The 114238-nt window shown below is 28.3% G+C and overlaps 34 protein-coding genes across 34 annotated transcripts; 17 read left to right on the forward strand and 17 right to left on the reverse strand.

The window, feature by feature from the left end:
- Positions 1 to 9618: 9618 nt before the first annotated feature.
- Positions 9619 to 10110, forward strand: GO595_001368 (Clan SB, family S8, subtilisin-like serine peptidase; the record flags this gene model as incomplete). Its single annotated transcript, XM_067914159.1, has 1 exon — positions 9619 to 10110. The coding sequence occupies one exon, from the start codon at positions 9619 to 9621 to the stop codon at positions 10108 to 10110; it is 492 nt and encodes a 163-aa protein (XP_067778360.1).
- Positions 10111 to 10571: 461 nt separating this feature from the next.
- Positions 10572 to 11498, forward strand: GO595_001369 (succinate--CoA ligase subunit alpha; the record flags this gene model as incomplete). Its single annotated transcript, XM_067914160.1, has 1 exon — positions 10572 to 11498. One exon carries the CDS (start codon positions 10572 to 10574, stop codon positions 11496 to 11498), a length of 927 nt encoding a protein of 308 aa, XP_067778361.1.
- Positions 11499 to 15039: 3541 nt separating this feature from the next.
- GO595_001370 (uncharacterized protein) lies at positions 15040 to 16782 on the reverse strand (the record flags this gene model as incomplete). Its single annotated transcript, XM_067914161.1, has 1 exon — positions 15040 to 16782. The coding sequence occupies one exon, from the start codon at positions 16780 to 16782 to the stop codon at positions 15040 to 15042; it is 1743 nt and encodes a 580-aa protein (XP_067778362.1).
- A 6794-nt stretch (positions 16783 to 23576) lies between these two features.
- On the forward strand, positions 23577 to 24368 carry GO595_001371 (uncharacterized protein; the record flags this gene model as incomplete). Its single annotated transcript, XM_067914162.1, has 1 exon — positions 23577 to 24368. One exon carries the CDS (start codon positions 23577 to 23579, stop codon positions 24366 to 24368), a length of 792 nt encoding a protein of 263 aa, XP_067778363.1.
- Positions 24369 to 24545: 177 nt separating this feature from the next.
- Positions 24546 to 25796, reverse strand: GO595_001372 (autotransporter outer membrane beta-barrel domain-containing protein; the record flags this gene model as incomplete). The annotated part of the gene is made up of 1 exon (XM_067914163.1): positions 24546 to 25796. One exon carries the CDS (start codon positions 25794 to 25796, stop codon positions 24546 to 24548), a length of 1251 nt encoding a protein of 416 aa, XP_067778364.1.
- Positions 25797 to 26142: 346 nt separating this feature from the next.
- GO595_001373 (uncharacterized protein) lies at positions 26143 to 29376 on the reverse strand (the record flags this gene model as incomplete). Its single annotated transcript, XM_067914164.1, has 1 exon — positions 26143 to 29376. One exon carries the CDS (start codon positions 29374 to 29376, stop codon positions 26143 to 26145), a length of 3234 nt encoding a protein of 1077 aa, XP_067778365.1.
- A 343-nt stretch (positions 29377 to 29719) lies between these two features.
- Positions 29720 to 31126, forward strand: GO595_001374 (Calreticulin family protein; the record flags this gene model as incomplete). Its single annotated transcript, XM_067914165.1, has 1 exon — positions 29720 to 31126. The coding sequence occupies one exon, from the start codon at positions 29720 to 29722 to the stop codon at positions 31124 to 31126; it is 1407 nt and encodes a 468-aa protein (XP_067778366.1).
- A 2151-nt stretch (positions 31127 to 33277) lies between these two features.
- Positions 33278 to 34651, reverse strand: GO595_001375 (uncharacterized protein; the record flags this gene model as incomplete). Its single annotated transcript, XM_067914166.1, has 1 exon — positions 33278 to 34651. One exon carries the CDS (start codon positions 34649 to 34651, stop codon positions 33278 to 33280), a length of 1374 nt encoding a protein of 457 aa, XP_067778367.1.
- A 233-nt stretch (positions 34652 to 34884) lies between these two features.
- Positions 34885 to 35904, reverse strand: GO595_001376 (CAMK family protein kinase; the record flags this gene model as incomplete). Its single annotated transcript, XM_067914167.1, has 1 exon — positions 34885 to 35904. One exon carries the CDS (start codon positions 35902 to 35904, stop codon positions 34885 to 34887), a length of 1020 nt encoding a protein of 339 aa, XP_067778368.1.
- Positions 35905 to 37103: 1199 nt separating this feature from the next.
- GO595_001377 (40S ribosomal protein SA) lies at positions 37104 to 37865 on the forward strand (the record flags this gene model as incomplete). Its single annotated transcript, XM_067914168.1, has 1 exon — positions 37104 to 37865. The coding sequence occupies one exon, from the start codon at positions 37104 to 37106 to the stop codon at positions 37863 to 37865; it is 762 nt and encodes a 253-aa protein (XP_067778369.1).
- Positions 37866 to 42871: 5006 nt separating this feature from the next.
- GO595_001378 (uncharacterized protein) lies at positions 42872 to 43501 on the forward strand (the record flags this gene model as incomplete). The annotated part of the gene is made up of 1 exon (XM_067914170.1): positions 42872 to 43501. The coding sequence occupies one exon, from the start codon at positions 42872 to 42874 to the stop codon at positions 43499 to 43501; it is 630 nt and encodes a 209-aa protein (XP_067778370.1).
- Positions 43502 to 50471: 6970 nt separating this feature from the next.
- On the reverse strand, positions 50472 to 51074 carry GO595_001379 (small GTP-binding protein; the record flags this gene model as incomplete). Its single annotated transcript, XM_067914171.1, has 1 exon — positions 50472 to 51074. The coding sequence occupies one exon, from the start codon at positions 51072 to 51074 to the stop codon at positions 50472 to 50474; it is 603 nt and encodes a 200-aa protein (XP_067778371.1).
- A 255-nt stretch (positions 51075 to 51329) lies between these two features.
- Positions 51330 to 52034, reverse strand: GO595_001380 (Myb-like DNA-binding domain containing protein; the record flags this gene model as incomplete). Its single annotated transcript, XM_067914172.1, has 1 exon — positions 51330 to 52034. One exon carries the CDS (start codon positions 52032 to 52034, stop codon positions 51330 to 51332), a length of 705 nt encoding a protein of 234 aa, XP_067778372.1.
- Positions 52035 to 55077: 3043 nt separating this feature from the next.
- On the reverse strand, positions 55078 to 55704 carry GO595_001381 (Ras family protein; the record flags this gene model as incomplete). Its single annotated transcript, XM_067914173.1, has 1 exon — positions 55078 to 55704. The coding sequence occupies one exon, from the start codon at positions 55702 to 55704 to the stop codon at positions 55078 to 55080; it is 627 nt and encodes a 208-aa protein (XP_067778373.1).
- A 3124-nt stretch (positions 55705 to 58828) lies between these two features.
- GO595_001382 (uncharacterized protein) lies at positions 58829 to 59908 on the reverse strand (the record flags this gene model as incomplete). The annotated part of the gene is made up of 1 exon (XM_067914174.1): positions 58829 to 59908. One exon carries the CDS (start codon positions 59906 to 59908, stop codon positions 58829 to 58831), a length of 1080 nt encoding a protein of 359 aa, XP_067778374.1.
- Positions 59909 to 60277: 369 nt separating this feature from the next.
- Positions 60278 to 61498, forward strand: GO595_001383 (AGC family protein kinase; the record flags this gene model as incomplete). Its single annotated transcript, XM_067914175.1, has 1 exon — positions 60278 to 61498. The coding sequence occupies one exon, from the start codon at positions 60278 to 60280 to the stop codon at positions 61496 to 61498; it is 1221 nt and encodes a 406-aa protein (XP_067778375.1).
- Positions 61499 to 61613: 115 nt separating this feature from the next.
- GO595_001384 (AGC family protein kinase) lies at positions 61614 to 62498 on the forward strand (the record flags this gene model as incomplete). Its single annotated transcript, XM_067914176.1, has 1 exon — positions 61614 to 62498. The coding sequence occupies one exon, from the start codon at positions 61614 to 61616 to the stop codon at positions 62496 to 62498; it is 885 nt and encodes a 294-aa protein (XP_067778376.1).
- A 789-nt stretch (positions 62499 to 63287) lies between these two features.
- On the forward strand, positions 63288 to 63815 carry GO595_001385 (ribosomal protein L18ae; the record flags this gene model as incomplete). The annotated part of the gene is made up of 1 exon (XM_067914177.1): positions 63288 to 63815. One exon carries the CDS (start codon positions 63288 to 63290, stop codon positions 63813 to 63815), a length of 528 nt encoding a protein of 175 aa, XP_067778377.1.
- Positions 63816 to 65538: 1723 nt separating this feature from the next.
- Positions 65539 to 68250, forward strand: GO595_001386 (uncharacterized protein; the record flags this gene model as incomplete). The annotated part of the gene is made up of 1 exon (XM_067914178.1): positions 65539 to 68250. The coding sequence occupies one exon, from the start codon at positions 65539 to 65541 to the stop codon at positions 68248 to 68250; it is 2712 nt and encodes a 903-aa protein (XP_067778378.1).
- A 1705-nt stretch (positions 68251 to 69955) lies between these two features.
- Positions 69956 to 70537, forward strand: GO595_001387 (uncharacterized protein; the record flags this gene model as incomplete). The annotated part of the gene is made up of 1 exon (XM_067914179.1): positions 69956 to 70537. One exon carries the CDS (start codon positions 69956 to 69958, stop codon positions 70535 to 70537), a length of 582 nt encoding a protein of 193 aa, XP_067778379.1.
- A 6225-nt stretch (positions 70538 to 76762) lies between these two features.
- On the forward strand, positions 76763 to 78019 carry GO595_001388 (leucine-rich repeat domain-containing protein; the record flags this gene model as incomplete). The annotated part of the gene is made up of 1 exon (XM_067914181.1): positions 76763 to 78019. The coding sequence occupies one exon, from the start codon at positions 76763 to 76765 to the stop codon at positions 78017 to 78019; it is 1257 nt and encodes a 418-aa protein (XP_067778380.1).
- Positions 78020 to 79101: 1082 nt separating this feature from the next.
- On the forward strand, positions 79102 to 79755 carry GO595_001389 (uncharacterized protein; the record flags this gene model as incomplete). The annotated part of the gene is made up of 1 exon (XM_067914182.1): positions 79102 to 79755. One exon carries the CDS (start codon positions 79102 to 79104, stop codon positions 79753 to 79755), a length of 654 nt encoding a protein of 217 aa, XP_067778381.1.
- A 1817-nt stretch (positions 79756 to 81572) lies between these two features.
- On the forward strand, positions 81573 to 82451 carry GO595_001390 (uncharacterized protein; the record flags this gene model as incomplete). The annotated part of the gene is made up of 1 exon (XM_067914183.1): positions 81573 to 82451. One exon carries the CDS (start codon positions 81573 to 81575, stop codon positions 82449 to 82451), a length of 879 nt encoding a protein of 292 aa, XP_067778382.1.
- Positions 82452 to 82606: 155 nt separating this feature from the next.
- Positions 82607 to 83188, reverse strand: GO595_001391 (uncharacterized protein; the record flags this gene model as incomplete). The annotated part of the gene is made up of 1 exon (XM_067914184.1): positions 82607 to 83188. The coding sequence occupies one exon, from the start codon at positions 83186 to 83188 to the stop codon at positions 82607 to 82609; it is 582 nt and encodes a 193-aa protein (XP_067778383.1).
- Positions 83189 to 86329: 3141 nt separating this feature from the next.
- GO595_001392 (Phosphoethanolamine N-methyltransferase-related protein) lies at positions 86330 to 87043 on the reverse strand (the record flags this gene model as incomplete). The annotated part of the gene is made up of 1 exon (XM_067914185.1): positions 86330 to 87043. The coding sequence occupies one exon, from the start codon at positions 87041 to 87043 to the stop codon at positions 86330 to 86332; it is 714 nt and encodes a 237-aa protein (XP_067778384.1).
- Positions 87044 to 87284: 241 nt separating this feature from the next.
- Positions 87285 to 87941, reverse strand: GO595_001393 (sperm-associated antigen 16 protein-like; the record flags this gene model as incomplete). Its single annotated transcript, XM_067914186.1, has 1 exon — positions 87285 to 87941. One exon carries the CDS (start codon positions 87939 to 87941, stop codon positions 87285 to 87287), a length of 657 nt encoding a protein of 218 aa, XP_067778385.1.
- A 70-nt stretch (positions 87942 to 88011) lies between these two features.
- Positions 88012 to 88748, forward strand: GO595_001394 (E3 ubiquitin-protein ligase RBBP6-like; the record flags this gene model as incomplete). Its single annotated transcript, XM_067914187.1, has 2 exons — positions 88012 to 88628; positions 88721 to 88748. The coding sequence occupies 2 exons, from the start codon at positions 88012 to 88014 to the stop codon at positions 88746 to 88748; spliced, it is 645 nt and encodes a 214-aa protein (XP_067778386.1).
- Positions 88749 to 88901: 153 nt separating this feature from the next.
- Positions 88902 to 89561, reverse strand: GO595_001395 (uncharacterized protein; the record flags this gene model as incomplete). Its single annotated transcript, XM_067914188.1, has 1 exon — positions 88902 to 89561. One exon carries the CDS (start codon positions 89559 to 89561, stop codon positions 88902 to 88904), a length of 660 nt encoding a protein of 219 aa, XP_067778387.1.
- Positions 89562 to 89827: 266 nt separating this feature from the next.
- Positions 89828 to 90598, forward strand: GO595_001396 (DnaJ domain containing protein; the record flags this gene model as incomplete). The annotated part of the gene is made up of 1 exon (XM_067914189.1): positions 89828 to 90598. One exon carries the CDS (start codon positions 89828 to 89830, stop codon positions 90596 to 90598), a length of 771 nt encoding a protein of 256 aa, XP_067778388.1.
- Positions 90599 to 90945: 347 nt separating this feature from the next.
- Positions 90946 to 91335, reverse strand: GO595_001397 (uncharacterized protein; the record flags this gene model as incomplete). Its single annotated transcript, XM_067914190.1, has 1 exon — positions 90946 to 91335. One exon carries the CDS (start codon positions 91333 to 91335, stop codon positions 90946 to 90948), a length of 390 nt encoding a protein of 129 aa, XP_067778389.1.
- An 8765-nt stretch (positions 91336 to 100100) lies between these two features.
- On the reverse strand, positions 100101 to 102188 carry GO595_001398 (nuclear pore complex protein Nup93-like; the record flags this gene model as incomplete). Its single annotated transcript, XM_067914193.1, has 1 exon — positions 100101 to 102188. The coding sequence occupies one exon, from the start codon at positions 102186 to 102188 to the stop codon at positions 100101 to 100103; it is 2088 nt and encodes a 695-aa protein (XP_067778390.1).
- Positions 102189 to 103703: 1515 nt separating this feature from the next.
- Positions 103704 to 104180, forward strand: GO595_001399 (putative rRNA-processing protein EBP2-like; the record flags this gene model as incomplete). The annotated part of the gene is made up of 1 exon (XM_067914194.1): positions 103704 to 104180. One exon carries the CDS (start codon positions 103704 to 103706, stop codon positions 104178 to 104180), a length of 477 nt encoding a protein of 158 aa, XP_067778391.1.
- Positions 104181 to 106372: 2192 nt separating this feature from the next.
- On the reverse strand, positions 106373 to 107698 carry GO595_001400 (Lecithin:cholesterol acyltransferase family protein; the record flags this gene model as incomplete). Its single annotated transcript, XM_067914195.1, has 1 exon — positions 106373 to 107698. The coding sequence occupies one exon, from the start codon at positions 107696 to 107698 to the stop codon at positions 106373 to 106375; it is 1326 nt and encodes a 441-aa protein (XP_067778392.1).
- A 1098-nt stretch (positions 107699 to 108796) lies between these two features.
- On the reverse strand, positions 108797 to 109570 carry GO595_001401 (uncharacterized protein; the record flags this gene model as incomplete). Its single annotated transcript, XM_067914196.1, has 1 exon — positions 108797 to 109570. One exon carries the CDS (start codon positions 109568 to 109570, stop codon positions 108797 to 108799), a length of 774 nt encoding a protein of 257 aa, XP_067778393.1.
- Between the last annotated feature and the right edge of the window lie 4668 nt (positions 109571 to 114238).

Below are 114238 nucleotides of genomic sequence, written 5' to 3' on the forward strand. Positions count from 1 at the left end.
TCCCGAAATTAATGTTGATCATGAAGGTGCGCCAAGAAAGAGAAAAAAGTATAGATGCGGAATATGTGGTCAAGAAATAAACAATATTGTTTTGTTATTTTAACAGTTCTTAACGAAATGAACAATTACTTTTTATTCTGGAATTTTTATTAACAAATTGCCTTATTACAGCAAATGCTAAATCAATGACAGAGGTGTTTAATATTACAAATGAAAATGTTCGCATAATTATATGCAAAGCCAACAAAAACAAAAAAGAAATTGGACAACCGTTAAGTTTACTTGAAGTAGACGAGTAAATTGTTAATCAAGAAATTGTATCAGAAAGAAATTCATATGAATACATGACCTTTTCTGAGGTACTTCGATTTGTATAAGGAAAATTTGGTATTAGTTTAACGAGGGGCTGGTTATATAGTTTTTTTTATAGACGTTCTGATGAAATTATCAAAACCATTATTCGTCCACATGAAGACACAAGATTAAAAGTTCCGAAGTACTCGAGAGAGTACTTTGTTCTTATCGAAAAAGTTATAGAAATTACACCTGCAGAATTAATCTATAATATCGATGAGGTGGGTTCATCAGATTGGGAAGATCGAAAACCAAAAATAGTTGCAATACCAAAGGAACTTGAAAATAGAAGTCTTCATCATCCAATAAATAGGGGAATAAGACATTCAAACCTTGTTGTCACAATAAATGGAGGTGGTGATGCTTATTTCCCTTCAATAATTACAACTGATCCAAATTCAGAAGAAATATTTAATACACCAATAAGAAAGGATGTTGATCTCAGCATGAGTATTGAGGCATCACCTTATGTCACAAAAAAGATATTCACTAAATTTATTCTACAAAAATTTGTTCCACAGATTGAATCTGATCGAAATGGACCAGATTGTTTCGAAAAACCGGCGATTCTCTTTTTCGATAATTGTTCTTGTCATCTTGATGGAAATAAATTGAAAAAATTAGCATGATTTTAGTTATTCCAAGTATTAGATCGATTGCTTTTTAGTATTTTGAAAAACCACAGAAAATATATCCCAAATAATGATGACATTCATTCAAATTTCAACATTTATAGGGGGTGGAAAAAGTGCGTTCGTCAGTTTTTTTTTTAATAAATAAAAAAGTAAATGAAATTTTGTTCATTTATTATGATATGTATTCACCTTGAGTTTCAATTGTAATTAAAAGTCTGTTCATCCATTCATTATATACGGCTCTGAAAATGTCTTTAGGAATATTATACAGTAATGTTTCAACCTTTTGAAAAAGTTGATCTTCATTTTCAAACTCCTCACCTTCGAGCATTTTTTTTAGATATCCGAACAGAAAAAAGTCAGAAGGTGCGAGGTCTGGCGAAAACGGGGGTTGCGGAAGTCTTTTAATCCCCAATTAATTCAATTTTTCATGAACCAAATGAGGCCGGGCGTTATCCATATGCAAAAAATATCCCTTCGTTGAAATTCTTTTCGCCAAATCTCCAAGTACAACTTCAGAAAAAAAAAATTCGATTAAATTTTTGGCCTATCGGGAGCATTGTTATTGATTTGATACCAGTTATATACCATATAACAGATATCATTACTTTTTTGGAGGCAATAGTTTGTTTGGGTTTGTATGGTTTTTGCACTCCAGATTCAATCCACATCGAGTTTCTCCCGTTAACAAAATAAATCCAGGTTTCACCTTGCGTCAATATGTGTCTTAGTCTGTAGTCATTTGAACTAGAAAGGAAGTCAAATAATTCAGAAGCAATGGCAGCTCTTTTGGCTTTAATTTCTGGAGTCAACTTATGTGGGATCCATTTGAAGTTAACTTTTTTCATATACATTTATTGAATCGGATTCACTAACTGCATCATTTGCTCATTCATCTGATTTAACTTTATCTTTAACACATTCGTTCACTTTAACACACTCATTATCTATTACACTTTCGATTACGTTATATAGTAAATACATAAATACAATTTCATTGTTAACATTTGAATCCACTTATAGTTAGATATCGACAAATGTCATTTATTACGATTACACTGTTATATATTATTCGTCTTATTATAGTTATTATTCTGACTTTTATACATTAGTTGTCACTGATGTTACACCAAAAGATAATTCAATTCCAAATGAATTGTTAATTGGTATTATATGCGGCGCTATTGTGATAGTTTTTATAATTGTCGGAATCGTAATATTTATGTTGAAGAGAAATAAGAAACAAACAACGAAAACAAAATCGTTGTCAAATGTAAATAATAATACGTCATCGAATACGGGAGGAAATTATGAAGAAGTGGACAATGAATTTAATAGTTTGATAAAGGAAGATGAGGACCAATGGATTTAATACTGTAATAAATAATCGATATGTAATAAAATTTTTTTATTTTTTTTGTTAATCATTACTTATTGTGAAAAGAAATTTGTTTTACATAAAAAGATGGGGAAGTAGGGCATCAAACAACAATAACATTCAGTTTTATAATAACAAAATCTTATCGCATGCATAATTTATTCAATAAATTTAATATTAAATCAGTTTTAAAATTTATAAACATTATTTTTATATGCAAAATATTTTTCTGAGAACAACTATGGTGATATACATTATATAACTATTTCATATTAACTTTACAATTTTAACATGGAATTAAAATACATATTTTCAATGCAGAATGAGTTATTGTGCTACATTATAATTTATTAAATTTATTAAATTTATTGATAAATTTAACATATTTCAATATATTTTAAATGGTAAAAGATATGCATATACTTTACTTCAAACAATCATACATATAAAAATTCGAAACTTATGAAAACTTTATTTATTATATGTTAATAATATCAAAATAATACTAACATTCAGGAAATATATTTATGTCAAAAAAGCCAACTATTTCCATATATTAGGCCACAAAATTTAGTAAGTTGGAGAAAAGATATTTTTAATTATACCCTCAAAAAGGTGGACCTCTTCCCAAATTAATTCAAGAAATGAATATAATTTTTTTTTCTCAAAGAAAATGAATCATTTTATTCTTTGTTAATTTTACTTGTAAGTGAATATGAACACATAAATTCATAATAAATTCGAAATCAAGCTTTCAACTTGTTATTCTCAGAATGAATTTTTGTAAATTATTTTTGAGTTATCAAAATATATTACTATCTACTAATAGGTGAGTTTAAATTTTTTTGTGAATTTAACATTTTTTCTGAAATAAAAAGGAAAAATACATTTTTACAAAACGACCGTTTATTACCAGATGAACAACAATAAAATGCAGAATCTCCAATTGTTATTACATTTTCTCCAATGACAGCTGCTTATAAATGGATCTAAATTTTGTTATTTTTCTTATATTATATTTGTTTTCATATCTTTATGCAATTAATTTTTTTTTAACATACTTTAATTCTACCTAAGTCATCGTATATCGCACCCCCGATGAATTTACCCTCCTGATTAAAGTTTATGACCCCTTGTGTCAAATTACTTTCAACTTTATGAAATTCTAAGATATTAAATTTATTCCAATGCTATTTTGTACCAAAATAATTTTTCTATTCAACTATTTGAAGACAGGCATTCAAATACAACTTCTACAAAATGATATTAAAATTTTAAAGTATTTTTTTTTTTAAAGTAAATTAATTGTTGTTGCCTTGTTTCTGTGGATAATGTAAAGGCATGAAACACTAATAAAACTTGGATTAACCTTATTAAAAACTTGGAATAGCTTAAGAATACCAAGGATGATAAGCGTTTGTTAAAATATTCAAATAGCTTCTAAATCTAAATGAAAAAATCATTTTTTTTGTTGTTCATTTATCGAGAAAATATATTTGTTTTTTCTTTTTGAATAAATCGATTTTTTTGGACGTATAATTCGCTTCTAAGATACTGCTGGATACAAGAAAGGAGCTGTCATCAAAAAACAATAAGTAATTTTTTTTTAAAAATGCTCATTGTTTATGAAGATAATTTCTGTGAAAATATTTTTGAATGAATTAGATTTTAATTTGACTGTAAAAGGCAGCTAGATTTTAAAATAATTGAAATGACTATATAGAAAAGTTGAAAATTTTATTTGAAAGCTCAGAATTGAATTATTGTTGTATTGATCGTTTTGCGTGTAAAATTGATATGATTACAATGATGTTTTGTATCAAGTTAAAAGAGAAAATGAGAAGAGAACATTATCATCTCACTTATCATTGTTTATGACTCGTATCGATTAAGTTTTTGATGACAATTTCAATTTCAGATGGAAAACAATAGGTTTCATACATTTTTGATGAAAATTTGAAGGTTTTTTGTTTGAGTTAAAATCAAGAATATATCTTCCAATTCCAATCATCAAATTGATGAAAAAAATATGAAATATATCTATTAATGACTTTTAGCATTCGTTTTATTGACTTTATTTCCAACATATTTCATGATGAATATATTTTTTATAAAAATATAAAATATATAAATTTCAAAAACAAAAATGAAACAGCAAATCAACATATCCATAACGAATATCCTCATTATCTGTTCAATAATAACAAAAATCATTCAAATAACAAAATTTTATTTTTCTCATATGAAAATATTCATAAAATAAGTTATAAATATTATCATTTATTAAGTCACTTATTTACGAATTTATTTTCTATCTTTCAAAAATGTTTCGAATTAAACTTCTTCTTCTAAATTTAAAAATCAATTTATTTATTCTTTGAAGAAAATTCTATTTTATTTTGATATTTATATAATCAATAAAGTCAAAATATTTTATATTTTATTTAGGAATTTCTTTTGTTTCATATTTAAATCAACAATTAACAATTTATATATTAATTCATTTTTAATTATATTTAATATTCTTTTTCAATTTATTAAATGTTTTGATAAAAGTTATTTAATTTATGATAAAAATAAACAAAATTTGAAAATATTTTTGATTTTAATGATTATATTTTTTGTTAATACAAAGCAATCATATGACGAAGAGACAAAAACACTCACAATATCTGATTCCATTGATTTTTCAAAAGATTATATGAATGATACAGAACATGTTATAATTATTGATGTTGGCGAGATTGAAAGTGATGCATTCAGAGAATGGCCTTTATTAACAACAGTAATAATTGGAGAAACAGTTGGAAATATCGGTAGTAGAATTATGAAAATGATGGGGTTTTATATAATAAAGAAATTACATATATTATTAGTTATCCGAATATGAAAAGTAAAACATTTACAATTCCTAAATCAGTCATTTCTATTATGAATTATGCTTTTGCAAGTTGTAATAATTTAGAAAGAATTTTTATTGATGAAAATGTTCAATATATTAATTCATGTGCATTTTTTAATTGTACATCACTTCAATGTATTCATTTTAAAGGAGAAATTTCACCAGAAATACAAAATGCATTTGTTAATATCAATGCGACATTAGTTATGACAATAGAAATATATCAAAATAAAACATTTGGAAATATGAATATTACTAAGGGAACAACACTTGACGCATGTCTCCCGCCAACACGCACATTCACATTGACACAAAGTGATACATTCACTAATTCATATACATTTACGAAAAGTGATACATTAATCAAATCGAATACATTTACGAAATCAAAAAGTAATTTTGATTCAAATACTTATGTTAATACATTTTCGATGAATTTTACTTTCGTTAACACTTATACTTTAACTTATTCTTTATCGTTTATAAAAACTTTATCGATTTATTATTATACTTTCTTAAAATCTTATTCAGTTACTTTCATTGAATCTGAAACTAAATATATTTATGTTGATTTCATATATTATAATTATACAATTATATATTATCCAGAATATTTTACGTATTATTCAAATTTCTTTTATATTTCTTATATTGAAGATGTAATAATAAACACTAATGATAATAACATTAATTATCATTATAATTGTTATTGTAATTGTAATAATTATTGTATTTATAATGATAATCATAATATTTATGATTAAATATCAAAATAAGAAGCGGAAACAAAATGAAGAAGAAATGAATATTTCAGATGAAAATAATAATAAAATTAATGAAATCGATAATACATTTTCATTTGGGATTAATAATTCAAATATTGAAGAAGATCCATTTGCAGACGATTTCAAAGAAGAAAAATTTATCAGTCAGATATAAGTAAACATATTTTAAGAACAAAATATTATAATTTGTTTATTAATTTAATAAATACGAACATTTTTGTTATTTGGCAAATTTTATGTTTCTTCTATTATATGATTATTATCGTAAATCCAATTTATCCAAATCATAACCACTAAAAGTAAATGATAAATTATATTAAAGAAAAAAATTGGAAATTTAGAGACATTATGATAAAAATGCATTATTTTTTCAAAAATCAAAAGAAAGATATTTCAATTTCAAATAAGTGTTCGTCTTGAGTAGTTCTGCTTTTATCTGTGATAACTTAAGTTTGAACAAAAAGTAAATTATTATGAAAATTCATTGTATATAATTAACGCATTTTTTTTAACATATTTATGAAGTTCAAAATCATTATGTAAAAGTTTATTATAATTTTCTTGAGCGTTCATCAATCAAACAAAGTATAATTTTTGATATAGACCATGGTCAGCTAGATATATGAAAGCTTACAATAATGATGCTAGTTTTTCCCAATTTTACAGGGATAATGAAAACCCAACCCAATGGGTAAAGCCGAATTCAATATTTTATATCAAAAATGAAGTCATCTCATTTCACTTTTGCTCACCAAAATTTTACTGTTTGAATAAATTCACTCTAAATTTTAATTTTTGTATGAACCGCAATAACTAATGTTTTTCGCAACAATAACTTAAAAGCGGTTTTACCCATATTGTATATGATTTTCTGAATATAACCGTTTTGGGCAACAATATGGGCTAATTACGTGATTTTTGATCGTATTATCATTCAAATTTGAATACAGCCGCTTGGGTAACGATATGGGCAACCATACGGGCTAAATGAATGATATTAAAATTTACCATCGTACCACCAAACAAATTATTTATAACACTCAACTTATTATACTAATTAATTCCATCAAAACGAATGACATATGACAGTCATACCAAAATTAGTATGTTTAATTCGATAATGGCACTAAAAAATTTGCAAATTTCATCATTATATTATTATAAATTTTGGATTTGGCAACTCAAAAATTTAAAGGTCAACCCATAATTTCAAAATTACATCATTACTCGGATTCATAATAATCATAATTGAAAAAATTAAAACATATTTCCCTATAGATATTAACAGATGTATTTGAAAGAAGTCGATCATTTTACACTCAAAAATTACATAAACTATTGAATAAAAAATCAAATAAATTCATAATATATTAATATATAATATATTTAAACATAATAAAACAATGTTTCTAAATATTACATATCTAGTGTTATATACTCATATAATATTTAAATTTTTAATTGAGGAAATATCCGTCAAATACCATTAACGTTTTTTGACACACCACATTTATTGTCTACAGAAATCTCAAATGATTTTGGGATATTTTTTTCGTTCTGGGCAAAAAAAATATCCCGAATTAGCAACATTACTTACAATTTTACTTGAAAAATGAAAAAAGTTGTATGCATCCACCGCTATATCATTAAACTTTTTGAATCCATATTTCTTCATTGATAAAAAATTAATTATTTCATTTGCTATTAATATTCATTCATGGCTTTAATTATTTTCGATTTTCTCGATAGTTAACAGAAGTTTGTCAAGAGGAAAATTAACGATCAAAAAAATATATATAAAAATGTATTCACTAAAACATGATGTTTATTTTGCATAACATTAAAAAATATTATAATGTTACTATACAGTTATGTATAAAAAATGGTAACGGTATAAGATATGGTAACGACGGTTCTTTAATCAAATGATGATATCATAAGAAAAAAAAAATTTTTCACGAGATATATTAAATATTTTCATGATTAATGAATTTAAAAATATTATATTATATATTATTTTAGAATTTAGACTGTTATTTTTTATCACATCATTTGTTTAATCAAAAATAAATAAAATTAATTAATTGATGATTTGTTATTCACCATCAATTGTATTCCGAAATTTTTCAGAAAGAAAGCGATAATTTATCCATCCCCATTTTTGTGCTTCTTCTTTATAAGACATGGATTCTTATAAATAGTTATAATCCCAGATTTCTTTGAATTCATCAAAATTTTCAACTTTTCGACAATCTAATTTTAAGTAATCAACACCATTTTTTTATGATATTCAAATCCAGTATGTTTAAATGAGGCATGGATATTTATTGAACATGTGCTTAATTCATAGACTCGAAATATCTTATATAAATGTTGAAATTTGAATGAATGTCATCATTATTTGGGATATATTTTCTGTGGTTTTTCAAAATACTAAAAAGCAATCGATCTAATACTTGGAATAACTAAAATCATGCTAATTTTTTCAATTTATTTCCATCAAGATGACAAGAACAATTATCGAAAAAGAGAATCGCCGGTTTTTCGAAACAATCTGGTCCATTTCGATCAGATTCAATCTGTGGAACAAATTTTTGTAGAATAAATTTAGTGAATATCTTTTTTGTGACATAAGGTGATGCCTCAATACTCATGCTGAGATCAACATCCTTTCTTATTGGTGTATTAAATATTTCTTCTGAATTTGGATCAGTTGTAATTATTGAAGGGAAATAAGCATCACCACCTCCATTTATTGTGACAACAAGGTTTGAATGTCTTATTCCCCTATTTATTGGATGATGAAGACTTCTATTTTCAAGTTCCTTTGGTATTGCAACTATTTTTGGTTTTCGATCTTCCCAATCTGATGAACCCACCTCATCGATATTATAGATTAATTCTGCAGGTGTAATTTCTATAACTTTTTTTAATTTTAAAATTTTCTCAAATTGTATACTGCCGTAGCCCGACTCCGCGGAGCACTTTTTCTATATAAGAGCGTCGACAGATGATCAGTATAAAGTGTACTAGGGATGGGGGTTTATGTAAACTTTTTTTTAAATGGAGTTATCTAAGTACGTTTAAATATATGAATTTTTTCAGGCACCATCTTGCGGATAACGTTAGTAGTACCTCCAGCCAAGATTATATTACCTAGCTAAAATATGATTTCGTCCCATTAACGGTCTCCCGATAGTCGGAATTGAATACTTTACAATATTAATTATATTCATTTTGATAGGTAAAAGACGATACAAGAACGATAGCTTTTGGCGTCAAATAATAAGCATTCTTGCCAAAACCACCCAAAACTTTCCGACAAAAAAGCAATTCAACTTTTTGATACGAAAATAAAATTACAAACCGAAATACTGGTTCAATTTTGACTATTGAACGATTGATGCTATAAAAAAGTTTCAGTATTTTTTAGCGATTACCCATTTCGAATCGAATTTGACATTTTGGGCTTAAGGCCGAATCGACCGTTAAAAATGTCACTTTTTTAACTTTTTTTTATGTGTGTAATAGAAACCGAAATTTTTCGATCGGTAAAATTTGCGAATGGGATACAGCTCTTCAACACTTTCCACACGAAATGGTGTTCGAATAAATGCAATGTCTACTCCTCAAAATTCGATGAAAATGGTTTTTCCATTAGGATGGTATTACTTACGCTTATTAGTAGCTTTATCTTCAACCCAAATCAGAACACTTAAAACAGAATACAATATTGAGCTTTCGCCAAAAGACATGATACAAAGAGGGTGGTATAAAAAATTCTTTACACAAAAACAAATTGATTATCTTGTCTCAAATCCTAACATCTTCCAAATTTTTTCATTAAAAGAATACTACAAGCCAGACTTATCACAGCTCAATGGTAAAAAGCTGCTTGTTCATGCAGCATGTGAGCCATCGGCAATAGCTAAAAAAAAGAATTTCTTATCAAATGAATATTACATTGTAGAAGGTGGAAATGCAGAAAAGCTATTCCAGGATCCATGTGTAGCGGATGTAGAAATGTTTCATGAGGCTAAACCACTTTTAGTTTAGGTATCATTAAAGTAAAACACAAAATTGTCAATATCCTTTCACATGTATTTAATCTGTTCTGTTATGTTCACGATATCTTTCATTCTTTGTGTAGAGCTATTATTATCAATTAATTTTAGATTTTATATCTTCTTGTGAAAAATATTTTTGTTCTCTCTTATTTTTAATTTAAGTTTTTTACAATAAAAGAAAAATTTTCCCTTTGTATGACTTACTAACAAATAAGAATCAAAGATTGACTTTAAAAATTAGAAAATTATTAGCTTTAACATAGCATTTGTTATATAATATGATGATGATTTTGGAAAAAATATCACAATAATACTTCTATGAAAAAATTAAACAAGAAAACATTTTTGCAGACATGTGACGTGGTAAGCGGTTATATGATTTAATTTTTTGATAACTGGAACCAAACAATTCAGTTAAAATTGAGAGACAGGGACCACTTCACATTTAAGATGCTTGCATCTCCTGTTCGTAATCTCCACAAACCACTTCTTTTTGTTGACGAGAACACACGTGTTGTTGTTCAGGGTATTGGTAATCAAGGTCAATTCCATTCCCGCTTAATGCGTGAATATGGTACAAAAGTTGTTGCTGGTGTTCACCCAAAGAAAGCTGGCCAAATTGTTGCTGGCATGCCAGTTTTTGCCTCAGTTAAGGACGCTGTTGCTAAAACAGATGCTAATGCATCTCTTATTTTTGTTCCAGCATCAGGTGCTGCAGCAGCCATGATCGAAGCTGCTAATGCAGGCGTTGGCCTTGTTGTTTGCATCACAGAACACATCCCACAACATGATATGATCAAAGTTAAGAAGGTTCTCAAAGAAAAGGGAGTTGAACTCATTGGTCCAAACTGCCCAGGTATCATTCAACCACGTACACACTGCAAGATGGGTATTATTCCAACCAATATTCATACACCAGGAAAAATTGGTATTGTTTCTCGTTCTGGTACACTCACATACGAAGCCTCATATGCAACAACATTAGCTGGACTTGGTCAATCCACAGTTGTTGGTATTGGTGGAGATCCATTTGCAGGACAACTTCACGTTGACGTTGTCAAGAGATTTGCAGAGGATCCACACACCGAAGGTATCATCCTCATTGGTGAAATTGGTGGCCAATCCGAAGAAGATGCTGCTGAATGGATTGCTAAGAATCATTTGACCAAAGAAAAACCAGTTGTCACCTTCATCGCTGGCGCCACAGCTCCTCCAGGAAAGCGTATGGGTCATGCAGGAGCTATCATTTCTGGTGGAAAGGGTACTGCAGAAGGTAAATATGCTGCTCTCCAAGCCGCTGGCGTTCGCATTTCTCGTCATCCAGGAAACCTCGGCAAGTTCATCTTTGAAGAAATGAAGAAGATGGGCCGCATCTGAATAAACAAATGGTGATACAAAACGATTTTCTATTTTATTTAAAAATTTGTCAAAAAATGTAATTTATTATCAATCTGTTGATCTGCAGAGTTTTGGCGATGTTGATCCTTTGGGAAAATAAAAATGGACAAAGTCATCTTTTATACAGAATATCTTTTTACATATCTCAATAACATCACTAATTCCTTTACCGTGTTGATGCAAAAAGACAATTTGATTTACAGGTGAATGGAATTCTTTGCATTTTGTTTTTTTATTTTTTACTTTAGGCTTTGGGCATTTAGGTAAATCATCAAATGATTCATTCATTAGACGCTTTATATCATCATCTAAAAAGTTATGGCCCAAGAAATTTGGTGATGATGCTTCTTCCATAGTAATGTTTAAGTAACCAATAAATTCATTATGACAAACATCTTCATGTTCTGTACATGATCGAATAATTTTTTCATATATGGGAAGTATTAATTCAGCTGCTTTTCTAGAATAAAGATAACCAGATCCTCCTTGAAGAAATGATGTAGCAGAATTTGGAATGCATCCACCTAATACAACAGGTTGTATAAGTGGATCATATTTTGTTTCTAATGATTCATAAAAATCATCAAGGATGTTTACATTTATGATGTTGTCAACTGTACCTCTATGAAACCATCTATAATTTGTTTCATAATAAAAATAAGAAAGCGCAAAATATGTCTTTCGAAATATATCAATGTCTTTTATTGTATAACGTGTGTTTGTTTGAATTGTAGATACAATATCAGAATAATGTTGTGGAGAATGAAGATTTAAAATATGTTTATTATTAGTGATATTGAAATTCTTCCAATCAATATATGAAGCTTTATATCCAGCTTTTTGGTTTAAAGAAAAAGAGAAAAATTTATGCATATACATCGGAGTTATGTCTTTAGGCATACTAATCATTATAAAAAACATTTTGTTTATATTTATGTTTGTTTTTGAGTTTTGGATATTTTTAATATATATAACATTATTTAAACATGATTCCTTCGATAAAAAAATTAACTGAATAAGAAAAAATATTAAAAAGAAATGATAATATAAATGTCTTAACAATAAAATACCATTACAAAAATCTTCCATAGAAGAAGCTGGAATTAAGTTATTTCAATAAATTCTACATAGTTTTTTTAGATGAAATTTTTTTTTTGAAAACACAATGTCTCTATCTTACCCAAAAAACTAATGCTCACAGTTGATTGTCACTTTTGCTTTTTGGTTTTCTTCCATTCGTTTGTTCATTAGTGAATACGCATTAATATATGACAGCATCAAATGTACTTCATCTTTTAGATTTTTTTTTAAGTTTGAAAATATGTTTCAATTAAATTTAATGTTAAAAATGCATTTTCAATACAAACCCCATTTTTATAAGAAGATAATAATATTTTAATGAAGCCCATATTCTATGAATTTTCAGAAGATGTCTTAGGACTTCATGTTGACATTTGATTAATTGTATTTCATGATAAATTAACGATCATCGCGAAATAAATTTACATCACATGTCTTATAAATGAACCTCAATAAAAATACGTTTATTTTTTTCTGGGCGTTTTCTATCGTTCAATTCACTCTGTCAAGTACAATATGGAAGAAGAAAACGAAAACTCAATTGATTCTCTTGAACAAAATTTTTTTGCAGTGATAGATGAATTTCCATCAGTTTCGTCGATAGATCCATCAACATTTACACATTCATCAGCAGAAAAATGGATGGATGATTCAGTTAGCAACAACTGTATGCTATGTGGAGCTGAGTTCACACATTTCAATAGGCGTCATCATTGTCGTCATTGTGGTCTTCTTATGTGCGGCAAATGTACATCAAATCGTACATTAATTGGAAATTCAATAGATAGAATTTGTGATGCCTGTGCCTCTATTCTTGTACCTCCTTCTCCAGATACTCAGTATACGTCACTTGATGAGTGGCAAAGCAAAAATGAACAAATTGAAATCCAAAAACTCAAACCATCCTCAAAAAATGTCGGATTTGCATTTTTATATTCCATGCTTGATTCTGATTGTCATCCAGCTCATTTTAACACAGTTCGTACTCTTTATCGCCTTTTCCCTATGTATTCACCAGTCATGGTACAATCAGCTTTACCCAAAGTTCTTCATCATGCACTTCACTGTGATTGTTCTGTCCAATACTTGTCACTTGATCTTTTTGTATCTTTATTTAATCTTAGTTCCAATACATTTGATATCCCAAATGATCTTATTACACAAGAAACTCTTTCTTCTTTAATACATTCTGACTCCATCATATCACAACGCACCACCTCACGTCTCCTATATTCTTTGCAAACAAAATCAACACTTCCTCCATTTTACAACTTTTTGAATACAGACGATAAGTGGGTCACCTCATTTTTACTTGCAGCCATTTCCACTCAAGTTCATATTAATGATATTAATACTCTTTTAGATGAAGGCATTTCTAAACACTCATTTTACTCAAATGCGAAAGAATTAATTCCACTACTACTTAATAACTTAAATCCTAAGACAAAAAGTTCAACACTTTCAGCTCGTTATTATTCTTCTGCTATTTTAGAGAAGTTATCACATTATGTTGATGATGCCATGTTAATTATGCAATCGGATTTAAATAATTTGGTGAAATTAATATGTACATGTTGTCCAACTGATGAAAATGATGAAAGAAATGAAATTGATATTTCGATATATTTAATTTCATGTTTATTAAATATCTGGAGGAATTTCAATGAAGCGCAAAGCGGAGATAAGTCGTGTTTCTTGTCACAAGTTTTCATGACTATATTCGAAGTGTTAAATATAAAAAACATAAAATTTAATAATAAGAAATTACAAATATTACAATTAATTTGTTTGGAAATGATCGAAATTATTATTTCGTTTAGCGACTTAAAGCCAATGCTATGTGGACAGCAAACACTTTGTTTATTGGAGGATTTGACGAAAGGAAATTCGCCATTTAATAAAAAGGCGTTGAAATTGTTCGAAAGTTTGAAGAATTGCTTCGACTCATTAAGTTCAAATTAATATATAACTTATATTATTGGTGTAATAAATTATTAATTTTGTCGGATTTTTTGAAATAAAAAAATAAATTTGAAATAAAATATTTTATTGATTATGTGGCAACAAATAGTAATTTAAATTACTTTTGAAACAAAAAGGAATTGATGTTAATCTTGAATTCAAAAAGAATAGATGTATATAATGGGCATGAACCCTTTTTGACCAAGTTTCGATGGAGTGAATGCAAAACGATTAAGTACAATTTAGTAAACGGGCATTATATCGAACATTTGTAAATATCAGAAATAAATATTTCAAATTGTATTTAAATAGTTTATTTCGACATTGAACCCAAAAAATTGAATCTGATAATAATAACTAACTAAAAACGTTTTTCATTTCGAATTCAATCTTTCAAACAGAATTTTTTTCTCAGAAGCGAGTAAAAAGATGGTCCCCTCTGTGAAGCTTCACAACAAAAATCAGATTTTTACATAATTTAATTAGAAGTGCTTGATTTAGCAGCTGCTATTGTATCAATTGTAAAAGCATTTTTTATAGCACCTGAAGCCATTCTGTCCAAAACTTTCCATTTTTTATGGAATGTTTCCTGTTTATTTTCAGGAATTCCTGAAACTTCAATTCTTTGTTTCAACAATTGCAAATCGTCACTTAATTTTTGGTCACCAAATGTACCGATTGTTTTTGCTTGTATTGCTTTTTCAAGCATATTAAATTTTTCCTTAAATTGTTTATATTTTGTAATCATTCCAATTGCATTTAATGTATCCAAATCTTCTTGCATCAAAGCAAATATTTTTAATTTTACATTTGGCTCTTTAATTAAATATGTTTCATTTGGACAACCTCTACTGTACGCAGCTCCAACTGATAAATTAACATTATTTCCATCGTTACCATTAATTAAATAAGTTGTAACATGTTTAAATTTAATCTTTTTCTTTTCCATTTTTTTATCTCCTTTTTGTACTGTTTCCATTGGAACTTCACCGTCAGTAACAATGATTAAATGGTCACGATATTCAACACCTGCTTTAACTGCAATATCTACAATAAGATTCGAATATGTTCCATTTTTACCTTCTTTTTGATCCATAAAATTATTCATTTGATCGCGTGTTTTTTCCCATATTTTATCTGACCATAGAAATATTTTATCTCCTATTTCATATTCAAGTTCTAAAATTTTCCGAAGTTCGGAATGATAAAACTCATTATCTTTAACAGATCCAGAACAATCAATAGCAAACAAACGATGTTTTGCAATTTTAGTAAATCCATACCATATCTCATTTTCTTGTATTATATAATTTATTGCTTTAGGACGCCAATCTTTAGGTTTAATATTTCTATCTGTTAATTGATGTATTTCAGGTCTTGCAGTCCATCCTGCGATATTTTGTATGTATTTAAATGTTCCATCTTTATTAATTTCGGTAAAACATTTAGTAAATCCACAATCAATAATTATATCACCATATCCAAATGTTACATTACTTGGATAAAATAATGAACTTATTCCTCCAGATGAATCTCTAGTAAATGGTATAAATGGTTTTAGATTATTTTCATTTTGTACATATGAAATTGTAATTCCTTCGAATATTTTACCAAGATTATGAGCTAATGGAAATCTTTGATAGTCTTTAAATACTTTTGGATTTCGATTAAATGATTGTGGCTTTGATAACTCACCTGTTTTATCTCCAAATAATATTTTTCCTCCTTTATGTTCACCGCCAATTCTTAATTCGGAACATTTGTTTCCTAATTCTTTAAAGCGTGCTGTCTGAAGGAATAAATTCACTTGATAATAAAGTGGATCACCATCAGCCCAAAAAACTATTGAACCGCCATTTTCCCAAAATAAAATCAAAACTTCAATAAATTGTCCAACTAAATTTGGATCTGTGTGTGGATTTTTTTGTATTGGTAATATTGGATATGGTGGTCCACATATTACCCATACAGCATAATAATCACATAAACCTGGTGTAGTTTGTTTTGTTAATTCTTTAATTGCATCATAATAATTTAATACAACTTTAATCTCAATGCCAAAATGTTCTACTGCTGTTTTAATGCATTCTGTACGACCTGGTTCACTTGACTGATCTATAAAGCAAGGATCTATAAATGATGATTCTAATTTACTTAATTCACTTGACCATAACATTACTATTAATATCTTTTGACCTTTTAAGAAATCTTTTACAAACATTTCCGTGTTTTCTCCAGTTGGATTTATAAATCCTTTTTCTGCATTTCCGACATCTTTTTCTTCATTATAAAAATCAGAAAATGCATCAAGTGTTGGTTTAATATCATGAAGTTCTTTTTTAAGTTCAGAAAATGGCGATAAATTATTTTGATTTTTAATTAAATCCTTAATTATATTATGAATTTTATCTGAATTAGGTTTGGAACTTTCTATAAGAAGTATTTCATCAAGTTTATCTAATGGATCATCACCAAAAAGTGATGCAATTGCTCTTTATAAAGATGATGGATTTGGTGAATAAACAACTTGAGAAAATAAGTTTTCAATTCCTTTTGGATATATTCCAACTCCTATACCAATTGTATTAATTCCATATTGAACACATAAATTAACTTCTTCGATAATTAATTTTCGTTCATTTAGTTGATATAATCCATCAGTAATCACAAATAATAAACTTGAATGATCTGAGGATCGAATTCTTCTTAAATCAAATGCTGCATGAATAGCTGATGCTAAATCGATATTATTTTTAGGATTTTGTAAAATTGCAAATAAAGATTCCCAAAGTGGTGATTTTATATTTAATGCTTCCAATGTATTAACACCAGAACATAATATATTCGGTGTTGGTGAACCTGCAATAATTAAATCGAAACTTGGTAAATCAATATTTGTTAATATTGATAAAAGATTTCGAATTGTTTGTAACGTATGTGCACTCGAAAGTTCATTAAAACATGAAATAGATGAATCAATGATAATAGTTACGTCATAATTACGTTTTAATCCTCCTTTTTCTACTTAGTATATTAAAGGATCTGGAACAGGATTTAATATGTTCAATATTAATGCAGTAATATCAAAATCAGTTCCATTCGAAGATAATATTGTTTGTGATGCTTTATTTGGCTTAAATATTGCATCTAATGAAGAACTATGAATTTTTTTGTTTTCAATAAATTCATGAAGAAATGTTTCAAATTCTTTTTTATCTTTCATATTTGAAACTGTATTAATTTTATTCGTTTTATTTCGATAATGTGACATTTCTAATTTGTTAAAATGATTATTAACAGTGTTTAAAACATTTGTTCTTCCTGAATAAACACCTTCTAATTTAGTATAATCTATTTCCAAAAGTTCTTTGAAATTATTTAGATTATTTAATTCAGGAATATCTTCTGGGAATTCAGCAAATGTAATTTCGGTATATTTCAAAGGTAATTTTTGATTTTCTTCACGTGTCATAACATTAGCAAAAATTTTTATTAATGAATTATTTATTTCTTCATTAAGTTCTGCATTAATTGGAGCTATTTTTATGGATTTTATTTCATTTTCAAGATTATGCCAAATTTCTTCAATAAACTTTAAGTTATCACCTATAATTTGTTCAGATTTAATGAAAATAAATCCAAATGAATAATTAGGATTTGATGATAATTTTGCCCATACTTTTGTTCGAACAAGATTTTCATCTATACCATCAGTAAATGTGAAAAATGCTACATTTGGTCTTGTTTTAAGTATTGATTCAGGTATAGAATCAATAGCAAATTGTATTGAGTTAATTAAATTAGTTTTATATCTTTTAATTAATATACAATCTAAAATTCTTTGTAAAACAATATATGAATGACTTTCATCAAATGATTTAATTACACATTTAAACTTTTCATCTGCAATTAAAGATACTGAATATGTAATTTCTAATGAAGAAAGTGCACAAGTTAAAGCACAAATGATTAACATATTAAATATTTTATTTTCATCTGAAATGAATGAACTACAATCAACTAAAATACTTACACAAATGTTAGAATATGGAATTGATGAATCTGATGCAACTTTAACAAATGAAGAACTTAAATAATAACTTTGTTGAATAAGATCTTTTATAGTATAATTATTTGATTTAGGAATTAATAATTCATTTCTTATATTATATCCATAAGATTTCGTAATTACATTATCTTCTTCATTTTTAATGTTTTTCATACGATTAATAACTCGTACAATTGCATCAATTTCAGTAAATTGTGAAGCAATTCCATCAAATTTTTCTACTTCTACTTCACCTTTAATAGGATCATCATTATTAAAGGAATAAAATACTTTTGGTTGATTTTCTGTATCATCATTTTCATTATTATCTTTTTCTTTATTTATTATATTTTGCATATCAGAAATAATTTTTTGATATTTAATATTATCGAATTTTTGAATATTTTGTTGTTCATATACAATCGAACTATCATTTTCTTTTTTATTTTCTTGGAATTCGGGTAATTTATTATCATTTTGTATTTTCATATCAGTCATATGTAACTCATTTGATTGATTAATTATATTTATTCTTTGATTGCATTCTTTAATATTTTCGTTTTTCCAATTTCCTTGAGCAATGAAAATCGAATTCTTATGTGGCAAATAAATAAATTCTTTTGATATTTTATCAGAAGTACCAATAGTATTTTCAGGTAAATTAATTTTAGTAAAATCAACACCTGCTTTACTTAATTTAGTTGCCATTAACTTAAAGGATTCATTAAATTGATTTATATATGGTGATATAAATGAATAATCATATAGTGGAAGATGTCGATATATTTGTGTTAATTTTGAAAAATATTCTTCAGCAGGTTTAAGTTGGAGTGAAGACATCTTTAAACTTCTAATATAAAATGGAAGAACTTTTGCGCCTTGAGTACATGATTGATAAAATTGAATTAATGAGGAAATTGTTTCATTTTCTATTTGTTGTGGTATTATAATTGTCGGCAATTCAAATCGAAGATCATTAGAATCATCAATTGATGTATCTTGACTTATTATCATTGGCTTTACGATATCTCTTTCTTCGAAATTATCTTTTTTCTCAGGTTGTTTAAATTCACTAAGAAGATAACATTTTGATCCTTCAGAAGGAATTTTTGTTAATGATTTTATAATTTGATTATAATTTCGTATTTTTATTATAGATATATTATGTTGCTTAGTGTTTTTAGCTTTTATAACATTTTCTTCAACGTGAAAATATTTTTCTTGAAGTAATTTCATTTTTTCTTTAATTTGTTCATTTGATGGAGCTTTATATAACATGAAATCTCTTTTTGATAATATTTCATATCTTTCTTTAAAAATTTTATAAAATTTATATATATAATTACATGCATATACTTTTAAGATTAAATCTTTTTTCTGAATTCCTTCTGGAATTGGAAACATATTTTGATTTTGTAGCATTTCTTGAAGTTCATTTGGTAATATTTTGATTAACTTATCTATACTAAACATTTTATTTCTAGTTTTCAAAATTAACATAAAGATGAAATTTAAAAAATCTCTTTTTCTTATTTGAACATTCTTCAAATCAGTGTATTTTTTAACAGCAAATTGTCTTTTTAACATTGTTAATATTTCAATTGCTTTTTCAATGCTTTCATTCTTTGGTTCTAATTCAACTAAATCAATTTCAGGATAAGTTGTAAAAGCAGGGAACCATTGACCTTTCTCATCATAACCAATTATTGGGAAATAATCATTTAACAATTCATTATATAATGGATTACTGTTTATTTTATATGATCCTTTTATACATCCATGAACATAAATAATTTCTCCATTTGAAATGGTAATATTATTTTCATCATAAGAAATCATTGGATTAGTGTAAGGTAAATAATCAAAAGGAGTAATTATATCTGTTAATATCATTTTTGTTGAATTTTGTTGATATAATAATTCAATATTTTCCCATTTTTCTTTAATATAATCATATGCTAACATTGGGAATTTTTGAATTATTTCATTATTTAATATTTGATTTATAGGTCTCATTCCTTTTTTATTAGAGGATGTCCTCGTGTTGTATATATTTTTTGGTGCTTCAAGGAAATTAATTTTTATTTCTTTTATTATATTATTAGATTCAATTCTAAAATTGTATTTCATCTTGGAATTTTTTAACTCTTTAGAACATACATCAATTATAATCTCAAAATCATATTTTCCTTTTATTTTTATTTTGGGAATATTATGTAATATAGTTCCATCAGGTAAAAATGAATCAAATGTGACTATTTGTTCTTTGATATGTGGATCACATGAAATGCTAAAGTACAATGTGAATCTTTTGACTTTCTCCGAATAATATAATGTAACCTCTTTCTCCGAAAAACTTTTCTTTGAAAAATCATAAATTTCAAATTTGAAATCAAATGGAATTAATATTAAATCCATATGAATAGAGATTTCTAAATTTGATGAAAACTTTAAATAAAAATTACAATGGAATCGAGATAATTCAGATGCTGAAGGAAGTTTAATCGTTACTTGATCTTTATTTGGTTCTATTTGTGGTTTATCTGATGTATTACCATCAAGACTTTCGATACTTGTTTCATAATTCATTTTTTCTTCGAGATAATAATTTTTGATTTTAAATGTAATTGTTGAACAAGTAAAAGCTTTTTGGCAACATAAATGATATTTTCCATCTTGATAAGATAAATCATATTCTTCACACTTAATAAGTAATGCTAATGGAACAAGATTAAAATTAAATTTACATGGAAGTATTAATTCATTATAAGTATGTGATGTAAAATGAATATTTGTTTGAATTTCAATTTCTGTTTTATCATTGTTTATAAGTGAAGGAAATGATACTGGAAGTTGTACAACTTCTCCTTGTTTAATATCATGACGAGGAAAGAAAATATTTGAATATTCATTTTGATTAGTTTCAACATATATAGAAAATGGTTTATCAATAAATGAAATAAAATTAATAAAAATTTTTCCATCATATAATGATGGTATTATTGGACCAATTGAACAATTAAGTGACTTAAAACAACATATAATTTTCTTCGAAGAAACACTTAAAATAGGAATAGAAAAGAAATTAGAATCAACAATATTTCTAAATGATGGAATACTTTGTTCTGATTTTAATGAAGGAAATGGAATTTTATAAGGAATAGAAAACATATTTGGTAATTTATTTTGATAAACATCATTCCAATATTTTTCAATATTATTGATAATATTTTTATTAAAATCATTAACATATAAAATTAATTGATTTAAAATTTGATGAAGAATGGAAACTTTATTTTGAGTTTCAGTATTACAAATAGAAGAATCTGAAAATTTTACATTTAGATCATTTTTAAAAATATTTGTTGCACATTTAGATAATACTTTGGTATATCAAAAATGTGTATTTCCAATTTTTCTACATTTTCAAACGCGTCAAATAATTCTTCCATTAATATCATTTTTTGATTTAATTCGTTAAGAAGTTTTATAAATTCATTGTGTGTACATGAACCAAAAAAAAGTTGTGGAACACTTTTATAAACAAATTCAAGTGGAAAGAATTCCTCAAAATTAATATTTTCAGCTATTGGATAATAGCACTGAAGTGAAACAGGAATAAGATCAAATGAGCCATAAAAATTTGGTTTAGCTTTAGAAGGATTTTTATCGAATAATTTATCACTTTGTTGACAACAATTTTTTATTTTGATCTTGGCTTTTTTAATATCTTCTAGATTAAAATCATCTAATCTTTCAAATATTTCCTGATATCTTGATAATTTTTTCTTTAATTCTTCAATTTTTTTGTTCCTTTCATTTTGAAAATATTCTTTTTTTTCATCCATAACTTTATTTATAATTTCTTCCAATTCATTAATAAATTTAGGAAAAGCATTTTTCTGTTTTTCAAGGATATCTTTTAATTTAATTGTCTCTTCTTTATTTTTTGTTTCATTAAATTTATTTTTTGTGTTTAAGTTTATAATTTCTTGTTTAAAAGTATTTGGATCATTTATAAATTTCAAACTATCGTTTTGGGAATTTAATGCAGAATTGATAATATTTTCATGAAATCATCATTAAAAGTTATATTTACAATTTTATCAACAAACATTTGAATTCCATCAATTTTTTGCTGAGTTAAAACTTCATTTAATTTCATATTATCGTTAGATAATGAACGCCAAAACTCATGTAATAATCCTATATCTTGATCAATAAATTCAGGAGGTACTGTTGATAATAAAAGATTTATCCATTTAGTTCCAATTTTCTTTCTACATCTCAATCTATCATTTATTTCTAAATATATAGACTTACATAATTTTTCATAAATTATTTCATTTGTTTTTGTTGATCTATTGAAATCTAAAGTAATTATATTAATTGGTGAAATAAGTCTTAAAATAAAAATCCAAAGTGAGATTTTTTCTTTATAAAAAATAATTTGTTGAATTTGAGTTGAATAAAGTGTTTGAAGTTGTTGTGTACATTTTTGGTTTTTCTTATTCTTTTGCAAAATAAAGAAAATTGTTTTGCAATGATTTTAGATATATCATCTTCAGAAGGATTAAAAACAATATGATAAATTGACGAAAATATAAGTGATGAAGGTAATCGATAACGATTTGAAAAACCATTTTGTGAATCAAAGATAGCTATAATATTCATTTTTCCTTTATCGATCGTAGTACCATTTGGCAATAATACATTTTTTTGATTTGTATCAATATATTATTGTCAAACAAGAAAAAATACACTTTTTTGTAAAACAGGCCGTTTATTATTGTTTGGAAATGAGAGGAAATGCAATAACTCCAGTTTCCTCTTTTTATATGAAAAAACAACAACGCAGAGATAAAATCAATAAACTACACATTGAAATATCAGAACTACGAAATGAATTTTCTCAACTTTTAGATGTTGGAAAATTAATTCTTGATTACAACCAGACTACACTTAAAATGCAAAGATTAGAAGATCAAATTCTTTTCCTAAGTGATGCCGTTTCTTCATTAGAGAAACCTGGTTCATCTTTTCTTGATGCTTCAAATGATTCATTGTATTATTTTCTCCAATCACAGATCTCCATTGCAAATGATCAAAACACAAAACTTGAAAAGCAAATTCATGACACAGATATGCAAAACTTTTTAGATAATGTTCAGATTTCTTTTGATAATATATCATCAAATAGCGAGCTTAATTCTGAACAAGCAACTTCAATTTTAGACTCATATTTCGAAAAACTTAAAACTTTAAATCTTTCATATGAAGATCGATATTTATCATCGACAGAAGAAAAAGTGCTTCATGAGCGTGAAGAGCACGAGCACGCCCAATATGCCGAATTTGCGCAAGCTATAGATGACGCCAATAATGACATGAAGCAAATGTTCGAAGATATTAAATCGAATACCAAAAAAATAATTTTTGAAAAACAAGCATTGTTGGAGAGCGAGCGCATGTCCTCAGGTTCATTTCTTAGCAAGATGGATCTACTCAAAAAAGCTTCCGATTTCCTTTCTGAGTCGAGTTCAAAATCGAGATTTAACGAAGCTGTTTTAAACTTCTTTAAGCTTCTTCAAAACCCATTTGCTACAGAAGAAGAAATCAAAGTAACATTAGAATCTGTTGTTACTATTGCGAGACTTGAAGCAAGTACAGAAGTTGATGTACCTGAATACAGGTCTATACAAAAGACACTCCAACAACTGAAAGAAAAGCTCGAAGCCAATAAGCCGAATGTTAAATAAACTGTACCATTCACAAAAGTAAAGTACACAAATTTCACTTTTCTCATAAAACCGCTGTTAGAAATTTGCGATACATTCAATTATCAGCCGATAAGTTTTGAAAAATCAAATCAAAATTGTGAATTTCACCAGTGAATCCAAAGCATTTCTTCTTCTGCGCTGGATCCGAAGTTTAATCTACTTTCTTTGATTGAGAACGTTCATAAACTTAGCAACGTTGTCCATATTGAGCTGTACGAGCATTTCAGTATCGCCATCACCAGATGCGTGAACATTTGGATCATAACCGGGGCGAACTGATTGGTATGCATCAGCTGAGTTAGCCTTTGGCTGCTGGCGCTGAGCTTGTGCTCTCTGTTGTTCTGCTCTCCTTTGCTCTTCAGCTTTACGCCTTTGCTCTTCTGCTTTTCTTTGTTCCTCAGCTTTGCGTCTCTGCTCTTCTGCCTTACGTTGTTCTTCTGCTTTACGACGCTGCTCCTCAGCTTTTCTTTGCTCCTCGGCCTTGCGCCTTTGCTCTTCGGCCTTTCTTTGTTCTTCTGCTTTACGTCTTTGCTCTTCTGCCTTACGTTGTTCTTCTGCTTTACGGCGCTGCTCCTCAGCTTTTCTTTGTTCCTCGGCCTTGCGCCTTTGCTCTTCAGCTTTACGTTGTGCTTCTAATCTTTGCTGTTCTGCTTTGCGTTGCTCTTCTGCCTTACGCCTTTGCTCTTCTGCCTTACGTTGTTCTTCTGCTTTACGGCGCTGTTCCTCAGCTTTTCTTTGCTCCTCGGCTTTACGTTGTGCTTCTAATCTTTGCTGTTCTGCTTTGCGTTGCTCTTCTGCCTTACGTCTTTGCTCTTCTGCCTTACGCCTTTGCTCTTCTGCCTTATGTTGTTCTTCTGCTTTACGCCTTTGCTCTTCTGCTTGTTTTTGAGCGTTTGTTGGTTCGACTTTTCTAAGCGCAGGATGACTTGGCGCTTGTGGCTGTGGTTTTGGAGGTGGTGCTGCTGGTGACTGTGGAACTTTACGGAGTTGTGGGAACGCTGGTCCTGAAGGCGCAGGTTGCTTTGGCGGTTCTCGAGTTTCTTGCTTGGGTCCTCCAGTCTTTCTTAATTGTACCATCTGACGTGGCTCTTCTTGTTTTTTCTCGTATTTTCGCTCGAGGTTGAGTGTTGGACCTCCTTTTTCTGCGTTTGCTCTTCTTTTTTCTAATCTTGCGGCAAGTGCTGCTTGGAACGGGTCTAATGCTTTAGGCTCAGGCGCACCGACGGGTTTTTCTGCTGGTGCGTCGACATGTTTAAGTTTCACTCCTCCGCTTGCGATATCTGATAATGACAAACCGCCTGAGGCAATTGTGGGAAGTTTGACTGGTTTAGATTTTGATGGTGGTGGAGGGGGAGGTGGTGGTGGAGGGGGAGGTGGAGGCGGTGGTGGAGGTGGTTCTTCGGACATTTTCTATATGAAATCATTTCAATGGCATCTTTTGAATTTACAGAAGGCGGCTTTTACAGTCGTAAATTCATTCAAATTGATCTATCGTTTTTTCAAGAAATTCTGGTTATAAAAAATTACTGTCCTTTAGATTTTGTCCTTGTTGAGCAATTACATTATGTTTTTCATCAATTCTAAAGTTTTATTTTCTTGACAACTTTTTATTATTTTATTTATTTTTCGAACAATTATTCATATTTCTAATTACAAAAAATTATTTCTTATTACTGAACAATTTAACCATTTACACATTCATACAAAGTTGATTTAATATAATTTATTCATGATAAAAACAAAAATAAATATGTCAATGTCTGGATGATGGCCGCGAGTTCTTCGCTCTTTCCAACATGTGCTTCATCTTCGATGCCTGTTCTTGCAGCGACGTAAGCTGCGATTCCTTTCTCTGCAACAACTGGTTTAGTCTTTCTATTGTTGCATTTGCTTTTCCGAGTCTGAGTTGCATTTCTTCGTTTTGAGTTTTCAATGTTTCGATTTTCACTTGAGCCGATTTTAACTTTGCGGAGTTTTGATCTATTTCAGGAGTCGAAAGTGAATCAACAGATTTCTCGACAGTCAAAAGCGAAGTTTGTTTTGTATCGATTTTCTCTGCGTTTAATTTTTTGATGTTTTCATATTCTGTTTGTAATTTTTTATATTTCTTTTGTAACGCGACAAATTTTTCTTTTATTGTTGATGAATATTGTTGTAATGATTGATGTCTCAAGTTATTCATTTCTTTTTCTTTCATTTGATTGTTTTCATCTTCGAGAATAAGAATTTGTTGTCGAAGTCTTTCGTTTTGTGATTGAAAGAATTTTATTGTTTCTTGAGATTCTTGTAAATCATTTGTCAATTGGTTTTTAATTTCATTTAATCTTCTTAAACGTGATGAAACTTCTGATAATTGATTATCAGAATTATTATTATTATTATTATTATTGTTTATGTTTATGTTATTGTTATTTATTTTGTTGAGTTCAAGTTCTTCTTTAAGTCGAGCTTGAAATACTTTTTCGTTTTGTTTGTTCATTTTCTTTATTTTGTTTTGGAATGAAATTCGTTGTTCTTTTAATTGGGTTTCTAAGTTATCAATTGTACTTTGTAATTCTTTTAACATTTGTTCTTTTTGAGATATTTTACGTTTTTGTTCTTCAATTTCTATTTCTGATTCGGAAGCTTTTTTTTGTAAATTTTCAAGTTCTGTTTTAATATTATTTTTTTCTGTTTCAATTTTTTCGATTTCTTCTTTTGTTGGAAGTAATATTTCATCGTTCGAATTATGAAAGAAATTAAAATTCGAAATTTTAAATTGTTCGAAATTGTTTATTATATCGGATAATTTTAATGAAACATTTGGTTGATAAACTTGAATTTGTTTATTATTTAATTCTTGTTTAATAGGTTCATCAAGTGTTTGATTAATTGTTGTTGTTTTATTTCTTGGTGTTCTCGCACTACTTGAAGAAGAGAAATGTTCTTCATCAGATATTACTTTGTTTATATTTATTGATGGTATATTCGGTTTAACAATTTGTTTTTTTATTGTTTTCATTTTATCAATTTCATTTAAAAGTTCTTCTGTTTTAGCTTTAGATGTTTTAACTTCGTTATTCTTTTCTTCTAATTCTTTTTGCATATTTTCTATTTGTGTTATAAGAGAATTTTTCTCTTTTCTTAAGTTTTGATATTTATATCTTAATTCACGAATCCATTGATCTTCTCCGAACTTATTTTCCGTTTCTGATTCGGATTCTTGAAGTTTTACAGTTTCATTATTTCCTTCTGTTTGACATTCGACATTAACAAATGAATGATCAACATGCGGAATATCAATTAATGAAATTTGTTCTATTTTTTGTTGTTGATGTTTTTGTTGTTTTTTCCGTTCTTTTTTGATTTTCTTCTTTTGTAATATTTCTGATTCATGTTCGAATGAAAATTCTTCAGAATCAGAAAATGATTCATCGTTATCAGTCGAACTATAATCCGAATAAGAATTTAAAGATATATATGAAATATTTGGTTGTGTTGGGTCATTAATTATAGTACTTTGTGAATTATTATCTAATACTTTTTCTTTTTGTGGAAGTACTTGTGTTTCACCATTAATATCATTTACAACTACAAGTGTCTTCTTATGGCCTCTATTTGATCCTAATATTATTTTGACTTCTCCAATTGGCGCATTTTGTTGTTGTGCAATACATTTATGAAGTAATTCTAATGCTTGTTTTTCGATGTTTTTTTGTTGCTCTTCAATTCCTTCTTTTTCTATTTTATCAAAAAACTTTTTAAAGTCAAATGTAGGTGGTAAAATCGATTCAAGTCCATTAATAACTTTCTCATACCAATTATGTTCTAATATCATATCAGCGATTTGCGCATCACGTACTGATATCATTGTCTTTAATTGCCGCATTTCATTAACTGCTTGTTCTAATCCATAATTCCCTGAAAGATATTGATCTAATTGATCTTTTAAGGTTTGCATTTCTTTGTTTGATTCGAAAATTTTTTCTTCAAGTTTCGTGTTTTCTTTAAATGTTTTCTCCGTTCGTTTTCGATAATATTCAACTTCGATTTTCATTGCATTAGTTTTCTCTTCAAAGTCGTCCATCATTTTCTGTATTTTGTCACGATATTCATCGATTTGTAATCGGAACTCTTCAGCAGAACTTCGATATGATTCTAATTCCATTTCGGATTGATCATATCTTTCTTGTAACGTTTGGATTATTAATTTCTTTTTATCAAGTTCGATCTGTAATTGCGCTGCACGTTTTTCTTCTTTTTCAAGATTACTTATTCTTAGCTTAAGTTCATTTATCGTGTTACTCGCTAAAATTAACTTTTGTTTTGCATCTGCATAATTACTTTCAATTGTGTCAAGCCGTGAAATAGAAAACGCATTCGTGTTCCTCCTTTCACTATATTTAAGTTTGGAGATCTCTCGTTCAAGTTGGTGAGTGTTTTTATATTGAGCTTTAAGTTCGTTTTCAAGAATTAAATTTCGATTTTCCGATTCTTGAAGTGATTTTGCAAGCTCTTTGTTACGTTCCATCATTTGAACAAGTGCACTATCGACATCGCTAATATGGGATTCAAGTCGCCTGTTCATGTCTGTAAGTTTCTTCTTTTCGGAGATGAAATCAAGAACATCTTGCCGATGTTTGACATTTAATGATTCAAGTCTTTCAATTTCTTGAGTCTGTTGTTTGATTATGTTGTTTTTGTCTTCATCAATGGAATTATCTTTTGATGAGGTGCGTTTTAATGACTTGATGTCTTGCTTATATTGTTCAATTTTTTTGTTGGCATCTTGAAGTCGAGATTCAATATCACGATAAGCATGAACAACTAGAATATGATCATCTTGTTCAGCTTTTAATCGTTGCTCAAGTGCTTCATAATCAGAACGACTAACTTGAGTTCCATCATTTTGCGTTGCAAGTTTTTCCTCCAAACCTCTGATCTTCTTTTTTAATGATTCAATTTCATTAGATGCTGCTTTATTAAGTTCATCGCTCTTTTGATCCATAAATTCCTAAACGTTCATTTTAATACGTTAATTTTCATAGAGCATTTCTCCTTTTGAAACAATGAATAACAACTAGTTTCTTTTAAAATACTAACATAAAACACATGCAACAGTTATGTCTAATTCATGAGTTTTAATGAAAATTCATGAAATAGGTATTTCAAATTAATTTTCATTATTCTTATTTTTGAATTTTCTTATGACTAAGTAATTACATAATAGTACAACAAATAAGTTATCAAGTAAAATCAAAAATGATTTCAAATATTGTTGTGAACAAATGTCTTTGAAGATTCGATCTGGTGCAAGAACGGTTATTTAAACGTTTTTTCTGGCTAAACAAATGTTTTTCCTCTTTTTACTGCAAGTGATTGAATCAAATATATATTTCGAGGAAAATTTTGATGACGATGATTGGGAACAACGATGGGTGCAAAGTAAAGCACATTCAACTCGCGGCGAAATTGGAACTTTCAGGTTAACCTCAGGTTCTTATTATGGAAACCAATCCGCTCAAAAGGGAATTCAAACAATAGATTCTTCTGCAAGTTATCAAATTTCATCAAAATTTAAAGAATCTTTTAACACCTCAGGAAAAGATTTTATTCTACAATTTACAATCAAATTTGAAAATGGCTACGAATGTTCAGGCGGATATGTTAAACTTCTTAGTTCGTCACTTCAACCATTTCGTTTCGGTTCAAAATCACAATATTCCGTTATGTTTGGACCAGATTTATGCAAACCAAACAAAGACAAATTAACGTTTATTATTAATAGAAATGGTACTTATTACGATAACCATAAAATTCTTGAACCATATAATGATGAACTTACACACTCATATACGCTTATTATATTTGCAAATCAAAGCTATGAAATTCGTCTCGATGGTAAAAAATCTCTTTTTGGTAATTTAACTACAGATTTTGAATTAGGTGGTCCAGAATATATTCCTGATCTTGAAGAATCAATTCCAGAAAATTGGGATAACAGAGAATTTATACCTGATCCAAATGATTGGGATGATCAAGAGATCCCAAATCCAAAAATTTTGGAAATTCCTAATTTTGATGAAAATATTAACGGTCAACGGGGTACTCCGAAGACCGTTAACCCTGATTACAAAGGCAAATGGTCTCCAAAGTTAATTAAAAACCCAAATTATATGGGCGAGTGGACGCCAAGAATGATTAAAAATCCTAGTCACATTGAAGATAAAGGCTTTGGTGTTTTTGATGATCTTTCATATTTTGGGATTGAAGTTTATCAAAAAACGCCAGGGTCAATATTCGACAACCTATTGGTAACAGACGATCTTAAATATGCGGAAGAAAAACTCACTGAAAACTTTTTAAGATACAAAGATTTAGAATCCTCAATGTATAAACGAGTACTACAAGATCGAGCTGCTGAAAAGGAACTAAAGAAACTCAGAGAACGAGAACGCCAAATGCTTACAGAGGATGAATTTTATACACAAAATAGTCAAGAATCAGAAACGACATCTTCAATCGATTACAGCGAATCAGAGACCGATGAAAACTTCGACTTCCCATCCAGTGAAATCACAGACCCACCGAAGGCGTCAGACTTTAAGTTTCCATATGATGTTGATTACAATCCATACTTCATAGCAAAGAAGAAGAACCAAATTAGAAAATCATCTTTCTCTGAAAGAGAAAAATGGCGAGCACACAGAGAGATGAAAAGAAAGGAATCAGAAGTTCCTGAAGAAATACCACTTTAATAAATTGTATATTGTTAGAATACGTTTAAATTTAATTTTTGGCAAAAAAAATGGAAATTGTTATGTATTAAATGCATATAAGCAAAGATACAAACAGCATTATGTTTTATGTTTTTAAAAAAAAATTATTTTAATTATATATTTATTTTTACCAACTCCTAAAGTTGATTGATGATGAATTTTTCTTATTTAAAATCATCTGCAAATGGATCCTCTTCAATATTATTCGTTGTTGTTGCATTTTGATGTGTTTTGAATTTCATTGTTATTTTGTTCGACGTTTTCTGTCTCTTGTTCTTCATTGAAATGTTTCTTGTGTTTGATTTTATTTAATATAATAATAAGTAATGTTATAATAATAATTGAAACATCTGCAGAACAAATTGAAATGATAATTACATTTTGATTTTTATTTGTTTGAAATTCATTTGAATATAAAATTGTGAAGAAATAAGGTTAAAAACTATAATATGTCGAATAATAAATGATTGTGTAATTGTAATATATGAATTCTGTTTCAATATATCTATGTGATGAATTAATATATGAAAATGTGATTGAATTTATTTGTGTGTTATATAACATAATGATATTGTTTGTGTGTTAGAATATAAATATGCTAAAGTGCTCATAAATGTGAATGAAGAATTTATCAAATATGATTTCGGAAATGTATTTGAATTAGAAAGTGTATTCAAATGAGAAAATGTATTCGAAATGAAAAAATGTATTTGATTTAGAATATGTGTTCCATTGTGTTTATGTAAATGTAATTAACTTTTGACATTCATTACTTAATCCTTTAACAATATTTAATGTGCAAAATGTTTCGTTTAAATATGTTAATGAAACAATAACATCTTTCGTTAATACATTAACAAATGATTTACTTTCAATCGTTGGTGATATTTCTCCTAAATAATATATACATTTTAATCGTGGACAATTAATAAATGAATATTACGAAATATTCGTAATATTTTCATTTATTATAATATTTTCTAAATAAAAAATACTTGAAAATGATTATTCAGAAATATTTATGATCGATCTCGGAAATAAAAATGTGTCATTTTCTTTACCTGGTGCATAAATAATAATAATCGATATGTTTTTATCATAAACAATACAATCTTCTTGATAATTAGAATATTGTGAATTATTTTCTTTGATTCGAATATTTTGAAGTTTCAACTAAATTTGGAATTGTAATATTATTTAATGATGAACGATAAAAAAATGCACTACTTTTAATTGTTTCAACTGAATTATTGAGATTGATTGTTGTTATTTTTTTTCCATCCATAAAATGCAATTTGTAGTATAGAAATTATTCCGTCTTCAATAATAATATGTTTTGTAATATTTCAATATGTTTGATTAACAAATTCACCTTAATATGTTATTGTAAGTGTATTAGTGAAATTATCAAATGTTTGATACATATTTATGAAAAACATAACAAATAATAAGAAACGACAATTTTTCTTGTTATTTTTTTATCTCATTTATTGAAATATTTCCAACAAATCCATTCAATCTATTTTTTGAAGAAAATACATTCAAAAAATTAATGTCACTTGGGATATCAAATTTTGTTTTTTTTTTTTGAGGAATTTGTGGAAGGAATCAAATAATGATCATGATAATCAAATTTTGTATCATGCATTATGTGATGAATATGATTAGAAGTAATGATAATCTCTAATTGACAATTATCATAGATCATATTTCTAAACATTATTTGTATTCTTATGTTATGATGCGTAATTTTTGTTGTGCATTTCATGTACTTATAAATTAAATAAGTTAAACATGATAAGTTTTGCTTTTTTAAAAAAATCAACATATAATCTTTCAATTCTTCTGATAATATCATTAATTTTTTTCATAAATAATATTTCCCAATCGAATTTTATCATATTAAATATCCAATAAAGTGCTCATGCTTATCATAATTTAATTGAAACAAATGATCTCTGCATATATATATTATAAGCAATGAAATAATATAATACTTAAAATAATATAACCAAATGCAATAAAATCTATTTGATATTCGATACAACAAAAAATGTTCACGTTTTAAAGAAAATCATAAACGAAATATTTGAACATAACCAAAAATTTATTTATTTATTTATTTTTCTTTTATTTAGTAAGTGAAAATATTCTGTCCATACAAATTGGTGGCTCTGTCAAATCTGCGGCTCCGAGTAAGAAGTTTTTCTTCTTCATCACGAACCAAAAGAATAGCATCATTCCTGCGTACATCGAATCCCTTCCAGGAAACGTGAAAAACTTTTCAGGCTCTATTCCATCGTATCTTGTATAGACGTAGAAATTCGCGAAGTCGTCTGTGCACAGAGCGATGTCGTCGTCGTTTTCCAACATCGGCTCTCTACGAATGAACAAACACTTCTGGTAAAACAGCATCTGAACTCGCTCAGTGTTTTTCCCGCTCATGAAGTACGAAATCCAGACGGCGATGATGTGCATTATGATTTGGTTATCAGACGGCAAGTCTGACGTCCAATCGCGGCCTTCATATCGATCGCCGCCATCGCCGAAATGCCCGCTCAAGTATTGCGATGATGCTAAAGCTTTAATTCGATGAATGATATACCCCCGACAATGTTCAAAACCAGGAACTGATAACATCGAAACGTATATCGATTCGTCGGAATGCACCTTCTGGACAAGCTTTGTTAACGCAGTTTGCGATATGAAATATTTGAAGTTGGACAAATATTTGTTGTACGCAACTGTGGTGATGCCAAGTTTCTTAAGTGTTTCATTGGCTTTCGTATCGGAATTAATAGCAGATGAAAGGGACTTACGAAGGGATGACGTGGCGCGATCAGAAAGTTGATACGGATGATCATGTACAATGGTTTCAATGTGGAAATCGGTGACAAGATCTTTCGGAGGTTCACGAGCAAACCATGATGAGGGGCTCTCGGTTTGGAGCTTGGGCTTGGTGGACTCGGTGCTTTCAAATGAAAAGGTATCTTCCATATGTTTGGCGTCTTTGTTGAGATAATGGGTAATGAGAGCAAGCGTATAAGAGACTAATGATACTGTAAGTGAAAACTTGTAGGTGATACGACAGAGAAAAGCAATGAGAAATGAGGCAGAAATGACAAGTAAAACATATACTCTGTAATTATAAGATTGCTGTGGTGGAGTTTGATAATTCTGTTTACGATATGGAATAAACTTGGGACCTGTGTTTGTTTCTGTTTTTTTAGTGTTTCGAAATATTGGTTCATCATGAAGAAAATCAAGTTTTGGCTTTTCTGGTGTTTTTGGAGCTTGTTTAACCATCTCATCAAACGTTTGGATTTCATCAATTCGATATTTAGGTGTGGTTGGAACATATTGTTTTTGTGAAAATGGCGGGTTATTTCTGATTTGTACTTCAATGTTTTCTTGTTCTTTTTTACGGATGATAAGATAGTATATACCGGATATTAGTAGCCAGAGGACTAGGAAAAATATGGAATATACAGCAAATTCTTCCATCCTCAGCGAATGTGTATGAACAAGACCTTAAAAATATTATGAACGTTACAAAAAGTGTAATGTTATACATTTTGTAATTAATAATATGGATCTATAAATTAATAGTTACATCATGTTTAACTTGTTGGCTTTGGTTAGCAAATAACAAAAAATCATTTTGAAACAATTTTACTAAACACTTTTTGTATACTATAGTATAAAATTAAAAAATCCGCAAAATATTTATTCAATCACTACAACGCAAAGGTCTTTTGTAACACAGCTCCTTGTTTCATTTCTGGTTTCTTCAAAAAATCAGACTTATTATTAATTCTTTGCCTAACAATTTTCGTTTTTGATTTGGTCGGCGTTAAAAACACTCTACGTAAAACATTTTCTGTGCTTGCTTTGCGTAATGGACATACTGAACTGTAATTATATTTCTGGATATTTTCAAATATTGGGGAACGTATGAGTTTGGAGAGTGATTCCCTTTTTGATGGATTTATTGAAGTCATAGATCGAATTAATTGACAAAATTCTTTGTCTGCATATGATGGAAATGATATAATACCAGTTTTGATTGACATTTCCAATTCTTCATTGTTGCGATATATCCATGGAAGCCTCCCAAATGCCATAGTGTAGAATGTAATTCCAAGTGACCATATATCTGCTAAAAATGGATCTGAATTTTGACAATTAAGAATCTCCGGAGCCATATATGGTCGTGAACCAGCACAGTCTTTTGTTGTCTTACCTTTTTCTACCTTTTTGCTTAAGCCAAAATCTGCTAGTTTTGGTCTGCCATAATTGTCTAAAAGAATGTTTCCTGGCTTTATATCCCGATGGGCAACGCTTTGGTCGTGGCAATACAAAAGAGCTTTCATTATTTGATAACAATATGAATATAATTTTGGCGGTCTTATTGGTCCTTCTTTTTCAATCAATTCTCTTAATGAACCACCACCACAGTATTCTAGTACTATGTATAAGTTAGTGCGGGCGTTATTGAAGAAAAATTCATACATTGAAATAATGTTTGGATGACATAATCGACGTAATGTTGCTGCTTCATTCTTTGTTTCACCAGACATAGACTCTGCAAGCTTAATTCTCTTTATGCAAAAGCATTGACTATATTTATCTGAATGTACAAGAAATACAGAACCGAAGCCGCCAGAGCCAATTGTCCTTACAAAATGATAATGATGCTCAGGCAAAACTTCTTGAATCTCTGTGAGTGATATTTGAGGCTGAGAACTGATCAACATCAGGCGTTCAGGATTATTATCGCAATTGAGAAGATACGTTCCAGATTCTGGAAAATACACAAAAATTTCAATTGTCACTATTGAAATATTGAAGCGAAAACATTCCTTTTTGAATACCATTCAAATTAAAAAATAAATGATTTTAATTTTATTTTAATATTATTTATCATAAAGGAGAAAGAAAATAAAACGAAATAAATGATAATTTTATTATTTCGTAAGTAAAGTTTGGTTTCTTCGTGTTATGAGAAAAATATGTTTTTCTACGGATAATTTTTCAATATCGATTTAATTTTGATTTGTCATTCAATCTTAACCGTCCACTTTTTTGTCTCTCATTGAAATGATAACTTTTTCAAAATGCTGACCAAGATTATTCAACGACTTAGCAATACAAATTCTTCTCGAAGAAAATCCTCGAAAAAATGAGAATCCCCATAAAGAAAATAATTTTTTCGTAGTTTAATTATGACAATTATTGTTGAATTTATATTTTGATGTTCACATTCTAGTATCATAATTTTTTATCGTAGTAATATTTCGATTTTTTTATAATGTCAGATTCTTCTCAATTCCGTCACTTTTACAGATATGCCACCAGATTAAAATCTATTTGATTCTTAAATGACTAATACTACTTCATATATTCTTATAATAGATATAACTGTAATCTCAAGTACCAGACCACATGATGCGGTGCAATTATTCTGTATAAAAACATGAATAATATGGTAAAGAATTCGTTCTTCGATGATTTCCAGAAACTAACCGTAATATTATCGTGAAATCCTCTCAATTCCACCATATTCGCTATCAAAAAGTTTTTTGCAAAATTTTGGCAAAAACGACTGTCAAATATGAAAAAATTTAAATTTTGATGTAATAGATATATTATAATAAAATTACCAAAAATTAATCTTAGGAATATTTCATCAAATGCATTCTTGTTGTCATAATATCATAATATCATAATATATGCTCCAATGAAATTAATTCATTAAATGTGATTACATGAATAAAACCGAGAGCACATTACTAAATTTCCATTGTGGTGATTATTTTTTGATATTGTGAACAGATATATAGCTACATTTAGATTGTTTAATTTTATTTCGAATTGGAGTGCCCTGAATATTGCCAGAAACCGTTTTAGGTATGAAAAAGTGGTTTTTTACGGTTTTGGTCGACCTTTGATCTCCATGCAAGCTGATAGAGAAGCCTCCATCAAGAAAATGCTCGCTGCCAAGGTTCACATTGGCTCATCCAATCTCTCCTTTGGAATGCAACCATATGTTTTCACACGTACAAAGACAGGAACACACATCATCAATCTCGGAATGACATACGAAAAAATCAAGCTCGCCGCACGTATGATCTATGCCGTCGAAGAACCACGTGATGTTCTTGCCATTTCTGCTAAGCCATTCGGCCAACGTGCAGTTCACAAATTCTCACAATTCCTTGGCTGCCTCTGCATCAACCAGCGCTTCACACCAGGTTTCTTCACTAACCACTCAATCAAGGGCAAGTTCATGGAACCACGTCTTATCATTGTTTGTGATCCAAACACTGATACACAAGCTATCACTGAAGCCGCATATGCTAACATCCCATGCATTGCTCTCTGCGATACTGATGCTAGCCTTCGCTTCGTTGACTGTGTTATCCCATGCAACACCAAGAATAAGACATCAATCGGTCTCGTCATGTGGTTACTTACACGCGAAGTTCTCCGCCTCCGTGGTGAACTCCTCCGCACACAAGAATGGAAGGTTCTTCCAGATCTTTACTTCTACCGTGATACACGCGATGAACAAAACATCCAAGAACAAATCGATCACGAAGGTGAAGAAACAGTTGCAACCGATGTTACAACTGTTGATGCTGCACCCGCTGCTGATGGCACTGCTCCTTCAACTGAACAAGAATGGAACAATGCTGGCGAAGGCGCTGGTTGGTAATTAAATAAACCAAAATTTTTCAACCGTTTATGTAAATCAGTCAAAATTCGAATCAAGCAAACTTAGTCAAATTAGAGAAACATTTTTCATATATAAATGTTTAAAATATGATTATTCTATTGTAACAAATTAAAAAGTTTTATTGTCGAAAACAAAAATAACAAAAAATAACGGATTTCAGTAAATAAACTAAGAATCTAATTCTTCTCCATTAATGTTTATTTTTAATTCTTAGGTATTACAAAGAAAAAGTGTTAAGAATATACTATTGGGAACTAAGCCTATCAAAAATTACTTAATAATACTATATTAATAATTTATTAATTAATAATTAATAAATTAATAAATAATAAATTTATAGATGTATGCGTTGGATTAGAAATCTTTAATATTGAATATTAAAGTTTGTATGACTTTTCTTTGAGAGTTACAATTTCAAATTCAGTGAAAAATTGTTATAAACTTCAAAATTTCCGAATCAAAGAAAATAATTCACAATATTCTAATTATCAAGAAGATTGTATTGTTTATGATAAAAACATATCGATTATTATTATTTATGCACCAGGTAAAGAAAATGACACATTTTTATTTCCGAGATCGATCATAAATATTTCTGAATAATCATTTTCAAGTATTTTTTATTTAGAAAATATTATAATAAATGAAAATATTACGAATATTTCGTAATATTCATTTATTAATTGTCCACGATTAAAATGTATATATTATTTAGGAGAAATATCACCAACGATTGAAAGTAAATCATTTGTTAATGTATTAACGAAAGATGTTATTGTTTCATTAACATATTTAAACGAAACATTTTGCACATTAAATATTGTTAAAGGATTAAGTAATGAATGTCAAAAGTTAATTACATTTACATAAACACAATGGAACACATATTCTAAATCAAATACATTTTTCATTTCGAATACATTTTCTCATTTGAATACACTTTCTAATTCAAATACATTTCCGAAATCATATTTGATAAATTCTTCATTCACATTTATGAGCACTTTAGCATATTTATATTCTAACACACAAACAATATCATTATGTTATATAACACACAAATAAATTCAATCACATTTTCATATATTAATTCATCACATAGATATATTGAAACAGAATTCATATATTACAATTACACAATCATTTATTATTCGACATATTATAGTTTTTAACCTTATTTCTTCACAATTTTATATTCAAATGAATTTCAAACAAATAAAAAATCAAAATGTAATTATCATTTCAATTTGTTCTGCAGATGTTTCAATTATTATTATAACATTACTTATTATTATATTAAATAAAATCAAACACAAGAAACATTTCAATGAAGAACAAGAGACAGAAAACGTCGAACAAAATAACAATGAAATTCAAAACACATCAAAATGCAACAACAACGAATAATATTGAAGAGGATCCATTTGCAGATGATTTTAAATAAGAAAAATTCATCATCAATCAACTTTAGGAGTTGGTAAAAATACATATATAATTAAAATATATATATATATATATATATATTTAAAACACAAAACATAATGCTGTTTAAATTTTACAAATATGTTTTTAAATAAAACTATAGCATAATTATTCCTATTCACCAATTTAGAACTTTACATATCAAAAAAGAAACGACGGGATAGATCGAACTTTAAATCGAAAAGCGCTTTTATTTTTAGATAACAAGAATATATTGTTTCTACTCATGAGGGTTCCAAATAAAACATACATCACTCAGCCACTAATTTGTACTTTGATATTTATAATATTTTAATTTTTGTTATATTTCATGTATATCAATTATAATTTAATCCAATGAATGATGTTGATCTCAAAAAATGTCTTGGGTACTTTTTAAGTTACATTTCTATGATTTAATTTATTTTACAAATATATAAAAAAGACCAATGAGCAGTAAGTTAAAAAAATGACATTAAAACAATAAAATTTTTTTAATCAATGTCGATGTTTTCTTATATAAAATTTTTTAGAAAAACTCTTACAGTAATGAGTGTATCTCCCTTAATTTATTTTTGTCCAAATAATTTAACTATTTCTGTGCGACCATTTTGCGATGCCAACATAAGTGCTGTATTAAATATTTTTAATCATTTCCAAATATTATTTTATAATATTAAATTATTAAAACAAATATTAAATAAAACAAATAAATATCTTTAGCATTAATATCAATTCCTTCTTGTTCAAGAAGTATTTTAACTATTTCTAAATGATTTTTGTCGCATGCAATCATAAGTGCTGTATTAAATATTTTCAATAATTTCCAAATATTATTTTATAATATTAAATTATTAAAACAAATATTAAATAAAACAAATAAATATCTTTAGCATTAATATCAATTCGTTTTTGATCGACAAGGAGTTGAACTAGTCGAATCGAACCTATATTTGATGCATACATCAATAATGTTTGAAATATTTTATATAATTTCCAAATTTATCGAAGTAACTTTAAAAAAAGTGTTTATATAGTAAACACATTATTAATATCAGTTCCTTCATATTCCAGAAGTATTTTGGTTGTTTCATTATTGAAATTATTAAGTGAAAAAGTAAGTGCTGTTTGAAATAATATTAATAATTTCCAAACATAATTTTAAAACATAAAATTCCTGAAATAAACCCATAATATATTCAATAAATAGCTTCAGCATTAACATTAATTCCTTTTTGTTGTAGAAGCAATTTAACTATTTCAGCATGACCGTTTTCAGCTGCATACATAAGTGCTGTTCGAAATAATTACAATAATTTTGAATAATTTTATGTGAATTCGAAATTATAAAAAGAAACATTAAATATAACAAATAATTTTCAACTTCATTAATATCAATTCCTTTTTGTTGTAAAAGTAATTCAACTATTTTAGTATGACCAAATTCACAAGCATACATAAGTGCTGTATGAAATATTTATAACAATTCATACATTAAATTTAGAAACACGAATTTGTTGAAATAATCCGATAATATAACAAACAAACATCATGTAGATTAACATTTATTGTTCTGTATTCAAGAAGTATTTTAACTATTTCCGTATAACCTTCTTCAGATGCTATTATAAATGAAGTTTTATGCATTATGAATAATCTCTAAATATTACATTTAAAACATCAAAACATATATAAAAATAGGAAATATATTAAATAAATACCTCGAGCATTGATATCAAGATAATCATATTTAACAAGTAATTGAACTATTTCTATATTATTACACTTTGTTGCATATACAATTGCTGGTGTTATAAATAAAACAAATAATATCCAAATATTATATTAAAATAAAAAATAATTAGATTAAATATTTGCATTAATATTTATCTTTTTGTTTTCAAAAAGGTATTTAATAACATCAAATTGTTTATTGTCATTAGCATGCAAAAAAACATTCTTAAACTACAAGAAAAAACCACAAATTATTTTATGAAATATCAAATTATCAAAACAAACATATAATAAAACAAAATAACTGGATCAAAATCATAATCAATTCCTTTATAATTGATAATATAATTTATAAGTTCATTATTTTTCGATTTCAAAAAATCAGAAGTAAAAGTTTTAGGGAAATGATTATTATCATAAAAATATTTAACAAGGAAAAAGTTTCCATATTTAATAGCAACACGAATAACACTTTCATGTACATTAGAATATTCATTTTGTAAGAATGAAAGAATTTCATAATTATTATATCTTATACAAGCCACTTCTAAAAATATATGTATAATATCATCACGAACTAAAATTTTAAGCTTATTTTGATATTTCAAAATTAATTGATCGCTAAATTTTTCTAATTTGTTATCATAAAGATAATGAAATAGATCATTTTGATGGAATTTAATTGCTGTTTGAGATGCACCATTGAAAGATGAATGATTTTGTTCACATAAATGAACTATCTCTCTATTTCCACCTGCAATAGCATATTTACCTGCGTTATTTACATTTGCTTTATTTATGAGTAAATATTTAAAACATTTTATTGATCCAAAAAATGCTGCATAATCAATTAATGTAACATTTTCCTTATTTATAAATGAGCATCTTTCATAAAGTGATGGCTCAATGATTTGATTAAAATTAAAATCATTTTGTGATGATATTTCTTGAAGTTTTTCGATTTCATCATTTCGAATTATTTTTGATATTTCATTAGGATTAATCCCTTGTTTAATTAACTGCTTATGAAGTTTCCAATTGCCCTTCTTAAGATCCTTTAAATTGGCTTTAAACTTGTCTGAAAATGGACAAGGATTATATTCATTTCTTTTCCTTCTGGTTGTTCTATAATGTTCAAAATAACTTGATTTCACATTTTGAGTAACACTTGAATCAATTAATTTTTCCTCAATCATCTTTTCTAATAAGTAAAATGATTCTTGTTTATATTTATTTGTTAAATATTGAGTGAAAATATCAATGATTTTAGATTTTATTTCTGTTTCCTTCGTTTGTAGTGCTTTCAAGTAACTTAAAAATTTATCAAATTCATTATTTTGTGAAAAAAATGTTGAAAAAATCATCGAACAAATTATATATTGAAATGAATATGGATAATTTGCATCATATAAATTCATAGTATTTACAACTGATAATTCAATATTTTCTTTATTGAGATTTCGTATTAGATTTTCTAATGTACGGAGTAAATCCATAGTATTGTTCGTTAATGGAGAATCTTTTTTTCTGAGTGACGATAGGATGTCAAGTTCAAAACTCAAAAGCGATCACTTATGTTGCTGATTCAGTAGAATTATAAAGAAATGTTATATACAATATCATCATGACACTCTTAGAAAAGATGATTTTTGATTGCTATTTGATTATATAATCAAAAATACACGTAATAATCAATTATGAAAACCATTTCCTTGAACCAGATAACAAAACAGGAAACCGTTTCCAAACAACTTTTTGTGAAGTTTATTAAAACCACTTTTGTCAAATCCATGCAGAACTCCCAAAAAATAAATCAGGAAGTCATTGACTTTGATGATGAACCTAACCCACTCCAAGAGTTTCTCTTTACAGAAGATCTTGTAGGATTGACACAACCCACTAAAAAACATACAAATCAGATTATCACAATCAAAATCAAGTGTGTTTACCCTGATCCTCAAAACCCAGGTGAAATGTTACAAAGGATAGGTACAAAGACATGTAGTGCATCGGATAAAGTTGAAAAAGTTGCAAAAGATTTTCTTGATACTTATCCTGATATTCCACAAGACAAAGAATACTATCTTGGGTATAACCAACTTCTATTTCGATCGGGTACTCTTCAAGAATGTGGAATAACCCAAGGAAAATCGGTTGATCTTTTTGCGCCAGGGAAAAATGCAGCTGCCTATCACAATGAAGGTCTTAAGTTTATTACATGGGCTATAATTCCGTTAGTTATTGGGTTATCTGCTTTATTCTATACATTTTCTGCTGATGTTTCTAATGAGTATCAAGCTTTAGCATTATTTGTTGGTCTTATCTTCACTATTCCGTCATTCATATGCATTATTATTGGATCTACATTGATCCCTGGTTGTCACATGCCATGCTATTTCACTGGAACTGAATGGTGTTAAATAATGTTAAAACCTTTTTAATACTTAGTAAATGAAAGGCTAAAATTTTAATAAAAACGAGAAAATTAAAAATTTTGTAAATTTATATTTATATGAATTCATAAAATTTACTTTAAGAATTACAAAACTTAAAGCAACGCCAAAGAACGTATAGATAAAATCTATTATTTATTTTTAATTATTTTTATGCTATGAAGGAATTTGTTTGATTTGATTTTTTTTATCCTTTTTATCGTCAGAAAATTGAATCGTTTACAAATTAAATGGAGAGAAATAAGCAAATCTATTTTACAAATGATTTGCCAAATGAAGCAGATAAAAATACACTCTCCACATATATTGATAGCATTATTAATGCATATTACGATAAAAAAAATGATTTATTTCAGATTGCTGTAAATAATTTTCAAAATTATATTGCTTCAATATATGCAACAGAAATCAAGTCTAATGAAGACAAGAAAGTACTGAACACTGTTTTTAAAACAGCTTCAATGTTAAGTCAAAAAGAAGAATTTATTGTTTTAAATGCTTTAATTGATGTTGATTTTGGAAATTCGATTGTACTTCAACAAAGGATTTTAACACGTGTAGGTTTATTTGAACCAGAACCAGATATCGATTTATTTCAATTATTAGGTTCTTTATTAAGTTATCTTTATCGTACATTTAGTTCCTCTATACACATAATTCTTCAACCTATCAGAGATAAAATATGGCAATTAAGTTCACATTCAAATATTTATTCCATTAAAACAGCTTTTTACTTATTGAATTTACTTCTTAAGAAATTTCCTTTTTGTTTTGAAGCTATTATGCCCAAAGTTCAACAAATCATTAGTTTTTATCTTCATTCTAGTAATTCAGAGATACGACAATTAGCTTTATTATCACTTGTAGATTTACTTGACACCAAAATCGACACCATATTATTTTCACCCAACACATTAATTAAACGATTCATGTTACAATTTTCAAATCAAACCACTGAAACATTTGAAGGAGTTGTTATGGGCTGTGAGATCATTCTTAACAAATATCCCGAACTTATAGATCGCTTTTGTTTTAGTAGTGTTGATTTAAATGTTTTAGATTCAAGTGACAATCAAAAACGAATTTCTGCTCTATCGTTAATTCCATTTCAATTGAAAACCACTCCGTCACTTTTTACCACTCATGTCAACATGTCTTTTTTCACCAAAATGATACCTTTATTACGGAAGAAATCACCGATTCGTAATGAAGCATTAGTAGCATTCGGTAAATATATATTTAATCGGCCTTATGCATATACACAAGAGGAGAACGTTATTGCGAAATGTAAAGAAAGTGTTTCAGAATCATTAGAAAGTGATCAATCTATTTATGCATATTTAGCGTTATTATCCACAGACATTAAATCATTTAAAGAAGAATCTAAAATTGTTTTTACTAGACAATTATCAGCATTATTACCAGAAGCTTTTTATTATATTCAAGAGAATCAAAAAGATTTATATGATTTTATACAATCAAATGTAATGCAAATGGTACATCGAATATTAATGAATCCAGAATCACAACCAACGCAAATAGAATTATCATTTCAAACATTAAATAAGTTACAAATCACAAATAATTATTTATCATTATCATTAGTATTACAATATTCTAAATTAATATATCATAATTCATTAGAAGTACGTCGAAGTTTAATAATGTTTTTAAAGAATTATCATGAAAAATATCCATCACAAGAAATAATCCAAATATTATTCTCGAATATTGATTTAGAAAAAGATCAACAATTACGAATTGATATATTAACATTTTTACAATCTTTAGGACCAAATATATCAGTAATTCCTTCATTACAATCTTTGTTACATGATTTCGATTCTAAAATTCGATCAAAATCATTTAAATATTTAATTTCGATGATACATTTTCCAATTGTTAAAGATTTATTAAATAATTTCATGTATGAAAAAGTACAATCGATTCGACAAACAACGAAAATTACGAAAGAAAATTTATTATGTTTTCTAATAGTTGGAAGAGCAGCATTTTCATCTAATTCTAATTCATCTATAGCTTATTCATTATTATCTAAATATTCGACTTTTTTAACACAACGAATATTAAAAGAAAATAGTTCATTAATACCATCGATGTTAGAATTATTATCATATTTAATACGAATTTCATCTAAAGAAGTTGATTTACAATTATTAGTTAATCATTTAAATAATATATTTTCATCACATTCATCTAAATCACAATTAAATTATGGAATTATTTTATTAATAACTGCGTTAAAAATGACAAAATTATCTAAAACAATTTATGAAGAACATTCATTTATATTATATAAATTATTATTATTAACTAAATTACATCCAATTGAAGTATCTTATGATTATTTAATTAGAGCATTATCAATAATAGGCCCAATAAAACAAATAAAAATGCAAAATATAATAAAAAATTCACATAAATCAGAAAATAATTTAATATTACCTAAAGTCGGAGTCTTTATTTCACAATGTGAAAATAATGATCCATATGAATCATTAATATTTGCATCATTTGGTGTATGTATATCACATTTATTATATATATTATCAGATGATTCATTTAATACATTACAATCAATGGCTATTGATACATTATTTAATATATTAAAATCTTTTCCTCAAATTAGTTCATTTGAAGATACATTAATCTCACGAATTGATTTATTATTAAAATCAAAATCTTCTTCTACAACATTAATATTAACACATATTTCTACTTTATTAGTTTGTCTTAGAGATTCATTTAAACCTTTAATCGAAACTACTGTGCATGTAATATGTGAACAATGGAATAATATGGATCAAATATTATTACTTCGAGCTTCACGTTTAATAATGAGTTTTTTACCTTCATCTTTTGAACCTTATTTATTAAAACTTGTTACATTGTTTGTATCAGGTTTAGAATATTATCCTGCGAATGTAGCGTTAGCAGTGTTTACTACATTACAATCATTTGAAAAATATATTCAACAAGTTGATTATATTGTATATCCATCATTAATCTCTTGGTTAATATTAAATGCTGATCAAACAAATAATTGTATTGAAGCGTTAACACAAATTCAAACAATTTTCGCATTTGGTGGTACTAATAAATATTATTCACAAATCATTCGTGCAATGTTACAAATTCGAAGCATAAATCCTAATTTAAATGATTTAACAGAAAATATATTAACAATTGTAGCATATAATTTAGGAAAACAATTTTTATTATATATTCCACAAATTAAAAATGTTTTTAACTTATTAGAAAACACTGCATTATATTCAGTGATTAATTCATTAGAAAATGATTTGCCGATTACTGAATCAGTACAATTATTATGTAATCCAATACCATCAGGTAAAATGCCTGCTAAGATGAATATTAAACCAGCGAAACAAAGTGTAACTTATTTACAGCCAACAGTACCTAATGAAAATTATGATGAAAATCAATGGATTTCATGGTATGATGAATTTTCATCGACAATGTTAAGACAATGTCCTTCAAGAGCTATTTCTTTATGTTCTGCTTTAGCAGAAAGATATTCCGCAATTAAAGATGCAATAGTTCCGATATCAATTGCATTTCATTTTTTATTATCTTCTGTATTTGAAGGTAAAGAAACATTAGAAAAAATTATCGATAAAGTTTTCCGTGTACAAAATGTTCCACGTTTTGTTACTCGAACATTTTTAACATTTTTCGAAATAATTGATTTCTTACAATTAACTCCACCGATAGATAATAAAACATTAATGCAAAAGGCTTTAATGGTCGATTTAGTACCTTTAGCTTTACGTGCAGCCGAAAAAATGTTTATTAAAGGTGATCCTTTAAGTATCGAAAACTTATTTTTAATTAATCAACAACTTGGATTAACTTTAGCTTCTTCTGGTGTCTTAAATTATATCGAAAAGTTTAATGTACAAATTACTCCGTTTATGAATGAATCATTAGGAATATGGGATGAATCATTTGAGAAATATGGAGAAAAGTTTAATGAACACAAAGAAATTATTACGAAATGTATTCATGAATTATATAATTTATATAAAAATTGTAAATTTGTTAATGATAATGAAAAGAAATATTTCGATATTTCGATATATTGGAATCTTTTAGATATTAATAACTTTAATAAACATTCGAATGATTTATTAAATGAAGAAGATCCTAATTCATTATTCTTAATAATAATTAAGAAAATTATTAATAATGAAATATATTCTATTGAACCTATTTTAAATAAATTTAAAAGTCATTGTTATGAACATTTGTTTCCGATAGTTAGTGATGACTTAGAGCGTTTATTTCCTGATTATTTAAAAGGCTCTTTATTATATGATATTGAATCCATTATTGAAATAAAACAAATCCAAAACTCATTAAAAAATGCGGATTATTTCGAAAGTAAAGAATTAGAACAAAAGTTATTAAATAATGAAGAATTATGGAATTTAAGGTTTAATCAATTACATGAAGATTCATTATATATATATCAACTTTTATGTATTCGATCGATATGTTTTCCATCGAATAAATTACATAATTATTGGGTCAAATTAATAAACATTGCATTAACAGAGAAGAAAATCGAAATTGTAGAATTAGTATTATATGTATGTAATTCATTTAATAAAGTTGAATTAGATTATTATAAGGCACAAATCGAATGGTATAAAGATAATCATTTTAAAGCGATTGATTCGATTATTAATTTAATCGAAAATAATTCGAATGAAGATAATAAAATATATCATGAAATGAAATTATTAGTTGGGAAATGGTTATTAATTAAAGGCAAATTAAATGAATCGTATAAATATCTTGAAGATGTTATTAAAGAAACGCCAAATGATTTAAGCGTATTACGTTCATGGGCGAAAATTAACTTAATTCTATCGAACGATTATAAAAATGATATTTATTTATATAAATCTTTTAAGGCTTCAATAAATGGATTAATCCAATCGACTGAAAATCCACTTAATTTCATATTACAAACTTTGTCGATATTGTTTCGAAGTGATAACCAAAAAATTTATGAAATATTCGAAAAGAAATTGTTGAAAATCCCAAATCATTTATGGATTCCTGTGTTACCTCAAATCGTCGCTCGTTTGAGCGCTGATAATTCGAAGATAAAGAAAATTGTACAAAATTTGTTGATACAAATCGGTTCGGAATATCCTCAATGTATATTATACTCATTGGCAATATTATTAAAGAGTTCTTCGTTTTACGCATTGGAAATTGTCGAAAAGTTAAAACCAAAATTTAATTCATTAATAAATAAATTTAATAAATTTACAGATGAAATAATTCGAATCGGCGCTTCTTGGTGGGAAATTTGGATGAATAAAATTAATGAAGCTTCAAAATATTACTTAAATAAGAATTATAATGAAATTCTTTCGTTAATTTTGCCTTTAATTAATTTGATTACAAATAAATCGCCGGAAACTTTTAATGAAATTGCGTTTATTAATTATTTCGGATCAAAAATAAATAATGTAAAAGAAAATTTGTTAAAATATCAAAATAAACATGAGGAAACTTATATGATCGAAGCTTGGAATATTTTATTAAATATCCAGAATAAAATTAAAACAATTATAAGTTCAATTAAATTCATTTCTTTAACGGACGCCTCGCCGGTTCTTCACAATTTTTCTGACGCCGAATTGAATATACCGGGAACTTTTTCATACGATAAGCCGATAGTCTCCATTCAATCAATTGACAACATATTCAAAATTGTGAAGAGCAAACAAAAGTCGAGACAAATTTCAATGGTCGGATCGGATGGTAAAAAATATTTTTATTTATTAAAATCTCATGAGGATACGCGTTTGGATGAACGTGTAATGCAATTATTTTCATTTGTTAATGGTCTAGTTAAACAGAGTTCATTAATATTAAAATCACATTTACAATTAGTTACATATAAAGCTATACCAATTACACGTGAAATAGGATTATTAGGATGGGTACCTAACTGTACTACATTATATGACTCTATTCATGATTATCGTATTAAGAAGAAAATCGATTTAAATTACGAAATTAATATTTCAAGAAAGAAATTTAATTATCAAAAATTTGATGTGCTGACACAGGCCGAAAAAATTGAAGCGTTTAAATACTCAATCGAAAACTCACCGATAGATGACTTGTCTCAAATTATCTTTCTTAACTCTAATGATTCCGCGCGATGGCTTCAACGCCGAACTATGTACACGACATCGTTGTCAATGTCATCTATGGTCGGATATGTAATTGGTTTAGGAGATCGCCATTTAGAGAATATAATGATCAAAGGGAAAATGGCAAAATTAGTACACACTGACTTTAGTGCATGCTTTGAAGTAGCACGACATCGTGATAAATATCCTGAGAGAGTTCCATTTCGATTAACGAAGATGTTAATTAATGCATTAGAAGCAACTAAAATCGAAGGAACATTTCGATGTTGCTGTGAGAATATAATGAAATTGTTGAGGCATAACAGAGAACAAATTATGGGTTTGCTTGAGACTTTCATTTATGATCCATTGTTACAATGGATTGAGAATAATAGCTCGAAACAGAATTTGTCAGTTGAGGTCATTGAGAGTATGAAAGCGAAATTGGAAGGGAAGGATAAAGGAAGTGAGAAAATTCCTGTGAAGGTACAAGTGGATAAACTAATTAAAGAGGCAACGGATTACGAAAATTTGGCCTTGATGTACCCGGGATGGTGCCCGTGGTGGTGAAGCCCAAATGTCTTTATAAATAAATTTTTTTGATAACTGGAAATTTGAAATCGGATTTAAAAATTTGATTTGAGAAAAATTAGAAAATTTTAATATATGTTTAATGCATTTGAGGATTTTCCCCATTAAATTTATATCTATGAAAAATTTTATTAATAATATCAAATTTACATTTTTCTATGTTTTTTACCAACAGAATTACTTTCATTAGTTACTTTCGTATCTGGTATATAAGCGTTGTCGCGTTTCTTTTGAATAATTTCAAGGAGTGTATTGACTGCAGATTCAACACCTTCACCAGTTTTAGAGGAAACTTGGAAACTTTGAGCTCCAAGTCTTTTCGCAAATGCATTTGCTTCTTCAATAGAAACAGATTTTCCTAAATCTGATTTGTTGCCAACAATAATCATTGATGACCAATTTGCCTTATTCTTATTTCCCTCATCAATCCAATTACTAAGCTTGTTAAAAGTTTCTTTATTGGAGCAATCATAACATAGAATTATTCCATCAGATTCTTGATAAAATTCATTTCTAATTTCAAAATACATATCATCTCCAGAAGGATCCCAAAAATGAACATATGTTGGAATATTTTTTACATCTAATCGTTTTGATGCATAATCAATTCCAAGTGTTGGTTTTTGTTCAGAAAATTGATTGTTAATGTATCTATCAAGAAGAGACGATTTGCCTACCGAACTGTCTCCTACGAGCATAATTTTCATTTTTGCTAATGTTGGAAGGGAAACATCAGTTTTTTTGCTCATTTTGAATTCAAAAAAAGTGACTAAAGATATAAAAACAAAAAATTGCTTCTGGCGAGAGTCGAACTCGCGATCTTCCGCTTACTAGGCGAACGCTCTAACCACTGGGCTACAGAAGCTCACGATTTTCAACAAAATATTATATTAAAGAATTATTATAAAAAGTTTTCATAAAAATCGAATTACTATGTTAATTGAAAATTTATTGGAACAAAATGACATTTTTTTATGATCTTAAAATATACGATATTAAAATGTTTATTCCTTACTTTCCAATTGTTCTTCACCTTGAACATTTTCTGGTTGTAAACTTGATTCTATGTTATCTGCTTGAAGCGTTGCAATTGGAATTATATCAGTTCGATTAAGAGCAGCTTTTTTCTGTAAAAAGTTATATCTGAAACGGCATTGAACATCACTTCTGTTACCCATCTCTGAAGCTATCCGTGTCCAAGCTTTGGTTCCAAATGATTTTACGGCTTCTATTAATTTTTCCTCTTCTTCCTTTGTCCAATTACTTTTGTTAATTTTAGGATCAAGGACACGGCGCCACCTCTGGCTGCATTGAGATTTCGTTCTTCCTCCTCCTACAAATGTTGCAATAATAGACCAATTATCAGAACCGTGTACATGTATTGCTGTTTTCAATCTCTCATCCTCTTCTTCGGTCCACGGATTTGACCTTTTCCTGAAACCAGGAATTTGAGGAATTGTTTGGTATACATTTTGAGGAATTGGGTCTGGGAATTGATACTGTTGAAGTACTTCATTAATTCTTTGTACTGCATCTGAGGTTCCAGTAATTGCTTCAAGACGCGCATTAGCATCATCTGGTGTAATAATTTGAGCCATATAATTTGTTATAACTTCGCATGCTTCAGCTTTTATCTTCTCTGGGTCAGGGTTATTACCAGCAATAGCCATAAAAGATTTTTCCAAGAGCAGATTTGCAGGATTCGACATGGCGCCAAAATAAAACTTTTTTGCTTAATAAAACCGTAAATTTCAATCAAAATTGATTAGTTTATAAAAAATGCAAAGTGCTCAATTAATATAGAAAATGGAAAAAGAATAAAAAACTATCTTCAACATTAAATCAAGCAGTATTAGAGGAAATTATTTGAAAATCTTTAAATTTTTAAAAGTTATTATATGTTTTCAACAATTTATTATATTATGCATTAGAAATTAATTAATGGAAAATATAGTAAATATTATAGTATTATTTTCATATTATAAGGTTAGAAAGAATACTTAGAATTTTTTAAATTGAAACATGATGATGACGTCTTTGCAAATTATTTTTTAATTTAATTGTTTTTTAAAAATTTTAATTAACTAATTAATTGATAAATTTAGCATTGATCGGATTGCAAAATAGAAATTTTTATACTTTTTTTTTTTAATAAAATATAAATTTGATAGGTTTGATCAATTGATCACTGATTTTAAAACATTCTCCTAGAGAATTAAAGAATTTTTATAAAATGGGTGAAATAATAGATATTACTCAACTCATTTTATATGGGATCAGTCATTTCATCATGAGTTTTGCAAAACTTTGATCTTAGTTCCTGTAACAATTTTTTGTTTTCGAAAAAAAATTAATTTAATTCCCTTATAAATTATGTGAATTTAGATATCTAAATCATGTTTTTGAATAATATTTACAATAATATTGGAAAAAAGTTTTAAGTCTTGTTTGCAAACGGGTCCTTTCAAATTTGACAGAGTCAGATTGATTTTGTTTGAATTGAATATTTGAAAAGAACCGTACATCTCAAAGTTCAATTGATACGATTATTTTTGATAGAATCTGTCCAGAATAGACCGTTACCCACAAAAGCCAGATGGAAGGAGAATTAAAGATAAATATCCAATGGCTTCCTGGTGCAATCATTCCTGTCCTTATACATAAATCATGTACAGCAGAAAGATTATCAGATTTATTACAATTTTCTTGTTTTGAAAATGAAAAGGTTTATTTATTTTTTAATGGAATAGTTTTAAATCCTGATGAAACTTTAATTAAACAAGGAATTAAAAAATGGTGATATCATTGAATGTAAAATTGTCAGTAAAAATTCAGAATATTGAGGATTTATTTAAGAAAGAAGATCAAACCATTTCACGAGAAATTGCACGAGTTTTAGATATGCAAACAGATAAATTGAGACCAAGAAATGAAATCAAAAAACTTGATACAAACTCATCGTATTCAGATTCAGATTCAGATTCATACCAGTTTTTGTTTTTACAAAGTAATGACCTTACACCATCCAATAATATTTCGACAGAACCTCTTCCGATTCTCTGGCAAAATGAAGATTATGGTGATGCTATCTATAAATATGGAACAAACGTAGAAAGTCATCAAAAATGAAGATAACTCTGATTCATTTGATGAAATGAAGAAAGCTTTACCAGAAGAATAACATGCATAAAATGTATTCATATTTGTTTTAATTTCTTATAGTTTTTTTTCATTTGTTAAACAAAACGTTTCGCAAAACAAATTTTGAACCAACTCAAACAACTTTGATGGAAAATTTTGAGTCGATGTGGTTGAATTCATTCAAAACTGGATTTGAGTACGCGAACCGCCAATAATCATAGAAATATTTCAGTTAAAACGGAACAGTATTGAGAGTAAATATCCGGAAAATGTTCGTTTCTAATGAAAGTGAAGTGAACAGGTCAATTTGAATACATATTTGAATTTTTTAAATAACTTTATTCTTGTTTATGTTCATATTATGAAATATTTTATTCAATAATATTATATAATAATTCGATTAATATATTATATCAATGATATAATGAATTATTTTTGAAAATAATCCGCATAAAATGATATTCCAAATTTTCATTAAATTGTATTAAAATGAAATTTTTCATAGATAATCTATGAAATAAATGCGTTTTTTATAACGAATTTCAATACCCATACCCAGAAAATCATTGTTTTGAGGTTACAAAATGTTTTAAAAAAGATTTTGATCAAGAAGCTTTAATTCCATAGTGCGTTTAAGAAAAACAAACAAATTATGATCCCTTTAAATCAAAAAATCAATTATCCAAAATTCGAAAGTTCCAATTATTATTTTTATATTTTCATGAAAATTGTGATATGTATAATTCAATTATTGCAATTGTTAACACAAAACTATATGATTAACAAAATATTTGTACTTGATAGGAAACTTTTCAATCATTATTCAAATTAAAACATATGCAAACATATTTATACTTATGGCATAATACCCCCAATTTTTTCTTATTTCTTTATTTTTTATAAAATATCTTTTTGTTCAAGAAGTAATTTAACTATTTCTGTATAACCATTCCAAGATGCTAAAATAAGTGCTGTGTAAAATAATTTAAATAATTTCCAAATATTATTTTGAAATATCAAATTATTATAAAAAATACAAAATAAAACAAATAAATATCTTGAGCATTAATATCAATCCCTTCTTGTTCAAGAAGTAATTGAATTATATCTGTAACACAACCATAAGATGCCCATATAAGTGCTGATTCAAATGTATCGAATATATTTTATATTTTTATATTAAACCCAATAATGTTAAAACAAATATAGTTTTCATTCATATCGATTCCTCTTTTGATACAAAAATCTTTGAGTTTTTTATTGCCATCTAAATTCTTCGTGATTTTAATTTCACTGGTATTCGGGATTTCGGCCATACAAAGTGAAGGCATTTTTTTGAGTTCAAATTAATATTTCGCTTGGCAACCGTTTGGTTACAAAAATAAACGGATCATGATGATATCATTTCCCATAATCAAAAACGATCAGTTTCGAGTGAATTATTTTACAAAAAGTTTTATCAGACTTTTGGTTATCATTTAAATCAGATCGCATTTATTTACTATAGCATATTCATTTAATTTCAACATGAGTACAATAATGTATAGATCTTGTCGCGACACACCCACAAAAGATCTTTCCGGAAATTATAAAATAAATATCAATTGATATTTAGAATTCTAAATATAGAATTTCTTCAATTAGTGACTCAGTGTTTATATTTTCGAGCAACGAAACTTCAAATATTTTATAATGATACTTTCCTCCCATATATGTTTCGCATTTCGCTTTTAAATCATCTAATGTAAAGTATTTTTCATAAGATTTATCTCTTTTTTCATTATACACTATAATGATTTCGCATTGCCAACTATAAATCCGATAGTCTCTTTCTGGATCAATAGTTTTCAAAGAATTTGGTTGATCAGGACTAAAAACCATAATAAGCTTATCCGAACCAAGGGTATAGATTGGGATAAGAGCTGAATATTGCTCATCTCCTGACGTATCCCAAAGGCATATTTTCTTGTCATTTAAAAAAAAGGCTTCAGCTATTTTCGTTGGATTATAATCACCATGATGATCAACGCCTTTCAAAAACTTACAAAGGGTTGTTTTTCCTGTTGTGCCGTAACCTATGATAGTGACCTTCTTTATTGTATTAGGATCGTTATTTGTTTCACCAATTGGTGCTAATCCTGTGATATAACCCTTGAATCGCCCCCACCTATCTCTTATAACGTGTCCATCATCATTACGAGATCGAACAGAGTAAATTGTGCTTTGGATTGCCCCCATTTTGGGGAGGAAACAACTTTTTAAATTAGAATAAAGTAAACAAAAACTCGTATCGAAATTCTGTTGTTTATCCAAAGCTAAAGAGATAACACTTGCAAAAAGAATTAATTTCACTAAATTAAGCAGATGAAGATAACTTGATACACAAAAAATAATGCTCCATCTTTTTATTTAAATTTTTATATATATGGAGCTTCACACTAATTTTATGATGCATTCAAAGTAGGTACTTGAATTTGTTCCATGTCAGCAACAGTGTTTACCACTTTCAAATTCTTTATTAGACATTTCGACCACATTGTCATGATGAAAAAGTTAACGAAACAAATAATTTGATATATTTCGATTTCATTCATTTTTATCGACGTTAATATTCGATCGAATTTATATCACAAGTAATATTGATGAAGAAATTAATCAAAGATTAATTGGAAAGTTATTATTTAAGCCGAAATTATTTAAACCATTATATTTCTTATGAAGTTCCCAATCATTCTTTGATAGTTCTTCATAATGATCCCTAAAGTATCTTTCTATTGGATCATTTCCATTAGACCATAGTTGCCATGTGGTTTTGGTTTTGGCTTTGGTTTTCTTCTTTTGCTTTATAATGAGAAAAATATTTTGAATTAATATTTTTAGTGATATTTTTATTAATTAAATTTTGTTCAATCATTTGTTCGATTAAATAATATGATTCTTGTGTGTTGATTTTAGTTATACGTTTGATAAAAATTGAAATTAGTTTAACGACACTTATTTTATTTTCTTCTTCTTTGTTGTCTTATTCCCTCGTTGAATTTCAATCTTATATGCAAGTGCATTTGATTATGAATAGATTTGATACCTTAAGTCGATCTTTCTTTTCAATTTCAGGTTCAAATTCCAACAGTTCAGATCTTAGTTCTCTCTTTTCTGGTATATGTGGGGCCTAAGCTCAGGCAATAATATAACCTTCTTGTTCATTAAGCGCATATTGCATCATTTACGTCTTTCTGCTTTTAATTGTCGAAATTTAGCAAGAGCTTTTTTGTATTTTTGATCAAATAATTCCATATTGCTTTCAAGAAACACAATTTAACAATGATCATTTTAAATTAAAAACTCAATTATTTCAAAATAGTTTCAATTTTTTTATTGATATTTTTTATGAAAATTGTATCTTGTAAAATCTGATTTTTTCTATTTTTGACACAAATTAATTTGATTAACATAAATTTAAATTTTACTTGATGAGAAATTTCGAAATTGTTTTTTTTTTTTATTCCATTTTTAAAATTATAATATATGCAAGCACAGTTATGCTTATGGACTAATAACCAAATTCTTTCTTATTTTTTTTTAAATAGAATTTGAGTTCATAGTTTAGCTAATTTTGAAATATCAAATTATTTAGCTAGGAAATACCTTTCGGATTATTATCTATTATTCTTGTTCAAGAAGTAATTTAACTATTTCTGTTTTGCCACTTGAGGATGCATACATATATGCAGTTCTAAATAATTTAAATAATATCCAAATATTATATTGATATATTAAATTATTATAACAAATTTTGAATAAAACAAATATATATCTTTAGTATTAATGTCAATTCCTTTTTGTTCAAGAAGTAATTTAAATATTTCTATATGACCATTTCTAGATGCTTCTATAAGTTCTGTTCTAAATAATATAAATAATTTCCAAATATAATTTTGAAACAAAAAATTATTATAATAAATTTTAAATAAAACAAATAAATATCTTTAGGTATCAAATCCTTTTTCTTCAAGAAGTAATTTAACTGTTTCTGTATCACAATTTGTAAATACAAGCATAAGCTTAGTTTGAAATATACTTAATAAAATTCAAGCTTTATAATAAAAATTCCAATTGATTCATTTATAATTTCATCAGTAACTTTCATTCCTTCTTCTTGTAAAAATGAAAAAATTTCATAGTTATGATGAACAATACAAAGCTTTCCTAACTCTTCTAAATTATTAATTTCTTTAATTTTATTTTCATAAAAATATTTAAAGATATCATTCCGATGAAATTCAATTGCTATTTCATATATTTTTTCAAATTTCGAATGATTTTGTTCACATAAATGAATAATTTCTTCATTTCCACCTGCAATTGCATAATCTCTGGGGAATGTAACATATGCACCATTCACAAGTAAATATTTAAAACATTTAACTGATCCAAAAAATGCTGCATAATCAATCAACGAAGCATAATCATTAACAAATGAACATCTTCCATAAAAATGGTTTAATACTTTGATCAAAATCAAAATGTGATTGTGATGATATTTCTTGAAGTTTTTCGATTTCATCATTTCGAATTATTTTTGCAATTTCATTTTGATTTACTCTTACTTTAATTAATTGCTTATGAAGTTCAAAATCATTCTTTAAAAGTTCTTTATGATGTTGAAAGAATTTTAATTTTTCGATGTTTTCTTTTGACATATAATGAGCAAAATAAGGATCTGATATGTTATGTTAACATTATTACAAATTCTAAACACAGAAAAACATGATGAAATGTTTTATATTTTCTTACCAGAAGTTTTTGTAGCATTAAAAGAACATGAATCTAAAACACATAGAATTCTCTGCATCCAATCCAAATGACCTTAGAGTTTCTTTTTATGTTTTCTTACATACCTACGTTTAAAGTCTGTTGATATTTGAATTGAAAATCATCAATAATATTATTCAGACAAACACATATACAAAAAAAGAGTTAAAGAAGATGTAACAATGCCAAAAGACAAAAACAGTTTATAAAAAAAAAATAAGATAATTAATTACAACTTTATCACTAATGTCATGACATAAAAAGTTATTGGTTACGCAATTCGTTCTATAGGTGATTGACCTTTCATTGCAAGAACATGGGTCACAGTATGCATGGAGCACTTCTTCCTCCTGACTTTAGCGAAGATTACGGAAATGATCCGAATAGAAAATCACCATTGTTAAAATGCATTTTAAATCCATTGCAAGTGATTTCATAAAACAATCATCAACACCATTGTGATGAAAACATGATTTTGTCCCCAAATGATAACTATGCTTAAAAACTCATTTGCATCTAAGTAAAACTTTTGTTAGTACACATATCTTTATTAAATCATACTTTTCGCAGGAGGTTCGTCTATCGGCGGCGGTTTTCTTTGCACGTTGTCAGCAAACGACGAAGGCTTTGAATCAGTGGAGAACGCCCTTGCCTCCCATACGACAGCCCTTACATGGGGTAACAGTATTGTTTGTGACGCGTTTGACTTAAGAGCCGCATTTATCAAATTATAGAATGATGCAAAAAATTGTCTTAAAGAAGAATCTGGTTTTAAGTGAAGAACATTCGGATCAATATTATCACGAACCTTCTTTAGCGAGTCAACAATTGCCATATATGCTTCATCTTGATTTATATTACCTTGCATTTGCATTTCTTGAATTTGTGCTTTGAGCTTGCTGTTTTCAACCTGCAACGGCGAAAGCTCTTTAATCCTTTCAACAATCCCTTCAAGTGAATCACGACCAAGAATTAAACCAATTGATTGGATAAATTCATCATTAGTTTCTTTAACCATATGCATCGATTCTTCGAGAGATTGAATTGTTGTAACTAAAGATTCGATTTCTTTGTCCTTGGAAAATATCTCGTTTTTGAGTTTTTGGAGATCTGTAGGATTATCATCTCGAGCATTTCGAAGTTTTTGTTGAAGAATATCAAATTTTTCAAGAGCAACTTGACGTAAACGTTGGTTTTCGGATATTTGTTGATCAAGATTTGATTTAAGTTCATTTATGATTTTTGTATTTTCATCATTTGATTGTTTTAATTTGTGGATATCTGTTTCGAGTTTAATGTTTTCTTCTTCGATTTGTGAGTTTTGGCGTTGAGGCTGTGTTGAATTTTTAAAGAGCAAAAATTTTTGTTGAATTGAATGTCTTTTTGCATTTACTTTTAAATATCGTTGCTGTAAGTACTCTATATGTTCCATTGCAGAATTTAATTTATTTTGAAGATATGTAATTTGATCATCTTTAAATTCACCAACTTCTGGTTCATTTTTTTCATAATTTTGAACAATATGTTCCAATTCTTGTATACGTTGTTGGTATTCCTTGCAATCAATTTCGCGTTGTTTTAAAAGTTTTTCTGTAGCTTCAAGCTTTACTGAAGAATCATTTTCGTACATTTGGAATTATTAAACGGTTGTTTTCATATCACATTTCTCGATGAAAAAATAAACAAAGAAAACATTTCATCATTAACCAAAACCTTTGATTTTTATGTGATAAATAATTATAATATTGCTAGGTTTTTAATCTAAATTCATTTTAATATTTTTAATTTGTGAAATTAATCAACAAAATAAATTCATAAATTATTCTCTAATACATAACTTATTATGATATTGATAATGTTATTTGATCATTTCTATTTTAGCTAAAATTTTATCTTTTAACGCGTTTAGAAACCAATTTTTCCACAATTTTTTTGAACTTTTTCAAAGGTGAATTTGAACGTTATGTGTCGAGTTTAAAACGATAAAAATCGGTGCCAAATGATTCCGAAATGCATTAGCTCGCATAATAGTGGCACTATCACTCCTCCTGCACTGCAAAATTTTAGGTACAGTGAGAATCTTTATCCTCGTGAATATCTAGGTCTTCGAGCACAACGTACAGTTATCAAAGAAATCCAAAAGCAAGTTAATTCTTTACCTGATGACATGCCTGACAAAGATGCATATAATACTATTAACGATGTTATAAAAAATATATTAAATTCAGACTTTGAATGTCTTAAACAAGTTTCCAATGATTCAATTCAATCTCTTAAACTATGTTTAGCTGAAACCAAAACTACACAACTTGATAAGATAGGTTATTTTTTGCTTTTTTCACTTCTAGCCATTGTCAAAATTTTTTCATATTTATCATATTATCATGAATTAACCTTACCAAATCAAAACAACGATATTTCACAAGACAGGCCTGACTTTTCTACCTCTAGTTCCTTTGATAAAGAAATTAATATTGATCAAGATACCTCATCAACTTCAGATTACATTGTTTGTCGTATATGTGAGAAGCAAGTACCACTTTCATTAATTGAGACTCATTCCAAGAATTGTGTACTTGCCTTTGAATCGTCACAAACAATGATATCAATAGATGAACGATTATCAAAACTTTCCGATCATGCACGTCAAACGATACTCAAACGCCGCCCGTGGCCTGGCAATGAAATGTATTCTGTCAATGTTATATTTCCCATTCTTCATACCCTTGAATTAATTGATCGAACCATTTCAATCAACACATCGTCCGAATTTGCTACAGAAGAAATCGATTTAATCTCCGAAGCGTTAATCCCTATCACTGTTCGTAATAATCAAGAAGCCACGGACATCATTAAGAAAGCGAACACTCTTGTAAGCGAAAAGTTTAACACTGCTTTTAATTATTCACGAGCGATATCCATTGTACGACGGACAAGTTTATCCAAAGATTTACCAAAAATTAATCAGCCTAAGATATCACAGTTCCAATTTCTTAAGATGATATCATACGGCGCATTTGCTCGCGTTTTCTTATCCAAGAAAATCCCGACTGAAGACATCTATGCAATTAAAGTTATCCCTAAAACATTGTTAAGACAAAAGAATGAAGTCCAACGAACATTAGTTGAACGAGATATTCTTTTGAAGACTGATTCTCCATACATGACCAAATTCTGTATGTTTTTTATTCTAACACATAGTCTATTCGATAATATCTGAGCATAACTTTTATTTAGTAATGGAATATTTACCAGGCGGCGATTTATTTTCATTATTAAATTTAGTCTCTGCATTTGATGAAGAAACTTCACGTATTTATACTGCGCAAATTGTAATGGCGTTACAATTTCTCCGCGAGAACAAAATAATTCATCGAGACTTAAAACCAAATAATATATTAATCGACTCGACAGGACATTTAAAGTTAATCGACTTCGGGTTATCATATTATGGTATGGTCGATCGATCGATTACAACTAATAATACATTTGTCGGTACTCCAGGTTATGCAGCGCCTGAAATGATATTAGGGCAATCGCATACATTCACTGCCGATTATTGGTCATTAGGATCAATTTTATATGAGTTCTTAGTAGGTGAGCCACCATTTCCAGGCGATTCATCGACGGAAATATTCCAAAAGACTTTAAAAGGTCATTATAACGAAGAAAACCTTTCGGAGTTTTCGGATGAAGTTCAAGATCTAATACATAAATTATTATGTTTGGATCCGAATAAAAGAATCGGATCAAAGTCAATCGACGAAATTAAGAGCCATAAATGGTTCGAAAGTATTCGTTGGGATAAAATGGAAGAACTCGAATTACCTTTTATACCAGAGTTAAAGGACAGATTCGATACTTCATATTTTATTCCGCCGAACCAAAATATCGTCGACGAAATCGACGAAGATATTTTGGAAGATATACAATTGGATTATGATGATAATTATAATGACGTAGATGACTTAAAACTGTTCGAAAGCGTAGGAATTAAACAATTGGAAGATAAAACAAATAAAGACGCATTGGATATAAGAAAAAGAAAACATTTGTCAATCGACGTGCCAGAAAACTTGTTAAAGGATTTGGAAGAAAATCAGTTCCAAAGAAGAAAACATAGAATGGTACCAAGAAGTAGTTTGTCACCCAAAAAATTTGCGGAAATTAATTGTTTTAATAATAATTCGGAGTCAAAAACAGATTTTGATTTTGAATAAACAAACTTTTTTTTTTATATTTTCAAAAGATAAAAAATTATAAAATATTTGTTTGGATGGAAGAATTAAGTAAACAATGGCTGAAAAGATCAATAAGAAAGGAGAATTTAAAGAAGAAACACGTGAAATACTTACGACATAATGAATTATCTTTTCCAAATGATAGTGAAAACAAATCAAAAAGCATTAACACCAATCGATATAATTAATATATTAAATGATATAAAAATTAAATCAGTATCAGAAGTTATAAAAACAAATTTTGATTTTGAATAAACGAATTTTTTTTATATTTTCAAAAGATAAAAAATTATAAAATATTTGTTTGGATGGAAGAATTAAGTAAACAATGGTCGATAATGATCAATAAGAAAGGAGAATTTAAAGAAGAAACACGTGAAATACTTATCGACATAATGAATTATCTTTTCCAAATGATAGTGAAAACAAATCAAAAAGCATTAACACCAATTGATATAATTAATATATTAAATGACATAAAAATAAAATCAATATCAGAAATTATAAAAACAGAATATTTTGATGAACTAAAAAATCAAAAAAAGAAAAAAATTCAAGATTTAAGATGTGATGGTTATGGAAATACATGTGATCATATTTCATTCGTTCAAAAAATCCTTAATTCTGAACATACAGAATATCAACCACCTAAAGAACCTATTGATGATTCAGAAGATGAAATGTAAATTTTTTGTACAATGATACGACATGTGATATGAAATGTTGTTGTTTTCAATGCAAAAAGCGGTTTGGCCTTCCTTTTCCAATATGCTAAAGAACTTCGAAGTCATTGCACGCCCTCTCCCAACTGAAGCTGTTCCAAACCCAGCTGCTATCCGCGTCCAAGTCTTCGCTCCTGATGAAGTTATAGCAAAATCAAAGTTCTGGGGAGTTGCCCGTCGTATTGCTCGTCTTAAGAAGTCTCATGGTGAAATCCTTGCAGTCAAGCATGTTATTGAACCAGAACCAGAACGCGTTAAGAATTACGGTATTTGGTTAACATATCGTGCAACAAATTCTATCAATAACATTTATAAGGAATTCCGTGATACAACTACAGAGGGAGCTGTCCTTCGTCTCTACCAAGAAATGGCCGGTACTCATAATGTTCAAGCCAAGAATATCTCCATCATTCGTGTTAGCGAAATCAAAGATGAAGATGTTGTCCATCACAACCTCCGCATGTTCCTTAACCCTAGCGTCAAGTTCCCAATCCTTAAGAAACCAATTCGTCCAACACATCCATCACAAAAGAAGATCTTCTCCAGCAAACGCCCCACAGTTTGCGGTTTCTAAAATATCACATTAACTATATGTGTTGCTGGTTTTTTATTATTTCTTTTTTCAACAAGGAGTACGATAGAACTTTTTGAACGAATATTCAATCGAATTTGATCGTTTTGCACAACAGGAATCAAAACATTTTACGATAGGAATTTCAGAACTACGATAATTTTTTCTGTGGAAAACAGTTTCTGATCATTTAATTTGTCTATCGTTTGTACAATAAACAGTAAAACGAAGAAACATTTTTATTATTTAAATGGAATTTATCTGTTCTATGATTTTCTTTTCTTTGTTTTGTTACTTTCTTTTATCTCTTTTATTTCATCTTCAATACTTTCGATTTGTGATTCCAAAACTTTATTTTGCTGAATAATTTCATTTTTCATCATTTTTAATTCAAGTTTCTTTTGTTTAAGTTGAGAAATTTCATCGATTTCTTTTTCATTTATTTCATTTTTTGTATTTAATTTAGAAATTAATTTCGAACTTAAATCAGTAATTTGATTTAATAACTTATCTCTTTTCGTTGTTAATTTCGCCACAATTTTTTCAGATTCAAATTGTTTGGTTTGTGTGTCACCAAATTGTTTTATTTCAGCTTGTAATTGCGCTTTCATTTTTGGAATTTTTTGATGAAGATCTTCATTTTTTTGTTTTGTATTTTCAAGGATTTTATTCAAACTACTGATTTCTGTCATGATATTCGCGAACTGCGAATTCAGTAAGGCTGTGGAATAACTTAATTCTTTACTTGCTTTTTGGAAATATGAATTATTTTTTTGAACCATAGAAGCAAGAAATTTAGTGTTCCCAGAAAGAAAATCAATGGATAAAATACAATTGTTTCTTTCTTCTTCATTTGTTGTTGATAAAGCAATTGATGAAATTTTTGAAAATAATTTGGAAAGATTAGGTTTGCGTTTGTTGCTATCTTTGGTATTTGTAAGCTGTGAAACAAGGATTTCTTTGGCATTAATTTCATTTTCAAGATAACAAATGTCATATTTCAGATTTTCAATGGTTATTGTAAGCTCTTTGTAACGCTTTCCTAATGGTATAGTATCTGAACTCTGAGTTTCTTCTATTGAATCGCAGTATTTTAATGAAAGAGTTTTGATTAATTGTTGAAGATTTTTCTTTTGTTCTTCCATTTTTTCGAGTTCTTTTGAAGATGAGTAGCACATGCTTTCGAGTTCATTATCAGGCAACGAAAAAATTGCTTCTTGATTTTTAAGGAATTGTTCCCACCAAAAAGACATTTTTGTTTTATGATTTTATCAAAGAAATTTAAATAAATTAAATAATTATTCTTAAGACCATTCACTAAGCATTTTGGAAATCATATAAATATTTATATATAAGGTAAAAATTATCTAATTTTTAAATATTGATTAACATATTAAACTAGTTATTGTTTCTACACTTTAAAAATGATTTTCATGATGTTTGTATTATTTTTTTATTTTTAATTTGAAGTTTACTAATTATCAATCGATCAAGTTTTTCTATATAAAGAAGTATTTTATTTAAAAAATATCTGTTATAAAATGACCAATTTCTTTTTTACAAATTTTGTTCTTCAAAATAAAAAGAACCATTTTTATAAATTGTTTTTATAGGGATGACAAGAAGAAAATATTTTGAATGAAAAACTGGAATTTCAATTTCTTATTCATTCAATTATCGCGCACAAAAAGTTAAAAAAGTGCTATTATTGAGTTCAGGAAAGTAGATGGAGGAAAACTCGCCAAAAAGAGCAAAGGCACCAATTCCTGTTGGTAGGAAACTCCAGGCACCTCCATCACCGGAGATTCAAAAAAAGCCCGTACAAAGAAAAGGAAGATCAGGAACAATAAGCACTTGTCATTTCACCAGACCTCCTTCAAGAGGCTTTATGATAACGGGATATGAGCCAAACTCAGATCAGGATGATTTGGTTCAAATTACAAGAACACCTGGAAATTTTAGAAATAAACCTGAAATCCCTAAAGTTCCTAAACAATTTAACAGAATAAACCCTGGTAGAGAAAGGGCTTCAACGATTCGATCATTTAAAATTTCATCATCAAATAATTCATTTCAAGATCAGAAGACAAAAACTATTGTAATCCAAAATGCAACTCAAGTTCCTACAAATCAAGCTCCCTTAAAACCAAAAAAGCGAACTTTATCACATCATGCACTTCAAAGTATAACAGGAGAGCCACCAGCAGTAAGCGAAACTAGGGTCGTCAGACAAAAGCCACGTGCAATGCCATCTATTAACAAGCAAGATCGCTATCAAGAATTATATGAAATATTTGATATCACAATGCAAAACAGAATATCAATCGATTTCCATTGTAAACCATCGCCACTACAGATCACCCCTGGCTCTTGCCTTGAAGAAAAATTCGATGATGATCTTGATAATAATGATATTGATTATTCAGATTTGTCATTTCCAATAATAACTGAACAAAACCAAGAAAAACCATTATGCCCTTGCCATCTTAACACAAAGCTCCTCGAATTTGCTGCATCAAAGGCATCACATCGACATCGATCTCATCATATTCATGTAGATGAAAACCCACAAAAAGAAAGGCGTAAGAGCAACACTGTAACTGTTCAACCCAACAAGCATCGTTCTAGTACTATCTCACCAGTTATCACCAAACAATTTAATCCCAATTTATTCTTCCAAAATTCCAATTTTATCTCACAAGATATGCTCAAAGAGCCATTTTCTGTTCTTTGGGATGGATCTGAGACAGGAGATTCTATTTCCTCTTCAATAACGATTCCAAATACTCGCGTTGATTATCTTAAACTATTTTCTCCTAACAACCTAAAGCCACAAGAATCTCTGCCTGTTTCTTATGTCCCTTATTTAACATATCAAAATTTATTAAATCAAACAATAAAACTTGACCTTACTTCACTCGAGACTATGGAAAGCCTGATAAGTGCCCTTCCCCAAAATCCCCTTCTCGACCTCGTAGACACAGAGAAGGAGCGCGACAAGTCGCCCGAAATGGAAGTGGTCTTTGGCGACCGTTTCTGGCGGATACCGTTATCCGATACGAAGACCGTTTATTCCCTTCCTAACAAGAATGCGTTTGGCGAGAGTCAAACTGAGCTGAAAGATTTCCCATTTGTCTCTCCTGACTTCTTCCCTGTTAATTTCGAAGATACTAATCTTAATACTATACTTTTTCCGAATGAGTTTAATGAACTTGAATCAAAGCCAACCATAAGAGAGAAACTAAGGTTCTTATATGCTACAGCTGTCAAAAGACAAAAGCGACGGATTTTTTATCCTTTTAAGATATTTAATGATGTACCAATATTTGCATGTAACTTAAGAAAGAAAGGAAAGAAAAGTTTTACATATGCTTACATACTAGCATCTGGAAAATTTGTCTTTGACACCAAAGAAATCAACTTATCCCTTCGGACTCACGCATCAATGGTCGACTCAACTTCATTCAAACTTTATGAAGACGATAGGACGGTTGGCACTTTTGTGGCCGAAAACGATAGCTGCGCGGCCGTTTGGGTTCGTCAAATTAATGACACGTCAACATCTGAAAATACATCGATCTTAGATTTGTTCTTGTTCACATTGTCATCAATAACACCTTCGATAAGTATCGAAAATCAGATGATTGAATGTATTATTTCACCATATATTCTTTTCACTGTAACCCTTCTTAACCATCAAAAAATCGGTTTTGAAAAAGGGAATATGATATTCAACATACTCTTGTCGAATGGTAGACTTGACTTCTTTGTGCGTTCAATAATCAATGCCGAAATTTCACTTGTTCCATTTTCACAACTTTTCACTTGTAAGACACGATATACGATTTCTCTTCTCAGCCTCTTTGTTTCAGCAGCTTCAAAGTGGCTTAGTATTCTCATTAGCAACATTGTATATAATGAAATTGTAAATGGTTTGGACCTTCTAACAATTATATACTCGTTATTCTCTCTCATTGATGACAAAAGTATTTATATACTTCGTTGCCTTCTTCTTCACCTAATTGCATTATGTCCCAAAAACCGTCACCCGTTGATTCCGTTCTTCCGTTTCCTGAAAGTAGCGCTTTGTCCATTCCTTCGAATGTCATTTGATGCGTCTAAGTTCTCCCATGAACCTGCATTTGATAATTTGGAGGTATTGATTAAGGCTCCAATGATTCCGCCATACTCAAGAGTGATACTAGAGCTTGTTCCCTTTGCAAGGAAAGTGATAAACCATATACCGCATATGAATGGGTATAAGGAAATCACAAAGATTCAGGCAAGAGAACTATATTTGTTCATGGTGGCGAATATAAGAGATTTCTTGGAGGCCTTTAGAGAGTTCTTGGAAATGGATGATTCAAAGCACCCAATAATGTTCTCATATTACCAAAACATCAAAATTTTGTTTATGAATTTCTTTAATGATGAATAAAAGTGTTTACCCTACTGAATAGTGCCTATTATTTCTGTTGGTTTTGTGAAATCTGTATTAACATTATTTTGAATTTGAGAGTTGTCGATTTGATTATTGTTTGGTTGAAACATATGAAGTATACCTTCAAGGACAATCACTGCATATTCGGAGCGTTGATTATCTTTAATTGCCTCCTGGAATACAAGGTTTGCAACTGAGTTCAGCTCATCCATTTTGACTGAATTTTGTCGTCAGAAATATTTCAATAAACTTTTTTAATACTTTATACGTCCAATAAATTTCTGAAATTCTCTATAAAGAGCAACTGTATATTGTTTAAATCAGAATATTAGGAACTCCACAAGTTGTGCATTTTTTACATAAGCATCACCCATATTTGTTTATATTAAATTTTGTATGAAATATATTTCATATCTTGATTTTTGCTCATGATACATAAGGTAAAACCATTGTATTCATAATAAAGTTATTCTATTTTGTGAAAGAAAAGCAGCTAATGTAATAAAATATTTTTCATTTTTCTTATTTCGAAGTTGCTACAGTTGTAAAAGCTCATTTTTCTTCGAACGGGATGCATTATAATTCAAATATTTGAGGGCGACCAAAAGCAATGCACTGGAAACCTTCAAATGTTGCAGAACCTACAGCAAGTAATTTTCGATTCAAATGATAAAAACATTGATGATACCATAGAATCTCTCTTAGCTAACTTTCCACAAGTTTTCATATTCATACAATTTAATTATAAGTAATTTAATATACTCATTTTATATATCAAAAGGAATTGATCAGTTATTCTTAGAATTTTTAAAAAAATTGGAATTAAAAGAAAATGAAATTGGTTACATTAATAACAAAATCATTAATATATTTATAAAATGCTTAATATCTGAAGGTACTCAAGAATCAAATTATCTTTTGGAAAAAATGATTTCAATTGAAAACAATATTTCTGATTCTTTAATTTGTAAAAACAAATCAACACCAGACTTTGCACATCTTATTTCAAATGACAAAAAAAATAGAATCAAATGAATTATATAAATACTTTTGTAAAGCACGAATCCATATTTCGTACATTACATTACAAATGAAGCAATAAATATAATAAGAAACGATAAAGATAGTTAAATTATTTCTTGAACAAAAAGGAATTGATATTAATGCTAAAGAGATTTATTTTATTTGTGATTTATTTTACTAATTTTCTATTTCAAAATAATAACAGAAAATTAATTAAAGTATTTCGTACAGCGCATATGGATTCAAAAGGTTATATAAATATAGTTAAATTACGCGTCGGCCGATAAAAATACTCATTAAATTAAAACTAAAAGTTCAAACAAAGAAAGAAGAGTATGTGGAAAATATAAAATTCAATCATAAGAGTAATTATTTTGATTATTATTTGTTTTTAAAAATTCATATTCAAATTGTATTATAATTATTTTTTGTTATTTAATAAACATACCAGAAATGTATGCATTTTATGCATTACTTTTTATCATTTAATTTTTATTTATGGAGATAAAGATGTTGGAAATACGAACAAAACGATTATCTGACTTGTTCAAATTTGACAGAGTCAGATTGATTTTGTTTGAATTGAATATTTGAAAAGAACCGTACATCTCAAAGTTCAATTGATACGATTATTTTTGATAGAATCTGTCCAGAATAGACCGTTACCCACAAAAGCCAGATGGAAGGAGAATTAAAGATAAATATCCAATGGCTTCCTGGTGCAATCATTCCTGTCCTTATACATAAATCATGTACAGCAGAAAGATTATCAGATTTATTACAATTTTCTTGTTTTGAAAATGAAAAGGTTTATTTATTTTTTAATGGAATAGTTTTAAATCCTGATGAAACTTTAATTAAACAAGGAATTAAAAATGGTGATATCATTGAATGTAAAATTGTCAGTAAAATTCAGAATATTGAGGATTTATTTAAGAAAGAAGATCAAACCATTTCACGAGAAATTGCACGAGTTTTAGATATGCAAACAGATAAATTGAGACCAAGAAATGAAATCAAAAAACTTGATACAAACTCATCGTATTCAGATTCAGATTCAGATTCATACCAGTTTTTGTTTTTACAAAGTAATGACCTTACACCATCCAATAATATTTCGACAGAACCTCTTCCGATTCTCTGGCAAAATGAAGATTATGGTGATGCTATCTATAAATATGGAACAAACGTAGAAAGTCATCAAAATGAAGATAACTCTGATTCATTTGATGAAATGAAGAAAGCTTTACCAGAAGAATAACATGCATAAAATGTATTCATATTTGTTTTAATTTCTTATAGTTTTTTTCATTTGTTAAACAAAACGTTTCGCAAAACAAATTTTGAACCAACTCAAACAACTTTGATGGAAAATTTTGAGTCGATGTGGTTGAATTCATTCAAAACTGGATTTGAGTACGCGAACCGCCAATAATCATAGAAATATTTCAGTTAAAACGGAACAGTATTGAGAGTAAATATCCGGAAAATGTTCGTTTCTAATGAAAGTGAAGTGAACAGGTCAATTTGAATACATATTTGAATTTTTTAAATAACTTTATTCTTGTTTATGTTCATATTATGAAATATTTTATTCAATAATATTATATAATAATTCGATTAATATATTATATCAATGATATAATGAATTATTTTTGAAAATAATCCGCATAAAATGATATTCCAAATTTTCATTAAATTGTATTAAAATGAAATTTTTCATAGATAATCTATGAAATGAATGCGTTTTTTATAACGAATTTCAATACCCATACCCAGAAAATCATTGTTTTGAGGTTACAAAATGTTTTAAAAAAGAGATTTTGATCAAGAAGCTTTAATTCCATAGTGCGTTTAAGAAAAACAAACAAATTATGATCCCTTTAAATCAAAAAAATCAATTATCCAAAATTCGAAAGTTCCAATTATTATTTTTATATTTTCATGAAAATTGTGATATGTATAATTCAATTATTGCAATTGTTAACACAAAACTATATGATTAACAAAATATTTGTACTTGATAGGAAACTTTTCAATCATTATTCAAATTAAAACATATGCAAACATATTTATACTTATGGCATAATACCCCAATTTTTTCTTATTTCTTTATTTTTTATAAAATATCTTTTTGTTCAAGAAGTAATTTAACTATTTCTGTATAACCATTCCAAGATGCTAAAATAAGTGCTGTGTAAAATAATTTAAATAATTTCCAAATATTATTTTGAAATATCAAATTATTATAAAAAATACAAAATAAAACAAATAAATATCTTGAGCATTAATATCAATCCCTTCTTGTTCAAGAAGTAATTGAATTATATCTGTAACACAACCATAAGATGCCCATATAAGTGCTGATTCAAATGTATCGAATATATTTTATATTTTTATATTAAACCCAATAATGTTAAAACAAATATAGTTTTCATTCATATCGATTCCTCTTTTGATACAAAAATCTTTGAGTTTTTTATTGCCATCTAAATTCTTCGTGATTTTAATTTCACTGGTATTCGGGATTTCGGCCATACAAAGTGAAGGCATTTTTTTGAGTTCAAATTAATATTTCGCTTGGCAACCGTTTGGTTACAAAAATAAACGGATCATGATGATATCATTTCCCATAATCAAAAACGATCAGTTTCGAGTGAATTATTTTACAAAAAGTTTTATCAGACTTTTGGTTATCATTTAAATCAGATCGCATTTATTTACTATAGCATATTCATTTAATTTCAACATGAGTACAATAATGTATAGATCTTGTCGCGACACACCCACAAAAGATCTTTCCGGAAATTATAAAATAAATATCAATTGATATTTAGAATTCTAAATATAGAATTTCTTCAATTAGTGACTCAGTGTTTATATTTTCGAGCAACGAAACTTCAAATATTTTATAATGATACTTTCCTCCCATATATGTTTCTTATTTCTCTTTTCAATCATCTATTGTAAAGTATTTTTCATAAGATTTATCTCTTTTTGCATTATACACTATAATGATTTCGCATTGCCAACTATAAATCCGATAGTCTCTTTCTGGATCAATAGTTTTCAAAGAATTTGGTTGATCAGGACTAAAAACCATAATAAGCTTATCCGAACCAAGGGTATAGATTGGGATAAGAGCTGAATATTGCTCATCTCCTGACGTATCCCAAAGGCATATTTTCTTGTCATTTAAAAAAAAGGCTTCAGCTATTTTCGTTGGATTATAATCACCATGATGATCAACGCCTTTCAAAAACTTACAAAGGGTTGTTTTTCCTGTTGTGCCGTAACCCTATGATAGTGACCTTCTTTATTGTATTAGGATCGTTATTTGTTTCACCAATTGGTGCTAATCCTGTGATATAACCCTTGAATCGCCCCCACCTATCTCTTATAACGTGTCCATCATCATTACGAGATCGAACAGAGTAAATTGTGCTTTGGATTGCCCCCATTTTGGGGAGGAAACAACTTTTTAAATTAGAATAAAGTAAACAAAAACTCGTATCGAAATTCTGTTGTTTATCCAAAGCTAAAGAGATAACACTTGTTGTTTGAATTCTTTAAAAGATATTACAGATTTCTTCAAAAAGAATTAATTTCACTAAATTAAGCAGATGAAGATAACTTGATACACAAAAAATAATGCTCCATCTTTTTATTTAAATTTTTATATATATGGAGCTTCACACTAATTTTATGATGCATTCAAAGTAGGTACTTGAATTTGTTCCATGTCAGCAACAGTGTTTACCACTTTCAAATTCTTTATTAGACATTTCGACCACAAAAAAAAAAAAAAAAAGTTAACGAAACAAATAATTTGATATATTTCGATTTCATTCATTTTTATCGACGTTAATATTCGATCGAATTTATATCACAAGTAATATTGATGAAGAAATTAATCAAAGATTAATTGGAAAGTTATTATTTAAGCCGAAATTATTTAAACCATTATATTTCTTATGAAGTTCCCAATCATTCTTTGATAGTTCTTCATAATCTCTGAAATAAATGCGTTTTTTATAACGAATTTCAATACCCATACCCAGAAAATCATTGTTTTGAGGTTACAAAATGTTTTAAAAAAGATTTTGATCGAGAAGCTTTAATTTCATAGTGCGTTTAAGAAAACCAATTTAACAATAGTCACTATATAGCGAAAACTCGATTCTTTCAAATTATCGAGTTTCTTTTATTTCGATGAAATATTAATGATAATTATATTTTAACAAATTTCTTTATTGCAATTCTTTTCACAAATCTATTTGGTCAGCATTATTTCAAATTTTACTTGAGGCTAAATTTCTGAAATTATTATCTATATCCAAGAAGTTAATTAACAATTTCTCTGAAACATCTTGCAGACGCACACATAATAATGTTTTTCAAATGATTTGTATAATATCTAAATATTATTTTGAGTTTTCAAATTATTAATATAAATTTTATTTACATTATTAAACAATTTAGAAATTATTACGAGCAAATATGTAGAATCCTTATTTTGATAAAGGAGGAGCTTTATTTGGCATGAAAAAATGAAACTATTTTGTCTTTTTTTTCATTAATAAATTAACGTTTTTTGATCGGCGTTACCACTTTTTATAAATAACATGTTATGTTATGTACGTAAGCATCAAATTCAGTTTTCTTCAATAACTGAGTGATTATATTTTTTATTAATGAAATGTGCGTATATAAATTTTATATACATTCTTAGATCGCACTGAAATGAGCTTCGCTTTTAAATTTAATGTCACGAATTTTTCATATGATTTATCTCTTCATTGTAAACTAAAAATGATTTGAAGATATTCTTTTCTCTAAAATGACGATGTCTGTTCCTTTTGTTGTTTATACCTTGTAAAAAAAAAACTGATGTATTTCTGTTTTATTTGTTGTTTTAGTAATATTAGTTATAATGCACACCATATTAATACGTAAAAGATACGACGAAAATAAAAGAAAACATGTTGAGATGTTCTTTAAAATTACAACATGTCGCAATGGCTGCAAAGTTAATATCAAAAGCCAAAGACAAACAAGCAGTTCCCTTTAAAGGGGACAACTACCAAAAGGGAACCTAACCCCAATTTATTTCATGCAATGTTAACTTGAGTAATAAACAAAATCTTAACAGAAGTACAAAAAATTTATCTAATTTTAATTTGCTTAAAAAAAGTTACAAAGTGAAGCGTCAATTCAAAAATTGAACAGAAAACAATCGTTTGTTATTCAATTATCACTCAATTTCCATATCGGCCAGACACTTTCGCATGACTGTACAGAAGAACCTGTAGACCTACGCCTTAATTTACGCTCGTACCGTAACATTAGCCATATTTGATAATTTGTTTCAATTTCAATTTGTAATTTTCGCAATATTCCAATTTTTCACTCACTTCACTTAAGAGAACGTTAACATAAACAATTTTTTTTTTTTTTTTTTTTGGATTTCTTTTAGTGTTTAAATTAATTTTTTAGTGACTGAAGACATTGGCAACAAACGACATAAAAATTGATAAATTTTTGTTGTTGGCATATACCAAATGCATAAAAGAAAGAAACAAAAGATAAACGGTTTACTTATGATTTGGGGTGCCCCAAATTACAATTTTGAATAAATTCGACTGATTCCAAACCTTTTGATTTGCTTTGTTTGTTCGTGGGAATTCTCTTCGAACATTTCAATTACCGACTTAAACCCAAGTTTCACAAAGTCGGCGTTTGTTTTCAGATATAATTTCTCAAGTTGATACACTTCGTTTTTTGCAAATTTTTCAATTGTTTTACAAAAACTTTTTTGCAAAACTATTTTCAAAATGGAATTTAACATCGGAAGCAACGTAACGTCGTTCATGATGTCAGCGATGTAATTATAAAAATATTGGAAACAGCCATTTCGTATGAAAATTAAACATATCTCATCATCATCAACAAAGTTCCGAAAGAAAAACATTGACAGTTGTCGAATTTGTGGATCACAGAACAAATCATTGGTATCAAAAATGACTTTGAAGAGATCGGCATTTTCTGATACAAACCAAAATCGTATGTTTTTCTTTCCAATTTCATTTGCCGAAATGTTGACTAAAATGCCCAACGATTTTAATGCGATTTCTTTTGATTCAACTTCTTTAAGGATTAAATAGATTGAATCGAGTAATGGATTATAACTTAATAAACTTTCCGTGTTTGCAGACTTGTTCGTTAAGTTCCATATTACATCAAGAAGTGGTACAACACGCCTTTTCCGAATGATTTCGGCATGATTAAGAATTGACTTTGATAAATTTTTTGCGCTTTCAAGTTCTATTTTAAGTTCAGTGTGTTTATCTAAAGCCAATGTTGAATTTTTCTCATTAACACAAGATTGAATAAAGAATCTTGATCTAATTCCCTTGATTTGCGCTAAAGAATCAGAAAGTAAATGAGGTATTTCATTTAGGTAATTCCATATTTCAGTTGTATTTGAAGTCATGATGTTTTCATAATACATTGATTGATTAGAAACATTTGCAAAATCTTGAATTGTTTGGATCAGTTCTTTTTGAAGTTGTTCTCTTTCTTCGTTTGCCCGAATCATTTCGCTTTCGATCATAAAAACAAAATGTGTTATCACATCAAAACTCCATCAAAAAACCGTTTGTCGCACGTTAATTTGATTTTTTTCTTCTAATAAAAAATATTCGAGTTTTATTTGAGTGTAGCTTCCATTGCTGCTATGAAAAGAGAGGAGAATGCAAATTCCTTAATAGGTCAATTTTTTCTCGTTAGCTTATTCGATACCAAACAATATTTGGAAATTAAATTTCCTTAAAACAACACTTATATGTTTGCATCTGAATATGGTTATAATACAGAAATTCCTAAGTTACTTCTTGGTGTTAAAAACAAATGCTTGTATGGAATGATCTTTTTAAATTATAATATTGTTATTTAACTAAATCCATTTATTTATGTTGTTACAGTTTCTGACAATTAAAAATGACATTTTAATGATAAAAAAATACTTAATAAATTAAAATGAGGTTTTTACTAAGCAAAGAAATTCAGGTAATTTTGCAAAATTTTAATTCTATTTTTTGTTATAGTTAGCGCATGGAATGTCAGCAAACGCTTTCTAATGGATATTAAATAATTTATTGTGATAGTAAATGATAAAATTTCTCATACACTGAAAATTTTGACTATTTCCAAGAATTGCAATAAAATGTAAAGTTATTAATTTTTAATTCAATTTTTCGCATAAATTAATTTGAGTATTTTGAAATATTTGCATGATGCCAAAAAATTGTAAAAAAAATTAGTTAATATTTTATCCAAATAAAATAATTGATTGAATTATGAAATCTTATTTTAGAGGAATGATTTTTGTTATTTCTTAATATACATGCAAATATTGTTTCTTTTTTTTAACATTTTTTTAATATTATTCAAACATGCCGACTTAATAATATTAAACTATATTGATATGCCAACCATATATCGCACTCAACCAAATCATACTGTTCATACAGTAATCATAGGAGAAGGTGTTCATACAATTGGAAATGGGGCATTTCTTCGATGGAGTCGATTAACGAAAGTTGTTATTTCGGATTCATTAGTATTTATTGGTAACAGTGCATTTAAATTATGTCTTAGATTAAAAGAAATAACATTTGGTAATGGTATTATTCGTATTGGTTCTCAAGCGTTTTCAAATTGTGTCGATCTTGAAAATATCATTTTACCTGACTCATTAGTTGAAATTGGGATGAAAGGATTTTATAGTTGCAAAAAGGCAACAACAATTACTTTTGGTGATAGATTAGTATACATTGGTTCAGGAGGGTTTGCCAAATGTGAAACAGTAAAAAATATTATTATTCCAAACTCAGTGAATGAACTTGAATTCGACGCCTTTAAACATTGTTTAAGTTTAGAATCAGTTGTAATTGGAGATAATGTTCATATAATTAATGTCGAGACATTTTCTAATTGCATAAGCTTAGAAGAAATTGATCTTAACTTTGTCGAAGTAATTGAATTACGCGCATTTGAATATTGTTTAAGCTTAAGAATAGTTATAATTGGTGAAGCTCTTACATTCATTAACTCCAATCCATTTCAATTTTGCGCTTCTTTAGAAAACATTTATGTAAATCCATTAAATACTGCTTATGCAAATCATCAAAATGATGGAGTCCTTTATGATAGAGCCATCTCAACGATTATATGTTTTCCGACGTCGAAAAAACTCAAAAATTATACATATGTCTTTCCAGAATTCATCGAATCAGTTCAAGAATATGCATTTTATGCATGCAATACATTTAAGTTTCTGGAAATTAATAGATTTATGAAGGTTATTGGTTCTCGTTCATTTCAAGAATGCCAAAAATTATTAGAAGTAATGTTTCCAAATTCATTACGATTTATTGATGAATATGCTTTCTTAAGATGTACCAAATTAACATCAATATTTTTGGGAAAGGATATTATTCTTATAAGATCTCATGCTTTTGCACAATGTATCGCCCTTAGATGCATTTACTTCTTCGGAGATAAAGAATTAAAGGGTTTAGCAAGTGATGCGTTTTCAAAATGCTGTTTCCTAACAGTAATAACGAGGAAAACTTATGAAGGAAATACTTTTGCAGGTATAAGAGTATTCAAGGGAGAAGCTTATGGAAGTTGTCCGCCGATCAAATTATATGATAATGATTATCCAATAGAAAATGCATAAAATCATTTAAGTAAAAATAATTGATAAAATTTTGATTTATGAAATATGTTGAAATGTTTCGTATCTTTTTCGGATATGAATAAAACAAATGAAGATGTAGTAAAAAATTGTTAAAGTTGTCATTTTGAGATTAGTTTTGATGGAAGAATAATATGAAAAATTCAAAGAATATGGTGTTGGTCAAATTTCATGAAGTATAACTTACTGATCACGGATGTTAAAAAAATATTGTTGTCTTGTTTAGTTGAGATTTTGCATTATCTTATTCTTGCAAGAATTGTGGCACAAAAAATGAATGTATTTTGATCACCCAAAACGGTTGTAACATGAGATTAGCTGGATTTAAATCCAATGAAACACAGAAAAAAGGACAATTAGAGAGAATGTATTTAATCGCACAGAAGCCACAAGATAAGGATTCGGCTTTATATTTTTCATTTGATAAATTTGATGATGATTCTTTTAATGATATAATTCAACAATTCCAAAATTTTCTAAAAAAACCAGACTTTAATGAAAGCGACTCGTTTAAAAACATATTTCTTCTTCCAAAAAATGTTTTTGAATGTTTGATCAAAAATTTAACAAATGAAGAATATCAAGCAATCCACGAATTACTTACAGTGAATCGAGATATGTGTGAAAATGTATTACGTTTTGTTATTTATTCTCTTGAAAATTTTCCATATTCAATACAAAGATTAGATTTTTTTCTTCCATTAATATATAGTAAAATACCACTTAAGTCTGCAGTTGAAGCTATTGAGAAATATGCAATTATTAATCCAGAATTATTAAAAACTCAATTAAATCAAGATTTTGATTTTCTTTTCGAAAAAATAGATCATTTCTCTACTATGTATCCACAATTATCAACTCTTATTTCATGTTTAGATATTTTTTTCCGTTCAGATATAATAGATAATGAAGATGCAAAAAAATTTCTTTCTTATCTTGCACATAGGGTTCAAAACCTGAGAATTGATGGTTCAGTTCATGAATGCATTTTAAATCTTTTTTCACACTTAACCAATCCATTCCATTTATCCATCCTTTTTGAGAATGAAACGATCGGCTTTCTAATGAAAAATTTCACAATATTTCCATCGTCGTCATCAAAGAACAGCATCTTAATTTTAATAGGGAACACAGTTCAGGAACCGTTTATTGGGGAACTATCCAAATTAAACGTTCTCTATTTCTTGTTTGTTGTAGTTGGAGTTATTTCAGATGTTTACATCAACAAGAAAAAGTCAAATGAATCTTTGTTATTTTTATCATCAGCCATTTCTATTGCTGTTTCGTTAGTTCGCTTTTCACCAGAAATTAGAGAATCTATTTCTACATCTGATTTCACTCAAAGATTACGAAATGATTATAACACATATTCATTTTCACATAAAGTGGAAGCATTGAGATACGTTTTCTCTTACATAGATTTCATATCTGAAAGCCCTGCAATAAATTTAGTGATGTCTTTTGATATCATCGCAATAATTTCGGAAATGATTTATTCGGATGAAAGTGAAGTCTTAAGAATGCTATTGCATACGTTTTCGATTGCTTTGGAGGACGAAATTAACAACGCGACGAATCCCGTGCTGAATGCATTGATCGAGTTCTCGAAAACGGACGATTTCTATTCTGCATTTCAAATTCTTTTAGACCAACAAGAAGCAGACATAGCTGAAAAGGCGCAGCTGCTGATTGATCATTTGGCAGAAAATGACATGTAAAATGCAAAAATAAATTTCTATAACAATAAACTATCAAATAACTTCTTTGTTAATCAGAGAAATATTTTAATAAATTTAATAGGCGAATGCAAAATAGTTGTTAATTAGATTTATGTTTCGTAAACTAACATTAGAATATTGTGCTCTAATTTAATTGGATATGTATTAAAAATTTTATTGATAAAATTCATAACGAGTGTTTAATGTGCAGAAGATATACATAACAAAAATCAAATAAAAATACATTTTATTAATAATTACATTTTAATGCGATTTTTGAGCATTTCTATTTCTTTTTGATGTTTTTCTTTAAGTTTTTTGATTTCTTTTTCTTTCTTTTCAGTTATTTCGTTCAAATCGGAAACTAATTCATTAATTTTCCCGTTTAATATTTCGATTGCGTTACATCTTTCTTCGAGTTCCTTCGAGAGATCGTTGTTCTTATTCTGTATTTCATTAATTTGTGTTCCAATTTCTGTGTTCAACTTTGCGATTTCGTCTTTTGTTTCTTTTTCGGCTCTTTTAAGTGAACTTTCTAAGTCATTAAAAGAGATCATTGGTAAAAGCTTTTCATATTCAGTCTGAAGAACATTAATTTCATTGTTAAGTTCTTTGATTTCTGTTTCAAATTTTTCGATTCTCGATTGAAAATAAATATTCTCTTGTTTATACCCATCGTTTATGGTTACAGCAAGTTGTATTTCATCTTCAAATTCTTTTTTGTGATTTTGAGCGTTTGTCATTTTTATTTGAAGTTGTAAAACTTCTGAATTGATATGATGCTGAATTTGTTTTTTAGCTAAATCAAGAATTTCATCATTCTCAAATGGAATCAAATCTATTAATTTTTCGAGTTCATTAATTTGATTATTGACTTCAGTGATTGCCAGGTTGATATTAGTTTTCGATTTTTGAAGTCGTTGAATTTCTTGTTGACATTCAATTATTAAATTTTGTATATTTAGATCGTTGCTTGATTCGCTTGATGTTATTTTTTGACTTGTTTCTTCAAGAGAATTGATAACATTTAATTGCTGTGAAATTATTTCATTTAATTTAGTTTTCTTTTGTATAAACATCGATTTGGTTGCTTCCAAAGAAACATCTAATTCTTCAGATTTTCTTTTTTTTGAATTTAATAGATCATCATATTTTTCTTGCATCGATTTTATTCTTTCTTTAATTTTTTCATTATCTCGTCGAGTTATTTCGATAGCATCTCTGTTATTTTCTCCTGCAGGTTTCTTTGTGAGCTTTGGAATCACAAAAACCATCGAAAAATTTTTAAACGTCTTTCGGTGTTGTAAACCATTTAAAAGCTCTACAAATTACTAACGAGAAATAAACATAATCTAAAGCGTGTTTTAAGTTATGACATACTTGGGCCAAAGGTTTATGAAAGCCTAGACCAGTGGCTCCAAAATCACCCACAATTAACACAATATTTAACAATAATCAGTTCATCTTCAGAAGATCAAAAAAGAACGCAATTACATCAAAGTTCAATCAGAGACTTAACATTATTTTTTGATTCTATTGATGCATTTGGGCAAAAATTACAAAAACAAGTTGAAATTTTAAATACAAAATTAATTTCCGTTCCACATATCATTTATTCACACAAATCAGAAAACTTCAAAGTTCGCGTTCTTTCATATGTTGACCAATTTTTAATCGATTCGCAACAAGAAATGATATCTAAAAAACTATTTCAAATAATGGAAAAAGAATCACAAGTGAAATCAATCATAGGTCTTCTCCAAAGTAGCCTTATTGGAGAAGATAAAACGTGTCTTGTTTCATCATCATTTTTTCATATGAATTTTTCAGAAAACACCAATACAATAGAAACCACCAGACTTCGTACTTTCCAAGTTTACCTCAAATCACAAGTTAGTCATTTCCAAGAACCTCTTTGGGTGACAAATTTTGAATTATTTTTCTCCGAAATAATCAAGAAATACGAGAAGGAAATGGAGCCCAACCTCATTTATTCACAACGCATCTCATTTAAAGACGAAGTTTCACTTTGGATCACCCAAAATCATCACAAAGAGATCATTCATGTCATCAATTGTAACTTAATTGAGTTACCCGATTGTATCTATGATACTGTTCTACGTGTCCATCCAAAATGGAGCTGGATGACAAATACACAGCTTGCAATTTCGCAACTCATTTTTTTCGTTGTCATTTTCGACATTGCGTACGTTAACAGAAGTGATGTGAATTTCACCAGTTCACCAGAACGACTTAGTTGCTTCTACGCACGCGCGAATCTTCCTTTCAGTAGTTTAAATCTTCCTATTTGCTTTGGGTTGAATGAAAACAAAAATCTTTCGATTCGAGATTTCTTTATGCAGATCTCCGATTTCGATGAAGCTCGTAATGAGTTTTTGTTTGCAAACTTTTCATCTAATCCTTTCGATGTTGTTTTTAGAGTTCATAAGGCTTTGACAAGTATTGAATGTTTTGTAAGAAAACAATTGAACGAAGAAAACAAAGGTAAAGCATTGGCATTCGATGATTTGTTCGTGTTGTTCTATGGAGCTTTCTTGTCTTCAGACTTTTGTGATGTATTTGCTGCATCGAGATTAATTAATTCATTCTTGAAGAAATTCCATTTATGTCCGGCATTCGAATATGCCAAAGCAACATTGGAAGCACTTGTTATTTACTTGGAATCTCCGATTTAAATAATTGTAAGTAAAATTTGCATGAGTTTGTTTATGGCGGTTATGTAAAAGAACGATACTATAGAATTAACAACTTTTAGAATGAAAACCGCTTTAACTGTAATTTACAATAGTTTATTACATAAAAGTGACAAATATCCATCAAAAAGAAATATTTAACTTTTGCGCCCTGAACGCCTCTTTCTCTTCTTAATTGTGCTTTTAAGATAGATAAAGTTTTCGTTCTCTATGTTTCTTTTTCTTGCAATTGCTCTATATTTGTCGAGTTTTTTCATTAATTCATCCCTAAGTTCTTCCATCTGTGGTTTTACTCTGTTTTCAAGTTCGTTACTAATTTCATCTATTTCATATTGAGTCGGATTAGATGATTTTTCAAAATTGAATTCATCAAATCCAGCTCCCTCCAACTCGAACAAAAGTCTTTCAGTGAAGCCATATTGCATATAACAATCACATTCCTCAATTAGAGGTGGTAAGTAGTGATATGGAATCTTCCTATCTGATTTGGATGGTTGCTGCAAAGGGTCATTAGGAGGCAAAACAGCTGGAACAAGAGAACTCAAAAGCAAGTTCAAAACGTTGGATTTGTTTTCTTGGATATCTTCTGTTTCAAAATGGAGTTCGAAATTATGACGTGGAACAAGTGCCATAGGTGATGAATTCATGGCAATTTGAGCCAGGTGAGCTCCAACGTTGTCATTAGTTGATGGTAAATCTGGAAAATTTATCTTGAACATTTTTTCATATTGATCTTGACTGGGAATAGGAACAAAAAATCGATTAGTAAGCAACCACGGGTTTTTCTCTGGGGGAATTATAGTACTTTCACCATTTGGACTAGCGCTAATGATTGGTCGCTTATTCCTGCTTTTTACATCGTTTTGATTCGAAAAGCGTCGAAGCCTATTGTTGAGTTTTAAGCGGCTCTGTCTAAATAATTTGTAGCTATCACGGAAACGAGTTTTGCATATTAAGATTTCATCTCTGATATCTTCTAAAGCATCTTTTGATAAACGCTTATTTTTTGATTGGATAGCATTTAATATGGATGGAAAAAAATTGATATCTATTATGAGTTTATTCTCATCTAGAATTGGAATCATAAAACTTTTTGATAGCGAACGGTTTTGTAGTGAAGAAAGCGTGCACTTTTTGATTAACCATTCAAAAACTATTCATCAAACCCAACAATATTTGAATTTTCGATGTGTCAAATACTTGTGTATCCAAATAATTTATAAATAGTATTTTAAAATATTAAACAATTAAAATAAATATCAATCAAAACAAATGAATATCTCTTGAGATGACATCAATTCCTTGTTTTAAAATATGCTCACAAGCTCAGCATTATTTGATCGAATAGAAAATATTATATAATTTAGAGATTTATTTTCAAGAAAATGTTTAACAAGATATAAGCCACAATATTTATATTTAAGAACAAGGAAATTTAAAAATTTTGTTATATCATATAAAATCATCAAAAAATTGTAATATTATCAGTATATATATATATATAATTTTATTAATGCTTATCTTTATTATTTAAACATTTTTTAAATCAATTATAAGCTTTTATTAAACAAAAATTAATATTTATTCAAAATCATACAAATTATCATTCATTTGTACAAATCTTCTTATTCTAAAACCTTTTGCTCCCAAAGTGAGCGCGTACATATTTTCTTTATCGAACATAATATGCTTAACTCCGTCCATTTGGAATTCCTTAATAATTTGACCGAACTTATCCAAAAACACATAATGCCTATTCGTTATCGCCAGAAATATATCCAACTCAGGAATAGCTCTTAATTCAACGCACGGAGCTGCCAACACACCGCAATCGCGATGTTGTATTACAGTATTCCACACGTGAATTTTTCTATCACTTGTTATAAACAGCAAATTACCCGCACAAAATGCCATAAACTCAACATCATATCCAACATCTAAACTCAAAGGAGTCAAACTCGAAAACGGTATCACTTTAAGATGATCCGCTTTCTTATTTCTCACTCTTAAAACTAAAGCTTCGCCATCACAATTTAATATATCGTGTGACTCGGCTAAATAAAATGTCAAAATTTTTTTCTCATTATAATCAAATATTTTTATGTCGTTATTATTCTCACATATTATTAAAAGACGTTGACCTTTAAGCCAACGGAAATAATTCGAATTAACAATTATCTTAAAACGCTCATACTCATGAAAAATTAAATTACATTTCCAAACAAAAATACAGTCATTGCCTTCGATATCTTGGGAGTTTCCGGCAAAAATAAAAACATTTTCGTCAATGTCTTTATATGGATATCCAATTAATTGCGTAGGAATGATTTCGCATGGAATGCTCCAATTCGAAAATGTTTGGACTTCTTCGTCAGAAAAGTTGGAAACATATTTAATGCACTTGCGCAAGTCAAAAAATGTTAATAAATTGCATTCGTAGATGCAACATGAATTTCGATAATTGGTACAAAAAATTCGATGTGTGACTGTAGTAAAGCTGGATTGATTGTTAAAGAGACGTCGATGTGGAAATGTGCCATTAGTTTTGACTAAAAGAGGACTTTTCGGTTGAAAGAACATGGCAAAATATAAATGATTAATCGGAGAGATAGTAAGTTGGTCAAGATCTTGTTGATAATTGGGTGGGATACCACTAATATCTGTTTCAAAACATTTTAATTGAATGGATTGAGGAGTTTCAATATCATCAATAAAATTGGGTGATTTAAATGTAACAACATCACTAAGATAATTCATAATACTTTGGTAATTTCTATTGATTGAACGAACTTTGAAGTCTTCACTACTTGGATTATAATTTTCTCTCATTAATTGATATGGGATCATGTTGACAGGTATTGATTGATTACGAAATCTTTGGATAGCGCAGTATGTTAAGATTTTGTTTTCTTCTTTAACTGAATATGGAACATGAACACTAACATTTTTTAAAAGACCTTTTTGTGACGAATTTTTATACATATCGCGCATTTGCTGACGGATGTATGGTTTATATGAATGGTTCTTTGATTTCTCTTGTTTTGGAGGATCGTCAACAAAAGCATCCATTGCAACGACCGTTAATTATAAAAAGCAGATTTGTTTTATAAAATAATGTTTTAATCAAATTACCATGAACACATAAATTAAATTTCGATTTTTCAATTTCTCAATTAGAAAAAAACATTCAGGCTCATAAATTTCAGATATGGAATAGAAGAAAATTTGAATTATTTTGTTTATTTCTTCTTCTTTAATTTGAATTATTTCTAAATAATTTAAGTACATATGTACTATTATTATTTTTATAAATATTATTATTTTTACAATACTTTTTTTATATAAATAATAATAATAATAATAAAAATTGATAATTGTTGTTTTTTCAATTGAAAAATCAAGATTTTCTTCAGTTAAATCAAACACGATATGTTCAAGTGGAATTAGTAATTTTTTGTATATATTTGTAATGTCATGTGTTTTTTCTTTTGAAGTATTTAACATGTTAACATGGATAAAATATGATGAAAAACCCTTCATATCCACCTTCAAAGAAACTACACCAAGGTGAAGCATAAGACTCGTAAAAGCCATAGACTATTATTCGCATAACAACAGCATGCTAGTATTACTGTAACTTGAAACGTCGATTCTTCAAAAATCGATTATCTTTATTTTTTATTTTTATTTTATTTTAAGATTTAATCTTCCCCTTTTATAAGTAAAATTCAAACGATTGTAGTTTCTACCTTATGTTGTTGATCTTCTTATAAAGTAAAAACATTGTAAGCGGTCAAAACATTTATTTAAAATTTAATGGAAATTATCATCAAAAAGATTTTATTAATAGCTACACCACATTATTCGTCACTCTCCAGTATTTTCAACATGATGTCATCATTTGGGAAAATTATAAATGATTTATCGATATTTTCATCTTCACATTCAGATCTTGGGAGCTTCTTTAATACGTATAGAAAAATCGTCTGTTCCTTATTTGTTGGATTTTTAAAGTTGCTTGTCTTCAGAAGTTCCCAGTTGAGCTTATTTCCTTTAAATACAGAGTTCGTAAGGTTTGGATGAAAAAGGCCGCATGTCATAATGACAAGAAGGCCGTTCGTTTTCAGCGTTCTAGAGCATTCTAAGATCGCTGAATAAGTCATTTCTTTAAAATTATCTGAACATAAAATTGCATCAATTGTTGCCTTGTCAAAAATAACATCAAAAAATTCATCTTCATATTTAAGTTCAGCACAATCCATTTGTTCCCATATAAGATTTTTTTCATTTGAATATTTTTCCTTCATTTGATTAATAACGTTATTTGAGATATCCATATTATAAATTTTTTTGAATGAATTCCGCATTTCGTAAGGCATCCGTGAGTTTCCACAGCCTAAATTTAATACAACTTCCCTTCCATTGCATATATTTTCAAGTTTTTCTTTCAAAAAATCCCATCCGAAATACCACTCATAATCTTCAGGTGATGATGCGTATCTATTTTCCCAATATTCTGGGTTTCCAAAGTCTTCAACTTCTTCTTCCTCTTCTTCTTCTTCGAACGCTTCCATTTGCCATTCAATTTTTTAATAGTTTATATGATCGGCTGTTATTTTTTTTCTTTCTAGAAAGAAAGAAAATCGCTTTATTTTATGAGAAAGATCTTTTTAAAATCTTAAAGTAAAACAGTGTAAGTTTTTTAAATAAATATTAATATTCTTTAAAATAAATTTAATGTAATAAAATTGAAAATTAACAATTTATCAAAAATAATATAAAGACATTGTTTAAACAAAGTATTTAGAAAACAAATTAATCACTTGTGTTATCAGATGATTGATTTTGAAGCTTTTGGATTTCGCTCATTAGTTTATCTCTTTCTATTCTTAATAACGACCTCTCTTTATTCACTTGTTCGAACTTCTTTTTGAGTTCTTCAAGTGCAGGTTCTAGTTTCATTTGATCTTTTTTCATTTTTCGCAAGTCAGCTGTGAGTTGTTCTTTTTCTTTTTTAAGAGCATTTAATCCATCTCTGTGATAGTTTCTCTCTTGCTTTAAGCGATCCCATGTTTGTTGAACTTCATCACAAATATTTTGCCATTTCTTTTTTTCGGCTTCCATCTGTGTAATTTTTTGTTTAATATCAGCAACCTCTTCAGACAGGTCACGAAAATTAGTTTTTCGTTCTGTTGAATACCATTCACGTTGAAATGTTGCAAGTGATTCTTCCATATTCATTTTTTTAAAGAAATTACGAATGAAATCATCAACGACTTCATTGTGCTTTATAACAACAGGTTGGTCACTTGTTAAAGCTGATTCAGGTAATTCAAAAATTTCTTCTTCTTCCTTTTCATTATCTTTTAAATCTTCTACCTCTACTTCAACATATTCCCCGTCACTATCATCACTGATTTCTAATTCAGCTTCTTCAAGGATGTATGATCCATTATCAATTGCATGATTCATTTGTACGTTACGTGGAGACCGTTAAGTACCAATCTATTCGATTCAAACAGAGATAGTGAATTGGTACAAGATGTCTTCAAGAATTGAGTATCGTTTTAGGTGTAAAAAGAAGTCATCATATGTCACTATCACTGGCCAAAGTATCCCTCTTTATCGTCTTCGCGATCTCATCATGAAACAAGAGCATTTAGACCAACGACAAGACATCACATTAGTAATCCAAAATGCCCAAAATCAAAAAACGTATAATGATCCAAACGAATATATACACCGTAATGCATCAGTTGTAGTTTCACGTCTTCCCAAAGCGATATTAGAAGCTGCACAAAAACAAGAAGTGGCACAAGCATCAAATCTTGCAACTGAAAACGGACCAAATGCCGAAGCACCAACTGCACCTGTACCGCAGGCAGCGATTCCACGTCAGACTGATGAAACAGAGAAGGAACAACAAAAATTTTTTTATGGAAAATCACAAATGCCTCGAAGCTTTGTATTCCGTCCCACTCGTGGCCGTGTCATATTACCGTACGGTGAGGTTTCATGTTTCCAACGTACAGATGAACCACCGCTTAGTGAAGATCGATGGAATCTCGACGACTTAAAGCGATGGCTATGTCCAATATGTCATCGCTTATTACGTACTGCCACGAGTACTCCATGTTGCAACACAGCATATTGCGATTCGTGTATTACGAATGCATTATTGGCAGATGATCAACAAAGATGTCCGAACCCGAAGTGTCTTCGCACGGGAATTTCGCCGCTATTACTCATAGAGGAAACGCAGCTCCGCGAAGAAATTAAAGAGTGGCAAAGATATGATCCGGATAAATTAAAAGGAAGCGAAGAATACAAACGAATGGTCGAAAACAATAGCTCGAGAGCGAAGGACTTCGGCGGCCAAGGGATTGTTGAAGAAATGGACGAAAACCCCCGCGGATATAATAAGCCGAAACATCAGAACAATAAAAGAGAATTTAGAAGAGACGATGAGGACGAAAATGATCGCGAAGGGCCAAGGAGAAGAGAAGAGGAGAGAAGGAGAAGAGAAGAAGAAAGAAAAAGAGGTGATGAAAGAAGAAGATATAGAGATGATGACAGACGGAGAGATGATGAAAGAAGGTATAGGGATGATGACAGAAGGTATAGGGATGATGATCGGAGAAGAGATGATGATCGAAGACGGGATGATGACAGAAGGAGAGATGATGATAGGAGATATAGGGAAGATGATCGGAGAAGAGATGATGACAGAAGACGGGATGATGATCGGAGACACAGAGATGATGATCGGAGAAGAGACGATGACAGGAGAAGGGATGATGATCGAAGGAGAGACGATGATAGAAGGTATAGAGATGATGACAGACGGAGAGATGACGACCGGAGGAGAGATGATGATCGTAGAAGGGATGATGACAGAAGGAGAGATGACGACCGGAGGAGAGATGATGACAGAAGATATAGGGATGATGATAGAAGGAAAGATGATGATAGAAGATATAGAGATGATGATGATAGGAGAGGCGACAGGTACTCGAGGAGAGATAGATCACCTCCAAGAGGATCACGAGATGACAGGAGAGGACGTGATCGCAGATAATATAATAAATTCATCACTCATTTTTATTTTTGTTTCCACATCAAATCTTTTGATACATTCGGTGTGCCCCGAGACCGTTTACCAAATGATTTTTGTTGCTTTAATTTTATTCTTTGTTAAACACATCAATTTCACTGATATTAAGATAGACCTCTACAAAACAATTGGATTAGATCAAGATACTTCAGATCGGAATATATTAAAGAGTTATAAAAGATTTCAAGTTCAAAAGAATCGTCAAAAAAATCCAAACGAAAAAACTTTACGGTTGTGGAATCAAATGGAAATTGCTTATGATGTTTTACTGGATGCTTCAAGTCGAAAACTTTATGATTCATATGGTATTGGAATTATCAACGAAACAGGATTTTCTGTTTATGGCTATCAAGACGATCTTAAAATTTCTCTTATTAAAAAATATTATTCTCAACAATACCAAATTGAAGGGGATGATGAATTTGGTGGGATAATCACGTATCCACTCCAATTTCAACTCATTGATTTTATGAATGGTGCTGAAAAAGTTATTAAATCCATACAAACAGTTCCATGTTATTGTCCTCGTGGTGGTGTTAAGTGTGCCAAATGTAGAAAAAATCCATTTATGACACAAATTGTTGAACACACAGTTCATCTTCCCCCAGGAGCTCCTGAGTTCCATAGAATCTTTGTACGTGATCTCGGTGATAATAAAGCTGATCGCGGTGCCTGTGACGTTGTTTTCATTGCCCAATGCTCAAAACATCCATCGTTCGAACGATACAAGTCAAATTTGTATACAAACTTAACGGTCTCTCTCTATGATGTGCTTAATGGAAGCGAAGTCGAAGTAAAAAATATTGATGAAGAAATATTAAAAATTCCTATTGATGGAATTAAAAGTGGTGATGTAAAGGTGGTAAAAGGAAAAGGATTACCAATTCTTGACGCTAATGGAAAAAGAGGCGATTTAATGGTAACAATTTTTATTGAGTTTCCAAAAAAGATTTCAAATGAACAAAAGAAGGTAATTAATGAAATACTTCCAGATGATATATCTGAATATAATTAAACTGTGAATAAATTATGTAATCTTTTATTAACATGTTAATAAAATTTAACCTGCTTTAATTGGTTAACCAAATTTTTAAGTTAGAACAATTCGTTTGCACTGAATGAAAATGTTTTCCAAAATTAAATTTCATTTAACATTTCGCTCATATTGTTTTCTTCATGTATTTCAGTAGCAACTTCACAAAGCACTCAAATAAACAAAGTTTTTTAAAGCAACTCTGGTTACAGCCAATGAAAGGTCAACTCTAAATATAGGTTTCAGTAAATACATATGTTAAAAATCGTTACAGAATTTAGTTAAATTAATTTAATATCCAATTCTTTACTCAACAGGTTACTTGAAAATTATTTTGAAGAAGTTTCCTCTGATTTTTGATTTTCTGATTTTTCAACCATTCTATTTGCCCACATTCGAAGATAAAGTACACTTGCTTCTGTTGCTTGACAAGATTCGAAAGGTCTTAGAATCATGGTTTCTTTTGAAACAGCAACTTTCTGTGGCTTCTTTCTTCTGATTTCTAAATTTTGCTCTTGTCTCAAAGTATTCCATCCAGATAGCATTGCGTCGTCTTCAAACATAGATATAGACATATCTTCCAGTGACATTGGATTAATTTCGGGAATACTCTCTGGTGACAAATTCATACCATAATCAACACCTTCTTCATTTCTTTGAAGCTGTGCAAAACCTATCGATTCATCGTCGAACATCAAGGAAAATGAATTGCTCCTCATCCCGCCACTTCCGAAATCTTATAACGTTTCTCTATGTAAATTATTCAATTTTGACTCAGAAAAAATGGCGCCGAAATTACCCGGTTAAACGGGCTTCTATCTGTTAAAGGTAAATTCCAACAATTAATAAAATGTGAGTTTCTTAAATTTGAAATTTTTTGGATAACCATGCACAAATAAGTGCTGTATAAAATAATTTTTTGATTTAGAAAGAATTTAACCAAGTCATCATCACAAAGTTGGGCTTCCTTTAATAATGATTATTTAATATTAAATAACTTGAATGATGTAAGATTATAATCAAGGTAATATTCTCATCAAAGTAGCACATGGAACAGAAACCAACAAACAGGTATGTTAACTAATTCACAGTGAGACAGGTTTAACAGGTTTTTGAACAAATTCAAAGAATGATTATCTAATATGAGTAATGAGATTCATTGGATAGTTGAGTATTACACCAGACAATTGTACGTGACTGACTAAACAACATGGTTTTGTGGATAATTTTTGTTAAACATTTGGAAAAATGGGGTGGATAGAGCTTTTTCATACGGCTACACATCTTTTTTTAGTACATGAAATAAGAACTTTAATAATAGCAGTTGGATAGAAATGCATTTATTTTCAAGTTTTTTAAAATTTCCCAAAAAAATTATAATCAATAAAAATATCAATATTTTTTAAATTTTAAAGATACAAATTTAGTCAATGTGTGCTTGGTTACATTTAATTTGAAGACATATCTTGTTACAAATAGGTATTTTTTGAATAACTTTTTGCAATTGTTCATTTTTCAAGTAACATCTTTTTTTAGAATATGACATAGAATTTTAATAGCAGTAGCTGGGCTTAATGCATTTCTTATCAAACTCCTAATATTTTCAAAAAAAATTGAAATCACTAAAAATATCAAAAATTAATCTTTTAAAGTAAGACAATATGTGGTTTGTCTCATTTTATTTAAAGCTATGATTTCGCTAAAGCACATGCTTAATGATGATACTGCCATAAACACAGGAGATAAAAATTTGAATAATTTATCATCCTGCTTGAAATTCCAAATTGAGCTTGAGAAAACTTTCAGCCGTCTGTTAAAAAAATATTGGAATTATTCGATTCAAATTATCCCTACACATTTAATATTATTACAACTAACATCATTTATAATGCATTTTCATCACCAAAGTGTGTATTCGATATTTACTTAAATTTTTTAAAAACACTTCAAACGAAAGAAGAAGAAATTAAAAATATTGCTAAACTAATTTCAATTTTTATCAAACGTATATCTACAATGAACACACAAGAATCATATTATTTAATCGAACAAATGATTGAACAAAATTTAATTGATAAAAATATCACTAAAAATATTAAATCGAAATATTTTTCGCATTATAAAGCAAAAGAAGAAAACCAAAATCATTCAGTATTTGGGTCTGATCGAAGTGATCCAATAGAAAGATACTTTAGAGATCATTATGAAGAACTTTCAGAGAATGATTGGGAACTTCATAAGAAATATATTAAAGAAGGAGTTAACCCAAATGAAATTGCGAAAATAATTCGAAATGACGAAATAGAAAAACTTCAAGAAATATCATCACAAACAAACTTTGATTTTAATCAAACAAATGAACCATCACTTTATGAAAGATGTTCATTTATTAATCAAAAGAATGTTTCATTAATTGATTATGCAGCATTCTTTAGATCAATTAAATGCTTTAAATATTTACTAATGAATGTATGTTAATATAAAAACTATTCATTTGAATAATTTTGGATTTGTTTTAATAATTTAGAATATGTTTTAATAATTTGTAATATTTTTTAATAATTTGTAATATGTTATAATAATTTGAAATGTGTTTTAATAATTTGAAACAGCACTTCATATAGCAGTTAAAAATAATAATATAGAAATAGTAAAATTACTTTTAGATAAAGAAAGAATTGGTTAATGCAAAAAATATTCATTTGAATAATTTAATATATGTTTTAATAATTTAATATATGTTTTAATAATTTGGAATATGTTTTAATAATTTAATATATGTTTTAATAATTTGAAACAGCACTTCAAATTGCATAACAATTAGGTTACACAGAAATAGTAAATTTACTTCGTGCAAAAAATATAAACGAAAATTCTCAATCAAAATCTTCTTCCATAAACATCAAATCTTCACTTTCAATAAGAAATGGAAATGAAGCGTATATTGCTAATAATCAAAATCAACTCAAAGACCAAACGTTCACAGAAAACATTAGAAAGAAAATTACCAAAACAAAAGTTGATATAAACATACAAGCATATGAAAATCATCAAAATCGCAATATACATTATACATTTTACCTATTAACAAATATGTTGACAAAGCAAAGTATAAATACATAAATACAATAATATTATCAAGTGTATTATAAGAAAAACTCCAACAAAAAAGTGTTGGCAACAATAGTAACATTTGATAAATTTTCACACAATTTAAACTCTGATTCTCCAAACAATAACCGGAGAAGATTACCGCGCTTAAAAAAGTGGCATTTGGAGGGTGCCCCATAAACGGTTGTTTGCCAGGCACTTTTAAATAACGATAGAATTCTGAATGAATCTGACATACTTGTCTAACCGCCTATATTGGCGAACGTTATGGGGGTAGTCAAATTTAACGGAAATAATTTAAAAATTTTTTTTCATAATTTTGAATAATGCAAATCAATTCTTTGTCCAATTAAATAGTGACTTTATTATACTTTGTATAGGTATTTACTTGGAATACATCAAACTTTAAGTTTCATTTCAATAATGTGCATGTGATGAAGATCATTTTAAAAAAAAAGAAAAATTGAGAATATGTTTTGAAATGAAAACGAAGGAAACAAATGATTGCAATTATACAAATGTTAATGAAGAATTTATCAAAAATGATTTCGTAAATGTGTTTGAATTTGTAAGTTTATTCAAATTAGAAAATGCATTCGAAAAGAAAAATGTATTTGAATTAAAATATGTATTCGATTGTGAGTATGTAAATGTCATTAACCTTGAACTATCATTGGATATCAAATTTTGTTTTTTTGAGGAATTTGTTGAAGGAATCAAATAATGATCATGATAATCAGATTTTGTATCAGGCATTATTTGATGAATATGGTTAGAAGTAATGATAATCTCTAATTGGCAAATATCAAAGATCATATTCTAAATTATTAATAAAATAAATTCGAAAGAAAACATGTTTTGATTTGAATATATAAATAAATTTGATATATATATTTCTAATATTAATTTAATAAGATATATCTTATTATCCTATCCTTCAATAAAATGAATGATCATACATATATATTGCTAAAAATTTGATTTCGTTCTCGGAATACACTAAAATTGAAACTTGTACTAAATCATACTGAAGTTCCTGCTTTTTACTTTTGGGCTTAATTCGACACGAAATTTATGGCCAAAAAGAACCAAACAATTACAAATGAGTTTTCGAATCTGATTTTTATTATAATTTATCCTCAATATTTGTGAGAAACCGAAAATTTTTATACGCGTAAACTTAACAAAAAATTTAGAACGTTTATGCGGGAACAAAATATATGAATGGAAAAATATAGGAAAATTCAAAAAATTAGTAATGAATTCAATGGGAAAGTATTACTTGTACAGCACATTTCAACAAAAGAAATGTATGCACTCAAAAAAATACCGATTTATTTTTGTCATGAAGAAGTTGATAATATTACAAGTATATATGAAACCTTTAAAACATTTACTCACCCAAATATTGTGCAGGTATACGAATGTTTCGAAAACACAAGAAATGTAAATGTTATTATGGAATATGCCAAAGGAGGAAATTTAGCAAAAATGATAAACTACCTGCATAAAGAAATGCCAGAAGCTCAAGTGTTACATTATTTTATTCAAATATCAAGTGCAATCAAATATCTTCATGAGAATAAAATTATTCATTGTGACTTAAAACCACAAAACATATTACTTGATGAAAGTAATAACATCAAACTTGCTGATTTTGATAGTATTCAAATATTGGAATCTATCCATCAACATTGTTTAACACATGTAGGGACGCCATTATATATGTCACCTGAGCTCATTGACTTTAGTTCGTATGACTATAAAACTGATATTTGGTCTTTAGGTTGTATTCTCTATGAATTATGTGCACGTACACCACCTTTTAAAGTCAACAACTCCCTTGCATCACTACGTAAAGATATTAAGAAAGGAAAATATCCACCTATCCCAAAACATTATAATCAAAACATAGAAAAACTTATTTCAAGAATGCTATCAATTAACCCCAAGAAAAGACCAACAACAAACGATATACTTGCGGTACCATTTATTCGTCAGATGAATTCTCTATTCAAGAAAATCAAAAAATGTAAATCCATAACAAATTATGACGAAATTTTGCCAATTATTTACAAAAAGTTAAAAAAACATCACTTTTCTGAAGAGGAGATCAAAATTCAAACAATTACAAAGAAAAATGTCAAAATATTATTTTTACAGAACCCAAAACATCATCAATTTGTTATGCCTTAAAACAAATACCAATTAATAAACATTCTTTAGACGATTTTAAAAAATTAAAAGGGCCGGATGAAATTTTCGAGAAATTAATTAAACAAAATAACAATAAAATATCAAATTTTTTTTCAGATAAAGAAAATTTATATATTCTCATAGAATATGCACAAATTAATGTTTTAGCACAAGCAATGAATGAAATGGAATTGCAAAAGATAAAAGAAGCTGATGCTTTTTATTATCTTATACAGATTATGTTTGTGCTGAATTTCTTCATGATTTTAATAACATTGTTCAGAATATAATAAACAATATTATTTATTGCTTTAATGATATTTATGATATTTTTCTTTTGTACACTAATTTTAAATTTGTTGTTTTATTTAAATTTAAGTTCAATAACCTAAAAATTCAAAATAATATTAATAATTATTTCATATCATTTGCTACAACACTAATGTATGGATCTTCCATTGATTATGATGAAAGTTTAGGAGATTTAATATATGAACAACAACAAGAACAATCAATATCACCAGCAGAACAAGATGATGCTATTGTTAGACGACATAGGAATTCAAACAACATAAAAGAAAAAGAAATTATTGAAAGTTTCCATAAAAATGTTTTAACAAATAATGAAACATTTAAATATTTATCTTGTAATAATGGAATAAGTTTTACTACAAATAATAATAATATATTATATATCGATGAAAAATTGGATATCATCGAATATAAACTAGAAAATATATCAATCGAAACTATCGAAACCTATTTTAATTGTATTAAATGGAAATGATCATATAGTAGTATCAGCAAATGATGGATGTATATTCTTTTGGGAACCTATAAAGAATCAAATTAATTATATGTTTAGAGTTGACTTTCGATTTGATGAAGAAAATTTGATTTTTAATTCATTGTTTATTGATGAAGAGCATTTTTATACTGTTACATCGAATGGTTCGATAAAATTATGGAATTTAAAGACACAAAAATTAATATCTGAATGGGATATAGATATTAATTATGAATTAAAAGTTTTGTCTTCAACTTATATAAATGATTTGTTTTATTTAAGTTGTAATGATGGAAATCTTTATTCATATAATATACAAAACGAAAAATTAATTAAATTCGATCATAATAATTTAAATATTATAAAATTAATACCAAATGTTAATAATAATAAATCTTTGTTATGTTTATGCGAAAATGGCGAAATTGATATATTCGAAAATGATAAATTTTCAAAAGTTTTCTTACAGTTTAAAGTAAAATGTTGGGAATTTGTTGATGATGATAAAATTTTATTATATTCATGCGAAAATAAAATTTATGTCTTCGATTTGGTAAATGGAAAATTGGACGAATGTAACGATGAAAAGGATATATGTTTGTGTTCGTACATACAGAATGGACAGTTGTTGGTGTTGTGTGGAAATGATGGATCTATAACGGTTAAACAGATTCAATAAATATTAATTATTGATAAATTATTTTGGGAATATGTATTTGTGGAACATTGATACTTATTCCATTATAGAGTTTAAATGCCTTTTTATTCAACGTTAAACAGAAGATTACATTAGGAATTTATCACTGCAACTATATATGTTCTTCTAATTTTCATAAGTTCTTAAGTTTCTTTTTCGATTTTCCTCAAACTTCTTTATTTTTTATCAAGCTTTTTTTTTGTATTTTGATTTTGTTTTCGATTATATTTAAGAATATGCATAGAATTAAAAATATTATTTCCAAAGGAATTTATCACAAAGATTTTCTTATTTCATTTGTTTTCTTTTTCACGCTGTCATTAGAAACATTCGTCAATGCAACAAATACACTCAATATATCTAATGAGACTGAATATAAAGACAGAGAGGAATATAAAAGTTAAACTCAATATCTTATGATATCTGGTATTAAGATTATTCAAAGTAGTGTTTCAGTACAAATTAATGAACCTATCACAACAATTGAAGGAAGTGCACTAATACAGTAAATTCTATTGGAACAAATGTTTTTATAGGATGTTCAGGTCTAGAATTTATTAATGTATCAGATGAAAATAACAATTATTATAACAGTGATAATGGTATTCTTTATGATTGGAATATCTCAACCCTTATTTGTTATCCAGCAGGAATTACAAATGAAACACTGTTACAATTATAGAAACTTCTGCATTTTATGGATGTTGTTGGTTAAAAAATATAACAATTCCATGGTCAGTTACAATAATAAAAGAATTTGCATTTTATCAATGTAATAACTTGGAAATAGTTCTTATTGGAGAAAATGTGGAAATAATCAGTTCTAATGCATTCATATATTGCAAATCTTTAAAAAACATACCAATTCCTAAATCAGTAACATTCATTGGATCAGGTGTTTTTAAAGGATGTTCAAGTCTTCAATTTATCAATGTATCGAAAGAAAATAAAAATTATTCTAATAGTGATAATGGAGTACTTTATGATAAAAACTTTACAACAATTGTTTGTTATCCAATAGGAATTACGAACAAAACATTTGAAATGCCAGAAACTGTTAATACAATCGGAAATTATGCATTTTCTGGATTTTTAATAACTAACTCGTTTGCATTTGGTTACTGTTTTAATTTAGAAACAGTTATTATTGGTGAAAATGTTAACACAATTGAGGGCCATGCATTTTTTGAATGTTATTTATTAACTAATATTACAATTCCTGATTCAGTAATATCAATTGGACCATCTGCATTTCAATATTGTGATAATTTGACAACAGTTATTATTGGGAAAAATGTAACTTCAATTGGAGGTTCTGCATTTCAATGTAAAAATCTCAAATGTATTTATTTCACTGGATATCAACATCCAATAGAAATAGATCCCAATTCTTTTGTTGATACACCAGCGAAATATGTTATGACATCAGATTTATATCAAAACATAACATTTGGTAATCTTAGCGTATCCAAAGGTTCTTCAATTGAAGATTGCGAAGCGTATCAATGGCCAACACATCCATTTACTAATTCCTTTTCTAATTCCGATACATTTACTAAGCCAAACACATTTTCTAATACACATGCAATTACTAAATCGAACGCATTTACCAAGTCGAATACATTTGCAGACTTATCACATTTTCCAACAACATTTTCGTTTTCATATATATTAACGAAAACTTATTCAATTACGCAAACATTAACATTACATAATAAATTTTCAACGCATTCATTCACCTTTACTTATACTGATTCAATATCGACATATATTAACTCTCAATTTATATATTACGAATATTCTATTTAGCAATATTCTACTTATTATTTCTATTATTCCAATTACTTTACTATATTTCCACAAACTAAAACACAAGAAAATCAAATTCCGACAAATGTTTTAATTGGTATTATATGTGGTTCTGTTATCGTAATTTTATTGATTATTTGTAATCCGCAAAGGTCAAAATAATATTTCAAAATCAACTTCTAATGTTCCATCTAAATCTTCTTCATATAATATATCAGAAAATGTTGACAAAGGAATCACTCTAATCTTATAAATAATGAAACAGATAAATGGATATGATTTAAATAAAATGCTTCTAATGGTTCACAAAATAATCGCACTGAAAATATATGAAAGAACTCAGTTTAAACCTATTTAATATAAAATATTAAATAAATGCTATTTAGTGAATTATCATATTTTAAAATCCCATTTTGAAATTTTTGGCAATTAAATGAAATAATGTCATACAAATAATATGAACATGATAAAATATTCCATTTTAACTTTAACCAGGCTCCATGGTTCACAAGGCTGCCCATGGGCAAAATTGAATGGGGGTGGGCATCAACGATACACTCTGAAAAACAGGCAATTTGGTGTGCAAGTTTGAATGGTATTCAAAATATTTATCGTTATTCTGAAAATTTGAGTATGCTTTGAATTTTTTTGGGTCCGAATATAAACGGTCACGTTTTCATAAAAATGACAAAAATCTATATATGGCCAATTAAGAAGTCAAAAAATCAATAAGTAATTTGTTTTACTAATTTTTTGGAAATCACTGTTTTGGGCTTAAGGAGAAGCCATAATAATTTGTTCTCTTTTGTAAATGATTATATTAATGCACTCCTTTAACTTTATTAAAAAAAATATTTTTCATTTAATATTTTTATTTATAATAATTATTCCCAAACGAATTCCAATTGTAAATCCAAAAGTTCTTTTTGCATTTTTGTTGGCATTTCCAACATTCCAGCGAAAGCCATTAAAGCGTCACTTCGTTCTTTAATTCCTTCGGCCATATTTTTTTCCAAACTATTAACTTTTACTAAAGCCTTCATGTTCATAATGATTGTTGCCGGCAATACATTTTTCACGAAATCATTTCTATGCTTTAATCTTTCCGTGAATTCCTTAACCCTTAACTTGGAGAGAGGAATTAGTTCCGAAGCCTCGATTTCATTTAATGCCTTTTGATAAGCATCGATTTTATCGACGTTAAATAACCGAAATGCACAGCCGATACGTAATAAAGCTCTGAAATCTTCAAAAAGTTGCGGGTTTATGTCAATTTGATATTTTGACATTTCATTGTATGTCAAAATAATGTTCGGTACGATGTCATTGTTTATAAACCCTTGAATATATTGGCATAATTTTTTGCATTCAATTCTGATGACAGATGAATAATCTGGAATCAATCGATAAAACTTACTCGATTTTGTAAGCTGGTCTTGGAGTTCAGACTCTTTAGCAGCAGTTTCTAAGACTAAGTTTTGTTCGGAATAAATTAATATTTGTGAGATATATGACATTTCGGTTTGAGAATTAAAGATTATTTCCCCATTATCAACTTCAATGATTAGGTCTGAAATCGCTTTAATTCGATCTGCTGATGAATCAATATATGATAAATATCGGATGGAATTTAAGGGACTAGCTTTAAATAGCTTTTTAGCATAGTCTAGTAATGGTGATTTAATGTTATTGTATAACAATTTGGAACTGATAAATTTGGTGATATGCATAATTAAAACTGAATGCAAATTGCATTGGATATTATTGCTATCATTTAAAAAGATTTCAGCAGCTTCTTCAAATTGACCAATTAACAATAAAATTTGGCCATGTAAAAATGGATTAGAAGAATCACTAAAAACTACATTCTTTTCATGGAATTCATTCGAAATACTATTTAAGTCAGGATTAAGATGTAACATTAACCAAAGCCAATCTTCAATAGTGTTTATAACATCGTTTGATGGGATTATGCGGGAGCCCGTTAAAACCGCCAACGATAGAATTTTGAATGGATCTTGAGTGACAAGTGTGGCCTCCCTGTTAAGGGAGGACACCAAGGAATTATAACGTGACTCGTCAAGCTCGTGGCCCATGCTTCGAAGCTTTAATGCTAGTATTACATCGTTATCAAAATCAGTACTATGTGCATTTGCATATTCAAGTGCGGAATTAATTTCCCCACATCGCAAAGCATAATATATAACTGCCCAAGAACTTTGATAGAATTTGTGCCTTTGAATATTCAAATATCCTTGGATTGTTTGGATTATTCCAATTGTTCCTCCACGTTTAGCTTTACTAAGATTAGAGTTAACTTCAATTTGAATAAATCGTTTAGCTTTTTCTTCAAGGAATTCAAGGGACCCGGCAATAATGTCACTTGGATATTTACGTAATGTATTCAGAATAATAAATATGTCACAATATGGTTTTTGAAGCTCGCCGAGGTAAGAAAACAAAGGAGAGGAAACAGTCTCCAAAAAGCCTTCAAGTATATCGTTAGGATTACTTGTTAAAGCAATAATAAACGAATTAGCAGAAGATGTAAGTTCCATTTTGGTGCCTTCAAGAACTTTCCCTTCAATTTGATTGACAGGAACAGCAATAGATGATTGCTCAACACTTTCATGATGACCTTGTATATAATTTTGTAAATTTTCATTGAAGAAATTCTGAAATTGCTTATGCGTAATTTGGTGTACATTAGTTATGGAAGATACAATTGATGTTTGATAACATTCTTGGCTTCTATCGCTAAATGATAAATAATTATCTTCTTCGACAGTTTCAATTTTTAGATTTCGCAGAATTTCAGCTGAACGAGGAAAGTCCTCATTGCCTGCAAGGAAATGTTGCCCTTTACGAATTGCATCATCATTATTTTGATCTTTTTGAATCATCCTTGTAGAATGAATAATATCTGTAAGAGGCATCTGTATTTGAAACTGTGATAATGTTTCAAGTCGCATAGATCTTGAAAGAATATCATCAAGTTGGCTTTCATCAAAACGACCCTCCATCGCTGAAGCCTCTAATGTTAACGGTCGCGTATTAAACGGTTTCTCATGTTGTAGTTGCAGATGAAAAAAGACTGAAGTTAAATCGTGAAATAAAATATATATTGGAATTATTCACTAAAATGCTAAAATAAATTCAATTTTATATAATTGGATTCAAATTTTAGCAGTTTATCTTAGAATCAGATTAACTTAATTTGATGCTCAAAAACTGTTGATAATACTTTTGATGCTCATAAAGTAAACATAATATAGCAAAAATTTTTAAGTTAAATAATTACAGTTTTATTCAGTATGTTCGCTTTCATCTTCTTCCTCCTTCAAAATAATATCTTTTTTCCTTTTTTTGAACCAAAGTGTAAAAATGAGATACATAGTTGTGACTAATATGTGAAAGCATGATGTTACAACACCTAAAATTCCCGCAAAAAAGAAAACAATTATTGCCATTAAAATATTAAACAGAAAATTTGACCATACACCATAACCAATCTATGTGTTAGAAACTAAAAATACGGTTTTTTTGTTTTTTTCAAGAGGAAGAAAATATCTGACGAATAAAATAAAACAAATAAATATGATAACAATACTGTCAACAACACTACCTAAACGTAGGTTTGTGATTCCAGATGTGAGTTCTAATTCAGGGAAAAGTGATCTATTTGAAATAATTAGACTGTTGTTAAAAACTAAACAAACAAATGAATTCTGTGCGTTAGAAAGAAAGCATACACCGATGTTACAATAAGAGCAATAAGTGATAATCCAAATAAAACATCTAAGATTTTGGGGATTATCATTTTTGCAAATTTATTCAAAAAATTGATTGTGTTATATGAAAAAGTTTAAATATCCCGAAAGTCAAAAACGATTATTTGTTATTGAATTTATTTGTTCAAACAAGATGCAATTGTAGATGCCCATTTCAGACTTAAGCTAATGTTCGTATCGCTCTCAGGTAACAAAATACGGACGTTGCTTCCTTGTTTTGCAATGCTATATAACAAACTTTGGATGGTATAATATGAATAAGTTGAAGTGACTTAACGTCTTTTTTCTTGTTTTTTCCTATTCTCATGGAGATAATAAGGTATTATCACAGATAAAAGCAGTACTGCTCAAGGTAAACATGTTATACTTATTTAAAAATTAAAATATCTTTCTTTTGCTTTTTGGAAAAATAATGCATTTTTACTGTAATATCTTTCGATTAATATAATATTTACTTTCCTTGCAATGCGTTTGTTATTTGGATAAATATTTTGTTAAGACAATAAATGCTTTAAGAAATATATAACAACGTTGTAAGAAAAAAAAGTGGAAGAAATCTTTCTTGTTATTTATATATATATATATACATCTTTGACTAAAAATTAGTTCATTAAAAATTCCATAAAGCTTTATTTTTGTTTTGTTAATTTTTTTAAGATCATGTAAATTAAAAAGTGACGCTTTGGTCGCCTAAAAATGAAGAAAAAGCTTACTGAAGAAGAATGTAAAAATTTATTCGAGCAAAAACTTAAAGACCTTCATGAAGATCTAGGAGACGAAAACACTAATTTTGTTGAAACTTTTTCGATGAATTTTTCAAGATCACCAGATCTTACAGGTGATTACGAACAAGAGTTTTTGACATTAGCGCTCGAAGGTGTAACTGAAGCAAAGGAAATTATGCTTAAAAATAAAATCCTAATTGAGCGTCCTCCAGATATGTTTGCAGAGATGGTTCGTACTGATGAAGAATTGCAACGAATCAGAGATAGCCTTGATGAGCAAAGGCAGAAGAAGGAAAAGATATTATCTCGAAAGCAGCAATCCAGAGAACTGAAAGAAAAGCCTAAGAAGCAAAATAAGCAAAAGCGACCAGGAATGGTTATGAAGAAAGATGTAAGCAAAAAACAACAGAAGCGTGACAAACAACGACAAAGGCAAAGACAGCTTTAATATTATTTCTCAATCAATAAATATAAATCTTGTAAAACCCAACAATTTTTCTTATAAAAAATTGAAACTATTGCCTTTTTTATAAGAAAAATTCATACATGTGAAAATATGCAATGTTATAACAAATATACATTTTCATTTTTTTTCAAATATATCGCGAATCAGCTTATAACAGCTCTTATAATTCTCTCCTGAAAAAGTATCAAAAAATAAAAACATCAAAATGATCATTTAATTTTGGGATGTACAGTCAAATGAAGAATCATTACCAACCAAAGCATCAAATAAGAACCATAACATATACTTTATTTAGTTTTTAGAATGAACAAAAATTTTGTACTTGACATCATTATATTTAGATGAATTAAAAAATATCTGAGTGATTATTTTTTGTTAAAAAAGGAAATGGCTTTAATGCTCTATATCCACTTCCATCTGCTGGTCCAACAATCTGGAATGATATTAAAATACAATCAACAAAGTATCCGAACAAAAACATTCCGCACGTAAAAAGCTTAAGAATTCCATATGTATAATATCCGAGATAAAATCTGTCAACTCCAAAAAATCCAAAGAAAAAAGATAATAAAACAGCTAATCCATAATGTGCACCATTTTGATTTGGACACCATTTCTGTATTGTAAATGTGCGATTTCCATCACAAATAACATCGTCAAAAACTTCACATGTTTGATTCCAATAATAATTTTTCAAGCAGTGTTCCTTTGCCCAAGTAATATTTGATGGGTCTCCATCTTCGCATTTATATTGCCAACTATATAAGTCTGTACATTCTTTTGATTTTCCGAATACGAACAACAAGTAAAACATAATTCATTTTCATATAACATTTCACATGATAACGATTATAATGAATTTAAATATTTGTCAAAAATAAAATTTTAATATTTCATGAAATTTGTCTAAAAAAATTCAAAATTTTGATATTTTAAATAAATATCTATAGCGTGTTAATATATTTTTTTATTATGAAGAAATTTCAATTATTTGAAAATGAGAACAGTTGAACTGTTCATAAGCATCAAATAAGACACTTACACACACTGACTCAAACTAAGATCTAAATAAGACAGTCGTAACAGCGAGTAATGGAATGTCGTTTAAAAGGAAAATAAAAATTTTATTAGAATTTATAAATTCTCATTATTGTGATTTTCAACAAATTGGAATTCGATATTAGTAAATCCATTTTATGTTAGGTTCTTTCTTACAAATCAAACTGAATTCCGTTAACAAAAATTTCATTTCGAAATGGGTATCAATTATCGAAAGAAGATACTTTATTGTTTCAAAACAACGAAGTACTTCAACTCATAGAAAAAAGACATAAGATAAGAAACAATTTTCAACCTTATAAAGTAATTAAAAAATCTGATGAAAAATATACCAATTTCGCGTTTAAACATTAATATTGATATATATCATTAACTGTCAAACAAACAAACGAATGGAAAAAGATTTTCTTTGAAACCAAAAACATATTAAAGTTAATGAATGGTGGTAATGAATTCTTTCGTATGGATACTATTACCGATATTCTTCAAACTTTGGATTTAATTGAAAATTCGATGCAAGACATTGTAGAAATAATTTCAGTATACTTTAGATTGTGTTACGGAGAAGTTCCTTCAAAGGCATTATGGACGCCGGCAATTACTTAGTTTGTTTGGCATCAGATCCCGGCGAATTTGTTGTGATAATCAAAAACTTGTCTGAAATAGGAATATATTTGATGAGTTACAACGCACCAAATAACAAATATTCAATCGATGATTTAATTATCTGAAATTCTATGTTTGTATTTGATAGCGCTTTAGAAGTTTTGGTGCGTTGTAAAAGAAAATTCTTGATGATCCAATGGACACTTTCTTATTTTGGTGTGAATTTAACAACACGCGTTGTTGAATAATGCATAATAGCAAATAGTTTGGCATGAATTTTTATGATATTTAAATTTATATTTAAAATTTATGAATAATTCTCAAAAAGAGAAACATATTTTATTAATTGAATGAACACATTTTATGTTTCTTGTGTTGCATGTAACGTGCTCAGTAATTGGCTTCCGAATTCACACGCAAAACTCATATCACTCGAAACGTGACCCGTCACATTCACCGAAAACTTAAACGGTCAAAATGAAAGTTCTTGAGGGGGTTTAGTGAATTAATTATACGTCAACTTCTGATTGAGGACGTACGTCATCCATGACGAGGTAATTGTCTTCATCAGAAAGGACGAGAGGAGCCGTTACAATTCTTGATCGTGCTTGGTTCTGCCAGTTAGATGCGTCGTAAAGGTTATTTGTGTAGTTGTAGATAAGTTCCTTTACGTATGCGTTCTTGCCCAGTCCGCCGTGGTTGAAGTCGCTGGCGGAGTTCTTGAAGTCGTAGCAGATCAATGCCTTATCAGCAGCCCAATTCTTGCAGCCCCATTCTGGTCCCTTTGAAGGAACTGTGCCATCACCAGATGTGTAGAGGTTGATTGGGTCACTGTCGTAGCCATTTTCAAAGCTAAGGCCAATCAATGTTTGGATATATGAATTGTATATCATTAATAATGGAACTCCTGGATCAGCTGGAGCAACTTTAGAGATCTCAAGGTTCTTGTTGAGCATCTTGATTGAGTCTCCAACTAATTTCTGATGATCAATGAAGAATTGCGCAACTGATTCTGGGCCTAATTTGGTGCCGTCCTCTGTGATAATGATTGTATCGCCTTTGAAGACAACATGGTTTGGATATAAGACATGAACACATGGCATATTCATGATTGCATTCTTGATAGATTCATCTTGAAGGAAGGTGGCAATTGGGAATTGTTGAGACCATGAAACTGGAAGTGTATCACCGGCGCCTGCAAATGCTGGTGCTAAGAATATTGCTTTGTCGATGTACTTATTCTTCCATGCTGTTGTGATTTCGGGTGTGTTACCTAAGAATTGGGAAAGCATCATGCCACCAAGTGAATAACCTAAGACAGTGACCTTTTGTTTGCTGACGGAATATGCCTTTTCACAAAGAGCTTTAAGATCGGTGAAGAATGTTGTATGTCTTAAGCCGGCAACAGCGAGTCTCCAATCGTACGGTGCTCCGAATAAGTTCTTTTGTACTTCATAACCCTTATCTAAAAGATAATCAATTAATGAGTCAAATGATTCCATAACTTTGATACCAAAGACATCAATTACCTTTCTGATACCTTCTACACCTCCATAATCGTGTGGGTGAAGATCTAATTTCGGCTTGTTTGATATTATGCCCTTATCGTTATCATAATAACCTTCAAGAATTTCGAACAAACAGTTGTATAAAGGTGGAATTACATATGCTGCGTCAACCCAAACTACTTCGTCGTTTAATGATGTAGCACAATACCAGTATTTTGTGTCGAAATCTTCAGTTGTTCCATAAATTTGTGAACCATAAAGTCCAGGCATGAGAATCAATGGTTTAAGTTCTTCGCATAGAGCGTATGCTGCGAGGAGCGCAAACATCGGTTTGAAATCGTGCTGTATTGAAAATGCAGAAAGTGTAAAAAGTTAACCTTTTTTGGTCAAATAGGTTTATTTCATTTTGTTTAAGGAGTATGCAATATTTTTTCTGGATATAGATTTTATTTTATCTAATTATAATATTTTCCAAATTAATTCAAAGTATTTAGAATAGATTATGAGAAAAATAAGTTTTTATAAAAATGGATATTTGTGGTGGTTATGGCGTTGCCGTCAATTTGACATGATGGTTTAAATTTGAATACTGGATTTGTGGCACTCAAAAATTTTGTGTAATAAAAACAGGTTTATCTCTATTATCTCTAATTTCTATCATTGTTGATTGAAAATATGTATGATATTATTTGTGCGTGTTTCAGTAAATGAATATATAATGATATTTTTAATTAGAATTTCGTAATTTTATGTTTTCATTCCAATTATTCAATTTTCAGTGCTCTATCGTAGTCACAGTATAAGTTGTGTCTGATTTATTAGTTTGATGTGCGGGAGATTTATTCCTTTTTCTTTATAATATTTGTTAATAACTTGTCAAGAATAAATATTTTTTTGTATAAGTATTGGTCAAAAAAAAATGTCAATTGATATTTTTATCACATTATCAAATATTATTTTAAAAAACAAAAAATACTTGATAAAGATTAAGATGATAGGTTTTTACTCTAACTTTGTGGCTTTACTTTTCATACGATATACAAGGAAGAAAAGTACAACAAACAAAAGAACCGAACAAGGGATCATAAGTTTTTTATATTGAGGATGTTTTCCTATATAAATGCCGCCAATAATAGAAACAACAAATATCAATATAAAAATGATCCATTCAATTAAGTTTCCTTGGGTATTTTTTTGTTTGGATTTGCTTTTATTTGTTGATGGTGTTGGTGTTTTTATTGGTGTAACAGGAGTGGATTTCTTTACTGGTGTTGAAGACATTTGATATTTCTAAACGTCTGTAATAAACGGTAAGGAAAAAAATAAACGTAAAAAACCGAACATTCGACCAAACAAGTGGACTTACCCAAAAAGTGTCAAGGTAAAAGTAGAACGTTTATTTTCGTATAAATGTTTATTAACAAATTATTCTGTGTACTCTCCAAATTTACTTTCAGAAGAAAGAAGAGAATCGTTTAAGCGAGAAAGCTCTTCAATTGAAAGATCACTTGTTGAGTATTTTGGAATATTCAACTTATTGTAATCTTTTTGAAGTTTATTTGTAAGGTTAATAAGCTGATTTACATGGTTCCCATAACTCTTTCGGATGGATCCATATGTGTTTTCCTTTTCAGCTATTGAATCATCAATTTCATACTTTCTATGAAAAGAAAGCATTGATGACTCACTAAAATCTCCTTCGAAATAAGATCCATCACTGCTTAAATTACTTTTTGCAAGCTTGTGATTCATGGACTTATTTTTTGGGATTGAATGATTTTTAGTTTTATGTTTAGTAAATGTTTCGCTGCTTCCGCTGTCATCTGATAATGAATGAGTTGGGATTGGCTTTAATGCTTTAGCTTCAAATTCATTATTTTGGATAAGTTTTGTTTGAGTATGAATTTGTCTTTTTATAAGTTGTGAAAGCTTTTGAACTTTACGTTCTAATTCGGGGTCATTTGTATTTTCTTTGGGTAATGCATCGATTTCTTGTGAAATTTGCTGATTTTTTTCTTGAAGCTCTTTAATTTCTAGTTTACAATTTTGGTATTTTTCTTTAAGTCGCATATATTCTTTCGTTTGCTTTGGAGTAATTGCTAAGTCACAAAGTTTGCTTACAAGATCGACTAAAATTGCTCTTTTGTCACTTCCTGTTTTAAAACGAATGTTTGAAACAGGAACAACTTGACCAATCATGGAAACTAAGTGATGCCACATTGAATTCCATTGCTGTATTTCGAATTCTAATTTTTCGTCTGTTGCAAAAGTCAAATTTTCATTAGAAGAAATATAATCAGACTGCTCTTCTTCAATATGATTTGAAAGAACGCCCATTAAATTATGGTATTTTTTTCTAATTTCATTAAAATCATCATAAATATTATTTAATTCATTTTTATTATCCTTGCTTTCATTTTCAGTTGATTTGCTCATTTTGCTTGATTCTTTTGAACTTTGTGATGGAGAAAAATCCATGTTTAGTTCTGATTGGAGTTGCCCGTTTAGCTTAACGTCCGGTGAAGAGACCGTTTAAAGAAAGAATTGCCCTTTTTTTGGTCGCGATTTTGTAATTGAAATTTTGTGAAGTAAAAATCTCAGCAAAAAAAATTTTGCAATGAGCAGAAAATCACGCTGTGATAGACCAAGTAGAACTCGTGATGGGGAAAAACCTGTCGCAGATGATCTTTTAGGAGATTTTGTTGCAGAAGGAAGTCGGGGAGATCAATTACTTAATCTTTTTTTTGACAAAAAAGTTACTGTTAATCGAGCAGTTTCGTTAGCATTTGTATTGTCTAAACTAACAGGAGTACCTTTTCCAAGAAATTATACTCGAAGAAAAGATCTTGCAATTCTTTGGTTTGACCAGAATTATGATTCAATTGTTCCCTTTTTAAAATATGTAAAATTCAATGAAGCTGATGAGCAAGTAACCAATGTATAAGGAAATTGTTATAAAATGTAATTTTATTATGAAATTACTAAAAATATTTTTAGTTCTTATTATACAAAGTTTTAAAAGGCTTAAAACAACCATTGAGAATATGTTTTGTTTATGTAAGAAAATGGAAAAAAAAATAACTGTTTCAACTTTTTATTTATATTGATTAAAAATTTCAATCAAAATTTGTATAATGTTTGGTTACTAACAAAATGTTAAACAAGTTTACTTCTAAGCACGAAATCATAACGTAACATTTCAAGATTAGCTACTTATCAAAAGAGACTGTATTTTTTTTAAAAATGCTATTCAAGGAAGTTCATTTGAAAAAAAAAAAAAAAAATTATGAATATAAAGTTTCATTTATAAAATATTTGTGATAGCATGCTATATGCATATATTATGGAAAAAAACATAAAAAATTACAAGCAAACCAAAGTTAACAAATTTTGATAGACAACTCTTTTTTTTAATTTGTATTGATATTGAAGTAAATCACTTTTCTTATAGTATAAAAATTTTAATATGAGCAATACCGATTTTATAATTTTTTAAAATATTTCTTTTGTTTTCTTGATAATTTTTTGTATAAATAAATCTAAATGAAGCATTTTTTTTTAAATTATATCCATTGGTCAGCTTCATCAACAATAAAATTATTAAATTCTTTATTAACAACTTCAGTTTGACCAACATTTGCAAGACTTTTGGATGATGATTTCGAACTTGAACTTAATTTTTTTCCTTTACTTCTTTTAGTTACAAAAATAATAATACCAATGATTAGAAGAATAATAGCAAATGATCCGCATATACATGAAATAATATGATGAATATTTATAAACTATATAATCATAGTAAATATATTCAGATAAAATATAAGTAAAATCTGAATTAATAAATGTAATTGATAATGAATTGGTTATAAATGTTTGGCGAAGAAATGTTTGAGTTAGAGATAGATAATGCAATATGGTTATGGACATGGTTAAATTCAAAAGAAATGACTGTGTAAATGTATTTGATTGTGAAAATGTATTAGATCGTGAAAATGTATCTGATTGTGAAAATGTATCTGATTGTGTAAATGTATTTGATTGTGAAAATGTATTAGATCGTGAAAATGCATCTGATTGTGAAAATGTATTTGATTGTGAAAATGTATTTGATTGTGAAAACGTATTACTTTGGGAATATGTATTTGATTGTGAAAATGTATCTGATTGTGAAAATGTATTTGATTGTGAAAACGTATTAGATTGTGAAAATGTATTACTTTGAGTAAATGTATGTGTAGGCCATGGATATAGATCGCATTGATCAAATGCTAAGCCTTTTAAAACATTAATTTCGCCAAATTTTTCACTTTGATATAAATCAGATGTCATAACATACGCTGTATTTAAATCATAAAAGGCATTCAGTGCAATATAATTTGGTTGTTCATAACCTGTAAAATAAACACAAGTAAGATTTTTGCAGCTCTTAAAAGCATTATTTCCAATTGATTCTATATTTTCTCCAATAATTACTGTTTTTAAACAAGAACAGTATGCAAAGGAATTACTTCCTATTAAAATAACCGATATTGGAATTTCGATATATATTAAAGATTTACAGTAATAAAAAGTAAAATTTTCAATTGATGTGATTAAATTTGGTATTGTGATATCTTTTAATTTCTCGCAATAAAAAAATGCATTATCACCAATATTGTTTACATTTTCCCCGATATTAATTGTTTCTAAATTACCACATTGATAAAATGTATAACTTCCAATTCTTGTTATGTTTTCTCCATTAAAAACTATTTTTAATTTTTCACATTGATAAAATGCATAATCGCCAATTGAAGTAACTGAATTTGGAATTGTTATATTTATTAATAATCCACAATTAGAAAATGCATAGCATCCAATTATTATCGCTGAGTTTGGAATTTCAAATGTTTCATTAGCAATTTTTGCTGGGTAACAAATAATTTTCTTTAAGTTTTCATCATAAAGAATTCCATTAATATCAAAATAATTAATATTTTCTTCAGACACATTTATAAATTGAAGACTTGAACATCTTGCAAAAATAGCTTCTTCAATCAAAGATACTGATTTTGGAATTGTTATATTGGTTAATGCACTACAAAAATCAAATGCATTATTTCTGATTGTGGTTATATTTTCTCCAATTTCTATTAATTTCAAAGAATTACGTAGATAAAATGCTTTTTCACCTATCTCTTTTACATAATTTCCAATTTTTACTGATATTAATGATACCCACTGACTGAAAGCATTTGACTCTATTACATCAATACCAATAATACTAACATGTTCACTATATTCATATGAAGTTCGATTATCGAATTCACTTTGACAAGTTATAATAAGTGTGGAATTTTCTTCATAAAATCTTTCAAATGAATTCATAAAATATAGTGCAAATAAAAAAGGAATAATATGCTTAAACTTTTCTTTGTGATTACCAACTTCAAAAATCGTGTTACATAAATTAGGTCCTGCTTTGAATAATTGTAAAATCAAACTAATGATACAAAAAGTAATCATTACAATAAATTTGTGAGTCATAAAAAATGTATTTAAACATCTATGAACTATTTTAGAGCATGTTATACAATTTGTTGATGCAAAAAAATTTGAAAAAGTATTATTAATCCTTCTGTGTTGAAATTTTATTGAATTATTATAATAATTCAAATGAAATAAGAAGTAACTCTCTAGCCCTTGTCGAAACTTAAGTTTAGGTTTATTTGACTTGATACTTAGAGGTAATTGGAAATCAAATTTTTGATATTGAATATTGCTCGCTAATTTTAAGGTCTCTTGAGTGCCCACCATATGCACGTACAAACATATATGCAATAAATGTGAAAGAAATTGGGTACGCATGGAACCAAGGAGTGAGCGATATTTTTTACGTGCTATTGAAAAAGTTCGTATAAACCACTGACATCTGTTTTTTATTATCAAAACGTTATTTACCAAAAAATTTTTCAATGAAAATTTAAATTATTCAATCAAACTTTTTCAATGTTTAACATCAGACGTTAAATGGATTTTGAGCAAAAAAATTAATTTACTTTTTTCAAAAAGAAGTTTAACTAATTTGGATTGGAATCATTCATAAATCAAAAAGAATGACTTACTGAGACACATTTTTCCCAAAATTAATATCTAATTCTTCTGTCGAATGAAAAGAAAATTTTTGCCCTATTATAAATATGATCCTTATGATTCTTATTAAATGTGCACATTTAAGATAAACACAAAATAATTTTGGAATGTTTTGTGTATACCATTACTTTTTGGATTAAATGTTAAGTCCATCAATTGTTTCTTCGTTGTTGCACCATCAGAAAAAGGTTTTTCAATAGAGACCATAAATGTCAATATAATCTTATACACAAACATTATGAAAAAAAGCTGGATGAACAATGGTCAACTTAATTTATCCACACCTTTTCCACTTGATTTTCAGCAAATTATTTGGAAAATAAGTCACTATTTAAGCCTTGATATATTGATGAAGTACAGAAATTTCAAAATCAAACAATTGATTATCAAATATAAGCAAGCATTGCAAAACTTAGTATACCTTTACGTGGCTTTATAGCTTTTTCTAATATGAGACATCTTTTTTCAATTTTTTTGATATTTAATTTAAGGATGGGTGACTTCAGGCACATCACGATTAAATTATATTCAAAAAGTTTACATACGATCAAAACATATTCAACCATTTTTAAATTTCAAAATTAGTTCAAGATTTTAATTTTATATAAAATTATCCATTGTAATTTCATTTTTATTAGCCTATTTAAATCATAAAATGAGATATTTTTGTATAATAAGATTTGAATCTCTATTTTAATGATATCTCTGATGATATTAAAAAACTTTAATACTAAC

This window comes from Histomonas meleagridis (genome assembly GCF_020186115.1).
Source record: "Histomonas meleagridis strain 2922-C6/04-10x chromosome Unknown contig_14, whole genome shotgun sequence".
NCBI lineage: Eukaryota > Parabasalia > Tritrichomonadida > Dientamoebidae > Histomonas > Histomonas meleagridis.